At 37.0% G+C, this 121,896-nt stretch overlaps 10 protein-coding genes, 1 long non-coding RNA gene and 1 pseudogene across 12 annotated transcripts in view; 3 read left to right on the top strand and 9 right to left on the bottom strand.

The window, feature by feature from the left end:
- The first annotated feature begins 549 nt into the window (after positions 1-549).
- On the top strand, positions 550-48,008 carry bcam (basal cell adhesion molecule (Lutheran blood group)). Of its 2 annotated transcripts, XM_052578707.1 has the most exons (17): positions 550-824; positions 33,821-33,948; positions 34,054-34,267; positions 37,264-37,340; positions 37,487-37,583; positions 38,905-39,087; positions 39,174-39,295; positions 39,383-39,527; positions 40,150-40,265; positions 40,855-40,996; positions 42,504-42,628; positions 42,718-42,859; positions 43,365-43,403; positions 43,881-43,901; positions 44,212-44,353; positions 44,451-44,550; positions 45,320-48,008. In XM_052578707.1, the coding sequence occupies exons 1-17, from the start codon at positions 761-763 to the stop codon at positions 45,320-45,322; spliced, it is 1,860 nt and encodes a 619-aa protein (XP_052434667.1). In that variant the 5' UTR covers positions 550-760; the 3' UTR covers positions 45,323-48,008. The 2 variants fall into 2 exon arrangements, with proteins under 2 accessions (XP_052434667.1, XP_052434668.1); XM_052578708.1 differs by lacking the exon at positions 43,881-43,901.
- A 10,560-nt stretch (positions 48,009-58,568) lies between these two features.
- On the bottom strand, positions 58,569-60,942 carry apoc2 (apolipoprotein C-II). The gene is made up of 4 exons (XM_052577541.1): positions 60,889-60,942; positions 60,328-60,390; positions 60,007-60,163; positions 58,569-59,121 (listed from the first exon to the last, which is right to left on the bottom strand). The coding sequence occupies exons 2-4, from the start codon at positions 60,374-60,376 to the stop codon at positions 59,028-59,030; spliced, it is 300 nt and encodes a 99-aa protein (XP_052433501.1). The 5' UTR covers positions 60,377-60,390; positions 60,889-60,942; the 3' UTR covers positions 58,569-59,027.
- A 3,183-nt stretch (positions 60,943-64,125) lies between these two features.
- apoa2 (apolipoprotein A-II) lies at positions 64,126-65,897 on the bottom strand. The gene is made up of 4 exons (XM_052578790.1): positions 65,769-65,897; positions 65,418-65,454; positions 64,656-64,884; positions 64,126-64,542 (listed from the first exon to the last, which is right to left on the bottom strand). The coding sequence occupies exons 2-4, from the start codon at positions 65,452-65,454 to the stop codon at positions 64,383-64,385; spliced, it is 426 nt and encodes a 141-aa protein (XP_052434750.1). The 5' UTR covers positions 65,769-65,897; the 3' UTR covers positions 64,126-64,382.
- A 1,325-nt stretch (positions 65,898-67,222) lies between these two features.
- On the bottom strand, positions 67,223-68,242 carry apoc4 (apolipoprotein C-IV). Its single transcript, XM_052578791.1, has 4 exons — positions 68,122-68,242; positions 67,974-68,016; positions 67,769-67,850; positions 67,223-67,640 (listed from the first exon to the last, which is right to left on the bottom strand). Exons 2-4 carry the CDS (start codon positions 68,014-68,016, stop codon positions 67,457-67,459), a joined length of 309 nt encoding a protein of 102 aa, XP_052434751.1. The 5' UTR covers positions 68,122-68,242; the 3' UTR covers positions 67,223-67,456.
- Positions 68,243-69,184: 942 nt separating this feature from the next.
- apoc1 (apolipoprotein C-I) lies at positions 69,185-70,749 on the bottom strand. The gene is made up of 4 exons (XM_052578792.1): positions 70,598-70,749; positions 69,961-70,029; positions 69,696-69,834; positions 69,185-69,504 (listed from the first exon to the last, which is right to left on the bottom strand). Exons 2-4 carry the CDS (start codon positions 70,013-70,015, stop codon positions 69,444-69,446), a joined length of 255 nt encoding a protein of 84 aa, XP_052434752.1. The 5' UTR covers positions 70,016-70,029; positions 70,598-70,749; the 3' UTR covers positions 69,185-69,443.
- A 5,505-nt stretch (positions 70,750-76,254) lies between these two features.
- On the bottom strand, positions 76,255-78,399 carry apoeb (apolipoprotein Eb). The gene is made up of 5 exons (XM_052579132.1): positions 78,305-78,399; positions 77,876-77,940; positions 77,564-77,717; positions 77,175-77,462; positions 76,255-77,082 (listed from the first exon to the last, which is right to left on the bottom strand). The coding sequence occupies exons 2-5, from the start codon at positions 77,916-77,918 to the stop codon at positions 76,722-76,724; spliced, it is 846 nt and encodes a 281-aa protein (XP_052435092.1). The 5' UTR covers positions 77,919-77,940; positions 78,305-78,399; the 3' UTR covers positions 76,255-76,721.
- A 5,847-nt stretch (positions 78,400-84,246) lies between these two features.
- LOC127975118 (apolipoprotein A-I-like) lies at positions 84,247-85,851 on the bottom strand (annotated as a pseudogene).
- LOC127975122 (uncharacterized) lies at positions 84,406-99,213 on the top strand. The gene is made up of 2 exons (XR_008157444.1): positions 84,406-84,554; positions 99,075-99,213. It is a non-coding gene; the product is annotated as an uncharacterized LOC127975122 (long non-coding RNA).
- Positions 93,855-94,978, bottom strand: LOC127975120 (apolipoprotein A-I-like). The gene is made up of 4 exons (XM_052578927.1): positions 94,924-94,978; positions 94,770-94,825; positions 94,539-94,689; positions 93,855-94,446 (listed from the first exon to the last, which is right to left on the bottom strand). The coding sequence occupies exons 2-4, from the start codon at positions 94,807-94,809 to the stop codon at positions 93,870-93,872; spliced, it is 768 nt and encodes a 255-aa protein (XP_052434887.1). The 5' UTR covers positions 94,810-94,825; positions 94,924-94,978; the 3' UTR covers positions 93,855-93,869.
- On the bottom strand, positions 96,540-98,012 carry LOC127975121 (apolipoprotein A-IV). Its single transcript, XM_052578928.1, has 4 exons — positions 97,856-98,012; positions 97,703-97,758; positions 97,119-97,269; positions 96,540-97,022 (listed from the first exon to the last, which is right to left on the bottom strand). The coding sequence occupies exons 2-4, from the start codon at positions 97,740-97,742 to the stop codon at positions 96,644-96,646; spliced, it is 570 nt and encodes a 189-aa protein (XP_052434888.1). The 5' UTR covers positions 97,743-97,758; positions 97,856-98,012; the 3' UTR covers positions 96,540-96,643.
- Positions 98,674-100,380, bottom strand: LOC127975119 (apolipoprotein A-I). Its single transcript, XM_052578925.1, has 4 exons — positions 100,272-100,380; positions 100,075-100,129; positions 99,712-99,862; positions 98,674-99,617 (listed from the first exon to the last, which is right to left on the bottom strand). The coding sequence occupies exons 2-4, from the start codon at positions 100,112-100,114 to the stop codon at positions 99,041-99,043; spliced, it is 768 nt and encodes a 255-aa protein (XP_052434885.1). The 5' UTR covers positions 100,115-100,129; positions 100,272-100,380; the 3' UTR covers positions 98,674-99,040.
- An 8,108-nt stretch (positions 100,381-108,488) lies between these two features.
- The window catches only part of LOC127974745 (meprin A subunit beta-like), a 19,043-nt gene continuing 5,635 nt past the window's right edge, over positions 108,489-121,896 (top strand). The window contains exons 1-9 of the mRNA XM_052578245.1: positions 108,489-108,514; positions 108,604-108,682; positions 108,764-108,884; positions 108,990-109,168; positions 109,295-109,513; positions 109,787-109,942; positions 110,109-110,333; positions 110,417-110,854; positions 110,964-111,134. Of these exons, the coding sequence (XP_052434205.1) occupies positions 108,512-108,514; positions 108,604-108,682; positions 108,764-108,884; positions 108,990-109,168; positions 109,295-109,513; positions 109,787-109,942; positions 110,109-110,333; positions 110,417-110,854; positions 110,964-111,134 (1,591 nt within the window). The 5' untranslated portion in view covers positions 108,489-108,511. The remainder of the gene's footprint in view (positions 108,515-108,603; positions 108,683-108,763; positions 108,885-108,989; positions 109,169-109,294; positions 109,514-109,786; positions 109,943-110,108; positions 110,334-110,416; positions 110,855-110,963; positions 111,135-121,896) is intronic.

Genomic DNA, 121,896 nt, shown 5'->3' with positions numbered 1-121,896 from the left:
ACAAAAGCTCCACCCTTCTCTCTCCTCTTCTTTCATCACTTTGCCCTATTCCATTTCCCAAGCCTCTCTCCTCTTATCGGGTTCGATAACACACACTCTCTCTCTCTCTCTTGTGCCCCCCACTCTCGCCCTGAGAAATGTGAAGCAGCTGTTCTGCTCCAGCTATCCCAGGAACGCCTGTTTGAAACCCAGTGTGAACTGAGAGACTATTATTACCAAAGGGACACCAATGAATGATCTAAATCAGTGGAAGAGTGGAAATGGCACTACATCTTTGTCAATCATAAAACAACTGTATTCTCAACATTTACACTATGTTTTATTTGTTTACCAATATGTTTTGTACAAGAGTAAGTTGATTCAGATTTAGAGTTCTTACCAAAAAGCCTTAATGGAATTAAATCGAAACACTGTTATTTAGTGTATCACCCTTTTTAATAATTAGTCTCGTCTCTTGGTCGTGCGCGTTCACTCCAGCAGCACTTTACTCGTTTGGGAAGGGAGAGGAGAGGAGAGGAGAGGGGAGGAGAGGGGAGGGGCGCACGGTCACCTTTTGTGCAAATATATCAGGCAAGCCACTGCCATCCGCATCAGATTTCTTGCGCCAAGAAGGACGGGGGAGCGCACTGCACACTACACTACTGCGAGTGAGCGCGACAGCAGAGCACAGGGTGAAGGAGCTGTACCGAGACGACAAGCTGCAAAGAAACACAACGACGCGACGCGACGCGAAACAAAGCCGCCAAGTTGAGACGCAACTATGGAGAGAGCGATGTTGGGACGGTTCGGGATTTGCGGCACCTTGCTCGTTGTAGCGCTGCAAGGTAAATAGTAATTATTATGCTTTAAAAAAGTAGGCTACAGATTTTACTAAAAGCTTAAGTTTTCTTTTCTTTCTGTTAATCACAAGGTTTTCTTGCTATTATGAAAGTATAAATGTACATTGCATGTTGGAACGTGGAGTAGCCTAAATTAAAGAATAGGTTACTTTTCTGTTGGTACTTGGAACAACCTGTTACCTTGAAACCTATGCGGAGGATAAAAGAGCGCAAGTGTCGAAAACAACTTTGGGGAATTACGAAACATTGCGCAGAACACATTTTAAAACACGTAGTTAAAATAAACAGTTTTTTTTTTGTGTGTGTGTGTGTGTGTGTGGCTGTTGGCGACTTTGAGGCTCTCATGTTTAAGTCAGGGAATGGTTCAAGGGTTAACAAGCCGGGCTGGTCTTGGTCTTTGAGGAGGGGAGGGACGCTCCTGCTCCGGACAGACGCGCGCACTTTCATCTGAGTTCAAGCGTGAGGCTGCGGAGAATCTAAATTCACGTGACGTCAGTATAATTCTGTATTATTGAAACGCAGGCAATTCATTAAAAAACCTAAATGTATTGTTTAGATATAAAACTACCCTGTAGAATAGCCTACAGTTTGGGTAGAATTATCTACAGCCTACAATACAAATAGCAGAGTTAAAATATGAGTAGCCTATATGCTAGATTTTCAAACAAACATATTCGAATCAAGTTGTACCTCCGTAATATAGGCCTACATAAATTTGTTAAATGTAGAAAAAAAAAAAACTTTTTTTTTTTCTGTATCCTGTTTTATTCATGGATGAAAAATAATATCTGTTGTTGATATTCTGGGAAAATGTATGAGCCTGGTCTGAGCTATCAAGTCCATTGCGCAGTAACAGTCTGCGATTCAGTTCGTTGCAGTTTTGTTCTGCTTTGAAGTGTTTGGCTTCCTATGACCAATGATTTTTCTGCACGGAGGAACTGTGGCCCCGCCCATTCTCCGCCTGACTGTCTTTACCACCTTTCTCACTTATTATCTCTTTAAAAATGAAGCCTAAACGCAAATTACCACGTTTGAATTGCAGATGAATTTATTTAATTTTAAAACCAAATTTACATTTTATGTCTGGCATTTTGACTTAAGCCAACATTAAAAGTCTGCATGTTTTCCACTTAAACATGACTGACTTTGAGTGAGAACACTCAAATAAAGAAGCTCTCTCCAAAAAAATAACCCTCCCAGGCAGACATTCTTCACCATCCCAGAGGTACTTGCGTTTTATCTTTCGATCTCCTCTTAAGGCTCTCTCGCTCCCCTCCCCTGTATCTGGTTCTTCCAGCATTCTCACCTTCTTTCAATTCTGCGGCTATCTGCAGTCTTTTTTTACCTACCTATCTTATCCCTCAGTGCCCTGCCTTTCTTCCGTTGTTTGAGGCTCTTCTCATGTCCAGTGTGAAAATACATGTGGCGCAACAGACAGATGAGTGTTTCTTCTGATGAGCTCACTCAAGGCTCCAGGGTGCTGCGTTTGGGTTTAATACACTGATCTGCGATGCTGCTGTTGCTCTGAAAGCAGGTCCCCTGAGATCTTCTCTTCTGTAGCTGTTTTTCCCCTCTCTCTTTAACTCGAACGTCATTAAGAATTTACTCATTTTTGCATGTGTTTTAATTGGGCCGATCAGGGGATCCTCACTTTGATGCCAAACTGTCTGATGGCCAGACTGTTCTGGCAGTTTCTAGTATCAAACCACATGATCTGTGACTTCTTAAACTTAGCAGGGTTGGAAACAGCTACACTTCCACAAGCCCCCCAGCCTCTTATCTTTGAGCGTGTCAACAGGAAAACCTCTTTTAATGACTTTATCCTCTTTCTGGGCGTACATTTCAATTGATCCCTAGCGTTTAACTGCCAAATGACAGCTGCTGGAACTCTGCCCGTTCATTTCCATTTGTTGCCTACCTCTCCCCGAGGTACGCCAGCCTCTGTTAGAGCTTTCATATAATTTGCCTTATAATGGAAGTCTCAGTGATTAGCATTTAAAATGGTTCCCGTTCAGCCTCATATTGGAGCCACCTGACCTTGTTACTGTAACCACAAGAACTGATACCAAATGCAGTGCCCTCCCAGATGACATTTACAAACTATTATTTGCATTTTCAAGCCACAGTGGCATATTCATAGGAGGTATCAGTGGAGCACCTCTGCGACTGTGCGTGTTTGATCGTGGTGGGATGTCAGAAGGTGGCGGAAAGAATCATCGAGACAGCTTGTCAGCTGAGTTTAAGAAGCCTTGCAGAAACAACGCTCTTCCCTTCTTTGTCTATTTCCCCTGCTCATTTCCTTGCTTAAATTTTCTCCTCAGCAGAACCTCCCCAACCGCAGCGGAATCAAACACAAGCGCGCACACACACGTCACCCCCTGCAGCCGGCAGTAATTATTATGGAATTAGGAGGCTTCAAATTAAAACCCGGTCTTTGTGCTGGGCCAGCAGATAAAAGCCAATCTGAGATGGCTTCTGCAAGCTCAAAGCTCCTGTAGATATCCATCTAGTCACGCACACCTGCGTGTGTGGAGCGTAAGCCCACACGATGTGTTACTGCGCAAACCCAAGGTGCAAATTGGGCCTGTGATGATGGTAGTGGTGGAAAGAGCCGGTAAAGTGTATGATTGGGCTCACTTGCTGTGGGCCCCAGTCTCTTGTATCAGCTTTGTGATTCATGCCCGTGAGGAGGGGGGAGTCACTACTTGGAATGAGAAGCATTCAGCAGGGGACAGGTTACATCTCGCCCCCTGACTCTTCAACCCCCCAGATTCTCTCTCCTTCAATCCCGTCTCTCTTTCGTTCGGCACAGATGGACATGCAGGCTGCCAGTGAAAGCAAGTCATGCAACCACAACACACTGGTTTTAATCCAAGATCACAATATGGCACTTTGCTGCTAGACCATGAAGCAGTTTCTACACAGCGATCACATTTCAATGGTTTGACAGACCCCTGATACTGAAGCATGTGGCAGTTTTTTTTTAATTGCATTTGCACTTTTTATAGGAGAAAATGCGATTTGATTTTTTTAGTTGGCGTCAATTCATTGCTCTTCACAAGTCCTCTCCCATGGCCTCATGGGATGCTAACGTGTCCACTGGATGTGCACTTTACAATCTTGCTGAAAGTAAAAGGTCATTTGGATACATTTTCCCTACTGTTTTAGGTATACTTTTAATTTGTACATTCTACTATTAACATACTGTATAAAACATATTATATACTCTGATAGAATTACAGTTGAATGATTCGAGCATTTGGGCTTGTTTTAATTGTTTGGCGACCCATCATGAAAGCTTGTTTTTGGATTGGCAGCAGTTCTTTTGGCAGCCGGTTTGAGGAAAGCTCGCTGATCACTGCTCTGGCACAAAGCAGCAGCCACCACATGCTTACTCAGAAAGAAAGATACTTAGCAGTCTGTCTTTTCATTTTAATATCATCTAAGCCAGTTTCTCCTGATCTTTTTTTTTTTTTATGTATCTCCACAACCCAATCTAGGCACAAACACCCTCTCATTGACACCAAATCATAAATGTGTAACTTTTATAATGTGTAAGTTGAGTATCATTTAAAAACGTGAAATGTTATGACGATAAAATTAGGTTACCCAAAAAATTTCAGAAAGTCACTTTTAAACTGTAAACAATCAGGTAGCTTTTTCACCTGAGCTCTGTTGTGTTTGACAAGTTTTAACAGTTCTGATGGCAGAATAAATTTCTTTTTTAGAATAAATAGAGGTCTACCTGCTGTTGTAAGTATTCAAATAAAAACATTAATTAAATATAATAATATCACTTTCTTCATAACATATTTGTTTTTAGTTTTTTCCCCCCATGCAATGATAGTCAATGAGGTTTAAAGTGTTTTTGGACCCCACTGGCTTACATTAAAATGCATATTTGTCAATTTTGAGTGAACTATGTGGTTTCAAAGATTTCGTGCAGGCTTAAGTTTTCAGAAAAACAAATGATTGTTTTGGTACAACTGAAATTGAACTTTTTAAGTACACTTAAACGTATCGACTGATCTGAGCCCCAGCAGTTCAGATGTTGCTGCAGATGTTGCACACTCAGACAAAACACACACACACAGCGTTTAATGCTGTGGATTAGCTTTGTCTGGGTTGCTTCTGTGTTTGTTAGTCTCTCTCTTTGTTTTCAGTAATGGTGGTGCTGTTTGTGATCAGTGGGTGACCATTAATGTTTTGGGTGATTTACGGTTGGTATTGTACGTGCTCCAGCATAGAAAACTGAGAAGTTGACTGGGAAGACAGACAGTGTGTCTATAGATTCTGTGCTGGCAGGAAATAATTTATTCATGCAGACCCACTGAGCTCTTTCACTCAGAATTTATAACCTGCACTACTGATAAAGTCATTTCTTCAAAAAAGACTGCAGTATCCCTCCATCACTTGTCCCTTCCCTCTGCACTCAAGCCCCCCACCAGTCCTCACGACTTTCATGAAATCCTTCAGCATTCAAACAATCTGCCCACACTACAAAGTATCCATGCAAGGGAGAAACAGAGATAGAGGAAGCCCAGTAGCCTGCTGCCCTTTGATTTCACCAAGGCTGCAGCTTCAAGGCTTTTATTAGTGGCATACAGGAAACAGAGTATATGGAAGATATTTTGTGTGTGCGTTATGGCTGTTTTCTGAAAAAGGATGTTGAAGTGGTCTGATACTAAAGTGGGGAGCAGAAGGATATGAGGCACAGTGGAAAGCTGCTTCTGTGTGTTGGGCTATAGTACTTTGAAGAAAAGGCCCTTTGGAGGCTCTTTGGGGAGACGAGGTTAAGAGCGGCTGATCCATTTAGCTGTGGAGATCGGCAGGGTGATCGGCAGACGCAAATCCTGAGGCCTCTCTCAGGCATTCCTAATGGATTCAGGGCTGATGGGTTTCCTTTTGGGGAAAATATTGCTTTTTAGCGAGGAACTACGAGGTCATGCTACACTATCGTCCATCTTGTAGTATATTGCCGCATCTCCCTTAGCTCTATTATACACGTATCGATTTGGACATTAGTTGTTCTGAATTGATTTGTTTATCCTAGCAGTGTTTGGGGATTTGGTTTACAAGAAATGCTTCATCCTGACGCAGTTCTACAGCTTGTTTTTTTGTCATAGGTAATCTGTTTTATGGTGTTATTAGGGCTGGGCAATAAAAAATAACTCAAAAATTCACATGTAAATGCATTTTTTTTTACAATATATTTTCCTATATTGTCACATATTTGCCTTAAAATATGTATATATAAAAAAAAATTCCAAATGTAACACAAAATGTAAAATAATATTTTTTTTTACTCAACTAAACAGCCCTTTGGTAGATTTTAAATGTTTCAAATTATTTTAAAATGTATTTATTTATTTAAATGGAGAAATCATAAATAATCAACTCAAGCTTTGCACATATTATTTTATTAAACGGGCTTACTATAGGAAACAAACAAATTGTTGAATCAGAGCTGATTCGCAGATATTAGTCACACTTAATTCTGACGTCTTCTGAAGTTTGAATGAGCGTCTTGAGTTGTGAGACAAGGAAAAACTCAAAAACATTAGGAAACACAGTGGCCAAGTAAAGCACAAATTTGTGATGGTAAAACCATCACAGATATGTACTGAACATTCATCACAGGCTGCTTTCTTGCTTTTGGTCTCAGTCATTTGCGTCATATCTCAGTTGGACCTCCACTGCAGCTGGTTTAAACTGTGCCAGCTTTACCTGATGTGCCTGAAAACACAGTCATGTTGAAACAGTGCTTGTTTAAGAGCTCCTCAAACATCCTTTTCTCAACACAGACTATGCCCATTGTCCTCTTACTATCAGCTGGCAAACATTCCCTGGAGAACAGTCTACTGACGCAAGGGAGAGAAAAGCCTTTATAGCCTTCAGCTTACGGCTGTTTGGTTAGTCGAGCGCACCCCTGGGCTGAGCTATTCACTGTCCCGCACTCGAGAGACCCTTCAAGATGTGGTCTCACTGGAGATTACACACACACACACACACACACACACACACGCACAAACACACTATATTTAATCCTGACCCTTTGTTTTTACTCAAAAAAATCTACCTGAAAAATATACACGCAAATAGTTTAGTGCGAGAAATGTGAAGAAGTGCTTTTATTAAACATGTTTGGTTCTTTTTTGATATTGTTGGGGTGAATCATAAATCAGTGGGTGAAACTAAATGTCTAGGTTGTGTGCGTGTGTTTGTTTCCGATTAAATCAGCAATCTCCTTTACAATCCATTTGCACAGCGTGTGCCTTGAACATGAAGGACCTTTTTTCCCTTGAGATGGTATTTTTGTAGTTTTTTAATCTGGTTAATGGTTAGCCGAGCATTGTTAACCTCTTCAACGAAAATGGTCACTGTTTGACGAGCCGCATTGTTGCTTTAACAATGCTTTACCTGTGAAGCACCGCAAGACCCTTCTGCTGAATTTAAAATGTCCTCATATAGATGAAATGAATGCATCTGGACTATGTCTGTGTTATAGGTGCATTGAATTGTTTGAATGAACGATGCTGTAGAGGAACAAGGTAGTTTCTATCTCCTAGTGCTGTTCATATTCAAAGTCATGTGCACACAGGTTTTTACAACATACGGGACAGCAGAGTGTGTTACAGAGACAGAGCAGGTTGTGGGGGCTGATGTTGAGTAAAGCGAGAGACACCCTTCTCCCGCAGGTAATCACCTGAACATGTGTCTCCTAAATGAAATGTGATCTGACACCCAATCTCAGCGTGTGAACGGGGAAGCCCCAATCTCAAATACTCAAACCTTCCTTAAAAGTCTGTCTGACTCTCATAAACACACAATCCCTCTGGCCACGTTTGTTGTAAAACCTGTGTGAACATGACTTTGAATATGACCAACACTGGAAGTTGTTATACAGCTGAAGATTCCAATTATTAACTTTTTGCTCTCGTTCTTCACAAAATCCCTTACTTAAGCAGTATATTTCTTATTTTCTAGTGACAAGCATAATTAAAACAAGATATAAGATTACGTAAGATTTTTCTTTTTAATTTCCACCATGTATTTATCTATATCATACCTGTCAAGTTTTGGATTTGAAAATAAGGGAAATTTTCCAGCGCCCATTGCGAGCAGTCCCACCACCCCAACAAAGCTCCAGTATCCCTTACATTTTAAGACAGGTGTTATAGCCCAAATTAAAACACAAAAGGGTATATATGAAGAGCATTTATTTAAAGGCTTATTTGCATATTTTCTGTTAATTTAACATTGCTTGTCTTTACATTTACATTTTATTTTAATTCCACACATTCTTTTCATTTCATATTGCTTTTCTTTAACAGTTTTTCTTTTCATTTCACATAACTTTTCTTTTACTCTTTTAGTGAGTTGTTGTACCAATTTGTTGCAGACTTTGCATTCTTTAAAAAAGTAAATTCGCTGTCCCATTTATCACGGTATTTACACATGGGTTTTGGTTTTTTGGCAGGTGTGCCTTCACTCTCTATTGTAGCATCCATCATCCGTCTCTGTTTTTTCTTTTGTTGTTGTTGTTTTTCCCACGTTATAACTCATGTCATCTGACCTCACACACCCCTCGCGACAGGCTACTACAGGTGGGAGTTATCGCGAGACTAGTGACAGAGCTCAGATTGTGAATGTTTTTATTATTATTATTTTATTAATAACGCAGGTAAAAATAAATAAATAATAAAAATACGGGAGACTTACGGGAAAATACTAATACGGGAGGACGGCGGGAAAGAAGGGTAAAATACGTGACTTTCCCGGCCAAAACGGGATACTTGACAGGTATGATCTATGATATATATACACACACACAAACACACACACACTGAACAAAATTATAAACACAACACTTATGTTTTTGCCCTCATTTTTCATGAGCTGAACTCAAAGATCTAAGACTTTTTCTATGTAAACAAAAGACCTAATTCTATCAAATATTGGTCACAAATCTGTCTAAATCTGTGTTAGTGAGCACTTCTTTGCCGAGATAATCCATCCACCTCACAGGTGTGGCATATCAAGATGCTGATTAGAAAGCATGATTATAGCTACTGGTGTGCTTTAGGCTGGCCACAGTAAAAGGCCTCTCTAAAATGTGTTTTACTGTATTGGGGTGTCCGAGGGGGTGCGAAAACCAGTCAGTATTAGGTGTGACCACCATTTGCCTCACGCAGTGCAGCACATCTCCATTGGATAGAGTTGATCATGTTGTTGATTGTGGCCTGTGGAAAGTTGGTCCACTCCTCTTCAATGGCTGTGAACTGGAACATACTGTCGTATACGCCGATCCAGAGCATCCCAAACATGCTCAATGGGTGACATGTCCGGTGAGTATGCTGGCCATGAAAGAACTGGAATGTTTTCAGCTTCCAGGAATTGTGTACAGATCCTTGCAACATGGGGCCATGCATTATCATGCTGCAACATGAGGTGATGGTCATGGATTAATGGCACAACAATGGGACTCAGGATCTCATCACTGGAATCAATAAAATGCACCTGTGTTCATTGTCCTTAACATGCTCCTGCCCATACCATAACCCCACCATGGGCCACTCGATCAACGCTGACATCAGGAAACCACTTACCCACACAACACAATACATGTTGTCTGCCATCTGCCCTGTACAGTGAAAACCCGCTATTTATCCGTGAAGAGAACACCTCTTCAAAGTGTCAGATGCCATCGAATGTGAGCATTTGCCCACTCAAGTCAGTTACAACGACGAACTGCAGTCAGGTTGAGACCCCGATGAAGACAACGAGCATGCAGATGAGCTTAACTGAGGCTGTTTCTGACAGTTTGTGCAGAAATTCTTTGATTACGCACACCGGTTGTTGCAGCAGCTGTCTGGGTGGCTGGTCTCAGACGATCTTGGAGGTGAAGATGCTGGATGTGGAGGTCCTGGGCTGGTGTGGTTACACGTGGTCTGCGGTTGTGGGACCGGTTGGATGTACTGACAAATTCTCTGAAACACCTTTGGAGACGGCTTATGGTAGAGAAATGAACATTCAAATCATGGGCAACAGCTCTGGTGGACACTCCTGCGGTCAGCATGCCAATTGCACACTCCCTCAAAACTTGCGACATCTGTGGCATTGTGCTGTGAGATAAAACTGCACATTTTAGAGTGGCCTTTTATTGTGGCCAGCCTAAGGCACACCTGTGCAATAATCATGCTTTCTAATCAGCATCTTGATATGCCACACTTGTGAGGTGGATGGATTATCTCGCCAAAGAAGTGCTCACTAACACAGATTTAGACAGATTTGTGAACAATATTTGAGAGAAATAGGTCTTTTGTGTAGAAAAAGTCTTAGATCTTTGAGTACAGCTCAGTTCAGCTCATGGGGGCAAAAACAAAAAAGTGTTGCGTTTATAATTTTGTTCAGTGTATATATATATATATATATATATATATGCACACACACTGGGGTCAGTAAGTCTTTTTTTATGTTTTTGAAACTAGTATATGTTTGATAAAATATTGTGTGAAATATTATTAAAATTATATATATATATATATATATATATATATATATATTTATAATATGAACATTTTATTTATTCCTATGATGGTAAAGCTAAGTTTTTATCAGCCACTACTCCAGTCTTCAGTGTTACATGAGCCTTCAGATATAATTTTCATTTGCTGATTTGGTGGCCAAATAACATTTCTTATTATTAATACCAGTGTTCAAAAAACATAATTTATAAAAAAAAAATAACATTAAACATGATTAATGTCGTTGCTTGTAGTATATGTATTTAAAACAAGAAAAAAAATTGCCATGGAGAATTTTCAAATAGGGAATAGAATAAACTAAATTTAATGAAAATAATTTGACAAGTCTTATGCAATCTAATGCAACTTTGCTTGTTTAATTTATCCGATTTTAAAAATGTTTATTTATCTTCACTGGAAAACATGACAAAAAAATTATTTTGGGTTTGCTCTTTTTCTCTCTCCTTCCTTTGTATTGAAACCCTTCATCCCTGTAGATTAGCGAGCGCTCTGCTTTCGTTCGTGGTTAATGAGTGTCCCTGGCTGATAGCTAATCAGCAAGGTGGTCTGATGGACCCCAAGGAGCGCTGCGCCAACTCTAATTCTGTTGGCTCGCTGATTGACACTCAGCTTGATAATCATATTCAGGCCTGCGGGGCCCCGGCATTGGTTCCCCCTGCATAATCTCAACCAATCAGTGATTTCCCTGTACAGCACTAGCCTGACTGACAACTAGCATGGCTACACTTCCTACTGAGTTTCAGGTTTCGTACCTTGTCATTTGTTAAAGGTTGTAGCCATCCATTTGCTCTGAAATTAAATCTTATTAATGGCCAGTAATCAGTCTTGGATGTAATTTTCGTTTTGCAGAGAACACAGATGAAGTTTGTTACATTCACATTATGCTTCATCTCCGATGGGAAGGATATTTTTACCAGCGCTAGGATCTCAGAAGATCATAATATACCGGTTTATCGAGTTTGAAGAACTAAAATATAGCGCAAATGAAAATCTTGTTATGTATTATCAAAGGAAATGGGCTTTGTGCTATCAAATTAAGCTTTCATGTGGGCCAGTCATTTTTTGTTTGCTCTCTACTCCTCACAGAGTCCAGAATCTCTTAAAAGACTATTATGCAGACAACGGTGGCATTTGGCTTATGATGGATTAGTTTAGTTCGTTAAAAACACAGAAGCTCATGAAATGGTTCTGCGCTAAGACACACAGGGCTTTAACTCTTTAAGACAGACTTAATTAGTCAGTTATTTTGGGATGAGGTCGTCACGCTGTGGAAGATAGAATCTGTTGGGCATATGTTTGAGGGACTTTGTTGGTGGTGTTGGTGTCTTTGGTCCTCCTGGTGTCCCGTATGGGGTGTGGGACGCCCGCTAACATCGGCGGCTGTCACTCCCCACCTCGGCTGAAATTTTTTGGGGACAGCGGTCAGGCTAACCCCTCTGTTCCTCACCAAGTTACCATGACGACAGGCACGTGGAATTCCCTAGTCAATTAACAGTGGGAGTGGGAGTAGGAGTGGGCGTGTGGACGCATATTGACTGGTGCGGTGGGGAGGGCTGACACAGCGAGAACAGAGGACACATGTTCATTAAAATCATCCATCCTGGATCAGATGGTGGATCTGGAGATTTTTCCCTCCCTCCCTTCCTCTCTTTCTCTCTCCCAGTCTCTTTGAAATGCTTGTGTTGCTGGTTTGGGAGTGTGATACTGTACCTCCGTGGGCTGAAGGCAACTTTCTCACACTGCTCTGCCCTTTCCTTTGTCCTTCATTCATTCTCACTCGCTTTGTTAGTGTCTCTCTTTTTCTTTTGGGGAAGCCCCTTGTCTCTGTTTTCTTTAGCTGCTCAGTCGCTATACTCTTTAGACAGTGACGTCATACAGTCAAATCAGTGGAAGACATACATACAAACCAATTTTATTAGAATACAGAGAATAAAATTCAATAGAAGTGATTGTCAAATACAGCGCAAAATGTATTGTGCTCTGATAAAAAAAATATATAATTAATTTTTGTTTAGTTCAAGTTTGGTGTCAGTATTGTTTTTTTTTCTTGATCAAATAAAAGTAGCCTTTATGAGCACAATAGACTTCTTTCAAAAACACAAACAATTGTACTGAATCTAAATTTTGGATGCCAGTGAATTGTTATTTATACTTTTTAGTTTGGTTATGTTGGGTCCAGGGCATCTAAATCCATATCTTCTCACTTTCTGTCTGCATGTGGTCACACAAGCACACACACATGCTCTTGTACCTGTGCAGCAGTTAAAGGACAAGGCTACATTGTTAAGACATTCCTGGGGCTGCTGGAATGCAGGTATTAATGCGGAGTGATTAGACACAGCGAGAGAACAAGCGCAGAGAGGAGGGAGAGGAACAGAAATGAAAAAAAGAAAGACAGAGGGGCTGGATTGGGGAACAAAATAGGGAAGAATGGAGTGATGGAGTAGGACAGATTGAGGTACAGAAAGGGAACATACTGCAGAAGGAGAAATTGTTTTGAAGCAGAACTGAGGAGAGGATTCAATGGCCAGATTGATTTTCTATACTTAAAGGGATAGTTCACATAACAAAAAGAACATTCTGTCATCATTTAATGACTGTCATATTGTTCCAAAACTGTATGACTAACTGTGAAGGATGAGGCTGTACTTTTGCTGCACTTACTGTAATGAAAACTACAGTTTTCAAGCTTAAAAAAGGACACAAGCACAATATAAAGTATCATACAAGTGGCCCATGTTACTGATAGTTCAAATCTTCTGAAGCCATACAGTAGCTTTGTTTGAGAGTGCATAAGCACAAAACCTGCCTCAACGATTTGTTCATGAATCTGAATGGTTCAAATCACAGACACAGTGATCCGGTTGAGTTAACATCAGTTTTGATCTGTTTATCATATAAAGCCAAAATATGACTTCAGAAGGTTTGTGATGTAGTGCATAAATTGCATGGACAACTCTTATGATGGGTTCACAATCCTTTTTGAAAGCTGCATTCCCCATAGACTGTAATTGTATGGCAAGTCTTAAAGTCTTACTTAAAGTCTTATTTTATGTCCTCAGAAGAAAAAAGTCATAGGTTTGGAATGATACGTGGGTGAATACATGATAACAGACGATTCATTTTAGATGGAACTATCCTTTCATGTGTTGATTGTCAGGAATGTGTTTTTTTTTTCACCGACAGAACTAATATTGACATTGAAGGTGGAAATGTGTGTTTGGGGTGCATTTCTTTTAAACAGGAGCTTGAGAGGAATTTGGATATAACTGCATTTAAAAATAGGAAGGGGAATGACTGGGAGGTCCCAGCATAACGATAGCAGTACCAGCTGGTGATCGGATCTGCCATGGATCTGTGTGTGAGAAAGGGAGGATGAGAGCAGGCGGGGAAGGCGGGGGTTGCCTGTTGGTGCTTCCATGGTGAGGGCTGCATTGCCAACCAATGTCAGCCGTGCCATCTCTGCTATATGGCCAGGTGGCTTCAACCAGCAACATGTCCTGGCATTAGCTACTACACACCCCTTCCAACACACAAGGTGGTGTAATCAATGTCAAAGTCAACCTCCTCTACCCATGATCTGCCCTCACCCCTCCTCGAATCCCCACCCGTCTCTCCATCTGCTTCCTGTATGTGCTGGGCAAATGGGTTGAGGTTCCATCTAACATTTGAGGGTGTCCCATATCAAAAATGTACTAATTCCAGAAGCTTGCTGTTCAGAAATATTTCCCTACCATAGCTCTTAGTAAAAATATATGACACATTTAACATTTAACATCAAAACTAAATGTTAATGGTTAATGTAAAGCTGAAATACAGTATGTAATTCCTTTGTAATTTTTTACATTGCATTCGTTTTGTCTCACCTGCCATTGGTTGACAAACAGATAATCCATTTTATTTTATTTTTTAATAAAAAATATAATTCATACTTTTGATTATTTGAAATAGATATTTGCTGTAATTTAAGTTAACAATCAGTGGCTTTTAGGATTAAATAGTGATTCCGATGATCAAAAATCACCACTTTTTAAGTCATTTCAGAACAAATGCATAAATATCTGTACATACTGAATATCATTACAATTCTGGAAAATACTGATGCTTCTTCAGATTACATGTGACATCAGAAAAGTTATTTGATTGGAAGAACTAGTTAATGAACAAGCAAGATTGTTTACTCTTACTCTTTTTTTATTGCATTCCTTTGACTCTCTCTTGATCTTTCCATCTTTGTGAATCATAGTTTAAAGTGTTGTGTTGAGCTCTGGATGGAGTGACAGAGAGGGAGAGAGACAGCTGGACACTCATGGCTCCAAAGATCAGCTTACACAAACTCACTGGCATGTCTGGTTGCAGTCTCCCTCTCTTTCTGTCCCTCGTCTCTTTCGTTCCACTTCTCTTATTTGCTAGCTCTGTTTCTGTCAAACAAACTCCCTGCACACACATGGTGCTATGTGTTACGGTAGAGTTGTCATCTCGTGTTGGTTTATCTGGAGTGGAGCTCAAGCCTAAAATCAAACACACAACTGAACAATGAAGTCATGAAAACAGGATGAAACTGCTCTGGGGCAGTAACCATGAGCCCCTGTCTACAAGCACACACACACACACACACACACACATACACATTCAAATGGAAACACATTTTAAAGGCATGACTCCTCAAGCCCTTGCCGTGTCATTCATTGATAAAGAATGGAGCGATTTGCGCATGGAAAAATCTAGGGGGTGCAAACTGAGTGACAGACAGGCAGAAACTGCCCCAACACCCTGCCCCCTTCTCTCCCTTTGCACCCCCTGTTTTTGAGGTGACAGATGGCTGTGTTTTTTACTCTCTTTTCTTCTGTTACTCCGGTCGATCTTCTTCATACCTGCCTGGACATGGACCCTGTCTTCACCCCTCTCCAGCCTCGTAAACCCCCCACCTTCGGCAAACATACTAAAATCCATGCTTTACCCAAGAGTTAGGACACAGCCTGGGGCCGTGCAATCTTCTCCAGGTGTGTTCTCTAAGAAGGGAACAAGCCTGAGATGTCAACTTTGTTTTGGAACATAGTATACAGTATTTATTTGTTGACCAGCATAAGATGTTATGACCAGCCAGAAGAAAGTCTGTTGTGTGCCCGAGATGGTATACCAGCTTGCACCAGCTAGTAATGCCTAATAGTGTTGTCATTATTAAAAACAATTTGTACAAAAATTACTACAACGTAAAAAAAAAAAACACAGCTACTACTAACAAACACACAGCGTCTGAATATGAGGCCATGGTAGAGGAGTTATGTAGAACTGATAATGGTAGGTCACATAAAAACATGTTGGATGTAGTATGTCCAAATTACATTCATACCACCCATATTCATACTATTTAGAATTATGTAAACTTTTTAATGGTTGCAAAGTACATTTCAAACCAAACTTAGTACCAACTTAACAGTATGCGATTTCAGATGCAGCTAAAGTCTGCAGGTGCTTGCACAATGAGTCTGACATTTCTGTATGCTTTAAAAAAAAGAAAATGTATTCGTTATCCTTTCCTATCAAAATGTTTGCCACAGATGTGAAAATGTAGAAAATCGAACCTGATCTGAATGGTTTTTTATGACAGGCGAAATGTTTTTTTCGCAGGCAGTGTGTAAACATGACTGTCACCACATGAAGTCGTATTTTCTTTTTTTTTTATGTGCAAAAATGTCGACTTTGGGTCATGACATCATGTTATCAATCACGTTTGCACACAAATAAAATAAATAGATAAGGTAAATTTTTCTGCGTTTTTCAATGCCACAGTTTGGTGCATGTGTGTCAATACCTTAGACATACTGCCAGTCTCTGTTCAGGAACAATTGGTTCACAGAAAAGGGTTGTCTTCTTTTAAAAATGTGGCTCTAGTATTGCTACAAAAAGCATCAAAATCCTGTAGTAAACTTTAAGCATCTTGAGGTGGAACTCTCCTTCTTCTCCACGCAATATCCATGCATTAGATAGTTCCTCTTTCTTTTTATCTTTGTAAGAAGAGAGAGGACAACAAAATCATCCTCACTGCTTGAAGACTCCATCTTGTATTGTTTCGAGAATTTGTAATTAATACGCATCAGACCCAAGGTGCAAAGTTTCTGTGCGTGACAAATTTTTAGGATGACGAATACAAAAAAACGCATATGAAAATTTCGGACTCAGTGTACAGGCTTGTTGTTGTTGCACATAATAGTATAAGATCGAAGTATACATTGTGCTTTTTGGAAGGTAAATCATTCATTGCCGCATACCATTAGCCTATTAGCCTGCTAGCCTAACTTGTACCATACACAAATGTTCAGTTCTATCTTTCACACATTTTAAAAAGCTTAACATATTTTTTTTTGTGTTACTGTTTGGGTATTACAAACAGCTACCCCCAGGGGTCCTCGGCAGATTCTTCGTGATACACTAGCTCTTTAGGAATTTATTTACAGGTCTAATAGAGCAAAGAAGGACTAGTTTCCATATCTGAAACTTCCTTCTCCTTCTGCCACACACTGATCCAGTTTCAGTCACCTTGACAGCCTTTGTGTTTTTGTGATGTTTAGCAGATAAACTCTGAAATGTCTTTTCACGTCAGATGTGTGCGTATCGCCTACCTCACCAGTCAGACAATGAGTCACAATGCTGAAGAAAGAAAGATATTACATCAAGCTCCTTTAATATTTGTTTTTATCATGTTTTTTAAATACTTCTCATATTTTTGCGTTTGGGGAAGATTCTCCATTCTTAGAAATTAATTTTGCTTAGAAGGATTTGTGCCCACTGATAGTGTTGTTTATTTGCATGCTCTGCCTGTTTTATAGTACCACTGTTCGGAATTATGCAAATCAGGTAACATGGCACAAGAATTGAAATACTGCAAGCGAATATGGCACAACTGTTTAGCGACTTCACCAATCTGATTTTGTGTGTTTGAATTACAAAAGATATAATAGGACACAGAGGAGGCAGCAGTAACCTCTGTTCTTATCGCTTTCTTTCACTCAAGGTTCCAGCTCACTGCTCTTCACTGCGGCTCTCTCCGACTATCCCTCCTCTTATCTCCACATGCCCGAGGTTCTGTCCATCCTGCCAGAACAGTTGAAGCACAGCAGTCTGTGTTTAGTTTCATCCATTTTTCATAGCTTTTCTCCTCATTGTTTTCCTTTTACAATTAGATCTCTCTCCCACAGTCGCTAGAAGCCATAGTTTTAAAATGAGCTCATTACACAATGACTTTTAAGGGTTTTTGTGATGGGGGTTGGAGGGCTGATGTTTTGGATGGCTGCCCCCAAACATAAAAACAACTTGTTTTGTCTGTTTAAGCTTTTACTTCTTAATGGTTTGCATATTTATATTCGCTTAAAGTGTGGTTTGTGATCTTACATATTTTATTTGATGAAAAATACTAAGATTCAATTCAATAACTTTCAAGATAGACTTCATGAGTCAGTTATATGGTAAATGTATTCATGATATGCTTACAAGAACAAATTTTTGGATTTTTATGCTGCATTATTTTAAGACCACCCCAACTTTTGATTTTTGATAGCCTCTGAGGGGATTTAAGCGTAATTGAAGTCAGACCACCACAATGTGGAAATCCTCCCTCTCTGTCTCGTGCTCTCTTTTACTTAGTCTCTCCCTGTCCAGCTGTAATTCTGATAATTTGTCACCTGCTGCCCTAATGATAAACATCATTTTTTTTTTTAATCATGCAATGCTGGTTCTTCCTTCATGTCTTTGTTCTCTGTGCACTTTTTGTTTTTATACTTATCTGCTTCTCAGCAGACCATGAACTCCCGGCCTGTCTCTCTCCTCCCGCCCCAGTCCTATTCATGTCCATGTTTATAAGTCTATTTTGTGGGCGGATGCCTTATCGGCAGTTCTATCAGTGCTGTATTGTATCTGTTTTGATGTTGGTGTCTTTGAGGCAGTGATGGATTAGTATCCTAGCTAACCTTGAAAGCCAGACATCTAATTATTGTTCTGCCCTTGTCTGTCATTGTCTTTGGTATGAGCAGACAAGACATGTACATTTCATTATTACATGCCACACTTATTACATGGGCTAGTGCCATATAAACATTTTAGTGCGTTTTATAACATACAGTTTGAAATGTCTTTCTGAAAATAAACTTCAAAAGACAAAACTCAATATCTAACAGTTTTGAAGGTTGTGAAGTGACATGAGCTAGGACCTTTATATAGTGCATGACTTTGTAAAGACCGTAAACCTTGTTTTAATCCATGTAAAATTCAGTATGAGTCTAAACTGATTGGTCAATCGCAGCAAGCTAACATCAAATATTTAGATATTTTGGTGTTAAACATTTGTACATTTGAAAACTGTACATGACAACCAATTTGCCAGGCTGTGCTTTTCTATGTAATCTCAATATTAAGTCAAAGGGAAAGAAGGTTAAAATCCAGGAGTTCACTATGTTTTCAGCAGGTAGTGGAATGTCTAAGTCCAATCTGAAAGTCAAAAACGATGTTGAAGTTGTGTTTACTGACAACAGTTGCACTAGAAGGTGGCGTGAGCAACAAGAACATCCTGGAAACAGAGGAACCTCTTTATATGACCATAAAAAGAGAGAAAGATGCAATGATATGTACATCCGATCCTCATATTGCATCCACTGCCTTAAGGAAGCCCTGTCTCCACATCCGAAATCCGACATTGAGTGACAGATTTTAAACAGCTATGAGAGTGTGTGTGTGCGTGTGTGTGTATGTGTGCACGCGCGTGTGTGTGTGATTGTCTCAGTCTGGGATGGTGTCATAGATTCCATGTGTGGTCCTCAGCAGGATGTTTTATTCCACCTCCCCTTACTTGTGTGTGTGTGTGTGTGTGTGTGTGTGTTTTTACTGACACCCCATTTTCATCTCCATTTTTGTGTTTACAGACTTTTGTGGCTCTGCTCATTAATTATAGCGCTCTATCCCCGACTCTTTCCACTCTCCACTCCCCATTCTATCTCTCATTTCTCTAGTTCCTGGCTCCTGCAGGTTGAGACGTGTTATGTCTGAAATGCAGATAAGGGCGATTCAGTAGTTCACACTGCAGATCCCAATCTGTATGCAGCTCGCCCAGGTTGGGCTGTGCTTTGTTGTTAAACTTTGACAATGCTTTTCCTATTCACAAAGACGTAGGGGTTTTACTGATGATTTTGGAAGGACAATCTTTGGAATTCCATGGATTGGCTTTAAACCCTGTAGCTGAGAGGACTACTAGCGGAAATCATATTAAGCCAAAATAAATAAGAAATAAATACACAAGTGTTATGCTCCGAGCTGATGATGGGTGTGCAAAGGCTGTGGTAATGTGTGGCTTCGTGTGGAGTCCTGCAGCCACAGCTTCCAAGTGGATCTACTCATAACAGTGCTTAACTATTCATTAATGGTTTTATTACTCACAGACTTATTACTATGTCCCATCGTATATTGCTCCTGGTTTGTATGATACTAATTTTAACTAGTTTCATGAGACGACATCAAACATTGTTCATATTTTGTAATATCGTATAGACCAGTCTTTTGGGGTGTCACATTATTTGTCCTTCCTGTGATGACTTAACTCTGATCTCAGATTTATAACCTCCAGCAGTGTCAGATTGAATCTAAAGCAATCAATGAGGACAGACCTGCCTGTGACCTGACCCCACCCTGGACCCTTAGTCCTCCATCCCGCCTCTAAGGGGACACCCCCTCCCCTCATCTATCTCTGTCCCCTTAGTGACCATCCTTATGAAGACAATTACCCCCTGCTTGTAACCTTGTTGACATTCCATTGTTGTCCTCTCCGCCCTTCAAATTTTAGGGTCTTTCCCACTGGATTAAATACGGGAAGCATTTACTTGTTCAGATTTCTTATGTATAGATATAGCTGAACTCTGTTCGTGACTGGGATGGAAAGGGCAAGTGAATGTGTTGGTTTAATGTGTGTGCGTGTTAACAGACTGATAGATGCCAGGTGTCTCATAATTAGACAGATTAGCTTTGAATGTTCCACACAGATACACTGGGGAAATGGTTTGGGGGGCTACTCATGTGTCTGCACCCGTCTGTCCTATTGGTTTATCTGTGTCTCAGTGCTACAGTCCTATCCGTTTACATCAATCTATACATTTATGCATGTTGTTTGTGGAATGCTTCTGCTCACGTGAAGCAGAACACAGAACGTACACAGGTAATGAAAGCATGATACAATCACATGTCCTGGTAACATTTACAGTAACATTATCACATGTTTCTATTTAACATGTGAGTTCGTTATCTTGTGTGTGTGTTGTAGATTAAGGCAAGATGTTAAAACGAAAGGCGTTTCTGGTGCTCAACACTGACATAAACACAAAGTCATTTTTGTGTTATGTCATTAATAAGAGTACACGAGAAGAATAATTTGACAATTTGACTTGCACACTAAAAGCATTCTGTAATCAGTTCACTTTAACACTGCTCCAGGTTTCCCATTTCCTCTTTACCTCTTGTTTTGCATTTGTTCCTCTGCAATTTTTTCAGTCCATTGTTTTTTGTTTTATCAAATATCATGGGCACCAGACGTATTATCTAAAATCATGTTTGTGCAATTTCCGTGCATTTGCGAGAGAGATGCATTATTATAGTGATGAAACTGCTCCATTAACACTGTTTAACCTGTAGTGAGTTTTTGCTTATGTGCAATTCCATTATAGGCTGTTAAAGTGGTAAGCCTGTAATGGAGAGGTTTCGAAACAATTTTAGAGTAAGAGACAGATATTTCCATTTATTACATGGCAGTCTGGAATTGTTCATTCTGATGAGTCAATTGCAGCATTGGGATGGCACAATTAAGGGACGTTCACTTGCAGAATGCAAGCTTCTAGAGGGCGCATAATTCTGAAGGAATTAATTTAGGCAAATGGGTGCAGAGCCAGTGGTGGTTTTGTCGGAAACATCAATGTCTTAAATTTTATGCGAGCAGCTATTGGTAGCCAGTGCAAATGGATAAACAGAGGAGTGACGTGTATTATTTTTGGCTCATTAAAAATTAATCTTGCTGCCGCGTTCTGGATTTATTGTAAAAGTTTGATAGAACTGGCTGGAAGACCTGCCAAGAGAGCACTGCAATAGTCCAGCCTGGACAGAACAAGAGCTTGAACAAGGAGTTGTGCAGCATGTTCCGAAAAAAAGGGCCTGATATATTTATATTTATACTTATATTTCTAAGTATACACCAAAACCTGTTGTAGTTCTACAGTGTGTTTCTTGCAGCATGCTGTGCTCTATTTTTCATGTATTCAAATTAAAATGTTAACTCATACTCATATTTTGTGTCAGTTTATATATTTATTTAGTAAGGTGTTATCTAATTGACAACATTATGAACTGTCAGACAGTCATTAATTCTCTGATCTTCAAAAGAAACACTCCAGGCAAAATCTCAGAATTCTGTTTCCACTCCACACCGTTCACATGCCCTCTTGTTAATATTTAGCATAATTAAGATCAGTTCACAACAAACTGAATTGCCTGCCAAAATGAATGTTTTTAACCGTAAGGACCCTTCTGTTTTAGCGTCCTCTGCACTACGTAGGTGACCCTTTGTTTTAACCAATCAAAGCTCAGCGTAGACAGGAAGACAGAAAGTACAGTAGAAAGATGAGGAAAGATGTGAATCTATGCAGTAATTGCACAGGAGAGAAGAAGTGGAATCGGTAAAGTTCAAATGCGCTGCGATAAGGGGGATAAGATGGATTAGCCGTCCATGAGCTGCATCGATCCTTCTGTCATACTCTCTGACTTGTTTACACACTCGATACCTTGAGTTACAGAGCTAGAGACGTGCCTGTAAGACTGTGACTTGTTACCCTCCACTTACTCATGGTCATTCAAGCATTATAAAGCTAATCCACCCTAATAGGGAAAAGAGAGAGAGAGAGAGTGAAACAGAGGGTGTAGTAGTGAAGGAGAGCAAGCAAAATAGAGGGATAAAATGGAAGAGTGGTTTCAAACTAGAGGCTTAGCGCTGTGTTTTTGCTTTGAGACCCTGATAACCTGTACAGACAGTCCCGGGTGATGATGGCATGTCATGTTTTGTCCCGCCAGTCTAAACCCAGCCATAATCATACATAAATCCCCTCCAAACACTGAAATACACTGATAAAAAAAATCACTCGGGAAAGGAGAATGGCAAGGACACTAGTAATAAAGTGCAATGGTACTGTATTACCATGTTGTTGTTGTTTTTTTATTATTAGTGGCACCATACCAATACTAATTCCATAGTACTCTTTAAGTACGTTATACATTATATTATTTTTAGTATAAGCCCATTATATCGGCTGATTCGACAATCATGTTATTTACTGAAAAGTTAAGTAAATTATAAATCTTTACTCTAGCCTATTTATTTTTTTAAATATGGTGTTTACAATAAAAAATATTTTTCTTTTATGTTTATGCTGGAGTTTTAAGTGACCCAATGCAGTACCAAACCTGTTTCTCATATTTTATTTTATTTACAAGTATAAACATGTTAAATTTTCAATGTCGGGTGAAAATATTCATTGAACTATCCTAAATGCATTATTAAATGGTTAATTGTTTTTTCTTTGCATATATATTTTTTCTTGCTACAAAATTTCAGATCTAAAACCGGGCATCAAAACATTGTAATGTAAAACAAAAACATTTGATAGTATTTGTAATCTATATTCCAAAAATCATACATTTTCACCTTCAAATATTGTCCATATCAGAAAAGTGGCGATAAAAATAATAATAATAAAAAAACTATTATGATTCTGATGTGGTCCCCAATATATTGTGCGTTCCTACTAAAGTCTCTTAGTCTCACCCTCTGATAGTATCTTTGTACCATGATACCACCACAGTATGCTTTTTTTTTTGCAAAGGGACTAGAAAACTTCTTCAGACCCGCTACAGAAGAGTGAGAGAAAACAGTGGACAGGAAACATGAAAGGGAAGGTAGAAAGTGTGTGTGCAATGTGTGTGATTCTGACCTTTAGCCCTCAGTCTGCTGTTAGCACTGTCGACATTGTAAACAAACTCACTTTATACCGGAGACAGGTTTAGAGGGGGAAAAAAATCAAATAAGAAGGAGAGGCAGAAGCAGCAGGAAGAAAAGAAAATCTGGAGGGAGAGACGTGAGGCAGAGGAAAAGTGAAGAGAGAGAGATTGAAGGGAAGGGGAAGGGGGAGAGCAAGCAAGGCAGGTGCAGGAGTAACTGTGATAGCATTGTGCTGGAACCAGCAGGACACAAGCAATCCCTGACCTGCTCTCCTATTCCTCTCGCTCTGTCCTTCACCCTCTGTCCCCCTTATCAGCCCCTTCGTCCTCCCTTCTTCCACTCCAACACTTTAAACTCACCCTCAGATTCTGCTTTACTTCATCAGAGCTGAGATTTACACAGCTCAGTGCGTTTTACTATCTGTTCTTCACACACACACACAGACTGCGGTCACTGCAGCAGCGGGCCTCCGGTAAGTGGCCCTCATGAGATCACCCTGGTGTTTTCACGGGCCTGGTTCGACAAGACGACTCTTATTCTGCTTCACCATGGAGACGTGCAATGTTCCGATAACACTCTCCCTTAATCCTATTGGATTAACACCATATCATTTGATTAAATTTTCGCTCATGGCTGAAGCTGTTAATATACGCATTGCAGATGTAATTATGCATAGTCATTCGACGTTTATCTTTCGGGCCACAACAGATGCTCATTTTTTATATGCTTCCCTCATTTCCTTCTCTTCCCATTCTAACCAACCTGGAAACGGGAAAGGAAAACTACACCATCTTAACTATATGCTGGTTGACAGGGAAGCAGGCCCGGGGATGTACAGTCAAACATCAGCAGCCTCAGGGATTGGAGTCACTCGCCCTATCTCCCTCCCTCTGCTCCTCTCTGCTGCCAAACCGAAGCTCATTAGAGGAAAAGGGATTCCTGGCTAAATAGAAAAGGGCTCCTGCCAGACTGGGTGAAAGATGAGAGAGAGAAAAAGAGAGGAAAAGTGTGTTGGGTTGAGGACAAAATTGTTAATTAAAATGATCGGCACTTTTATTAAATTAGGATATTTCTTTGTGGTATGGGTGGAGGGTAGGGGCAGGGTTATCTCAAAAAATAAAATAATAATAATAATTACATATATATATATATATATATATATATATATATATATATATATATATATATATATATATATATATATATATATATATATATATGTATGTATGTATGTATGTATGTATGTATGTGTATATATATACTGAAAATACTGTAAACCATGGTTAATGTATTCATGTTATTTATATACATTTTAATAACAATGTTTTAATAACATTGATTGGACAAATACTGCATGCAACAAGCATATAACCTGTATTCTCCATTTGGGAAATGTCATCTTCCCAGTTAACATGTTTGACATTTTGTACAGGTTTCCTCAGACATTGAAACTAAACACAGCGCACGGAAGTTTCTATGGCTGTACAGACCTCATGAATATTTAATGAGGCATTGTATCATTTATGATTGGCTGTCTAACACTCTCGCGCCGCATTCTTTCACACTGTACACTTTTGGCAGCGCAATTCAGCAGAGCTTCATACCCCAGGGTTAGAAATGCTGCCAACCCCCTTTCAAAAAGACAAATGTGAAACATTTCTGAACCCAGTGTTAAAACTGCCCTTTAACACAAGGTTATATGTATTGTGTAAAATGCTACTAAAACCAAATGTGGTATGCTGCATAATTATATCCATATCTTTAACTTTACTGAAAAATATTTCCAGGTCTAATTTAGATTTTCAGTTCTCTGATTTAAATGAAATGAGTTTCATGGGCTGAAGGGATGCAGTTCTCTTTTTTATTGAAGAATCTTCCTCAATTTACAGTAAAGCTAGTAAAATGGACTTGGACTGGTGTGTATAAATGGGGTTGGTGTGCCAGCCACCCCACTAGTCCCCCCAATAGCCCCTCCAGAAGTCACCCGCTCCATTGTCCAGTTAATAAAGCACCTGAGTGTGAGAAATGAGGAGCTTACGGAGGGAAGGAGGGTGAAAGAACGCGCAAAAGAGCAGACAAAAGGAGAAGTGTTAACTGAAGTCAGGAGACTAGAATTAAGGCTGACATAGGCAAAAAAAAAAAAAAAACTGAAGAACGTTTTTGTGTGTGGCCTGCTTGAAAGACCTTCGTTTGAGCTTGATAAGTTCATAACAAGCTGTAAGAAAACTGAGAAAGGAACTAGTAGAAAAGGACATCTTTTAATATCTCAAATGTTTCACTAAAGCATTGGGATTAAAAGAAGATCAAGGATTGTTGATAATAAAGAAAAAACAATTCTTCTTTAATTAATTATATTTTCTTTATAAAGGTATTTCTGGAGAGACAGCTGATGATGACAATGATGTCTGGAACTTCAAAGGGACGTTGAGGTGTTATGATATCATCGTTATTTTCATTCTTCAGAAATGTATTTCCTGCTAGAACAAAGCTCTGTTGATATGGTCTCATTTGAGCCAGGATAACCCCTTTTCCTTCTGGTTATCTACACCCTAAACACACCACTATGTCTGCTCAATATTTATAAATGCAACTTACTGTCATCCCTCAGAGAAAAGTAAGCTCCACAGAGGGAAGGTTGGGACAGAGAGAGAGAGAGATGGAGTGGAGAAGTGGCTCTGGATGGAGAGGAAGAGAGCAAGGGGGCAGCGCTGGCTGTCCTAACCCTTTTAGCGAGATTAACTCGAGCCGTAATGTCTCTCTCACATGGCCCTACTATTTATCTTCTGACTCAGCTCTCTCTCTCTCTCCGTTTTTCCCTTATCCTTCTATCTCAATAATGAGTTTGGCTGGTACGGAAGAGCCTGCATTGTGGATGCGGCAGCTGTAGCATTAAAACACAGCAGCAGTGTGCGGCTCTCGTACAGTAACTGTCAGTGCTTATACAACCCCTTCATCCACTCCCACCCCGCTGCTGTCAATCAACTTATTTGTTTTATTGCAGCCTGCTCCCATTTTCAGTTTTTATTCCATCTCTCTCTCTCTCAGAGCTCTCCTATTTAATTCACTTCATTTTAGATGTCCATTACTGGCTGTTCCACCATTAACTGCCATCTAGCCCGACTGATTGCGCTGCCAAACAATGCATATATCTGGCTCCTGCTTTAGACGCTCAATTTTTGCTAAAATAAATGGGGGGAGTGCAGACAAGCACTCAGTTGGAGCGTTTAGACTCCTTCCATTTAGACATCTCTGTTTCTTTCTGTATTCCCCCATTTGCATCCATTTTTCATTGGGTTTTTGCACTTTAATGTGACTGCCCATCCCCCAACGTGTACCCCATTTCCATCCCCAAATTTCATTCTCACGTTCAGCTTCACTCTGGGAACTGGAGTTGGGAATACGGGGCTGTAATTGCACCGCCTGGGGGCCGGTCAGGTGATCAGGAGAGGGAGAGTTGTCCCTCAGCATTAAATATTAACTCTTTTTTTCATCCCTGCCTCTTCGCTGACATGCCCTAATAAGAATCCCATCTCTTCATTTTTGTCAATGTCATGTGAGTTTCATTCCAGTCCCTTAGAGGCGATTTCAAATTGAGTTTCCCGAAACGAGTAATTTGAAACTTTTGAGACGGGCCGTAAGATTGCGCTCCATCCTTTCTTGTTGACCACATAACAAACTACAATCGGATTTATATGACACACGTCATATATATTGATCGAATTTGTGTCATTTCGGCAAACAGATACGCTTCTATATTTAGTTTTGTAGTGCAAGATCACATTTCTAAGATAGAGTGGGATATTTTAATCTCTTAGGCATTTGAACCTACTTATAAACTAAGTAAAAAAAGAATAAAACATAAGCTGTGTTGGCTGCAGAGACTAAATGCACCAGCCTAACTAACTAGACTATAAATTATAGATGCAGAACAGTATCGGATAGCTTTTAATATATCTTGTACATAGATTTTATGTAGGATGATGAAGTGCATGCTTAATAAACTCTCATCTTTTATTTATTCATTGTACAGATCATCCTAATGCGATCCGCACACTGCACCGTGTTATTTGTGTAAACGTAGTTTCTTTCATGTCGTGTAGTTGTGGGTGCCGGCCCTCAGATTAAATTTGTTTGACTCGTGGCGCTGTTGTCAGGACGACTGCAGCAGCGGGGTGGATTGCCAGCAGAACAAAAGAGTGAGCATGAACTGACCTTGTAGCCTACTTCACACTGTTTATCCTCAAAGATCAAGACACAGAGACTCTTTACCTATTTATAGCAAAACTACTGTTTATCATAAAACATGTCATCTAGAGAGCGTGAAAGGGCATGCAAAATATTGACTCAAATCAATATTAAATCATGTTTGTACCTTATTAGATTGCATTCTTGCTATTTTTATGAACAATTTAACAGGTATTCCAGAAGTTTCTCTTTTAATTATCATTGGATGGAATCATACTCTGAAACTAGAAATAATGTTAACAAATAGCAAAATAATTTCTCAGATGTTGTTTTAGCAAACTCTTTTTTTGATCTGGATCCATTTTATTCCATCATTAAGTTCCAGATGGATATGGGACAAGATGGAAGTCATGGAAGACATATTTATTTCATCAACGAATATTCAGTTTAAAGGTAAAATCAGTAGTTCTTTATCTAGCATTAGCATCAGTGTTCTGTTTGTACTTTATGTAAGGATACCATGGTTGAGCAACTTAGGCATAACTACTCTGAATTTTCCGGTCATCAAAAATCTCCACCTTGTGTATGCCATACTGATGTTATGCTCGGTTTTTGTTTTTGTGTGACTTTCTGTCTTCTGGCTTCAGGACTTTTCTGCTTCTTCAGCAGTTGAGTTCCTGATTCCCCCATTGTCTCTTCTGGTAAAGCACAATAATGTGTTCTGTTGTCTAATTTTTGTTCTTCCATCAGTTTTATCAGCATTTCTACAGAGACGGCAGCCAGTAGCACTGCGGGTCATGCTGTTTTAAATTTCAATTTTGCCCCTCTTAACTGTTACTGTTATGAGTACAGTCTCGTGGGTGTACAGCATCCAGATGACTTCACAAAAACTAAACTTATTTTTAAATTAGCACCCAACTACTGAATGCATTCTAGATTCAGAAACACATTGGTTAACAGAGGTAAATGTGTTGCTAAACCGCAATTCACAGCCGTTTTAACCAAGCAAAGGTGAGAAAGAGGAATGGGAGGAGTTTTGTTTACCAGAGTGAAGTGCAGAGAAGTGTGTCAGGCTAGTGAATGATGTGAAGCATCGCTGAATGTTTAACAACCAATAACATTCCTAAATCATAACAGCATGACTGTTATTATATACTCTAGTGTCGTTTGTCACAGGTCCGCGGTCCCAAAATGAAAACAGAACGGCAGGGAGAGATGCACGAGGCTGAGGAATGTAGCACTTGGTGGTAGCCAAAAGATAAATTCCCACGCTCTTTTGATGTCCTGTTTTAGTCGAAGACTCTGACCACACACACAGAGCATGAAAACCTCAGTCAGTTAAACCTAAATACTTAAGTTAAATATTCAAAGCTCAGTTTTATGCCAGTGAAAAGTGTGGTGTAACCACTTTCTGCTTGACTGAAGACATGCACTTGACTCAAACAAGAATTATCATAAGCTGAGTAAAACATATTGATCTTAGAACGGACGCTTGAAAATTAGAAGGCCCTTATTTCTGTGCAGTATAATGTCTGCGTTTGTGGTTTGTCAGTGGTTCACTGCCTTCAAGAAGTTTATGGAGAAAACAATGCTCTGAAGGCCTGATTAGGGTAACTGAAGTTCACACATTTCACAGTTTCACAGCTTCACATAGATGACTATAGGGGAAATGGAAACACTTTATTGTTTTTCTAAGTATTGTTAAGCAATGATGGATCAACCAATTGGTATAGGCTAAACAAAGCTGACCTTTTCAATTTTCCTTTTAGTGTTTTTGCTTTTAGCAATTTCCTGCAACCTTTATGTCATATTATTACTCAACCCCATTTTCACTTCTTATTCTTTAAGTGTCTGTCTGTCTGTCTGTTTCTGTGGCTGAGTGTGTAAGAGAGCCAGCAGCTGCTGTTGGTGCTCTTGCACCTGTTCTTGTCTCATCACGGCACTGATGATTGATGTCAGGCCGTACATGGGCCCATCATGCTCCTCTCCACCCTACACATCCATTAAACACACACACATGCTCACAGCCGGCCTTCTTTATCTACTGTTTGCTCATTTTGTATTTGGGAGCTTATTTGAAGATGTCAGGAAGGAAGTACTAAATTTGCCTCCTGTTCCTGTCCTGAAGTTACTTTACACCGTATATTTTTCTTGAAGTCCTTTGAGTCTGCATGCTGAATGTGATTATATAAATCGGTTTTGTTTTTATTTTAGTTAACGAAAGTAACAATATTGCAGAAAGGTAGTCTAAATCTTAAGTTCTTCTTAGTCTTATACATACAATAACCCCAAAGGACTGCAGTGGAAGTCTTGAAGTCTGCTGTCAGCATCTGCAGTAGTGAATGTCATCCAGCTGTAACTACTGATATTCCCAATTCCTTCCCACTCACTTGTCTTCCCCTGGAGGTCCTGCTTCCCTGTTGCCATAGCAATAATGTTCAGCACAACATCATCCCCAAAAATTACAGCCCTCCATAAAAATCAGCAAGGTTAACACTTTTCCTGTTTGTGTACATGTGTGTGGGTGGTTGTTTTCTCATGAATATTCATGCACGGTTTGTGTCGAAATGTACTTCTGTATTTACTTTAAATATAACCATCTGTCTGCTTGAGTTAGTAACCAGAACTCATACTCAAGGTATTTTTATTTATTTATTTTTACTTAAAGTTACAAACAGTCATTAAAATTCTGTGGGTAAAAGTATATCTGCTTTTATAAGCAATTATTAATGAAGTTTAACAAAAAAAAAAAATAATGGAAGTAAACTGAAAGTGACCAAGCAGATATAGAAAAACTGTAGCAGGGTGAAGATGCTTTGAGAGCAGTGATAGGAGGACAGATTATTAGCTTATATTTTATTTATACTGTTGTGACCAGCAGTGTTTCTGTTTATGCGACTTTTTTTCTACTATCATTAAGATCAGCCACAGGGCTCAGTTGACAGACTTTGGTTTCGTTTCCAACAACACTTGCACACAAACACTGCACAAAGGTGCTCTCAAGAGACACACTTCTCTGTCTCGTAGTTCATAACCTCTGTGTGGAGCATCCAAACATCCAGTACTATAAACTCATCCATTGTTAATTCAGTTAGTTTTTTTCACAACATAGCTTTAAGGAGTGTGAGATACTTTTTTTTCTTCTTCTATTGGCTATTTTGAAATGATGAGGGACTGGGATTTTGCAAAGCAGCTGTTACGAGCCAGACTCAAACATGCTTTGCCCGTTTGAGCAGCATTCGGAGCGCATGCGATAACCACTGCTTCTGTTGTTTGAGCACTCAAATGAATGATGATGACAGGGTGTTAATGGAAAATTTAGTTTACATTTGAAGCTGTTGGCCATGAGGGAGCGATCACCTTTCCGCCTGTCAGATCTGTGTGTGTTTGTATGTCAGTGTACAGTATGTCCGCTCAGTGGAAAGCTACTGTAAACACACCATTCATCTGTATGTGCTTGTGTGGCAACAGTCAAAATATTAAGGAAAGCAGGTTATAAAGTTGAGGGGAGGGTACATTGTTAGATTAAAAATGGCACTGACTCACTCACTGGTGATTTTATTTCTTTTCATTTTTATGATATATGGCAAAAACATAAAAGTAAGAAGATAAAAAAATAGAAAAGGCATTAAAAGTTGAAGTGGAGCGGCTGCTGGCTCTTTTTTACAGATGCGTCTGTTCTCCAACTGTGCATGTGTGTGAGGGACAGTATTCAGTTTGGGGCAGAACTTCAGGCGGATGATACATCTGCAGCTTTTGACTGTGGCAGCTCTCCGTCTTTCTGAAGTTGACTGGCCCAGTTCTGTCTGTAACTTTCTTGCCAGAAATTGGCGGTACTAAAATGATCCATCCGTCTGAAAACTGCCTTGAGTTTTCAGAATGCAGTGTGGCGACCTGATGCGCTTCATAAATACTGAATGCGTGTGTGTGTGTGCGTGTGTGTGTGTATGGTCTCCTCTCAGTGTGAGTGTCTGTCGATGTGTCTGCTGCTCACAGTGAGAACGTCTCCTGTCCATCTGTTTCATCACGCGTGCTCTCTTTCTTTCTTTAAATCCGATTATCTCACCCACTCGCTATCACTCGCACCCACCCGCACGTGCCCTTGACCGCACCCATCCAGCCCCTGCTGAGGTGGAGATTGAACAGAGGAGGCACTAATTGCCCTTTAATTGCCCCTCTGTCTGTCCAGCTGCTCCCCTCGCAGAAAAGACGAGTGGACAAGAAGTATTGTTCAGATCTAAGTAGTGAGAATAAAAAAAAAGATAGGTAGGAGTGTTAAACAGATATTATTATTTTTCCCATCAATCGCTTGCCTTCATTAAACAAAAAAAGATATTAAAAAACAAAAGACATCAAAAACATTCAGTGGGTTTCAGTTTTGTTTGGATAACAGTCACAGTTGTGTGATATTCAGGGTTATTATACTAAAGCCATAACAAATATTTTTGCTATTTATAATGAAATAAATACATTTTAAAATGCTTAAAATAATAATGATATATAAAAAACTAAACTTATTTTACATAGCAAGGTGTCAAGGCAGCATGCACTTTCATTGTAAGTGTACAAGTGTACAAGTTCATTGTACAAGTGTAGGTTGATGTGCTGAAATAAGTAACATTGAAATAAAAATTAATAAAACTAAATAGGCATTTTAAAAAAAATGAGTAAAAAAGTACTAAAACTTTCAAATTAAAATATAAAAATAAAAAACTAATTCAAAATATTCTGCGACTTGCTCTGAGGTGATGTCATCTGGCTGTTTTCCCTTTCATGTGGACATTCATAGAGCCTCCCCCCAAAACAAAAACCTCTATTTCAGAAGTGTTAATGAGATAATGACTAAAATGTTATTATTTCTTATATAATGCTATTAATTATATAATTCACTGTATGTTTTACTAAATTTCAATCTATGCTGAAAATGTAATTTTAAAATAAAAAAACAAACACCCGCTCACCCCCACTGAAAGGCTTGGAAGAGCAAGGACAGTTTTTAATATAACTCCGACTGGATTATTCTGAAAGAGGAAAGTCACATACACCAAGGATGCTTTGAAGGGGAGTAAAAGATGGACAAATTTTCATTCTCGGGTGAACTAACACTTAAAATGAAGTTTGAATGAAGGTATCATTCAATCCATACATTTTTGTAAGATAAATATCTTCTGCGTCCCACAGTCAGCAAATGTTAGGAAATCTGGATATTTATCTTACAAAAAACATAAAAACATTTTTTACATTTCTTTTCACTGCTTCTTCTGTTTTTTAAACTGGTTTTAACCCCTCAGACAGCCTGTACTGTGTAACACATTACAGTGGTCACAAGCTTTCGGTTTGATTTCTGTGGGAGTCATGAGAATCTTTTAGCGGGTGAGTTTGTGTGTGTTGTCTATCAGCCAGAGGTATCTAGAGATAAAGGAGGATCCTAGAAGAGATTATTGTCTGTCTACTCATGTGATCTTTCTAAACAAGTCAACTCAATGCTCATGTTACACATATGCACAAAAGGACTCTTAATCTGGGTTTCATTACACAACAAAAAGTAGTCTGAGATTGGAAGTTTTTTGAAAAACATAAATAACTTACAGTATAACTTAGTTTGGTGGGTAGCTTTAATATTTCATTATTTATTGGCACTAAAAACATTTATGTTTTAAAAGTGTTTTAACAGCAGATTTTTCTTCTTTTGAACTTCTTTTGAATATCTTTACGTGACATATATTGCATTTAACACACACACACACACACACACAATCTTGATGAAGATATAAAAGATGCATTCAATTCTGTTAAATATTCATGATGTTTCTAAATTTGTTTCTTTCAAAATCATTGAAAATATATTGAAATATAAGATATATCACCCAGCCCCATGTGGACTCCCTAACATGCTCCTACTACTCAGTTTCACGAGAGCAAAGGGTTATCAACAGTCTTTTTTCTTTCTCTCTTGCACCTGGTTCTGTGCAGCTGGGCTTCATGTTTGGAGGCAGCGGGAACACAATGGCTGTTTCAGACTCACAGCATGTGGATCATTTCTCACTGCGTGTGACTCCGAGGCTGCCGCAGTAAAAAGCCGTCTGGCAAATTATTATGAGTGTTGTTCACTGCCACCTTTCCAGCCCTCGATCCTTCCCGTCAAATCCAAGTCCAATTGTCAAGTAAAATAGCCATCATTGCTATCACACATGTAATTTTTTGTCTCTTTTCCCTTTTCTTTACAGTATGTCTGGCTTCAGTCACGGTCAAGGTGACTCCAGAGGTGGAAGTGATTAAAGGAGAGACTGTCAAACTTCCTTGCAGCTACACCTCCTCTGCACCGGCCTCTGCTGTTGTGGTCCAGTGGTTGATTGTAAGTACACAAGTGACTTTATATTTATACAACTTTTTTGTTTTGCATTTCTTCATGTAAAATGCTATAATACACTGATGTAATATGTGTTTCCATCATCCCCAGGAGGATTCAGGTGCAAGAAAACAAATTGCTTTCAAGTCTCCACAAGGTATTGGTGTTGATCCAGGCACAACAATGACAGATCGTCTAACCATGGAAAACGACCTGTCCCTCACCATCTCTCCAGTCATGGTGGAAGATGAGCGAACCTACATCTGCCAAGTGTCTGCCGGAGCTGTAGGGTTCTCTGAAGATAAGACCCAGGTCAAGGTTTTCTGTAAGTCTGACTGAAAATGATTGCATAACGTATTTATTCCCTTTATATTAGCAGAGCTTTTGTCCACTCCTCTATGATTTCCATAAACTAAATGAGACATGTGGCCAGCCACTTTTACCCCTATTCATTAGTCTTGGGTGTTGTTTATGAGTTTGCCCCGGGTCAATTATGGCTGTACAGATTGCATTTGACATTATTGATTAATAGAGTGATTGCACTTGTCATGTTTGATGGATGTCATTTTATAAGGTTATGAGAGCCATAGAGCTCCATGTGCATTAAGCATTAAACTAATGACCAATGACCTGAGAGCAGAGCTCCCTGTCCTTGCCTAACTGACCCCAAATCAGAGGCAAAGCCTTGGGAGTATGATCTTACACTGAGAAAACATTTAAGGGAGGAACATTTAATCAGTGATGGGGTGAGGTGTGTTTTCTAAAGAGGCTACATGCTTGTGTATTGCTTTTCTTGCACTGAAATTAAGTTCCAGCACAGGAGTAAGATGTAAACCGTCAAGCTGGAAATTCTAAACATGTTCCTAAAATAGATGTCAGACATAAACTGACATTTTCTTTCTTTCTTCAGAACTATAACTGGACATTTGCAAGAAAACTGTAAAATTCAGCGTAAAAACTATTTCCCAACCAGTATTTTGTTTTACAGTAAAAATATTAAAACATTTGTCAGCACATGTTTTTTAAAGACATACTTTTATTCAGCAAGGATGCTTAAAAGTGACAAAGCCGTATAATGTTACAAACGATTTGTTCTGTTTCAAATAATTGCTCTTTATTTGAGCTTTCCATTTTATTTCTATGAACGAAGAATCATATTATGAAGTTTTCCACAAAAATATTTAGCAGCATGACTGTTTTGAAAATAATGAAAGATAATAATGGGAAATGTTTTTATAACTATATAAGAATTATTTCTTGCCATAACAGAAAAAAAATACAGAGAACATGTATTTTAAAATTTAATAATATTATATGATATGTTATAATATGAATATTATATTTAAAAAAAATCTTTTTTTGATCAAATAAATGCAACCTCGTGTGTGCATATGTCAATTATTGAAAATCACCTTTCTAGAAATAAAATGTTATTTATTTCATAGAAGGTGAGATAGAAAGGTGGTGCAACATTATGCATATTAAATATTATAGACCTTAGTCAGGGTACTTGGTGCATTTATATCATGATTTGTAGAATATTAAATTTATCACAGTTTATAGATTTATTTTAAATGACTCTGCTTGTCTCTAATTGGCCTGCATTATGATGTATTGAACTTTCAGCCCCCTGCTCTGCAATTCATTATTTCTGTAGAGACCCTCCCCCAGCTGTGTGTGATGGGGTCACTGATGGGGACACTTTATGAAAAACTAGACAACTGTTTGTGTGTAGGAGGGCGTAGGCTGCGTGGGATAGTGCGCGCAGACCAGAGAAAACAGCAGAACAGACTCTTTGTTCATTTGCCACCCCAGACTGCACGGAGCGAGAGAGGCAGTAATGGCTGTAATAATTGTGAATGAGAGCAGGGGGACTGGAAAACAATGACATCTCCTCCCAGGAGACCAATGCCGCTGCCTGCTTCATGGCTAATGGCTGCACCAGAGGGACATGTCCTTATGTAGAGAGAGAAAGAGACATCCATCTTTGTGCAAACTCACACATGTTCTCTCCTTCTTTTAAAGTGTCTTTCAAACACATTTTGAGAAAGATTAAGACATGAGAGAATGCTTTGGTTCAGAAAGATCATGCGGCACGAAGAGAGACTAAACTATGTGCTCTTGTAAGAATGGCATGACTGCTAATTTTATTAAAAATGATTCAGTTTATTTTTATACCAGATGACAGCTGGGAGCAGTGATATGGTGACCTTGTGTGTGATTTGTTTGGGTGGGGGAGAGCTTGTGGCTCAATTTGAAAAAGGAATTAGAAGTGCCAGAAGGTTAATGCATGGCTTTTTTATATATTTAACAAATTTTTCATGCATCCATTTGGAACATTTGGGGGAAAATTCTCTAAACAAGTTTTTGCACAGACTATTTCTGTTGTAACCAATCACAGCTTTTGACCCAAAAGCAGAACACAGATAAAAAATGATGCAAATAAAAGTCAAGCAACACGATCCATCTCTCATTTGCTGTTAAAGATTGTTGGCTTAGGTGAGCTGAAAAACCAAACAGGCCAGAGATATGTTGGTAGAGCAGAGAGAGTAGTCCGTTGATCAGACGTGGCAGGCAGAATTCAGGATGAACACAAGTGAGGTCTAAAACACAGGAGAAACAGAATTAGAACTCTAAAAGTCTGAACACTGGGAGGCCTTAGCACAGTATACCACACGGACAGACTGAATGATCTGGCCGAATGATGGAAGACCCAGGTTTTAAGTTGATTGACAGCAAGTGATTCACATTCAGTAGTCACGCACAGAGAGGAATGGATAGCCCCGCCCCCAGATACACCAACTCACAGACATGCAAGCACAGACACGCAAAAAGGAAAAACACTGCTGGCCAAAAATCCAAAACCCTGACAATTTCAGTGCAAAACCCTGATGTTTATTCACTAACTAGCTGCAATCCGGTTTTAGCTGCAGAAGAGCTTTTCAGCACAAACACACCTTTGCATGCAAATTAGGCTCATTATATTGTGCCTTATTCACGAAATTCAGCACCATTTGCCTGGCGCATTTAATGTTATGCTATTACCGCCCACAGACAGCAGGTGGTAAACTGGATTTTATTTCAAATAACTTTCTGAGTCTTTCTCTTGATCGTGGCAGCAGTTATTTACAATCATTTAGCTAGGCATCCTGGGCATACATTCAGTGTATTTTATGCAAATTATTTAAAAGATCATGTTATTGGCTTTCATGATTCTTTCAGTGACTTTTAGTGTGTTTGTATCTATATGACCAGTTGTTTAAGGAACCATATTTCTGACTTGATTTAAGTAATTAATGCACTTTTCTTTTCCTATCCCAGTTGCTCCGGAGAAGCCAACGATCACAGGAAATAATCAGGCTATTACTGTCACTCCCGAAACTGGCTCCTCCTCGGAGGTGAGTCTCGCATATATTCATAGCTGTATATGATAGCTGCGAGCCTTTAAATGTAAATTCATTTTGTGCAAGGTTACAGTGACTTAATTTAGTAAAAATATCTGAAATTGTGTAACAATATCCAGCGTGTGTGGTATGTTTTTTAGGTGGGCAAGTGCATCAGTAGGAATGCTCACCCTCAGCCTCGTATTATTTGGTTTAAAGATGCCACTCCTCTGCCTGAAGTAAAGGACCTGAAGGAAAGTAAGTGCAGAATTAGAAAAGTGCACTCTTTTCTGTGGGATTTAGTGTATATATATCAGGGTATCTGCAGGATTTAATCTCAAATGTAAGATTTTTTTAAGACCCGAACAAATTAAATGAATCCCTTTTGAGCAGGGTAGGGCAATGGTAACATATTAAACTATAAAACTGACTGTAAAAAGCGTGATTTACTGTTAAGATACAGTTTTTCACAAAAACAATTTTTTAAATAAAATTAACTCAAGTGAAAGGTATCAATTATTATATTAATTTAAACATTTATTATCAATAAATTATTATACTAATTAAATAACATACAAATACATTTAATTTTCTTAATTATTTATACTTTTTTATTGCATTGTCCTTTTGTTTATTCACCAACCTACTTTTACAACGCTGCATGTTTACTGCGATTCCTATATAACAAAAACAAAAACAAAGCAAAAATCTAACATAAAAAGCTTAGGAATTAAAACCATTTTAACACACGGTCCCCCTATTTTCAGGGGCTCAAATGAAATTGGACAAATGAATATAATCATAAATAAAATGTTCATTTTTTATATTTTGTTAAGAATCGTTTGGACCTCATGGACCTCAACTAAGACGGGGTTTGTTTGTGTGTCTTTCTGCCTTTAGTTTTGTTTTCAGCAAGTGAAATGCATGCTCAGTCGAGTTGAGATCAGGAGGTTGACTTGGCCATTGCAGATTAATCATATTTTTTACTTTCAAAAACTCCAGGGTTGCTTTTGCTGTTTGTTTTGGGTCATTGACCATTTGTACTATAAAGCGCTGTCCAATCAACTTTGCTTGATTTTACAGAATTTAATTGCATTTAATTGAATCAAAATGGACAAATATTTACATATAACCAAAAAATCTGCTTCATATAAACACTGTTGTTTATATTAATCTTTCTATTAATCAAGGAATCATAATAAATGGATTACAGATTCAACAAAAATATGAAATATGAAATATCATGTGACACAGACAAATGGAGTCATTTATTTTGCAATCACAGGAACAAATTATATTTTAAAATATATGAAAATAGAAAAAATTTTCTTTGTAATATTTCACAATATTATTTTTTGTGTGTTTAAATAATCTAAAATATATTTTATACTTCCCAATACAATACCCAAAAGTCCCCTAAAATACTGAGATGTATTCAGTACATTTAAGAATATATACATACATATGCATTTTTTTAAATTTATATTTAGTATTAATTAGCGCGGTAGCATTTCCCTACTCTTCACATACCTGCAGACATCTTACAGGGAAGTTAATCCTGTCCCTCTCTCTTTCTCAGAAACATATATGATACCTAGTGTGGTGAAGGAAGCTTCAGGCCTGTACACCATGACCAGCACGCTGTTCATGCAGCCGGTTAAAGCTGATGCTAAATCTGTCTTCCACTGCACGGTGGAGTACAGCATGCCAAACAACCAGATCAAACAGGAGAGCTCCGAAAAGTTCAGCCTCTCGCTGCTCTGTGAGTCCGACGTGCACACATTCACAATGTGTCAACTGTATGCTCATTTACCTCAAACCCCTCATCCTGTGCTCTCCTCCAATCAGATTCAACAGAAACCGTGTTCTTCAAACTGAAGAATCAGGGGCCAGTCAAAGAGGGGGATGATGTGCTGATGGAGTGTGAGACTGACGGAAACCCTCAGCCAGAGTTTGAATTTTATAAAGGGGTGAGAGAGCATTCATGCCAAATCACAACCAAATGATCTAGCTGACGATATTATTCTCACTCATGTATGTACATACTCACTCATAAGGACAAACAACTGGGAGGATTGAAAGGAACGCTAACAGTGAAGAATGTCACTCGAATGGATGCTGGAATCTATAAGTGTGAAGCTCTGGATTTTGATGCTGAAGAGGGTGTTGAGCTTACCAAAACTCTTAGCTTAAATGTTCACTGTAAGTATCAGTTCTAGACACTATAATAAATACAATGGATGAGTTGCTAAATAAAACAGAAATTATCCTTTCTTAACCTCTGCCCTCCTTCATTACCAGTGCTAATTTAGACAGGCTTTACAGACCATCTCACTGGAATTAAAAATAGACTTCAATGAATTATGTGATTAAATACTGTGGCGAATGAAAATATTTAAAATATATAATATATAACAATATATATATATATATATATATATATATATATATATATATATATATATATATATATATATATATATATATATATATATATATATAATATATATATTATTTGTGTATTGTTAAGATACTATTATATTTGATAATATTTTAAATTAGAATTTATTTTGATAGTTTTAGATCTAATTTAAATTTTAGTTAATTTAATTTGATGTGCTTTAGACTTTTTTCTATTTAGCTTTAATTAATTTTTTTGTTTCAGTTTACATTTTGGTAATTTTAACATAAACCTTTCTCAGGTGGTGTTGAGCTTACCAAAATATATATATTCAATCAGTTTTAGTAAACTATACCACCACTGCTTCTCAACATCAACTTAAAAGACCTCTGAGCTACATTCATTCTTTTGTCCCTCCGTCAGATCTTGACCCCGTGGCAGTGACTCCAGAAGGCCCATTGGTTGCTGCTAAAGGAGATGCTGTGGAGCTTCAGTGTAAGACCAAGTCCTCTGATGAATACACCCTGCAGTGGAAAAAGGCATGTATCGAATTTCAACAAGCCCTCATCCCTGTGCCAGTTTTTCCTCACTTATTTTTCTTTACTCTGATCCATCTTTCACTCATGTATTTGTTTTTCTCTGAATAATGTTCTATTGCTCTTATGGTTCTACGCTGTGTCCACCATTGGAGGTTTCAGTTTTCTGTGTTTTTATTTATTTGTTGTCATTTTGGCAGATAGTTCTCCAAAAACTGAATAGTCTGCCATCATTGTCTCACTCTCTTGTCAATCCAAACCCATAGGACTTTCATCTTCCTACAGTGAAAGTCCAGGTAACCAATGTCCAATAATTGTGTCATGCTTCATGCACTAGAACGAACAACCTTCAGAAGACTTGACTTAAACTGCTACAATGACCGTATGACCTTTTTAGATCTTTAACTTTTTGGTTACCTGGACCTTCGATGGATGCACGAAAACCTCTGAGATTTCAAATAAAATATCTTAATTTGTGTTTTGAAGGTGAACCGAAGCCTAATGGGTTTGGAATGACACAAGTGTGAGTAAAACACTGGAAACAGTGACTCATTTGACTCGACATCTCTTTTGATCTCCCTGTACGTCACAGGACTCAAAGGAGCTGTCGCAGACGGGTGTGTTGACCCTCCAGTCAGTGACTCTGGCTGACGCTGGCGTGTATTTATGTGTCGGAGCTGTACCTTCAGTGCCAGGTCTCCGAAAAAAAGCCAATGTCACCCTTACCGTCACAGGTACTAAGTGCAAACACAGACACACACAGCTTTATAGTGGTTTATCAGTGCAAAGTGTCAATACAAGCTGTCATCAGTAGCAAAGCAGCTTGCTTTCAAGAGATAGAACTAAACTATGGGCTGTCAACAAATTGTCAACTCTTGTTGTTATACCAGCTGCTTTCCATAGTGCGGATATTATGTTTGGATACATGTAGGAGTTCAGTGCCATAAGAAAACAGTAATGTGTGTGTTTTCTGCTCCGAGTTATCAGTCAAGGTCAATTGTAAGTAAAAACACAATTCCAAATCTACATATACAGTAACATGAAGTGAAACCATATTATACACTTTTAAATTCAAACCTCTTAGGTTGTTAAACAATGGTACATTACTGTTCGATAAGTCAGGTCATAAGTCATCTATTACTACGAAAATGAGAACAGATGTTGTTTTTGTCAGTTTCATATTCATCACACTTTTTTTTAATTCCCAACAAAGTCAGGAGTCTTTTTAGCGCTAATGCGCCGTAATGAAGAGTAAAGAATGCACATTAGGTGTGTAATTGATGCTGATCTGGTGTTTTATCGTTCTCTTGCTGCCGTAGAGGATGATGGGAAATGTTAGTCTGCTCATAAACCAGCTAAATTAGTTGGGTTGTCTGACAGTAACAAAATGCTTACAAACTAAATGGCACTGTCAACATTCACATTTACAGCTTATTATGATCCATAACAATTAGCTTTTTACCATACAAATGTAATTTATACACCCCCAACTCAGGGTGTAAACAAAATAACAAATAAGGTCCCGGACTTTAACTAAGCCGCTCATGTACGTTCAACTTGTAAATACATAAATTCTGATAAGAATTTCTACATGTGTAAAGAGTTGTAGTAAACTTAGGCTACAGTAGATTAGCTAACTAATATGGGATGTTGTTGCATTAAAGGATGAAATAGATGTTTTATAATAAGAAACTACATCAAAAGCACATCTTTTTCAAATTATCTTCGACATTTTGCTTCAAATCAAACGTTGCGATTCATCTCAGAGGCCACTAACAATGTTGAACTAATTCCTACAATAAAACACAAGCTTTTAAACCCTTTTTCACCTTGCAGTATGAGACTGTATACTGTAACACCAGGGCAGGTCTCATGTATCTTAGATGTGCCATCGGAAAAACTTTCATTCTTGATTTCCTGGTTTTGTTCTATAAGCCATCATAGCATTCAGTGTATTCATGGGTGTAATTCACACCTTTTCCTGGTTTCCAAGAAAGGATGGCGAGGCATTCATAACATGGTCCATAAATTCTCCCTTTGTCCTGAACACATGAATATGATATCATATGAACATGATGTTTTACTGAATCCTCAGTAAACTTGTTAAGCTTGTTAAACTTGTTAACTCTAGTCTTAGGTTTAATTTAGAATCCTTGTCATCAGTAGACAGAGGAATTTACACCTCAGAGACTCAACCCAAATACTGGCCACTGATACTATTCATGTGTTTTTGTTTTGAAGGTGCACCTGAGATTGCTGCTCCACTGAATGGTTTTGTTGAGAAGGAAGGAGGGCTGGTCACTCTCAACTGCTCTGCTCTCGGTCATCCTGCTCCACAGTTCACCTGGAAACCTTCTGGCAAAGAGGTGCGTGAATGTGCTTCAAGTAGATTGGGTTTGATCTTAAATCAGAAAGCTGTATTCGTTGTATTTTTCATCTGTGTGTTTGTGTGTAGTCAGTGAACGTAGTGGGGAATAAGGTTATCAGCACAGTCACTCTTGAGGCCTCGGCGGCAGTTCTGAAGGATGGTGTGATTTGTGAAGCATACAACAAGCATGGGAGAGACAGCAAGAACTTCAAGGTGTCCATCAAATCAGGTTAGTGCATCCTGCTCTTATAGACTATGTTGGGACTGGAATACTACACTCTAAAAATGACTGGGTTAAAATAACCCCACTGGCAACCCCGTGCTGGGTAAATATCGGACAGAAAACACTGGGTTAACTTGTTTTGTCTAGTTTATACATATAAACTAGCAACAGGGTTTGCACAAAAGCAGCCCAGCATAGATGCTTCATACTGCTTTCTGGATTTTCAGAAATCAGTATGCAGAATGCTGGGATATACATTTCAGATGCTTTTGTACATTGTCACAATACCTCATTATGTTGCATGGTTTATTCAGCTAGGAGCAACCAGATATCTCAATTATATAGGAATGCTGTTATTATGGAAAAAATTTGTCCATTTTGTGTAAAAGTGTCCCAAACTTTTGAACATAGTGTATTTCCTCAGATTTCCTCAACATATCATCACAGACTCTCATTTACTCTCAAATGTTACTGATTCTCTAAATCTTGTTCTTTTATTTCCTCTGTACAGATCCAGACAAATCATCAAATCCCAATACTGCTAACCGAGGTAGACACTTGTCCCAGCTCTCTCTGCTCCTCCTCTCCCTCTCAGGAGTCTTTCTTGTACATACTCCGTGATCTAGCTTTCCAGCCCTTTACACTGTATATTATGTACTGGTACCAATCACTGTGTATATTGTATATTGTATTACGTGTGTGATCTTTGTATGATGGCCGTCCTCTATTTTGTTGATGCTACACCTTTAACTTTTCCCTCACTTGAGACAATAAAGGATTCTGTTCTATTTTACTTTCCTCTCTTTCCTTCTTCTCTGTGTCTGGGTGTTTGTCTCTTAATACCGCCGTCCGTTCATCCTCGAGTGTGCTGTCAAGTGTTTAGCTCGTGCGGTCACTTCAGCGTGTGTACGTGTTTGTCTTCATCTTGGTGATGGGCCTCGTTGTGTGTGTGAAAGGTAGAGTGTTTTTTTTCCTCTGCACTGTTCAACTGGACTCAACTTTCTCTTTCCCATAATGCTGCTAAAAGGAAACCCAGTATTTAAAACAGGTCTGTATAACCCCTGTTGCTTTTCTGTCTTTGCATGAGAATAAAATAGTGCATATGCATGTATGCAATTGTCTGTTTGCACACAGCTGTGAGATTGTGTGTTTGTGTTATCATTTGTCAAACTGTGACCTTATTTATCACTGATTACTTGGGTCTCATTTTAATGTAGACAAAAGGACAATTGCTTATTGTTCTGGTTCCCCCTCTGTGTTCCCCTTTGTCTTTCTTTCCCACCCAAACTCATCACTTCTTCACACTCGTCTTTAACCTTCAACTTCTTACCAACTCTCTTCTCGCTCGATCTTCTCAGCGGATAAACAGCAGGGAGGTTCAAGCGCGGTCGTGATTGCCGTGGTAGTGTGCGTTCTACTGCTTCTCGTCCTGGTGGCTCTGCTCTTCTTCCTTAGTAAGAAGGGCAAGCTGAGCTGTGGGAAAAAGGACAAGAAGGATGTGTGAGTATCCTGAACCATGATAACAAACATTTGCAGGCAATGTGTTCACATTTCCATTTATTCACTTCATACCTTTTGTCACTTTGTCTCCTTCCAGGGCATCTGGGGAGGTGAAAGGTGGTATTGTGGTGGAGATGAAGTCCAATGAGAAAGGCAATGAAGAGGCTGGTCTGCTTAAGAAACCAAATGCAGAACAGGTGAGGGGCCAAAGGGGGTTCTCAGCTGTACCACAGTACCAATTTAGTTTTTGTAAAATATTTATTGTACAAAAAAAATAAAAATAAATGGTGGAATAATGTTCTATCATCATTCAACATAACAGATACATGCATGTGAAAATAGACTTGTAGACAGAATCTGACCTGTACTCATTCAAATACATAAAGGAATATGTGATCATACAACATTATTTTGTATTTTAAATGATAAAAATTCTCTAAATGATAGAAAACATTTTGCTGACAAATTGACAAAATGGAAAACTAATTGTAAAGATTTAAAATCACAATTAATTAATCTTGAGACCTGGGCCTCCACTGTGATCACTAAAGGGATAGTTTGCCCAAAAATGAAAATTTCTCCATGATATTTTTGTTACACAAAGCATTGCTTCAGTTCAGAATGCCTTTATTAATCCCCCGGAGCCAACTGGAGCACTTTTTCTGATAGATGGATGCACTTGTTTGGGCTTCAATATCTCGACCCCATTCACTGCAATTATAAAGCTGGGAAGAGCCAACACATGTTTTTATGTAACTCCAATTGTATTCGTCTGAATGATAAAAGTCATATACACCTATGATGGCTTGATGGTGAATAAATCATGGGGTAATTTTCATTTTTGGGTAAACTATGCCTTTAAATGGACAAATAGTCTTTAATCTTGAACATTTTATTACTTTATGCAACTAAATGATAGCCAGTAAAAACAGTATGTGTTCATTAACAATCTTTCCACTTTTACAGTGATAAAAAACGAAGAAGAAGAGATACAAGTAAGAACAAGATCTCCAGAGACGTAGGGGATGTTAGTGAATTAAGAGTGCTCTGATGGAGGAGAAGAGAGGAGATGGAGGAAAGAGAAGATGAATTCATTTTAGCTGTACAGTTTTCTTTTTTGAAAGATTGTGGGAGGGGCTATGCTGGTGAACAGAGGGTGGGTTTCAGTTTAGTAGTGGGAGGGGCAATAAATGTAAATTTGGCATTATTTTGATAAGGTTACATACTGTGTCCTGATTGTGTAATCAAGCCAATCTTTGTAGTACAACTCTATTAAATAGAGCGCAGCTTAATGCAGAGTTCTTCTACCCAAAACAAAGCAGAAAATTCACTGTGGACACTGGATGTTGCTCTTCATGCTGTATGTTGTTTAAATAGTGCAGTACAGCCTTTTTTTGCATTACAAACTGCACTGTGTACATTTTTGATTGTGAACTGCACACGTGCCATTACCCTGATTAGTCAACCCTACAGACCACTTTATGCTTTGGCCATGATCTGCATGGAGCATATGGCTGTGCCATTAAACACGCTGTCCAGCTGTTCCTTTCAACGCCTTAGATATTTTAGACCATGCCTGCATGTCCCAGACCTGTATGTTTTGAGCTATAACCAAAAGCCAGAGGTGTTGGGAAAGAAATAGCGTTTGTGAGAATCCCATTTAAACCATATATCTGACTGCATGGACCCATTCAGCCCAAGTCTGAGAGTTGTAGAGGAGTTACAGAACTAACTCGATCATCTCATTCCTCTGTACTGCACTGAATTCCATTCAACAGCCCAAACATGTTCAAAGACTTTAACCTAACTCTGTAATTATCACACATAGTTTAGTAAAAGGACAGGTCTATAGTATTTTAAAATGCATCCTAATGGGATTAATCTTTCACTTTTTTATATATATAGTCTAAGCTCCACTATTCTTTTTGGATTATTAAAATACTGAGCATTATTGGGAATCATCTACTCACTGAGCAGAAAACATAATGAACATTCTGTCCCAATATGCTATTCTGTTTGAAGTTTTTCCAACACTATTGATATCTCTAAGCTTTTCATTATTTATATTTAGAGAAACATATCAAGTTAAACACTTTCAGCCTTTTCTTAAAGCTTAAAAGTTTTTGCTCTGTTTAGTTATGTGAAACCCCAGGGCTTTATACATTCATAATTCATACACCAACGAATTCTATCATCATTTACTCATCCTCATCATCGTTCCAAACCTAGATGGCTTACTTTCTCCTGCTGAACACAAATTAAGATATTTTGAACTGCTTTTGTACACAATGAAAGTCTATGGAGTACAAAACCAAACTAGATCCCATTGATTTTCATTATAAAATAAAAACACTGAGAATGACATAAGGGTGAGTAAATTGTGACATACTGGTAATTTTCCTTTTTGGGAGAACTATCACTTTTAAATTCTGAGAGCAAGGAGATAAACATGAAAACTTGGTAAAAGTCGAGGGGCAGGGGCAGAACTATGACACTGTTGTCACACAGTGGTCATCTTTTTTGTTATTTATCAATACTGTTGCCGCTTTCACTTTGTTTTTTGTTTTTTAAACCAAACATATGAGTGAACATGGGGTGTAAAAATGATTTCTTTAAGCTTGTATATGACGTTACAGGTTTCTGTGTTTTGCATATCTATGTAGTCTGTATCTTTCTCAGTAAAAGCACACTGTTGTTCAGGTGGCACAGCTGGAACATTCTAGAATCAGTATGTTGTTGGAAAACCCTGTCATTTTCCCCTAAGCCCTACTGTTAAACAAATCTCTGAGCCTTGTTATTTGCTTCAAATAACAGATTCACAATCTGCTGTTCTTAGAGTCGGGTCCTCTGCATGTCAGAGCAACACCCAGGGACAGTTTTTACGCAATTTCTGAATATGGTCACACACACTTAAACAGTAAAGTGCTTCTCTGTACCAACAAAACAGTGATTCTAGAGTCTCTAAGCAGCAGGTTTGGTTGGATGAGGGTAAGAAGAGGAGAAAAGAGATGGATAGAGAGTGGGAGAGGGCTTGGTTTGAATATAACATTATACTTTTTTATCTACTGAGTCTTTGTGTGTAGTTGAGAGTATCTTAATGAATCAGTATGTATTAATTGTCCAGTAGACACATGGAACATGAGCTAAAATATCGCTGAAAATCTCAAACACTGGAAAATGTATATGGTGGCCCGTTTATGAAGGCCTCTTGTTTTAGACTCCTCACAGAATATTTTGTACTTTTATCTTGATGCTCTTTTTTACATTTACTGATTTCATTTTGCAAAATGTAGTCATATGTTCTGTCAATGTAATGTGTGATTTATAGTTATGGTCAATATTTGCATACAAGTTATTTGAACGCCCATTTTCTAAAACAATGAATTACAAAAAAAAAAAAAAAAAAGGTTTTCCTAAGGATACGCATCTTAACTACTGAATGATTTTGCAGTTTTGCTAGTTTTGCAAGAAATAAGAGAGCTGTTTTGAATAAGATGTCATACTTTATGGATGTCTGCAATGGTTTGTGCCCTCCAGGTATACTGTATATTTGTGGTACGCATTTGTGAACTTTGTAGCTTGTCTTCTTCTGATTGGAACTGTGTAGAGTTTATACTGTCAAGCAACAACAACAACAACTACAACAAATCCCAAACTGTCTCTTTTTTTGTGTGTGTGTGTGTGTGTGTCTAAAATTACTGTATATTAAACATTTTTACTTACCTTCTTAACATTCATCTTGAGTTCCCGTTTGGGGCTTCAGTCTTTGTTCTCTACTTCTAACGATGTTCAGATTTAATAGACATTAATCTGTTGGAAGCGTCAGGTAAGTGACTATATCATGTATGATCTTGTTAATGGTTAAATGATAATGTGAAACCCCTGTAAGGGATTTCAACATGTAAAGACAGTAGGCTATTATCTTTAAGGACAGATACACGCTTCCGAATTGAATGACATTTAAGTATGCTCATTACATTATGCAATTCGATAGGCGTGAGGTTTGGTTATTTTATATTTGTGAGAATGAATCATCGTATTTAGTGATATTTTGCTATAGGAACCAATTGCATGATGATTGTGTTCACACTGTAGCTAGTCAGTGAGCGTGGAACAACACAATGCGACCTGGAACGCCTGTTCTTAACTGGTTTAATCTTAAAACCAAGATTTATTTTTATTTTCTTCGAACTGTGTGGTTTGTGAACATATGTAATTTATGTTGTAGAACAAAACGTGATAGTCTCAAATCTCGGCGAGGTCAAATCACGCGGACAAACACAGGTGTAGTGCACCGTAACAGTATTTGTTGAATTGTGAACGCTGGACACTTCCTACACATTCTCAAGATTGTGTCTTAAAATGTAGAAGGCTGCCTACCTACACAGCATGTTTGGAAAGATGACACAGTCAGAATGTCATCACAACTTCACCCACAGCCTCGTTCATCCTTGCCCCGGCCTGCCAGGTGTCAGTCAAGGTGGTGAAATTCCTCCTGTGCTGAAATTTGCATGTAAGGCGATCATTTTAAAAATACATACTAAGCCACCCCCCTCAGGTGTGATCAACATTACTTGCTTGCACTGTCCGTGTGAATTTGAGGAATGAGAAAGAAGCATCTGTGGATCCCTTTTAAATAATTGTTTCTGACAGTTCAATCACTGAAGGAGCTCATTCACCTGTCAGACCAGCAGCACAGGAACAAATACATGTTAATGCAGTTGGATATCGAGATGACAATAAGGATGGGAAATTGAAAAAGGATTGAAATCCTAATTGTTTCAGATATAAAAAAAAGACATTTACTGTAGGAAGAGAAAAGATGTGTCACAAAAGGCTGCAGCTGGACAAGATCTGTAGATGGAGGAAATTAGGCAGGATGCTCGGAGAATGATGTGAATGATAAGAGAGGATGAAAGTGAGCCATCAGATGCTCTCAAGCACATTGTTATGCATTTGTGTTTAGTGAATGGAGACACTGATGTCTGGATCTATTCCACTGATTTAATGAGGATTTTCTCTCATCAAAGCAAGTGGCTCTCAATCTTTCCCCAATACTGATCCACTAAGTACTTATTGTTAGTATGTGAGTGAGTGATTAAGATAGAGACTTTGCTTTAGTGGTCCAAAATATAGGTTTAAGTAATTGAGTATTTTATTTAAGCATTAATTACTGTAAACATTTTAATAGGTTGTAGTTAACAATATCAACAGTGCCTGAAACTGAATTATAACACTTAAAAAGGTACTCTCGGTTATTTTTTACCTAATTAAAAAAAAGTACTTCTGTAGAACTTACAATATTTTTTTTAAACAAATAAATAAGCCGTCTTATTTTACGTGGAACTGCTGCCATGTTAAAATCGCAGGACGAACTGAATACTGACTTCATCTCATTACCAGCCCTGTTATTGGGAACTCATAAGTGTGAATGTTGAAACGGTATGATGCTGTAACTGAAATGTCAGTTTATAAGGGCACATTTAAAGTTGAGGTGTGTAATTTCTGTGCCACTGGGGCATCTGTGGACAGACAAGAAGCAGCAAGGCATTTTAAGTGATAAAAATATGCATGAGTTACAATGAAACTGAGGGCAGGTGTAAGATCTGCCTGGACGTGCCAACAGTCCTGCTGTTATATCAACACAGGTGTAATAAAACACCGTGCCAGGTATGAAAGAGAGCGAGAGAAACGTTTATTACTGCCTAAACATTTGGATTTTTGGGCAAGGTCAAATTCTTGTAAAAAAAAAAAAAAATCCAGTCCTTCTAGACAAAAAATATCAAGATGAAAACAGCAAGATGATGATTAAAAGTACATCCCACACTCTTCTGTTCTCACAAGCTTTCATGCTCTTTCCACTGACTCATATTCTCATACCCACAATCCCTTTCTGCCATCGGAGGGAGTTTTCTGGCTTGATTTCATGGGGATTTCTCCTAGAAACTGCTAATTGCACGTCTGTGTGTGTGTGCGTGCATATTATATGTTACATGTTCACTCAATTTGCTCTTTAATGATGCAGTGAAGGAGACCTCCTCAGTTTGTCGTTCTCCTCGGCCCTCCGTTACAGCCCCTGCTGTGTTCGGGTTCAGAGCAGAATGTTATCAAACCAGCCTTGAAGATTAGCTAAATTATCTCGCTTTGCTACTTCAAGTGAGACTTTTTTTTAATTAGCCGCTTTTGTGATGAGTTTATTCTGTTTTAATTAGATTCTGTGACTGATGAGAAGAGATTTCAGTGACACCAGAACCAGCCGGTGTAATGTGGCTGTGTTATGGTTGTCAGCCTTTGGGAGGGACTTTCTCATGCATTAAAGAAGAGATAGCAGAAAAGCCTTGACATTACTCACATAGCTGAGCCCTCTCTGTTTATCAGCACTACTTGTGCTTTAGTTCACCGCCGAGCACTCGATGCCGTCTGGCTCTCGAGGATGTATGTGTGTGCGTTCCTTTCATATTTCTTCTTGAAGAACAAGTGCATTACAGGAAGATTTGTTTGAGGATATCTCTACTTCCATTAAAGATTATTTATAGGATATGTGATTATTTTTATGCAATAGGAGTCTGAATGAATGAATCTGTGAGTGATTTTCTATATCGCCTTGTTTAGTTTGCAGATCCTGGTAGTGCCTGGTTAGCTTCTGTTTCCTGAGAGTAATGGTAAACCTCTGAACAGTGCCTCTGAATATTTTTCCTAAAACAAGGGACAGGATATAAGTAGCTATTAGTCAACAGTCATTCTTCCAGTGGGTTTACAACGTGCATTGCAAAAACAATCCCTCTGGAATAACCTGTGGTTAAGTGGTTTTCTTTAGAGCCTGATAATGATGTCTCTTCAGTCTCAGTCAACTAAGCACTGCTATTATTAACATCAATCTCGCTGTTTACACCTGGTATTAACATGCATCTCAAATGCGATTCCAGGGACCATATACATAACTCACAACATCAGCTGGGGTTATGTATGTTAGGGTCAAAGGTTAAGGTATGGATAGATGGTTATCCCCTGCTGGTAAATGCTGCAACAACACTCTGTTTATAAAAAGCATCTTTCTCGGGCTGATAAAATGACTCTTTTTGAAAAGTTTTGAAGAGTTACTCATATATGTTTAAAATAATAATAAAATAATAAAAATCAGATTTCATATTTGCAGTAGATGATGTTTAGACAGACTGCAGCTGTCTGACCCAAAACGGGTCTAAGATCTTAAATGTCAGTTTTGCAAATACCTTTAATGCAATATGTAACATCGTGTTATCAATCTATCTGTCCCTCCATGCATTATTTGTTCTATCTGTCTGTGCATGGAAAGTGCCTTTAAGATCTAAAGACCTGTAAGTGAATTGTAAGAGTAAGACGGATAATTTCTGTCAGTCTATTTATTTATTTATGATGCTCTTATGTTAAAGATATTTGAATAACTTTGTTCACGTCATGTAAAGTGTGCTCGTTTTCTCTCGGGCTGTGTTCCACCCCAGGGGTCTGTAATAGTAATGCCTTAAGAAGTGTTTTTAAGATCTGGATTCCTGTAAGTGGTGTTATAAACAGTTGATGACAGGTTTTTTCCGTTCTTTGCACATTCTCAAGTAATGTACACACGTGCAAATGACCTGAATCTTATCATTCCTGACTTTTCCTTGAATGCTTGTTTTGTTATGTTAGATCTCTAAAAAATATTCTGGGTATTTTAAGTTGTTGTAAAAAGCGTGTGACAGGTTTGTTTCCTCGGGCTACAAGTTCCCTTTGGCGTACTTTCATGGTGAACACCAGATAAACACACGCAGGTGTTGAATAGGAAACTCTGGTTCTTTTGAACACACTGAATGTGTGTGCACATGTCTGTTTCTATTACTAGCGCTCATGCAATCTTGCCTTTTAGCAATGTATTTTCATATTGGCACACACAAGATGCAGCTTGTTCTACACAATACTGTGTAATTTTGTCTCATCAAAGGTTGCTTAAGTGTAAGCAAACATGTCATTTAAAATGCAGTGCTCGATGTGTTGTGGTTCCCCATATTTACTAGCAATGGCTCAAATAAATTGAAAAAGAAATTAGTTTTAAACTAGAAAGAAGGAGAGTTTTATTTGTACTCGAAATGTGAAGAGCTGCCAACATTGTCTACTGCTTTTGGTATGCTGTTAAATGGTGTTGGTTCAATTGGTGATGGATAAATATGTGTCTGTTGCAGCTGTGCTGTTATCACAGTGCTCGATTTGAGATGTGAGGATGCTGTTTTCATTAAAGGTCCGCTTCAGCTACATTTGTAGGAAAACTGTTCTGTCTCTCTGGGTCTCTCAACCCTCTACCAGCAAAAATCCAACTGAATGCAAAAATTCCACTCAATCCAGAGGTGAGCCTTCATTTCCATTCGATTGCTCAAACATTTTTGTTATACTGTGAATTTTTTGGATGATGATAAAGTAAAAAAAAAACTGTAAATAATAATAATAATAATAATAATAATGATAATAATAATAATGAGGCCCTAGGAAAATATCAAATTATTCAAAACAATTCTGTTTTGATTACTAATTGTTTTCATTTTGGAAAAGAAGTGTTTGTATTCACTGTTATTTATTATTCATATATTAGCTATTTATTTATTTGTATTGAGCATTTATTCATTATATTTACAGTTTGCATTTTAATTCTGCTAAGCTTTAGTCATTTTGTTTTGTGCTCTTGTCATTTTTATTACTTTTTGTATTTTAATATATTTCTATATCTATTTTATTTTATTTGAATTTTAGTATTAGCTATAGTAGCCTATAATATAATTAGCTATTTATCTCTTTTTAATTGCATTTCATTTCATTTTCTTTTATTTATTTTTTTTCATTTCGGTTAACAAAATCGACCCTATTAGTTTTAGTTAACAAATACCATTGTGGATTTGGCCATAGACTCCTGCAGTTGAATTTGTGTAATTTAGTCTGCAGGGATTTTATTTCTTCACTTGTGCTGCCTTCACGTGCTATCTGAATTATGGTAAATACAAGTTTCCTCATCGGAAATTAGAAACAAAACAAAATGGCCTTTCAGCGTGGATTAGGCTACAAGAACGAAAGACGAGCAAGTGTGCATTATCAACTTATCACCAAATTATTTTGGTAAAGCTTGAATGAATGCTGTTATTATGAAACACAGGTGTACTTTTATCTCAACACACTTGAGATCAATATGGCAGCTGTTGAAGACTCTGGATCACTCAGTCTGTATTAAAAGCCCTTCAATGAAACCATTAGAAGAGAGAATCAGCACTCACTTAGCGGCCTGCCTGGGGAAACAATGGAGGAGGGAGGGGTGGCATGGAGCAAATGACCACAGAGAGTTTACACAACCACATGATGAACAATGAGGTGGGCGGTCTAGATGCAATGCAAAACAGTGCTACAGCACTATTATACTCTAGTCACTGCTGCAAACGTTTAACATACTGTAATAGATCTAAAGTGAAGCATATGTGTAATCAGAGAATACAAATACTGTACTTGTAGCTGATTTAGAGGAAATGAGAGAAAGTGAGCAGATGGAGAGAGAAGGTAAAGTGAGATGAAAAAGCACTTTGATACAGCAGAATGGTTTATGGAGAGTATGTATGCACTCCTTTAGTCTGAGATGGCAAAGACAAATATAAAGAAAAGATCATTTATTCTGCAGAAGCATTTACAGTTCATGAAAATCACTTTCTCGCTGTGAGAAATCTGTTGTTAATGTGCTTCAGTTTATTGTTAAAGACCAGATAGCAGGGGGTTATAGTTGGACAGAGAAAGATTAATGGAAAAAGAGAAGTAATTGCAGTGTGTGTGTTCTGTTAAATGATGTCCATCACTAGCAGGGGAATGTGCGTCCTGGTACAGTGTCTGCTTTCCATCTCTATTTTAGCTTAAAATTCAGATAAACAGAGAGGAATTTCAGTAAATGTGTGAGAGAGATTATTCAATAACTGGAGTGGGTAAAAAGCAAGTGCACTGGTCTGTGTAAATGACAATAAATTACAGACATTGTGTAGATAGATTTAAGCAAACAGAGTGATAGAAAAATAATAAAAGCAAAAAGAAAATTGTCTAAGAATGTACAAAAGACAAAGACAAAGATAAGGTTTTGTTTTTTCTTGTTTTTTGCCCCACTGCCAGTTTCTGGCTGGTTTGAAACACAAACTAAATATAATTTTTTTTTATAACAGAAACTAAAATCACAGAATGTTTTTGTATTTATTTACAGCATTTATTAAATATTTTTTAAGAATAAATGTAAAAGTTAGCATATATATATATATATATATATATATATAGAAAAACAAGAAATAAAAATAAGACAGTAATTTGCAGACTATTTGACTGTTGAAACAGATGCACCTATTGAAAGACAGATGAGGGGAAAGGATGGAGAAGGCCAAGAGGGATCTGTTTGGATGGGTGATGGGTGGAGAAGAATGAGGTAGTGAGAGAAAGAAAACATGAGAGATAGATGACAGTGAAGGAAAGACAGATGGTGGAGTGAGTCCAGTTTTGGTAGAAGTATTAATGGACACAGCTGCTACTACACCATCTGGGTGCATAAAGCATCTTTCTTCAATGACTGCCATTTACAATTAGCCACAAAATATAAATATATGCAAATATTTAATTGTATCAAATTAGATGTAGAATCAGCAACTTTGTTTGTTTGTTTGTTTTCAGTCTCATGTACATGTGAAATGTATTTACTTTAACTTTACTTTAACATTACAGTTCAGGATTACTGGAGTAATATTAAGGATTGTGCACGTTGCTGTTGTGCACTTTCTTCAAAATATCTTCCTTTGTGTTCACCTGAGGAAATGAAATTTAAAAAATGTGATCTATGCTTGGCAAAGTAATGTAAATTCGTAAAATCTTGAGATTTTTTTTATTGGTAAAAAATTTGAAATATATTTTTAAAACACTCTCTTAAAATAATGATTATGTTTCGGCTATTTATAATAAAAGTATAAATATGCATACACTGCCATCTAGTGCGCATAAAGAAAACAGCAAAGATTTGTTAAAACATGCTTAGGTCATGTGTTCAATACTGGCCACATTTTTATTGTGCTTATTAAAACCCAAGAATCATGAAGTTCAGATCATCAAGAGCAGAGAAACAGCTGCGTGTGTGTTCTCATGTACGTGTGTGTGTGTGTGTGTGCCTCATGCAGCATTAATGGCTTTTATCAAAGTGAATTAGGCATGAAGGATAGAAAAGCTGAGCTATCCCTGTGGACTGCGCATCAATGGAAAAACAGAGAAATGGAAAACACTCGCTCAACACCTGAGAGCAGAAAATTAGCCTGGAAACACTCCTCCAGGTAAAGAACCCATTAAAGAAAGAGCACATTAGCTTAATTTCTCTGGTTATTATTTATAGATTTTTCAGGTGCGAAGAGAACGTTTTTATTCATACGACCACATATATCTCAGTTCAGTCTCCGAGAACAAGATCAAGATCGATGAAGACAGAAAAAATGGAGAAAGATGTGTGTAAGAATAGATCTGTGAGATTTTCAGAAGGCAACATCGATCTGAAGTCTTCTTGATTTTGGAAATTTTGTGCATTGTGAGTAAATCTAAATTTCTCAGTAAGTTTCTGAGTAAGTCTTTATTTCTGTTAACCAAGCACAGTATTTTCCATAGGTCTATAGTAGGCCACAAGTCTACTGCGGCCCCAAGAAGTGTTTAGATGCTTAAGCCACACTTAGTAAGTAACATATGAATGTTATTGCATTAAATATAAAATGTTAACACAATCTCATTTATTTTGAAGGAATATAGTGCAAACACTCCTTGAAGTAGTTATTTTTCTGTATATCTGTCACACTGTTCTACTGTACATTTGAAAATGAAGAGTGAATAGTTTGACATTCTGTAGTTGTCAAACATTAGTCTGTGTCTTATTGTGCTAGGGCAACTGTTTGAACACTGGGGAACCCTAAGGGTCATGATCCATGTGTGTTGTGTTGTCCTTGACTCAAGCCAGTCTTCTTTGGATGCATCACTGTGACCTGAGCTCTGGAATCAGACACAGAGCAGCCATTAAAGAGTTTTAACCACCCGGATAGAATGTGAAGTTAACTGAGTAATAAATGTTACATCGGCTGTATTCCAATTTTTAAGTGTGTGGGGGTGTGTGTGCCTACTTAATATTTTAGAGACAAAGTTGTGCCCAGAATTTTAAGCTGAAAACCTCCTTTTAGGAATGTCCTCATTTGTGAAAATGGTATAAAAAGGAAGCAATAAAAAAATTGTTGTATCTATAGTGTGTGTGCATTTTGGAGATGCCCTCATTTGTAAAAATATAAATAAAAATAATAATAAATAAATAAAAATAAAGTTATTCTGAATGTGAAAATGTGTTTTCTGATTAGGGTTTAGGCATCGGCTAATTGCACTGCAATATATATATATATATATATATATATATATATATATATATATATATATATATATATATATATATATATATATATATATATATATATATATATATATATTAAAGGTGAAATAGTGAATGCTGAGACACTAAATTAAAATAAATGTGAATATGAATATCATATCAGAATATGATTTTTTTATATTTATAATATATTTTACATTTTTATAGTATATTTATTATTTTTACCGGCAGTTTGCATACTGAAGTAAAAGGGCATCACTGGTATTTATTTCTGACTTTTTATTCTGTATGAAAGGCAGGTGGTGTTTTGCTAAGAAGATGGTCACTAACATTAGTTAATAATTAAATGTCACTGTTGCACAATTTTGTTTGTTTTTTCTTATCAGGTTTAATCAATGTGTTTAAAACTCACTTGTGTCCAAACACTTTTTGGAATCTATTATTAAACAATTGTAAGTTATTTTTTATAGAACTCTTTAATTGTTCTTTTTTAATATAATTTCAATCATGAATATAATCAAAAGAATTGTATTAATAAAAAAAATAAAAAAAATTGATATGGTAATTGTAATAATGGCACTGACAGGAGGTCTGAACTAAATCAAATCTTAGTTGGCATGGAAGTTTGTTTTTCGAGGTGGAAGGCTGTTGGTTTGAATCCCTGTCAAAACTTTTTCAACTGAATACACTGCCTGCTGTGTGCCAAAGCCGACCCCTTTCTCTTTGATTGTGCAAACCTGATGACTATAAATATTTAAACCTAAAAAATCAGTGTAAGGAGAGCATAATTACAGCGTTTCATATGGGGCGAAGCAAGTAAATAGTATAATATATTCCCCCTCATGTTGTTCCGTGACTGTTGTTTTTCTGTTCAGTATCCTGCACAGGTTTATGCCCAAGTCTTTACTGTAGTATTGTGAATGCATTCCGTCTTTAAAACAGGAAATTCTAAACTATTGTATGCTGATGATACTTCATAAAAATGTGAAGCAGCACAGCTTTAACTTATTGATGATAAGAACATATTAGTAAGATATGTGAAGGATCATGTAACACTGAAATGAGTTCTGAATTCTCAGAAGTTGCTAAAACTTTAAAACCAATTCTTATTTTGAAACTTTTGAGCAATACTGTATATAAAACACACACAGAATATCGTATATAAATTGTCACTTGATTTTCTGTAATGTAACCATAAATATATAAATAAAAATAATTCTCAGTCTGGAATAATCCTTTTTTGTTCACAGATATGTGGCTGATTACATAAGGAACATTTTGCTGTTTCATTCCCGGAGTAGTTAATGGTTGAAAATCTAATCTGATGTTGCATAATAATTATTTGTTATAGCTTATCAGTTTCAACAATGTCTGATGCCAGATGACTGATGTATAGATTTATTTTGGGTGATTTTTACATCTACCATTTATTAAACCAAGAACATGAGCTCATGATACTTAAAGGTCCTTTCATTTAAAAAGCTCATGAAACTGAAATTCCTCAATTATAGTCATTCAAGACAAATTGTACTTATTAACTGATTAAACAGTCTCTTCCTCCTCAGAGAGAGATTGTTTGTATTCAGTCAAGTGTAAACAGTTGCTAATAATGGTTTTGATCCTGCTTATATTTGCAGATACCATGGAAATGAATCCAATTATAAGTCATTCTTCATGGAAGTGTTCAAACTTGCATATTTTGTAGCTCTTAAGCTTCCAGATTATTGGTATTTAGAGTTTCCATATTTCAGATCTGTTAGGTATCGCTTATGTAATTGCTCAAAAACAACTTCATTTTCTACAAATGTGGAGTTTTATTGCAATTTGCTAATGCTCATGGACATAGAACCACTAAAAGTTGATATTATACAAAGATTTCTTTAATCTGTACAGATAAACTACAATGAAAAAGTAGATGAGTCTGTTTTAACCTGGACGTACGATAGAGGGCGCCAGGTAACAGTCAGCAGCAAAGGGTCTCTGATCTTCATCCAAAAACAGATTGTGGTTGAGCATTATGTTTGATTTTACCCCAAACCGTCACATTATATTTATCCACTGATGTTTGTCAGGGTGCTATGTGCTTGTGCAGTATTTTTGACAGTGCAAAGGTAACAGGCCATTGGAGCCAACAGTCATGCTTTCACCTCAGTGCCGTCTTCTTCTGGGGTTCATGTGGTTGTAGTTCCAGGGTGGTGATAGACTCAAGACCATAAAGACATTGAGTTCTGTTGAGGTGCGATAGTATGTGATTTAGCTTTCCTGAGGGTACAACATGTGGTAAAGCTGGTCGTAGGAAATGCCGGCATAGGTGCTGACAGCACGAACTGTGTCGTCGTACAGGTTCCTTGATGAGGGAGGAAAGACAAGATGTCAAAACAAAATGGATTGGGAGTCTCCATTTCCAGGGTGTCTGAACTTGATCAACCTCAGGCCATCCAAGATTTAGATGAGTTTGTTTCTTCATAGTAACAGATGTGGAGAAATTTAGCATTACATCACTTGCTGACCAATTGATTCGTCTGCAGTGAATGGGTGCCATCAGAATGAGAGTCCAAACAGCTGATAAGAACCTCAAAACAATACACAAATGATCAAAACTACTCCATTCCATCGATATCATCTTGTCTGGTGAAAAGCTGTTTTGGCAAAAAAGTTCATAATCCATATTAACACTTCCAGTGTCCTCTCACTTTAAAATTCCCCAACATACTTGCTTAGAACTGTTTTTGCTCAAACAGTGCTTGATCCGTCAATATTTCTCTTCTGATTCAGATTAAATGACTTTTTCACTGAAGAAAGCGTTATTACGGATGGTTGATTCATATTTTAACCCAAAGCAATGGGTTGAAGTTAAAAATACCTTGATGTTTGCTTCTTGCAAACACATAGCTTTTCACTTCACAAGACATCCATTGATTGACCGGAGTCATGACAGTTACTTGCGGATTTTGTGATGTTTTTATCAGCTGTTTGGAGTCTGACGGCTCCCATTCACTGCAGAGGATCCATTGGTGTGCAAGTGATGTAATGCTAAATTCTTCCGATGAATAAATAAACTCTACATTCATCCTGGATGGCCTGAGCGTGAGTACATTGTCAGTAAATTTTCCATTAAATCTCATCATTGCACATGCATTGTAATGGAAAGCTACACGTGTTCCTGTGTGTAAAAGCCCAGAAGGGAATGTTTGTAAGTACGGACTAGGGTAATGTATAAAATTAGATTTACTTGGCTTTCTCGTTCAGCTTGTAGCCCTTGATGGTCTCAACATAACCGCTGGCAGTGTCAACACTCTGGTCGTAGTAGGACTTAAGTGTGTCCACCACAGTGGAAATGGTGCCTCTCTCCTCCTCAGCTTGCCTGGGCACACGGAAGCTCTCCGCTCCTGCAGGGGGCAAACCAGATTTAGAGGGAGACAGATGAGTTAAAAAAAAAACAATTCTTTATTTTCATGTTTCATTTTCATTTTAGGGTACTTTATTAGCAGCAAAGCAGATGTAATAATAATCCTAATTGAGTATGTTTATGAATGTGTCTGTCTGTACTTACCCAGAGCAAGGAAAGCAATGACAGCTGTGATAACCAGTAGCTTGTTCATAATGACAGGTATAGCTGAGGGATTGAGTAAAGCACTGGTCAGATGACAGCAGCACAATTGTGAGAATATAAAGAGGGCATTATTATTATTATTATTATTATTTAGTGCATGCAGTCACTTAGTAAGTCATTGATAGGCTATTAAAAGCATACTGTATATGCTGTTACACCAGATTATCCTTTTACCGATTAAGTACTTTTTAGTGGCATAAAACAATTTAATATAATGTTTATTTAATCGATCATTAATTTTCATTGAAAAAATATCATAATATTTAAGAAATATGCATGTGCTATTATTTTTGCAATAACATTGAAGCTTTTTACAAAACATACTAAATGCAGCAATATTATGAGTACATTCATCTATAAAGACTAACATCATATGCATTTTAGGAATTAATCAGGTATACGTCAAAAGTGCTAAACAGTCAAGAATCATAGAATCTGTCATAATATCCAATTATTTTTATAATGCCTTTAATACAGGAGGGAAAATATGTTGGTACTCACAGTTTCTCCTCTGCAGAAAGTGTGTCAGACAGGTTAGCGGCAAAACTCCTTGGCCTATTTTATATATGGGTACAGTTTTATTGACTTGATAACTCAAGTGCCAAAGTGCAAGCTTTCTCAGATAAATGATATGTGAGTGTGTGTTCATGTGGGGCTTTTTTTTTTTTGCTACTGCTTGTTTGTAAGATAAGGGACTAAAATGAGATGACCTGTTAAAAAGATATGGCTCTTCACATGAATAGACATAATGATTGATCACATTAAACAAAATCACTGACTTTAATCAACAGTCTGACATTTAAGATGAAGTAAAACTCATCTGAGCTCTTAATATGATAACACACTTGTTATATTCTCTTCTCCATCCACCAGCAGACAGATAAATGCTCAGAAGCTCTTGTCTTGCGTAACTGAACTTCAACACGTTTCCAAATAAAGTCCTAAGTCTGTTTCACCAAATACACGTCAGCCTGTTGAGGCTACTTCAGGTTATTTTTTGCAAAAGTGTGAATGTGTGTGCATCTAGATCTTTCTTTGTGTCTGTACAAGATGGGAGGTTTTTGAGATTGTCAAATCAATTTCTTCACTTACATGAATACACTTTCTTTATAGGCACCTGTGGCACCACGAAGAAGAGATAGTTCCTTAAAGCAAGGTATAGTTTAAAGACTTTAAAGATTTAAAGTTTAAATAGATTTTTGCCATCATTTACTCATGTTCATGTCTTTCCAAAACTGTATAAGTTTCTTTCTTATGCTGAGCATAAAAGTAGATATTTTGAAGAATGCTGGTAATCAGACAGTTGATGGTCCCCATTGACTTCCATTGTATTTCTTTCCCCAATGAAGTCAGTGACAAGAAACTGTTAGGCTCTTTAATACAAAAATGCAAAGAAAACAAAAATAATGACTTTATTTTCTTTATAATGAAGGCAGAGGGCAAAGCAGAGGAGAATAATTGTTTTAATGAAGTCATTGTTTTAGTTTTCTTTGCGCACAAAAAGTATTCTCGTAGCTCCACATGCACTTACTACGTTTCTGTGCCTTGCCCATGGTAGTCCCCTTGCTGTCAATAGAGTGTCAGAAAGCTTTCAGATTTCATCCAAAATATCTTAATTTGTGTTCCAAATATGAATGTAGGCCTTACAGGTTTGGAATGAGACGAGGTTGAGTAATTAATGTCAGAATGTACTTTTTGGGTGAGCTATCCTTTAATTATTAAAATGTTCAAAGATGTTTTTTTTTTTTGCTTGTTTACTGAAATGTTTTTTGGAGAACCCAGAATCTGATTTCTTTGAAACCTTCTTTGAAACTCTTATATTTTTAAGAGTGTAGAGTTGTGGAATATCATGGGCCAGCAAGAAAAAGCCACCAGTTGGACACTGAAGGGGACGCAGTTGTTTTACCTTTAGCTTTGCTGTCGATTAAATGTGATAATTAACTAAATTAAAGAAACAATGGAGTGACAGTGACTTTGGCAGCAGGACAGATATCATAATGAGAAATCATAGTGAGGTTTTATTAAACCTTAGTGATGATCCAGTGATGCTGGTTTTCCTTAGAAAGAAAATGATCAAATAAAATATGTATAATGATAAATATTTTATATATGTCCTGTACTGTGTATTATTGTGTGTGTGTGTGTGTGTGTGTGTGTGTGTGTGGGCATGTTTTTGTGACATATCAGGACACAACTTTGTATAATGACATGGGTATGACACAGGTATTACAAGGAGAGGGTGACTTATGAGGACATAGCCCATGTACCCATTTTTCAAAATGCTTATAAATCATACAGAATTAGTTTTTTTGAGAAAGTGAAAATGCACAAAGTTTCCTGTGAGGGTTAGGGTTAGGTGTAGGGTTGGTGTAGGGCCATAGAATATACAGTTTGTACAGTACTATAACCATTACGCCTATGGGATGTCCCCACTTTTTACAAAAACAAACGTGTGTGTGTGTGTGTGTGTGTGTGACAGACAACAAGAGAGAGTGTTATAAACAATAAACCCAGTCACACATATGAACCTCAGCAGGTGGTTGTAGCTTTGGATAAAACTCCCATTTTATCACTGTAGGTAAAGCACTCTTGTTGCACACTTGAGGGCATTATTTCTTAAAAAATCATAGGCAGAGGTTTAGTTATTAGATCATTCTCCACCGTAACATTGACACACTCGGCTGCTAGGGTGCTCTTTATGGTTGCCTTTGGCTTACAAGGTAAAACGATCCTTAATATTCAGTAGTTTTACTTTCTAATTTACATTTTATAATTGAATAATTTTACAGTGATTGAACTAAACTGGATCAACACTGGATCAACACTGAGCTCACACTGAATAAAAACACTAATAAAAATAATAATAATAATACTTACAGCAGAATTTGAATGTGCCATCAAATGAATGAAGCTTGGATCCTTGATATGATTTTCTTCTTTGTTACCGTGAATCTGCTTTGAAACAATCTAATGACTTGACTTGGGTGTTCTGGGTGGTTGCATACTTGCAGGTCTCTTTGACATTTTAAATGTTGTGGAGTTTTCTTGATTCTTTTTTACATAGGGTGAAAATCACATCCCATTGGTAATATTATATACACTACATCTCCTCAATGAGCTGCTGGATTTGAAACATCATTTATGTGGGTATTACAAATGCAGGAAAGTTATGCTCCCAGTTTTAATGATCATCATTAGGGGGATGTTTGCAAAGTATGAGCAAATATAATAGTAATATTTGCCTTGCATTATTATTAGTAGTAGTAATGTTCATTGTATTCACACTCTCAAACAAAGCAATATTATTATTGCTCCTAAACTACTTTATAAAACTATTATAAAATTGCAGTAGATATGACAGATGCAACATTTACATGAATTATGATCCAAATAAATAAATGTGAAAACTGTATGAAACTAGTTATCAGTTAAAAGCAGAGTATGAGTAGCTATCATGGCTTTCTAGCATATTCTTTGATTTCTGTTTTGTGGAAATACACATTTCTTAAACCTATTTGCATTTCTGTTCAGATTATGTGAATATGTACATTAAAGAACATAAGTCAGACGAGAGAGGAACTGTAGAGCTCATTGGTCATTACACAAGAGTTCAATGCACTTGCAACCAATGTCCTTTCAGGTCTGGAATAAAAAGTTTAAACAAATACCTTACATTGATGACATAAATGTACCTATGTTTTTGCTATGTTATAGTACACATCACAATCAAAACTCGGGTTTGCATTTTCCAGATGTTTTTATTTAGAATGGGTCATGTTTTTTTCTTTATGAGGCACACAAAATCACATAATTCATTCTCTATTAATGCTGGGCTGGGTGTTTTTTATTTTTCCTGCACTGAACAGAATGGTATCAAATACACAGATACAGTATATACATGCAAAATCTGCACCGACGTGCTGGACACACAGCATCCAGATCTATTATTGAAGTTTGCTGGGTTGAAGGAATCAGTGGTTGATGAGCTGCAGACTCTAACCCTCATGAGGCAGGACAGTATCCAGCACGGGCTTGATGTTGGTGATTGCCCTGTCCAGGTATTCTCCGATGTGGGGCCGCAGATAGTGGCCATAAGCACCAAGAAGAGCCATGCGAGCTTTGTCCACCATAGGCTCCATATCACTGGCCAAACCGCTGGAAGAAGCACAAAAAACATAATAGATTTACTCACACAGAATAACTGGACTGAGCAGCATTAGAATGACATGCAGTGAGGGCCGGGATGACTAGCTTGAGGCAGCCCTTACCCGATGATTTTGATGGCACTCTCCACTCTTGGCCTTTTGCTCAGTTCTTCAAGAATTTGTTTGGCTTGATCTCCTGTTGGTGAGCCCTCGAGTGTTGGCTGAAGGGCAGCTTTGGTCTTTTCCCAAGCATTGACGATCCTCTTAAAGAAAACTGCCTTCAGCCCCTCATATTTCTCTACTAACTCCTTGTCAGGCTGGGGCCATTCCTGTGCCCAGACACACACTGACACTACAAGAGGAAGAAAAGACATCGAGAATTATATAAACGAGCCATGTGCCCATCTTAAACCATATGTTTAACCACATTTATTGAAGAGTTCCTGGTTACTGTGTGTATGTAGTCTGGCTCTATTATGGACCAGATAAAGGTCTGCATGACTGTGTGTGTTTCTAGTAAATCACTGTTGCCCTTAACATCGCTACATGCTGAGATGCCACTTACATTGTCAGTCATTGCTTTATAGATTTAATTCAGGATAGATGTCTTTTTGAGATGTCTCTAGAGTCTTTTTTGACAAAAATGTCCCAGTTCACCCTATAAATCTAAATGCAAATAGCCTGGTGGCTTCTGTTATTTTATTGCTCATTTAATCACTTAAAAACAACTAAATCTGCCTCAGATGTCCAGTAAGTTCATAACCTGAGCAAAAAGAGACAAACAGGCCTCGGGCCTGCTGTTCTAATATGCTAATATGTCTTATTCATTTTGCAGTTGTGCACCAGTTAACAAAGAGAGACAAGATTTCAAGAACTAGTTTTTACCTTGGAGTGCAAGAATGAGAGCAAATGTCAGCTTCATCTAGGAGAGAACACATAAATTTAGACATGATACATTTGCTGAACATGCCAGTGAATGTAAACATCACTGATCCTCAATCTCATTTTAAATATGCATTTTAAATATGCACAAACCAAGGATTTGACTGCAAAAACAGTCATGAAACATGTTTAGTGCAGTTTTAATAAAGTGTTTTGCATTTGGAAAGAGAGAGAGATAGAGATAGAGAGAATGCATTTCAGTTCTCTTTAAAATAGTAATGCATTTTAAGTAGTTATAATATTAAATGCTATTGCATGCATGTTTAAGAGCAACTTGGTGAAGACTCACTTTACCTTGTGCTAGTGAGATTCCTGTAGAGAGAATTAAAGGACTGGAGTCAACATCAGTTGCTGTGCCTGCAGTTATATTGTCTACCGTCCATCCCTATATCTGCCTGACCGCTTGACCAAACAAACGTCATCACACACACATACACTCAATAACTTAAAATCAATCACACAGTCTTGCTGCATGAACACACACACACACCCACGCAGGTGGACCACTGTTCCTACAGGGCAAACATGTACACCATGGTTGGCCCACTCAAAGTCCACAGTTCCTAAGGCATGAGAGGATACTTATGAAACCACTAATCAAGAATATTGATGTGCTCTCAGTGTTCGTTGTGCAACATTAAAGATGCATTTAGGATAAAATGCTGAACAGGAACTTTTATACAAAGAATCCAAAGGGGCATTCAAAACAAGACCCCCAAATATAACATTCCCCATTCCACAATATAAAAGCATTTACATTTTTGGGATATAGTATAGTATATGTTTATGTATATGCATAAGGACTATATTTTGGCTGTAAAGAAAAAGTGTGATATGTTAAACTCTATAATTGGCTTTTATATTGGTAATGGTCTTGTTTTCCATTAACTAGGACATTTGCCTCGAAAAACTACTAATTTGCTGCTGATTAATAGTTATTAAGGTAGTTGTTTAGGTACTGGGTAAGATTAGGAATGTATGGTAATGCAGAATATGTGATTTTTAAGCAGTAATAAACCATAAAGCCTAATATGTTAATAATAGGCATGCTATACTCTTGCTAATTAGTCCCTATACTAAAGTGTCACCAATTATTCATATATAATATGGAAACTATTTACCTTTTTTATTAATTATATCTTTTTTCTACCCACTAATAGAATTATATTAGATCTAATTTAGTTGCAAATTTCACTGTGCATATTGTCCAGAAGCAATATTTAGTTGCCTACAGTTAATTCCAGTTAATATCTGTGTCTCTTCTATACACAGAAGTAATACAATCAAATAAACATTCAAGATTCAAGATTTTTTTTATTCGTCACAAACAAAATTATATATAGCATACATAACCAGCAGTGAAATGTGAGTAAACATAAAACATTTATAATCTATTCAGCACTAAATAAACTAGTTGTGCTCAGTCAGCCGTTTTAGTTTTGAGTGGCAGAATCAATGTACATAAACTAATGAGAGGTAAGCAAAGGCTGTCCAAAGGTTGTGAAAAACTTTCCACATGCCAAATTGACAGAGGCAGACACTAGTGAACTTTCCACTTTGGAACGTAACGTGTCTTATCTACAACCTGCTGACCTTTTTTTCTTCCTTTTTACATAATATTAATTTAAATAAATTATTTATTGCTTCCGTTTATTTTCCAGCTTTTCTTGTTTTGTCTTCTTCCTTAACATTTCTTTCTGTTTACTTCGTTCACTCATGCGTTTCTCAAGCAAAGATTCCACAAACCATTTTTGTAACATTATTCACGTTTATTAATTTGGTGTTAAAAGGAAACATGCAGAAAAATAATTGCATTATTCATTTATAATATTTATATGCATTTGGGTATAGTGTAATTACACTTTATCTTTAGTTGTGCATTATAACAATGGCATGCCTACATTAGAGATATGATTTGGTGTGTTAATTCGACAATATCTATATCCTGAAAATTGGGATTGGTCCCTGAAGAATCACTTTGCTTATTGATCTTGGGTTGATCTGAAGGTGGACATTCTGCTTTTCACTCTCTCCCACAGGGAACTTGCACGGTCTTTTGCCCGTTCTATGTAAGGGTCAGTTACAGGTTTGACATGTTCCTCGTAGTACATGCCAGCAAACCCAGCCACTGTGCTGCCAACATTTAGAACTTTAGTCTTTGTGTCCCTGTAACAAACACACAGACAAACACAGGAGTAGAACAAAATATTCAACAAAATGTTCACACTTGAAAATGCATGCAAGGGTATTCTTTATGTAAGAAAGTAGCAGTTAATGAGCATCTTTAACTGTACCTGTATGCTTGCTTTGCTCTTTCAAGAAGCCCAGCATTGTCTGGAGCTGGAGTGGGCAACGAGTTGCATGATGCCAAACACACTAAGGGAACATATTTTAAAGGATTTAGAAATTTGTTGCATGAAAACAATATTTCTGTTGATATTTTTAGATGAATAAATATAAATTAATAAATAAAATATTCAAGCATATATAAAGCCAGACCTTGCAATGTCACAACCAGAGCAAAAACAATTAATCTGGACATCTGGAAGAATAATCAACTGAATTAGCAATTTGGTGATGATCGATCTGGAATTGCTTAATTGTACATTATTACAGTAAACCTTAAACATATATAGTAAATATTTACCTTTAGAATTAATGCAGAAGTGAATGTAGTTTTTTTTCTTCTTCAGAAGACCTATCAGCTCTATTTCAGAGACTTTTGTAAAACTGTGATGAGCTTGTCTATGGTTCAGAGTTTTCTGTGAAGAATGAAATCTTGCTGCAATAAGGCTGTATTTGAATCGATTTACATTCTGAGAAACGGGTCAAACATCATTTCTGAGCAGGCACTACCTGCTGTTTACTTGGATGAAGAGCAAAAACATGCGGTTTTGGAGTTTGCGAAACATTTTTACTATATATAACAAACGTTGGGAGAAAAAAAAAATCACAATTATACATTTTAGCAGTAGTTTTGTTTGTGGGGTGTCCACTTGATAAAAGTGGGGTTGGTGTCTGACTTTATTTCTTTATGAATAACAACTATACATCTACACTTAAAAGACAACTCTCTCTCTCTCTCTATTACTTTATTCAATAAGAATGATTCCTTTTACCAGTTGCATTTTTTTTCTGACTGTTAAGCACAAATCGAGAATGTTTTAACCTTGATCCCATGAAGCACTGAACAGAAAAACAAATTTACATTTGTTGCATTTAGGCCAGAAAATTCAATAGTGGGATGTAATTCAAGGAAAGGGGGTCCACTCGACTGCTGAACTGGATAGATTGATATTTATCATGTGAATGTACTGATCATTAACTGAGGACAAACAGTGACTTTAACCTCATGTGGTCTGATGTTAAAAGCCCTTTGACCTAAGACTTGCATTTGACTTTACACACTGGTCTATATATCGTATATTGATTGATCCTTTATTAATTGTTACGTTGATGATGCATCTTCATAGTGTTTGCCTGAATATTGCTGTTTATTTGCTTTTACTTGTAGAAATAAACTACCAAAACTGACTTGATTTCATGAAATGATTTCATGTAGCATATTGTAGTTATGTAGGTACATACAAATAAAAAATATGAATTCAAATCATTTATTTTCAAAATAGTTCAATGATCAGTTGTTGGATTGTTAATGTGAACAAATTTGTAAATAACCAGTCTTGCAAATGATGCAAAAAACAAATTGCTTTTGTGTTTCACCGTTTATTCTTTTGAAAAAGTTCAGAATGTATACTTAGATTTTGCATTTTTCCCCATGATATTTAACATTATCCCACAAAATTGTAAACTATTTAAAAGATCACACAAATGACGAGGAGATCATAACAGTTTTTGAGTATATACTGAACTGTAACAAATGCACAAGTTGGCACAACAGGGTGGGGATGGTATCACAAATCACACAGCAATTGCATGATTGCAGGGAAGATGGAAGGCCATTGGTTTTTAATTGAAGGTTCCAGACAGCGACTGCTTCATTTTCTCATACTGCTCAGTAAACCAGTTCCTGCCAAGACAAAAACACCAATTCATATTAGAAAAAGCTAACTGACAGTTAGAAATTAAAAGCAGCTTCTTTGCCACTGCAAAAATAACATCAATGTCCTGTTAATGCATTTAATACATATAAAAATAAGTAAAACATGTTAAGGAAATACATTTTATGAAAGTAAAAAATGTTCATTATGATCATCTCACTTGGTTTTTTCACCAAACTCGCTATTTCCAAGTTTTTCGAAGGTGGTCTTGGTCTTCTCTGTCAGGTCATCTGCAATCTCCTTCACCTGGGTCTGGAATTTGGCGAAGTGCTGCTCCAGTGTAGACTCGTCCTGGGCCTCTGTTTAAATGTAATTTAGTTGTCATTGTAAATTGATAAATCTCACTTGTACTTATATTATTTAAAAGACACTAAGACTTTTCTTGAGAATTGTATGCCGTGGAAGAATCAGAGGGAAGATTTTACCTGTGTGTACAGCAAGTACAAGCATCAGCACGGCTGCAGCCAGGTACAGTTTCATCTTTGCAGTCTTTCCTGTAACATACAGAGAATAAAACGCGATCAGAGAGACAATTGCCATTTCGAAAGATTTAGGGTACAATTAGCCTATTTGATGACGTTACAAATAAATGTAAGCCTACAGCTACGTCACATCCAGAGTGTCTAGACAGGAACTTCGAAATGTGTTTAACGAAATATATTGTATATGTATCATAAAAGCCGTCTGCTTTAACAATATGTTTAATTTCATATGCTAATTATGTGTTTAAGGCACAAAGACGTTCGTTTCAAAAATAAAAATAAACAAGATAAATACATAATTGAATTACATCATGTTTTCGATCATTTCTAAGCAGTTCCTGTTCAATGTTAAATGCTTAATGCTCTATTTAATTAACTATAATTAGCTGAGGAGTTCACCGATGATGGCAAACAACGACGCCTAGATGTCGCCAGTAGCCTACACTGCGTGTTTACTCAGCCTATTGAACGTAAGACAAGAGCGTTATTCTCTTGTGTTTTAGTGTTCGCAAGTTTGCTTCGTACTTCGTTTAAAGATTTGGAAAGTTATCACAACATGAATAAATGTAAGCTGGCATACCTTTCTTGCAGTCCTCAAGAGAATTGGGTTGAGATTGTAATGCTCCACAGATGGCTTGGCCCTTTATACAGGCTCAGAGCTGACGTAGTGTGATAACACCACCTCTGACCTATCAAGACCTCCTGCGATCACTCTCTGTTGATCTTTCTATGTTTTCCTATGTCAAAAAATGTCTATAGTGAACATCTTTTAAAGGTGAGTGATCTCTGTTTGCCATAACACCTGTATTCCCAGAGAGCCTGTTTCATTATTTCTTAAAAATATACATTAATGCGTCCAGTGACATTTGAAACAACAATAACACTCACGAATGAAACACGTATATGTGGACTTAATGAATTAAATCAAGTTCAAAACTCAGTATCTACTTCCTATTTTTGCTTAAAAATTGTTAAAAATTGTTCTAATAAAATAACCATAAACTAAATTGGAAAGTATTGTGTTTAAGTCAATCCAGATCAGAAAGAAAGGATCTAAAATATTAGTTCCCATTATAGTTGAGAGTAGTTTCTTTGATAACAGTTTCATTAGTATCCATTCAAAGTAGTCAATAATGATCCCATTTGCTATTCTGTCTAAACATTGTACAAACTGGAAGTAGTGATTGGAGGAACCATTCTGATTCTAGGATCTGATGCCAGATGAAAAAAAGAGAGGAAGTAAAATGTAGACATTTCAGTGATTTGTGCAATCCGAGTTCATGTGAAGCTGTCTAAGCATCCGCTCACCATCAACTTTACTGTCCATTCCTTAACATGAAACTAAAGAGGATCTTTTTTCCTAATGAAGGTTGTATGTGATCACTGTCCGTACTGTCTTGTGTCTTCCTGGATACAGTGCTGGATGTCTGAACATATGTACAAATATAAACCATTGTTGTTTATCCTCAATTTAAAACAATGCATATATTTCACCACACAATGAGTCAATTTGGAGGCGGGTAACTTTGGCATTTTTTGACGTAATGGTGCACTGATTTAGTTCACTAAAGTTTGTTCGCTCTTTAACCTTTTAGCCACATCAAAACATGAGAGACTGGATTTGAGCTAGAGTAAATTAAAGTTGTTTCAGGTCAGTTTCACAACCTTGCCCCATTCCTGCTGCTGTCTGCAAGCATAACAAGGATGTTTGGTAACTGCTGATCGCCTGCACTGAAACCACCTTTGGATTCTTGGTCAGCAAGATGATTAGATCTCTTAACCTTGTATTGACCCAGTGTCATGCCTTCTTAATAGCATTATAAATGAATATAATCGTCTGTATTTATGAGTGTTTGTAATATATATGTTCTGCTTAAACAACCAAACACATCACCTCTATGCTGTAATTTTATTGTTAATGCACTTCAAATTTGTGTTTTTCATGTCTGGTAAAGTAGTTAATTTAATTTTAGATTTTTTTTAATTTATATTATTTATCTTTTTTTTTTTTTTTTTTTTTTAAGTGACTTTAAAAAGTTAAATATATATAAAAAAAGTTAATGTATTAATTTAAATATAAAAACGTTTTAGTTGTATTAATATTTTACATTACAGTTTCACTGTATGTTTCATTTAAATTACTTCTTTAAAAACATTAATATATATTACTGACCACAAACTTCTGAACTGTAGTGTATTACTAAATTCACTACATATATAAAGTTCATTATGTTCTCCTGCCAGTTCACCAGCAACTTATTCGCATGTATTTTGGGAGAAATTGATGTATTCACGTGCTGTAAATCTGACTGACAGGACTGACAAACATCTCAAATTACAGATCACGATCAAGATCATTTAAAAAGGTTATTAAACTACCAAACACACATATCTGTGTATCAGAATGTCACATTGTTCATGTCATGGTAAGCAAGTTTACGAATATTTTGAATAAAAAAGGAAAAAGGAAATAAAAGTTATACATATTTTCATACATTTTTATGGAGTTGTGTCATTTGAGAAGAATGATATGTCGCCATGGAAACACTAAGAAAGAATCGTTCTAAATTAACGGTTGCCTAACAAAACAACTCACTCTGAGGGGACCACTAGAATACTTTACTCACCACTGAAAGGTTTAAGGAGTCGTTTTAGGAGGCCGTGGACGAGTCTTAACTTTAAAAAAAAGAATATCTCTTTGAATTTGAGACTTTACAGATCTTCTTTATGCTCCAAGAGCTTGTAACACTCCAAAGAGAAAGGAAAAAGTTAAATCGCATCATATGACCCCTTTAAATCTGTCACACAGAATTGACTGTGTGACACGCACACACACACACACACACACACGTACTCAGCGGATCATTCTGGGCTATGGCCAATGACCTGTTTATTTTGTAATTTTCTAGGTCAAGAAGAACTCTCTGCCCCTTTTTTTTATTTACTTTTTTGCTACATAACATGCTTTTTGTGTATTAAAAAATACTTGACCATGATAGGAAATGCTGACAGTGAAAAGCTGACAACGTGCAAAAGTGTTGAAAGCGTCTAGACTCAAAAGAGGGGAAGTGAAGCTCGGTGCAAATGAGGACCTGGTGTTTATGAGGGATCACGCTGAGAGTCAGTGTTCTGCAGTTACCTCTGCTCACATCTGATCACTCACAGTCTGTGGCAGTGGGGGCTTGTGTCTTTTGTCAGTTAAACAGCAGTCTTTGTAGCAACTTTCTTGACAAAGTCTTGCTAACCACTTACAGATTTCCTTCTCATGCATGCATAATTAGCCACCTCTATTTCTTTCAATTTCATATACTTAGTCAATGGCCCATAGCTTTTCATGTAATGCGAGAAGAGAAGGGTTCATCAGCGTGTCTAGTCAGTGCATGCTGTGCCATCTCAGGTCTTTGTTTGACCTTTTAAACAAAAGGCGTGTGTAAGAGCGAGTCATTTTTAGTTTATGAATATTCTGAATTTGTAAAAAATCTGGGTTTGCTTGCCAATGACAGGAAATGTTAAGTCCTCAAAACAAAAACTATTCAATATTTCAAACTTGAAAATAAATAAATAAATAAAAGGTTAAAATGGGTTAATAGGTGTGAATGAAATATGGAAAAGATATTTTCATCTCAACAGGAACAGAAAGGCCTGGGCTTTCAGTTATGTTATAAAGTTTTTGTAGATGTTGGGTTATTTTCTACCAGACACCTGCATGATTGAAAGCTGGAGCTTCAGATCAGAGGACCATGAATGTTGTGGTATTTCAAGCTAACCAGGATATTTATCAGACTTTAGTGAAGAAAGGGACTCTTTCTTGGAACAGGGGGAGTAACCAGAATTACGACAGATGTTTTCAGAAGTGACAGTCAATAACAGCTGGTTATGTAATCTTTCTTTCTTTCTTTCTTTCTTTCTTTCTTTCTATCACATTATATACAAAAAAAAGCTGAGAATTTTAGTTAATATAATTTCTTTTTTAAATAAATTATTATTTTTATATATTTTTATATTATCTTTAATTAGTTATACTGAGATTGGAGGACAAAGAACATTAAGCACTTGCAATTAGGAATATAACAAAAGAAGGTTACAAAGATTGTAAACTATAAATCTTTCCTAAATTATGAAAAAAATATATTCAAAAATGAGAGAGGGTGGCCCTAACCCTAACTCTGGCAGCTGTGATTGCCCAAAATTTGCCATAAGCAATATGCAGAAACATTTTAGGTTTTTTAATGAAAAGCCATCCAATTGTCACACAGAGATTTCCGAGAATGACATGTTCCTCTGTTTCACAGTAAATTGTAAGACAACTTGTTTTTTTAAGACCCAACCCCCCTTCAGATTTGTAATGTACAATATTTTTACAGTGTTTGGCAGTGCATGTCATTGTTTGCAGTCCCAGTGCATTTGTGTGTTGTGTTGCTTATCCAGATGTGAGTGTGAATACAAGATAGCAGAGATTAAAAAGGAAAAACAAAGACATAACCAGGGGCACAGCATGTTCCTTATGCAGCAGTCCCGCAGGCAAGCAAATGGAATTTGGAAACAGATCTCAACATGTCTTCCTTAAGATTCAAAGCAAAAAAAAAAAAAAAAAGAGAGAGAGACCGAGAGGGGTGGGGGGGGATGGGGTGGGTTGTTAGAGAACAGGTTCTTTGATCCGGAGACTATCAAAGATGAGAAACATGGATCTGATCTTGAACAGTTCGGTGCAAAACAAGAGCTTGAAGGAGAGAATTTATCCGAAAAGGGTGAGATTCGTCACAAGGATAACAGAAAAAAGTTTTTTTCTTTTCTTTAATTTTTTTGTGAATTAATAAAGTTATCAGTGATTACTTTAGCTTGACTGAGGGGTTGTACACAGCAATGATATTATTTTAGTTTTAAACATTCCCTTTGGATACAATTAAGGTATATTAATTTCAGATATTTTTTTCCTTTGTCTTTAGAGTGTTATGAGTAAAAACAATCGTTTTTACTGTATTTTACCTTGTGTCAACACACACACATTGAATTTTTATGGTCATGTTTTATGGGGGCTTTATCCATATATATTGGTGGATATTTTCTCAGATACTCAGATATTTTCTTGTAAATTAAAAAGTAATGCGTTACTTTACTAGTTACTCGCATTACTTGTAATGTGCTACCCCCAACACGGGGGGAGTATTCAGACAAAAAGATTTTATACTATACAAATGATCCCCTGCCTGACCTTAAACTTACACCTATATACAACTCCCACAGAAAGCTTTTTGCATATTTACATTTTCAAAAAAACATATGACTCATTGAATGTTTTCTTAATGGAGAGCAACAATTAAGGTCCAACATTTCACATGTTACTATCCTTGTGGAGACTTCTGGGTTTTTCCCAGACCACACACACACACACACACACACACACACACACACACACATCTATTTCCAAAATAAATTCAAATAAATTTGAGGGTCACAGAGTGTGATTTTATTTGCACCAGATTGATTAAAAGTCTGCCAGAGAAGATACTTTTTATTATTATTATTCAAGATAAGAAGACCTTCCTTTGAACTCCAGAACTGAGAAATTGTTTAAATCTCAAGTTCCTGGAGGACAAAGGGTGTGACCATTAGATGGGTCTTGTCCACACAAGTCTTATTGAAAACTCTGGAGAAGACAGAAGGTGCGTGAGAGTGAGCTGAAGTTAGAAATAGGAGGAATAAGGGGGTGTATAGAAGTGAAAGTTTACTCCGGAATTGGATCAGTCTTGTCTAAACATACAGAATCTGGTAAATATGAGACTTTTTGCAAGGGCATATGTATATGTGTTGTTCCTGACTTTTATTACAGGCCTACATTAAAAGTGAGTGCATGTTTCAGCTTGCCTGATCCCTTAGCCAGTTATTAAGACAAAAAAATCTGATTATAGCCACAAAACAGGTACTCATGCTACTGTATTAATGTATTGCCTGTCTGTATAAAACTACAGTAAAAAGAAATATACAAAAATCTATATCTGGTCTCTACATAATGTTTTGTTTGGCTGTGTATATAGTTTAGAAAATTATATTTTTTATTGACACAAACCCCACCCCCACCCCAAACACAGACCAAAACCAAGAAAACAATCTTCCCCAAACATATGTTGGAGATGCATGTATTTGTGTGGGAACATTCAAATGATTGTGGTGAGAACAGAAATGCTTTCATAAGTACCTTTCAATACTCTTGACAAGAATCAAGAGACAAAAAAGCAGTGAAGTAGGACGAACATTTATTGAAAACAAATATTCAAATATAACAGTGCACAGACATGTAAAGTAAACAAGGATTTAAATGTGGATTTGTGGCTAACAAAGCTCATCTTTGCATATATTCTGATTTAATTCAGCTAGGCGCACAGAAGGCACTTTTTATTGTTTATTTCGAACGGTGCCATGTTGGCCCCACTTACTAGAAAAAACTCTTAGAAAGGTTGGTTGATCTTATAATTTCTCTACAGTATGCTAACAAAAGTTGAAAGTATATCCTTAGACACTGGATTAATACTAAGAAATTAAACATGGTGAGTACATGGTTTTCTTTCGTCCAATAATGGACAGTGCTAAGAGACCAGTTCTTAACCACTTATCAACCTCTCACAGAATGAAAAAGCACATTTTAGTAACACAAAACCTCCCTTCTTGTTTCTGTTTGGTGTTAACACTAGATAAGTGTGGAGCTCTTAAACTTGAGTGGGAATAGCCGCTGAGGCCTCCTTGATCTTGTCCATGACGACCTGCAGCTGCTCGCGGATCTTCTCTGTGTAAGGGGTGAGTAGGCTGGTCAGCTCTTCCATGCGGCCCTCTAGGGATGTGCGCAGGTCCTCAGCGGTCTTCTCCAGCTTCTCCTTCAGAGCTTCAGCCTGGACGTCCATCTGCGCGCTGACCTCCTTCGCCTGGGATTTCATCAGCTCACTAAGGACACCCAATTTCTGGCTGGCACCATCCTGGGCCTGGCTGACGTAGGGCTCGAAACGGTCCTTCACGGCTTCAGCGTTTTGGGAGGCACGAGACTGCAGCTCACCCAGGTAGGTTGCCACGGTGCTGAAGAAATGAAAGAGAAACGTATTAATATATTTTAAATAGTTTTTTAGCTAGCTTGTTTTTAAGCAACCTGAGAGAGCATCCAGACTTACTTGCGGATCTCCTCGGTGTCCTTGTTCAGGCGTTTCTTCAGTTTGCGGGTGTAGGTGTTCACACGGCTCTTCACGTCATCGGCGTTCTGCTCCATCATGGTCTTCAGCTCATGCAGGTACTGAGTGGTGCGTTCCTTAGCGTCGCTCATGTCAGTTTGCAGTTTGCCAGCCAAGAGCTGGAGATCTTTGTTGAGCTGACCAGCAGCGTCCGAGGCATATGGAGTCATCTGGGTTTGAATATTCTCACTGTATGAGTTCAGCTCCGCCATGGTGTCACTGATCAGGGTGCTGCAAAAACAAATTTGGTAAGGAATGATGCATGTATGCTCTTTGTTAATGTGAGAAGATGAGTGTGAATGTGCTGTAGATAGATATTAAGAGGAACCTACTCAAGCTCTCTGCTGAGCTGGGAGCCCTTGATGTTCTGGACCACACCGTCAGCTTGTGTGTTGAGTTCGGACACATACTGCCAGAAGCGGTCCACCATCTCCTCCCATCTGGGCTGAGGGGCATCTGCCTGGAACAGGCTACGAGCCTGGCAGCCTACAATGGGTGTGAAGAGACTGTGAACTCTATGCCACATTAGGTTATTCACAAGTGAGCGAGCTGGATCATTTCCAGTGCCCTTTATTAATTATGCAATGTAACAGTTGATGAAGGTGCATTACAAACATATATTAATAATTTTTTTTTTTTCATACCAGTAAAAACAGCCAGAGCAAAGAACACCACAAGAGACCTCATTTTGATGGGCAGACAAGTACACCTGAGAAAAGACAAAACAATCTTAAGCACTGGCAAGAAAATATAAACATAAAAGTCATTTTTTCCCCCAAACGTAGGAAAAGGGAAGCCCTTAACTTATTGATTCATATATATGAAAAACATATTTTATCTAAACAGTATAATATAAAAGACCCCTCTTAAAATGCACAAATAAACTGCAACTGAATATACAAGTATGCATGCTGTAGGCTACTTTCTACATTAATACGCGTTTGAATACTCAGTGACCGTTAACTGGAAGTTTAGTAGGTAGTGGTTTTAGAGACAAACTGGTTCTCCTGTATATAAACCGTTAAGTAATAATTTTACGACTTCTCTGTGAGTGAGGAGTATGTGTTGCTTACCTGAGACGTGCAATTTTCTCCGTGTAGAGGGAGTGTGGATGTCAGGTCTTTTATACAGTCCCGGGACGCACCCGTTGCATTCACAGTCGCTGCCACGTGATTTCTCCTTTGTTCAGGGCTCGCGCATCATCCCACGCGTCACTGACCGCAGCAAGTGTGCGAAGTCCGCATCTTTCTGCACCATCTGGAGATTAATTGCGCAATTTCTGATTACAGATGTGATTACAGCAATTTTGCTTCCCTTATTCTATATAACGAATTATAGGTCACTATTATAGGTCACATTCCATAATAATAATAATAATAATAATAATAATATAACAATAATAATATTGTAGGCTATATGCAATATATTCAGCCTTTCATTTAATGACAATCGTTCTGTTTAAATTAAAGCGCGTATATTATCGTTTATAATTTGCCTAATTTTATGCAGGCCTAATCACAGCAGTGTAATGTTTGCGCGAATGAAAATCCAAGCTCTACTCAGACGGACGACTTAAAAAAAAATCAAACAATTGTTTATGTGTCTTTAAAACAAATTCCTAGTCATTAAAGAGACAACTGAGTCAAAATGTGACACGAACATTAATGCAGGCGCCAACATAGTTGTTCGTACGTTTTACTGGAATGGCCTGGATTAACATGGATGACCCTATTAGCATTTAAATAGACACCTATTGCCCATACTTTTGCTCTTTTCACATGGGGCCGATTTGGATCAGCGTTTACCTGGGTAATGGTAATAGTAACAACAACAACAACGGAACAAGAATATGGGAATATAGCCTACTGTAAAATATAGTGCGATATATTATCTGATGCATTTCCAAACATTGAAAACTAGTGCTTATATTTTTTGAATATTCAGCAAAGTGAATTAACAATATGGCTATATACTGATACATACAAATATATGTAGAAATAAAGACAATACATTTAATAGTTCTAATGTTTGAGTCTTTATAGCTTATATATATTTCACATAGATGCTCCCATATAAATGTGAATGTACACATATATACACACATTCACACGAGTTAAATCAAATCTCTATTTCCCAGCATGCTTCGCCTCTGACTGTTAAAGGAGAATAAAAAAAAAAAAAAAAATGTGTGTAATGTGTGTAATAATTGAGTGTTATGTCCTGTTTTTGTTCAATACTTATATAGAGGGAGATCTTGTAGTGTTAAATGTTTTATTATTTAGAAATTAAAATAATTTCTACACAATTAAATATTTGTTCAATATATCTTTCGAACATGCAGTACCATATCTAATCACATGTACATCTAAATATTATAAAGTGTATTCCTGAATATAAAATTCCTTATGTATTATTTTGTGTATGGTATATAGTGATATATTTACACAATATATTACTTTGTATAATTTCTAATACACCGTTATGTCCTTTAATATATTTATTATTCATATATTAGGAAATTTATTTTCTATTTATATAATTTATTTATTGCGCAGGGTCCCTTATTAATATTTTCTTGTAATTTTGTTTAGTAAGCTCAGTTATGATGAAACAAGCAGTAATGTCATGAATTTCTAAGTACTGTTTATTTCAGCCTGTTTGATCACAATGCCCTTCCACGTCTGTAGGGCCTAGAGTTTATCTTAAAAGATAAGACATGCTTTGGTATTCCCTATAAAGAGTTAACTAAATGAATGCAGCCACAACACAACCAAACAAGATGGTGTTATTTTCTAAACTAATCTTTTTTTCCGGTTGAAAAGCTTAAGGTAGCCTAATTATATAATTATGTTTTTTCCTGTGACAACGTAAGAAAAGCCTTATCACCCACAATTTGATTCCACCTATTCAGTGATCTTTAGCCTCTTGTCCCAACTTGTCCCTTTCTCCTGGCTCAGCTCTGTCTGTTTCACCCCTGCAGCTGGTGAAAACAAACAGGGATTTAGTATGCACAGGGCTCAGTATGATCACTGCTCATGCAGACATCCACTGTAGCTTCATACACTCTTCTGTACATTTTCCAATTGAATGTTGGTCCGTAAAAATCTACTTTTACTTTGATACAAAATTCAATTTGTGAAGAAACAGATGTATTTCTACTGGAGAACAATACTCTAAAATATATAAAAATATTCAATTTTCACTTTAAATTTGCTATTGAATTAAACAAAATTTTGAAGCAGTTTTTCTCTTTTTGAAGAAATTTTAACAGCTTATGGTAGCTTTTTTGATATTTTGACACAGTTTTGTTTACTGTACTGTATTTGTCCTGATGAATTGAGGTTGTTGAACTTAATTTGTAAGTCACTTTAATTTGTAAGTCAGAAAAATGGATCTGAGGGTTGAATTATTGTGAGCAATGAAGGTTATTCTGTGTTGCAGTGAGTTGCACCAAGCTCCCTGGCACTGAGGTAATGTCTGATTGTTTTTAAAATGCTGATGCATTATATAAGTCAGAAACTTCCCGTTTCCAGTGGTTGTGTCTTGAAATGGAGAGTATAAGGCACAATCTGAATACCGCAAACTATGATGACTGACAGTGCTACAAGAAAGATACATTTTCACTGACTACTTCAATAGAAAAAAGAAAACAAAAAGAGGCAAGAGTAAGAAAGAGTTGACTATTATGAGCTGTTATTTTTCAGCCCTTCCCATGCTTTTGTCATATGGATTAGTTAAATGAAAAGTTTTGCCGAACTTCCTCTGTAATTCTTTTTTTTTCTTCTGTTTTTGATACTGCTTTCATAAGGGGAAGATCAGTGCCAAGTATCGGACAAAAACATTTTCATGGGTTCACAATTGAGGTTGTGATTTTTTTAAATATGTATTTTCCATGAATTATTAGACATGTGGTTTCACTAAAGTGAGTATTTAATTAATTTGTTGCATCTAATCATAATGAAATTGGAGAAAATGTGGTTTGAAACCGACTACTATCCGAAGACTATCCTGCTCCCGAAAACAAACAAACAAAAATCAATTCAGCATGATGATTTAATTATGAACTCATGAAAGGACTCAGTTGTTTATGTCCCATGTGGTTTTTGGAAAAATGTGTGAAAGGTGAACAATAAGTAATGAACGCATGTAACCTCAGCCAACTCATCATTTAGCAGAATGGGACTGCTAGATCAAGTGTACCGTGTGAGAGGGTGTATATGCTGCTCCCCCACGAGATAGCATCTATTCTTCAGAGCAGCATCATCACAACACAACTCAGGCTGATATTCATGGACTGGATTTATCTAAAACAAGCACAACACAAGTGCTGATGAACTCTAGTGACTCTGATTCTTTGTTTTTTCTCCTTTCTTGTTTTATGTGGTCTGTGATTCAGTCCTCACATGTGTCGTTTAGGAAGACTGTCTACATTAGTCATTGTTTTCAACAGTCAGGCATTCCAGGTCAAAGGCCTTTCAGCTGCTTTGTGTGAGAAATCAGTCATCTGCATCTTAATCAGTTTCTTGACCCCTCGTCTCTGTGCAAAAAGTTATTTTTTTGCTGCTAAAGTCCAAATAATCAGGCCCACTTGCAGAAAACTCAGCAGAACTGGAACACCAAACATTGCAAAATTGCTATGACGAAATCTATTTGCAAAATAAACTTAAATTTAAATGTATCCCAACAGCAATGCAAATGTACGTGTTTTAATTGGCTGAATCAGGTTCACTTGATGTTTACATTTATGCAGTTGACATACATGTTTATCAGTTCATGCAATCCCAGGGTATTGACGCCATAATCTTAATTTCTTGTCACTAGTGCCATGCTGTTGAGAAGAATAAAAATAGAAGCCTAAATCAGCTTAAGCTGCTCAGGCAAATGTGGTTTTCTGGTTTTAGTGGTGCACTCATTTGATGTTCAGGCTTGGAGGTCAGCTAGAGCAGCTATAAACCAGCCGAGGCTGGTTGCAGCTGTTTTCCTGAAGCCTGGTGTCTGAGTGTACTCTTGGAAAAGGAAGGATTAGCTTCTTTGTGTGAGGTGGATGATGATGGTTGTTTTTGTTCTGATGGGAGTGTGTGGGAGACTCTTGGAAATGCCATCGTACTTTTAGAAACATGCAAGGACAACTCCCGACATGTTGCCCCTGGCATTTATGTGGGATTTTTATGCGTTAATCATGCTGTGGGTGTTTTAATGTTCTGGAGGCACGCATGTGTCTCCATGCAACCATTAAGAAGGAACCGGCAATCAGTCAATAACAAATTGCATGAGCTGTAAAACTGGTAACAATTGTAAAAAGTTACATGAATAATCATGTACTACTACCTGAATTAATACTTACTTCAGCTCATGATTAGTGAAGACATGAGCTAATGGTGAACCAGTCGAAAGCTAATCTTAATTCACAAGTAGACTCATAAGTCTTAAAGGGATAGTTCACCCAAAAATATATATCTTCACTTATCATAAGATGATGTAATGACTTGAAATCATAGCAGACTTCCACTAGATGGCATGTGTGGTGCATAAAACTAGTGAAGGAGTTGTAAGAGATTGGAGCTGAGTGAAAACCCAGCGTACATAGGACATGGTAGCCTACTGCCTTTCTGCATACAATAAATCATTGATTGGATATTAATTTGTTGTCTGACTAAGCGTCCAAATCATGTTTCATAAATTAGCCATTATTCCTTGTTAAGACACTATAGCTAATTTCAAATGGCCTTTATCAAAAAAGCCTTTTTCTTTGTTTCTTTTCTTTTATTCTATTGTGAATAAAAACGATTCACCTACTAGTTTTGATACATAAATAATTATCTTATGTCCCATCCTTGAAACAATGTCCATTAATTTGATTAATTAATCTAATGATGTTTATTATTCTGAGAATGAGGATAAATACAACTATTAATACTAATACTGTTTAAATGTTTTTCGATTCATATTTTATTAATATTTGTAATTAACCATTTAATTAGATACGGGCAGTGAAGACATGTATAATTTTACAGACCAATTTATTTTATATTTTTTTATACTTAATCAGAATCCAAAAATGAAGTACTTGTAATTAGATTAAATTACATTTTAAAATACTCATAATCAAACTAAAGTTCCTTTTTTTCATCACATGATGACATTATTTAAACAATATCAATAAATTATTTAAAATGTATTGATTGTTCCTTATTCCTCTTTTTTATCTATTAAATGTTCCTTTCTAAAATTGCCTACCACTTATACATTCAGAAAGTCTTCTAGTTTTGTGAACATTCACACAAAGACTAGGTGACTACAGCATTCAACATTGCATCAACTACTGATGAATACATTTTTTATTTAAATGATCAGTCTGTAGGTACTTTTACCATGTATTTCTGTGTCTTTTTTTAAATAGTTAAGTATCACATTTGCATGTTCATGGTTCTTTTTTCAAAACTTTTTCATTTCTCTTTGTATATTTTATATTAATATGGTTGAAGATTATCATATTTAAATCAATGTGGAAAACTACATAAGTTATCTAAAAGTAGTTGGATTATATTACCAAAAATGTTTAATGTAATTTATTACATTACTAACAAATTAGTTATGTAATTAGTAATGGATTACAATTTTGTAAGTAATCTACCCAGTTTGGGGAATAAATTATATTTTAAAATACATACAAATATAAGACATTTATTATTAATTGTAATAATATTTCACAGTTCACAACAACATTACTGTTTTTACTATATTTTGGATCAAGAAGCAGCAGCCTTGGTGAGTATAACAGACCTATTAAAAAAAAAAAAAGAAAAAAAAGAAAAAAAGTCTTACTAACCTCAAACTTTTAAACATTGTATATATCCAAATCTCAGAAGAAGTTGAGAAGATAATTTTGTTGTTGTTGTTGTTTTTTTTGTTGTTTTTTCATGAAGTATTTTGTTTTGAACTACATAAATGTAACCAATTTAACATTTGTACATTTGAACTTCAACCACCCAACCAGGAAAGAAACATTTTAGACTTATTTACTTTGACAAAATATTTATTTAGTTTAAATTTAAATGTTTCAAACATTACATTCAAATCATTGTGTAAATGTAGATGCACATGATTGTACCTTTGTGTTTTGTTACTTTGCTGTGAATAAATACTTCCATTAGGTCACTGTAAGGTCAGCAGCAGTTGTTAGTGTTAACCACAGACAGTGAAGAACATACTTTCACATTGAACTGAATCTAGTAATCTAGTATCTAGTATTACATTAGCAGCAATTGGCAAAAGTCTCATGGTAGCATCTAATTTCTCTTGATGAAGGACTCGTACAGGGAGGTGAGCTGAGCCTGCAGATCCTGTGCATAGGGATCCAGCTTTTCCTTCAGGTCTTCAGCGTAGGGTGTGAGACTCTGCTGGACCATCTGGGCTCTCTCTCTAATCTGGGCCTGAAGATCCTCAGTCAAGGGGGTCACGGTCTTCTGGAACTCCTGCAGATGTTTATCTACTTTCTCCTTGATCTCAGCAGTGTAGGGCTCCATCTGAGACTGCAGATCCTTCACGCTCTGCTCCAGGTTTCCTCTCAGCTCCTCGCTCTTCTGGAGCAGAGTGGCCTTCAGGGTCTCAGAATCCAGGGAGTCAGCATATGGAGCCATGGCCGTCCTGAGCTCCTCCACTCTCTGCTGGATCTGGCTCTTGAGGTTGTCAGCATAGGGCTCCAGTTTGTCTCTCACACTGACCAGGTCCTGGCCCAGACGCTCTCTCAATGCTTCAGTCTCCTTGGTGATTTTGGTCATCAGCTCTTCAGTCAGAGGATCCATCTGTTTCTTGAGGGTGACGGCATATTCGTTGGCCATATCAGCACTCTGGGTCAGTCTGGCACTGTGATATGAAGAAGAACATTTGAGTTTCTTCTCAGGGAGCAATAAATTACAATATCCTGCAAGTAAATGTTCTTGACTTACTTGACTTCCTGTCCCAGCTGGGAAGACCGGATCATGTTGACGGTTTCCTCTGCGGTTTGTGTTGCCTTCGCAACATAGCTCCAGAAAGTATCTGTCAGCTGCTCCAGCTGTGGCTTGGGCTCATCAGCATAGAAGAGGTTGGCCTGGCAACCTGTTGATAAAACAAAGCAGGTCAATACCAATTGTTAATTTTACAGGAAATTACCGTTAACCACTTAACAGGTTTATACGGTAGCATTTTTCACAGTTTTTTAGAGTTAATATCACAGTCATCTTTTACAGTGTACAATTATCCAATAACATATGTAATAAGACATTTGTATATCTTAAATTTCTCTGAAAATATTACCTGTAAATACAACAAGTGCGAACACCACAAGAGCCTTCATGGTCTTTACTTTGAGTCTGTAAGTGAAATAAATTTTTCATCAACATATCTGGTTTCCATTAGGAATTCATGCTCATCATAAATGCTGTACTTTAACTTGACTGAAAAGTAAGGCTGTGTTCTTACCTGTGTCCGTGTGTTGTAATTGACGCTGTCCTGTTTGAAGAACAAGTGTGAAGGTGGCTGTTTCACATCTGTATTTATATCGTATGGGGAGGTGATTGTCATAGTAGAAACCTCAAAGTCCAGGGGGTAGTGCCTTGCTGTCATTACTCCACATCATAACGTCCTGACTGCACCTATTATCACTAAAGATTCCTGTATTCAATATGACTGATAACTCTTGGACAATAAACTGTACTAACTAAATTCCAATATAAATATTGTTTGAGATGAACGCTTAAGACTATTTAGTAAATTCGCTATGTAACATAATTGTTCAGTGTGATATAAATAAAAAAAATTATAGTCTGTCCTAAAGGGTTTCTGTAGACTTGTAATCATGGGAGTTTTTTAAATAATAACAGGGGATTGAAGAATAGACAATCTCCTTTTAACTTTTAGTATTAAGACATTTTGAATACTGCCCTTTATGAAATTGTCGGTCTGAGGTACTTGATCTATGAAAATCAGACACTGATTTTGAACCTTTGAACTAATAACAGTGACAGCAGACTTTGTTCACATCCTGATAAGATTTGACACATCACTCAAAGAGATACAGTATGTGTTTTTTATGCTTGATGAATCTATGAGCTCTATAAATTCACTCTATGAAGTCTGATATATATCCTACCCTTGTATCTTAAAATTTGTAGTAAGTCTTTTCAGGTTAGGTGTTTTTTTTTTATTGATTTTTTTACACTAACCTTTCCAGTGTTAGAAAATTGACCTCAAGTGATTCTTAAAATGAATTATCATCACAGCCAGGGATCATGCACTCCAGGTTACACATGTCTGCTAAACCCCTAGAGATAAGGGCAGCTGCTTGACCTAGCACTACTGCTGACGTATGTCTGGCCTTCATAACATTTTAAAAATGCTTTTATTAAGGAACTTAAATTTTTTAGGTAAAAGGGATCCCAAATTTAGTGAAATAATTATTTTTCATGGCGAGGTTAACATTTGTCATTTTGACTGGAATAGGTCTTGATTTTAATTGAGGTTAAGTGAAGGATCGTTCCTTTTTTGGCTAAATAAAAGACCTTATTTACATTTAATCATTTAGCAGACGCTTTTATGCAAAGCGACTTACAAATGAGAACAATAGAAGCAGTCAGATCAACAAGAGAACAACAACAGTATACAAGTACCATGACAAGTCTCAGTTAGTCTAGTACAGAACGCATAGCCAGGTTTTTATTTTTTAAATGAAAAGAAAGAAAAAAAAATGCTAGTAGTAGTTCTGGCAAAAAAGATGAGTCTTTAGATGTCTATTGAAAATGAGTAAAGACTCAGTTGTACAAATTGAGATTGGGAGGTCATTCCACCAGATGGGCACAGTCCAGGAAAAGGTCCGTGAGAGTGATTTTGAACTCCTTTGGGATGGCACCACAAGGTGTCATTCACTTGCAGAGCGCAAACTTCTGGAGGGCACATAAGATTGAACTAGTGAGTTCAGGTATGTTGGTGCCGTGCCAGAGGTTGTCTTGTAGGCAAGCATCAGTACCTTGAATTTGATGCGAGCGGCTACTGGTAGCCAGTGTAACCTGAGGAGGAGAGGAGTAACTTGAGCTTTTTTTTTTATTGAAGCCAACCCTCACTGCTGCATTCTGGATCAGTTGGAAAGGCTTGATAGTACATGCCGGAAGTCCAGCCAGGAGAGCATTACAAAGGGTCGTTGTAGCAATATGGTCCGTAAAGCTTAACAGATGATCGATCTCAACTCCTAGGTTTCTGGCTGTCCTGGAAGGAGTTATGGTTGACACACCTGGTTGTTTAGAGAAGTTGTGATGAAACGATGGGTTAGCTGGAACCACCAGAAGTTCTGTCTTGGTAAGGTTGAGATGAAGGGCATGGTCATTCATCCAGCTAGAAATGTCACTCAGACAGGCATGAAATGTGAGCAGCTACCGTCGGGTCATCTGGTTGGAATGAGAAGTAGAGTTGGGTGTCATCTGCGTAGCAGTGATAAGAAAAGCCATGCTTCTGAATGACAGATCCTAACGACGTCATGTAGATGGAGAAGAGAAGTGGACCAAATACTGAGCCTTGAGGAACCCCAGTAGCAAGTTTTTGTGACTTAGAAACATCACCCGTCCAAGACACCCTAAACGATCTATCAGAGAGTTAGGACTTGAACTACAGGGGTGCGGCTCCAGAGATGCCCATCTTTCTGAGAGTGGACAGGAGAATCTGGTGATTAACGGGGTGTCAAAAGCAGCAGACAGGTCCAGTAAGATGAGTACTGAGTATTTTGAAGCTGCTCTTGTCAGTCCCAGGGCTTCAGTAACCGAGAGCAGGGCAGTCTCAGTTGAGTGGCCACTTTTGAGGCCAGATTGGTTCCTGTCCAGAAGGTTGTTCTGTATAAGGAACATAGAGAGCTGGTTGAACACAGCTCGCTCAAGTGTCTTTGCAATGAATGGAAGAAGGGATACCGGTCTTTAGTTTTCTAGAAGCACTGGATTTAGAGATGTTTTTTTCAGCAGTGGGCTTACCCGAGCTTGCTTAAATGCTGAGGGAAATGTTCCAGAGTTGATAATGCGAGTAAGTGAAGGTATGATTGAAGAAAAGATCTCTTGAAGGAGGTGGGTGGGGATCGGATCAAGTGGACAAGTAGTAGGATGATTGGACAGGATCAGTTTGGAAATGTCCATCTCTGAGAGTGGAGAGAAGGAGGAGAGAGAGTGTGCATTGGTCATTGTGAAGTTGTCCTCAGTCTGCGGTGTGGATAATTGGTCACTGATGGTTTTTGTCTTATTTGTGAAGAAAACTGCAAAGTCGTCCGCTGTAAGAGTCAATGGAGGAGGTGGTAGAGGCGGATTAAGAAGAGAACAGAGAGTTTTGAAGAGTTTCACAACAGTTGTTAATTTTGTTGTGGTAGTAGGATGTTTTAGCAGTGAAGACACTTGCAGAGAAGGAAGAGAGGAGAGACTGATACACACTGAGGTCAGTAAAGTTTTTTGATTTATGCCATTTCCTCTCTGCAGCCCTGAGTTCAGAGCGATGTTCACAGAGAACCTCAGACAGCCAGGGGGCAGATGGGGTGGTGCGTGCTGGTCTAGACGACAGTGGGCAAAAGTTGTCCAAGCAAGAGGTTAGAGTGGAACAAAGAGTGTCCGTAGCACTGTTCATGTCCAGAGCTTAAAGCAAGTGAGAAAGAAACCACAGAAGATAAGCGAGATATTGCATTATTACTGCCTTTTCAAGGGTCTCTAATGGTAATGAAATAAGTGTTTAAAGCAGTAAAGTGCTCCATGCTGTTGATACAAAGTGTTTCTGTCACAATCCCTGGTGTGTTCCACATGATATATATTGCCCTCTGAAGGGCACTACATAGTGAAAACAATCATGGCCGCAATATTGAAGGGTCATTCCAAACCGAAATGCTGAACACTGGCCACTTCAAAGGGCCCTTCAGAATGAAGGATTTCGAATGGGTACAACGTATGAACACTTTGGGCCCCCATGATCTTTTGCGCCTGTTCTTTCCATAATGACTGCACCTCTGTGTGGGCACATGATTATGGCGCAGAAGGGCACTTCCAGAAACAGTTGTTTGGTCCCTTACACCCTTCATTCCTTCAAAGCTCTCACTCGAAAGGGTAAACCTGTTGAAGGGATTAGAGCATAGGGATAAGCCCTTCCGAATGAAACGCAGGGCCCTAGTCACCAGTCCTGTCATCACTGAACTACATTTCCCAGCATCCCTCTTAGTTCCCACCTGCACTCTGTCAGACATCACACCTGCCACATAATACCCTTTAATTAAAAATCACTATTTAAGCATTTTAAGCAGTTTCACTTCACTTTTGTCTTGTGTCACACTCCTTACCCGACCCCGAGGCGGGGCTAGTGCACCAGTTGCCCAGCCCTTGGGTGAGAAGATGGACAGCTATTGAAAACTTGTGTCACATTGGAAACATGCTGTCAAGGTCACAAAGCCTAAAATGAACATATTCATGTTCTGGCTGGGGAATCAACATGAGTTCCAGTGAGTATTAGGATTTTTTATGTTACTTCCTTCACTCTACATGTTCATAGCACTTTGGTTCACTTCATCTCTGTTGCTGCTAGTAGTTACCAGCACACTTCAGTGCCTACAGAGATCTTCGTCCTGTCTGACCGCGGCTGCAACATCTACTACCCTTTCATGAACACCAGTACCATGTTCTGTGCTAGATACCTGGAGGGAGGAAATTACACTTGCAAGGTAGAGTATAGCAGGAAATAGCATGGTTACATGAATATTATATGAGACTAACTTAATAATAACCAGCTGTTATGTTTGTCTTCTTCGGGGTGACTCTGGTGGCCCTGTGGCGTTCAGTGGTGAACTGCAGGGTATTGTGTCCTGGGGTTGTGACTTTACTGAGAAGAATCTATGTGTGTGTGTCTATGGCAAGGTAATAGATTTGCTGTCATTTAATAATTGGTCAAATATTTTTGGTTTTGAATGAAGCATTTTTGAACGAATTCTCTTTTCTTCAATGTCTGCACGTTCAGCAAATGGATCACCAGCACTATGAATAACAACTAAGGCTGATTCGAAATCACATACAGCCTCCAAATCTTCAATCCATTTCTTTTTCTTTTTGTAGAGAAAACCATGTGTGGAAAAAAAAAAGTGCTTTATTCATATTTGTTAGCAAACACTATTTTAAAAGGCCTACATTAAAATGTATGATGCTCCTTTCAAAAATTACATAAAAGGCAACACAGCAATTTAGCTAAAAATGCTAAAAATAGGTTGATTATCATCATCAGATTGGTTGAATTCCACAGGATTACCGGGAGATGTGTGTGTCACATTCTTTAACTGACCATTCAAAGCAGCCAAGGCTCCTCCTAGACCACCTGCAGTCAGTTTGGTCTGGCTACATGAGACTACATTAGAGCAGGCTAAACATTTTCTAAATAAATGACAATGAAATGTAATTTATGTATATAAAATAAGATCAATAAAATTTATTTATAAGATTTTAAGAGGTAAAAAAATATATTTATCAGCATGACGTAACTGCTTTTGACAATAACCCTTACTCAAGTCTTATTTTTCATTCCAGACACTTCAGAGTTGTCGTCACCTGAATGTATAGCCTAAAACTCTGGATATAATAAATAAATGTGTCTGTTTATATCCAGTGGATGAAATCGCTGATAACAGAGGTGTTCATGTGAGTTTTATTTATTTATTTTAACAATATTTAACATTTTGAAACAGAGGGTAATTATTTTCTGGAGGAGTATCCTTCACTTCTTGTAATGTTACTATTGAACTGAACTATTGCTGCTGAACTATTGCTGCTGTCTTATCTTCATAACATTTTATAAATGCTTTTTTATTTTTGAAGGAACTTACTTTTTTTTTTTTTTTTTTTTTTGCAAAGGGGAGCACAAATGTAGTGATACTCTTCATTTCCATTGTGAAGTTTACATTTGTCATTTTTACACAATTTAGAGTTTATTTTCAGGGATGAAGTTAGTTAAGTGAAGGTTCGTTCTTTTCTGGCTAAATTAAAGACCTAATATCAGTCTGATGTGGCAAAAAAAAAGGCTGACTTAAGAAATAGCGTTTGTTCATCAAAACAAATATTATATGTAAAGTAATCCATAATACTTGCATGTAAATTCAGAAGATGCATATTATTTGGTTGAATACTGTATGTGTAATTTACCATATACTATTTATTCCTCGGAGTGGATGTACGAATTAATGGATGTATATATATACAAAAGTTGTTAAATACTTAGGTCAAGTTTATCAGTGAAAGTGTCTAATATTTGTTGTCATGTTCTAAATATATTTCAGTTTTCTTTTTAGACTTGGTCTCCAGATATAGTCAGCTTAATAAGGAAGCATTGGTTTTTATAACATTTATTTGGGCTTGCAAATATGATTATATAACAGTTTAAAAAAGACATTGTGTTAAAACAAAAGTGTTTCATAGTTGCGTGAAGAAAATGAATAGCTCTTCATCTCTGTGAATATAACATGAAAGGATATTCAATGAAACTAACGATGCAGATGATTACAAAATAAATACAAAGGCTATATTAAAATATTTCGATGTTTTACACATATATTTACCTTCTAGCTCTAATTGACAGAAATCTGTCCATTTTGGCCTGTTTGGGTGATTTGTGTTGTATGATCTTTGATTTTGGAATCAAAAGGTTATTTCATAGAAAAAGAGTCATGTTGATAATAAAACAAACCAAATTATTAGAATATCAGGTTGTCATTTCGGGTGGTCTTGTTTGGGTTGGTTGACTAGTTTAGTGATCCAGCGTTTCTCTCAGGTAGAGGGGTCCAGTTTAGCCTGTAGCTCCTTCATGCCCTGCTCCAGGCTCTCTCTCAGCTCCTCACTCTTCTGGAGCACAGTGGCCTTCAGGTCCTCAAAATCCAGGGATTCTCTTATGTATTCCGCGCCCTTCTCAAGTGGACTGGTGACATATTCAAGGTAGGGCTTCAGTGCACATTTCACAGTGCTCACTTCCACTTCTATACGCTCTTTCAGCATGTCAGCACCTTCGGTGATTTTGGTCATCAGATCTTTAGGCAGAGGATTCATCTTCTCCTTTAGGTTTGTGGTGTACTGACTGGCCATATCAACATTTTCTGTTAGTCTATCACTGTCATTTCATTGCATTAGAAATGCTAAAGAAAAGTTATTACTAATACTTACTTGATTTCTTGCCCCAGTTGTGAAGTCCTATTCTTGGCTCGTTCAAAATAGCCTCTGAATGCATCAGTCAACTGCTCCAGCGCTGGCTTAGGCTCATCTGAATAGAATAGGTTTGCTTGGCAACCTGCAGATATATGTTCAAGTTATATAATGTTTTATTATTCCTTATGAAAAATATTTCTGTTAGCTTAAAGCTTAGCATATATTCTGTCATTCACAAATTATGTAATATGAATAGTGACCATAAAGATATTTTCAGTAACACAACAGTGATATTTTTGCTTAATCTGTTTTTGTAATATGTCTAACCTGTACACACAACCAATGCAATGACTGGGAGTATCTTCATTATTTTTGTTATTTTGGCCTGTAAGAAAAATAAATGTGAGTCAGTGTATATTAATTAAAGGTATAGACAATTAGTATAGTAATAATAACATGCATTTACATATAAAATAAAATAAATAATAATACATTAAAAATATATTTAAATCTTTTTAGTTCCTTTCGATAATTACCTTTCAGTGTGTTTAAATTCACCTGTCCAGTCTGAAGTTGTATTGTGGAGGTAGCGGCTGCAAATCTGCATTTATTTACCACAGAGAAATGATTGTCGCAATGAAATCCCAAAGTCCAGTGGGTAGTGCCTGACTGTCATGATTACTCAAAACTAAAATTTCCAAATTGGGACTATTTGTCGCAACAGATCATCACCTTTCCTGCGTAGCTAAATGCAATGGTCACTTAAGAACAAATATAGGGCAGCCTCTAATGGTGCATCACAACAATAATTATGGCATTTTTAATGAATTTATTGTTTTTCATGTTTTAAACACTTATTATTAAGTAATATATTTAATGTTGTGTTTAAGTTATGGCACAGCTGTCAGTAATTGCCTACTCAAAAAAAAAAAAAAACTCTTACACTCTTAAAAATAAAGGCACTTCACGATGCAATAGAAGAACCTTTTTGTCTAAATGACCTTTCTATTTCACAAAAGGTTATTTGCAGTGAAATAAGGTTCTTTAGATTATAAAAAGGTATGAAAGACATGGTTCTTTAAAGAACAATTTGACTGCTTTTTTGTGGAACCAAAAATGGTTCTTCTATGGCATCGCTTGAAGAACATTTTGAGTGTATCAGGGATTTGTTTGATTTCTTAATATGGGTGTTTCTCACATAAATCTTTTGAAAGAGCACCATTCTTTTAATAAATAGTATTTTATTCATCATTAAAATAAGATCAAATGTGACATTTGTAAACTTACAAACAGAAATATAGGAATATCACATTTTTCTCAAAAATAATGTTTCTTATTTTTACTAAATAAATAATCCCACTTTACACAGAACAAAAATAGAATTTACAAATTTAAAGGACATTGGATATTGCACATTTTAATTGAGATTTTATCAAATGTTTTGTTTTTGGTTTAGATGTCTTTGAAGCATCTAATTTCTCTTGATGAAGGACTCGTACAGGGAGGTGAGCTGGGCCTGCAGATCCTGTGCATAGGGATCCAGCTTTTCCTTCAGGTCTTCAGCGTAGGGTGTGAGACTCTGCTGGACCATCTGGGCTCTCTCTCTAATCTGGGCCTGAAGATCCTCAGCCAGGGGGGCCACAGTCTTCTGGAACTCCTGCAGATGTTTATCTACTTTCTCCTTGATCTCAGCAGTGTAGGGCTCCATCTGAGACTGCAGATCCTTCACGCTCTGCTCCAGGTTTCCTCTCAGCTCCTCGCTCTTCTGGAGCAGAGTGGCCTTCAGGGTCTCAGAATCCAGGGAGTCAGCGTATGGAGCCATGGCCGTCCTGAGCTCCTCCACTCTCTGCTGGATCTGGCTCTTGAGGTTGTCAGCATAGGGCTCCAGTTTGTCTCTCACACTGACCAGGTCCTGGCCCAGACGCTCTCTCAATGCTTCAGTCTCCTTGGTGATTTTGGTCATCAGCTCTTCAGTCAGAGGATCCATCTGTTTCTTGAGGGTGACGGCATATTCGCTGGCCATATCGGCACTCTGGGTCAGTCTGGCACTGTGATATGAAGATGAACATTTGAGTTTCTTCTCAGGGAGCAAGAAATAATCTAAATTACAGTATCCTGCAAGTAACTGTTCTTGACTTACTTGACTTCCTGTCCCAGCTGGGAAGACCGGATCATGTTGACGGTTTCCTCTGCGGTTTGTGTTGTCTTCGCAACATAGCTCCAGAAAGTATCTGTCAGCTGCTCCAGCTGTGGCTTGGGCTCATCAGCATAGAAGAGGTTGGCCTGGCAACCTGTTGATAGAACATTTCAGAATGATTAAATAGAATTGTGAGTACACTCTGTGAATGTATCAAGCCAGAAACCTTTTTACCTGTAAATACAGCAAGTGCAAGCACCACAAGAACCTTCATGGTGTTCTGTTTTAGTCTGTAAGTAAAATACTTTTAATCAATTTCTCTTTTACATACATTTATGTTGAAAATGCAGAGCTATGAATTGACTGAAAAGTAAGGCTGTCTTCTTACTTGTGTCCGTGTGTTTTAATTGACGCTGTCCTGTCTGAAGAACAAGTGTAAAGGTGGCTGTTTCACATCTGTATTTATAGGGTATGGGGAGGTGATTGTCATAGTAGAAACCTCAAAGTCCAGTATAGTGCCTTGCTGTACCTATTCCACATCATAACGTCCTGACTGTCCCTTCAATCACCACAGACTGTGCAGATGCAGATAATGATAAGAGTGGAACTTTGTCATTGAAAGCAGTAATAAATTTCTTGATGGAATTTTTAATGGGTCAAAATAAGTATGTGTAAATTATTTTAAGGTTAAATTATTTTAAGCACCTTACATGACACAGATGTCAGTAAAATAATAATAATAATAAATGTAAAAAAAAAATCATACTGCCTAAAAACAAACAAGAAATTTAAATATGAAAATATATCTAAACTATAATTTAATAAAAATCTGATAAAAATCATAAAACCCCCAAAAAGTAATCCTGAATTAGTAATCCTGAATTAGTGAAAATCCATCTGTGGTATTTAAACCAGACAGAGCCTCAAGTCTGAACATTTGACCTAATAAAACAGCAAATGATAAAAGAGCTCTACACACCCTGATAAGATCTGACTCATCGCTCAAAACCTGATCATAATAATTTGACATTTATTAAGTTATCCATAAATAGTTTCAAAGGATACAGACTTCAGAGACTGATCCTGTAAGTATTCCATGGAATTGTCATTACTAATAAAGGGCTGAAAGAACAGAAAGATATTTAATTATTTATTAACAATATTTAAGGTTTAAAATATAAAATTCCTCCAATTTCACCATTAGCTGACTTATAATAAACTACAGTAGTGTCCAAAAGTGAAGTCTGGAAAGGATATTTCTCAATATTTGCTTTTAATGATTCAACAAGATTAAAATGTATTCCAAAGAAGAAAAAAACACAACTTGGTTAAAGTTTAGCTGACAAAATGATGTGGCAATAACTTGCCAAATGAAAAAAGTTGGCAGGAAATATAGCATATTTAATACAATAATATAATCGATTATTTATTGGTATGGGGGGGGGGGGGGGTATTACACAGTCGTTCTCCAGGGCAGTACTCATTATGTTTTGTGTTGTGCATAATTTCTTTTTATGACACAATTTATACATTTTATTTATTTATTTTTTGCCTTATTATTAATGAAACTTTTTTTTCACCACTAGAGAGCTGAAGCCCTATAGGTTAGTATTCCTTTCATTTATTTATTAAATTAATGTTTACATAATTGATGATATTATGAATTCCTGCACACGAGCAAAACATTTAAATCATGGGAGATGAGTAAACAAATCAAGCCTGAAGTGAAGAATAAAAAAACTCAAATGAAGCAATTGTAGAAAATCTTTCAAATTTAGCTAAAATACTGATAGAGTCTAAATTATCAAAAGATTGCAAGAAAACTTAATGTGCTTCCTCAGATATATGATGTGCTAAAATTAACAGTTCTTTCTATCATAGATTTATGAATGTGCAAAGTCTTCATTGCATAGTCTGGAAGAACAAATAGCGCAATCACAGAGTTATTAAACTCATAGGTTTTTCTCAATTGGACATGCAGTCTTATTTATCAGTGACAAATGATAACAGATGGCAGATGTTTTATTGTTGCAATAACAAGAAAAGAAAAAAAAAACTAAAAACATCACAATGTAACAGAAATAGGAAAGAGAACTCCACATATGGGCCTAGAGATCTTCAGGTGAAGCAGCTAAATATTTTTGCATATCCTGCAGATATTGGCCCACATTATCCTTGATCTCAGCAGTGTAGGGCTCCATCTGAGACTGCAGCTCCTTCGCGCTCTGCTTCAGGTTTCCTCTCAGCTCCTCGCTCTTCTGGAGCAGAGTGGCCTTCAGGGTCTCAGAATCCAGGGAGTCAGAATATGGAGCCATGGCCGTCCTGAGCTCCTCCACTCTCTGCTGGATCTGGCTCTTGAGGTTGTCAGCATAGGGCTCCAGTTTATCTCTTATCATGTTCATGTCCTTTTCCAAACGCTCCCTCAACACGCCAGCCTCCTTGGTGATTTTGGTCATCTGATCTTCAGATGGAGGAGGCTGCGTTAGTCTAGTGTGGAGAAGAGAGGTATAATTTACATCTGTTAACAGGGAATATTACTAATTCATTATGTTTAAAATAATAATGGTGGTAAATTTGGCTTACTCGACTTCCTGTCCCAGCTGGGATGTCCTTATCACATGGGATTTTTCATCAGTGGGATGTACTGCTTTGGCAATGTATTTCCAGAATGCAGTTATCAAGTGTTCAAGATGTGGATTGGGCTTCTCTACATTAGTTGAATTAGCTTGGCAACCTGGGGATACAGCATGCCAGATGATTTAAAAGTCATTTAGTAATTTCTTTTAGAGGAGAGAAAGTCATAAAAGTTTGGAGTAGCATATTTGTAACATGTATTTTTATTATTGAACTTCTTCAAACAATGTAGAAAGGTTTCCGGTATGTTTCCTTCAAGGAATTCATACAACAGAAAAATAGGTGTGCATATTATTTGCCTACAAAACTATTTTCAAGCATCTACACACAGTTCTAGATTAAGAAACGTTTTAAGATCACTTGAAACAAATTCATGTATTCATGTGTCAATTTTTTGTGCACATCAAGAACATGATATATTTTGTTTCATCCACTGTGAACACTAATGTAATTTAAATGTATTTAAATGTATTTGTCTTATATTATTATATTATATTTTTAAAATTATTTTTCTACAGTTATATCTAACTAACCTGTAAAAACAGCCAATGCAAGAACCACAAGAACCTTCATGGTTTTCTGTCTTCGCCTGTAAATTAACGACACATATGTTTCATTTAAAAAACGTAATCATATTTTACATACAATATATTTTGATCTAATAAACAGTGAATTTCTCTTCTTACCTTGTCAGTGTGATTTAATTGACCCTGTCCGGAGTATAGAGAGGAAGTGTGGTGATTGCTGTTTCATAGCTGTATTTATATAGCATTGGGAATATATTTTAATATCTCCAGTGGATGTTTATATCTAGATACTTCATGTCTACAGACTCTTTGTCCCAAGATGTTCTGGACGTCACTTGAAAGCACCAGGCCCATGAGTAACTGCATACACCTGCGTCAGCACTGATAATGAAGGACAGACATTATGTTAATGCATGTTCTATCGTTAGTTCAACCAGAAGAGACTGGAACAGGTCCACCTTTGGAAAGTCCTTAACCTTATCTAATCTTTAGTATGTGTTACAAGAAATCAGCTGAAATGACCTTTATCATTTCTGCATGATTTGTCGGTTTCTTTATTTAAACGTTTTTTTTACACACACATAGACTTTTTATTGTGTATTTCTGTCTGTGGTTTAGATTTGGTGTCAAATGCCACATTTGAACCTTTCAAATCATACAGTCACTCTTTTATTATTATTAAAAGCACTTCTCATGGTTAAATAACTAGACCCTATTTTGATAGAAATGATGACATATATATTTTGTCTAGTGATTTTATTAAAAAGTATATCAACCTGACCTTGTGCATTTTCATGGCTGCTTAATGTAATATTTTGAAGTATATACATTTAGTCATTTAGCATATGCTTTTATCCAAAGTGATTTACATATGAGGAAAATAGAAGCAATCAAAACCAACAAAAGAGCAATATGATTTATAAGTTGTCATTATAGTTATGTTGGACCCAACTGGACAAGTAAAACAATTAAAAACATTGTGTTAATAAATGGCAGATGTTTTATTGTTGCATAAATAAGACAAATTATACACTTGGTATTTGCAAGAAACAACATTTTCTGTCAGACATAATAAAGACTTGCTAAATTGAAATAAATAGACTTCAGATAGAAAAAAGAGCAATGTTTCTGCATCTGTATGAATGGTTAAAGTGTAAACAACAGGATTTCAGCAAAAAGAATCACTCTTTTTCTCTGTATTAGTGTTTGGTCTACATGTAAGACCAAAGATGTTGTTGCCTAGCAGTTTGATTTAGGTCACGGTTATTGGAGAGATATGAGATTTTGGAGTCACGATGGAAGGGAAAACAGTTCTGTTAGTGACAAAAGAGGTCTTTGAAGCATCTAATTTCTCTTGATGAAGGACTCGTACAGGGAGGTGAGCTGAGCCTGCAGATCCTGTGCGTAGGGATCCAGCTTTTCCTTCAGGTCTTCAGCGTAGGGTGTGAGACTCTGCTGGACCATCTGGGCTCTCTCTCTAATCTGGGCCTGAAGATCCTCAGCCAGGGGGGCCACAGTCTTCTGGAACTCCTGCAGATGTTTATCTACTTTCTCCTTGATCTCAGCAGTGTAGGGCTCCATCTGAGACTGCAGATCCTTCACGCTCTGCTCCAGGTTTCCTCTCAGCTCCTCGCTCTTCTGGAGCAGAGTGGCCTTCAGGGTCTCAGAATCCAGGGAGTCAGCGTATGGAGCCATGGCCGTCCTGAGCTCCTCCACTCTCTGCTGGATCTGGCTCTTGAGGTTGTCAGCATAGGGCTCCAGTTTGTCTCTCACACTGACCAGGTCCTGGCTCAGACGCTCTCTCAATGCTTCAGTCTCCTTGGTGATTTTGGTCATCAGCTCTTCAGTCAGAGGATCCATCTGTTTCTTGAGGGTGACGGCATATTCGCTGGCCATATCGGCACTCTGGGTCAGTCTGGCACTGCAATGTGAAAAGGTGAAATGTGTATTTTCATGAATGCAAATCAATATTTTAGTATTTCAAACACATACTGTGACTTCTAAACATTACTTACTTGACTTCCTGTCCCAGCTGGGAAGACCGGATCATCTTGACGGTGTCCTCTGCGGTGCGTGTGGCCTGGGCAACATAGCTCCAGAAAGCATCTGTCAGCTGCTCCAGCTGTGGCTTGGGCTCATCAGCATAAAACAGGTTGGCTTGGCAGCCTGGTAAAAATACAAATAGTTAAGTTTAAGTCTGCCAGTCAGTATCCAAATCTGCTCAAATGCTGCAGTATGTTTATTTTGTCATATTTGTAGTTTCTCAGTATATTTAATTTACTAAAATTCAGTGCAGGTCTTGGCATAGATCTAATATTAGCCCATTTTAATTGATAAATAGTTTTGTTTAGTTTACTTCTTGGCCATATATGATTTACCTGTGAATGCCACAAAGGCAAGTACCAGATACAATTTCATTTTCACAGTTGTTTGCTAAAGAGAGAGAGAGAAAAAAAGAATGATTATATACATTCACGTATCCTAAAGCACTGCATATTTACTAAGACAATACTACGACTGAGCAATTTGTTGTAGTATTTCAGTAATCTATTACTGTCCGTCAAGCTTAAATTACCTTCAGGTCCCACAGTTATTTCTTAGTCCAGTAAGCATTAGTGAGGAGAGGCTCTGGCTATATATATGTGTGTGTCTGTGTGTGTGCGCGCGCAGTTGAATAATCCAAAGCAAAAAAAAAAAAAAAATCAAAGTCCATCATCCAGTGCCATGCTGTCAGTGGCGCTCCCCCCACCATCACTTCAGCCTGCTGTCACATGATGCTGTGCTTTGAACCTACTGATACTGAGTCTCCATTCAAATGGTTCTCCATAGAAATCACAGTCATGGTGTGTGGGTATTATAACATTATAGCATTTAGCTCAGTATCAGCTGTTAGCTTTAAATAATAATATTTAGGAAAATTAATCTGATATTTTATTTCAGTTCTTAGAATAATTCAGTGATCAGTGACTGATTAATTGTACTTTTTTTTATTAATACATAAAAGAAAGTGTCGGAAAAGCTTAACGTTTCTTATTTTATATTTTTTAATTAAGCACTATAAAGCCATGACATTTGTGTCGCCACAGTTAGTTCAGAATGGGATGTGAATTTTGAACTGAGGGTGTATGGGGATAGTTGTCTTTTACATATGGCAGCATCCCCTTTCTGTGTTTTTTTTTTTTCCTGCATTTTATGCTGTAAAGTATTTTATATGTATTTTTTTTTCCTTTTTCTTTTTTTTTTTGTGCAATTTACTTTATACACCAATAAGAAACAATGAAAAAAACGTTTTGTCATGGTATGTTCAGTAGAAAAGTTATGACTTGAGGAAGAGCTTATAATGAATAGGGACTGAGCCTTTCAAGCTTCATTACTGTATATGGAACGGCTCCATAAAAAAATAATAACAGACCAGGTCTCAAGCCAAAGGATATGTTTATATTTGAAAAGCTGAATCAAATAATAATATAATAATGTTTGAACTCAATTTAATTGTAATTACATGGAAAAGTGCAACTAGTACATAATTTAAAATTTCTCCTTTTTGTGTTTCACAGAATTAAAAAGTTGTATAATACAGGTTTGGAATGCCATGAGGCTAAGTAAATTATGACAGATTTAAATTAAGCCAACTATTTATTTAAGTGCTTGTGAATAAAAGTAAAAACATAGGAAAGACTAAGCATTAAAAGAGTCATGCTTGTGTTGGGTTATATGAGCTATTTTTCTGATTTAGATGGTCTGTGACTGTGGAAAGGTGATCGATTGCTCTGATCAAGGACAATGGTGCTTTCGTTGACCAAATTCCATGGAGATTTAAAAAAAGAATGTTTATTTAATAAAATAACAAATAACTAATGTATCCAAAAGATTCTTTAAATGCTATTATTAGTAGTTTTGAAATTGTTACACATCACATTCACTTAGCCTGAAAATGTTTAGAGTATATAATTTAATGTCAACAGTTGTGTTGAGCTTTGATTTGCGTGGGTGAGCTGCTGTTTTCAAATAAAGAAAACTACAGAGTTTACTCTAAGTGGCTCGTTCAGCATTATTATACACTTTCTGTTAGACTCCACCAGACACACCTCTCCCATCATCCAGCCAGCGTGGAGGGGCAGAGTCCGCTTACAACACTTCAACTGGATATCTGATTTCCTCCGCAAATAAACAACATTTACTGTAACCTTGGGCATTCAGAACACAGATCACAGTGTGACCTATAAATGCATATAAATGGAACACAAAGGCATTTCTACTTGTACACTGGTAAACATACAGTCATGTTTCTGTCCTGGATTATTGTTGGTACGATCGGAGCATTATTTATTTGTCTGTGAGTGTTTTCAGCGGTATGGATGCCCATTGAAGCTCACAGTGACAAATGCATTACTGTCACAAATAAACAAGGGGTTTGATTTAAACAAGCTGTGTCTTGCACTGCCAGACATCTAGACGTCATCCACAGATTGGCATTGTGCTAATGCATGCAGGCAAGCACATGTTAGTTTGGCCACTGTCAGCAAAGACTGATGAACAGATTAGATATCTGAGGTTTTGATAAAGAAAGGTCAGTATATGCATACAAAGACTTGTTTGTGTACTTAGGTTGTGCCTGAGTTGAGTAGTAGGATGACTTATGAACCAATAGAAAGCTTTTTCATTGTCACACCATATTCTGGAGGTCTTTTTAAAATCCTTGTGTGTTGTGGAGACTGCACAGTTCTGCTTTGGATTCATTAATGACTGACCTTCATTTTACATTTCAAGTAAAAAATTATTTATTTGTACAATTTTGTGTTTCTTAAAAGTGATGGATACAGTTGTTGTAACCACTATAAAGAAAACTGCAAATATGATAGTTATATGAAGTACAAGTCATTAGACTGTAAACTGTATGCTTAAAGGGATAGTTCCCCGCAAAAAAGAAAATTAGCCCATGATCTATCCTCAAGCCATCCTTGGTGTAGAGTTATATTTAAACTGTCCTGGCTCTCCCAGCTTTATAATGGCAGTGAATGGGTATGGATATTCGACAGTCCAATAGAAGTTTAATAATAGAAGTCCATCCATCATAAAAAATAAATAAAAAAAAATAAAAAATAATAATTAAAAAACAAGTGCTCCACATGGCTCTGGTGATGTAAAAAAAATTATCCATATTCAAAACTTTAAAGACCATAATCTTTAGCTTCTGCTAACTGTTGTATGCATTATATCTACCTTTTTAGCATTATTTGAAAGTAATTGGCTGGGAGCCCATTTGATCAGATTCTGTCACAGCAGTTAAAGTTGGTTACTCTACTGTTGAGTGTATTAAGATTGTTAAATATCCTTGTTCATCACTGAAAGTATAAGGATAGAATAGAATAGAATAGAATAGAATAGAATAGAATGATGCACAATTTTAAAGCACAAGCTTACAACTACAGTGGGACAGTTGCTCCACCATGTGGTGATCCTCAGTTTCTTTGTGACCACTGCCATCCAACTACCAAAAAATAAAAATAAATAAATAAACATTTAAAAAGCAAACAATGAAAATTATGCCATAAGTGACTCACCTTGAAGTTACATTTGTGTACTATATGACTTTCTTCTCTTCTTTCAGACAAATCCAGTTGGAGTTATTTAAAAAAATATATATTTGATCTTTCAAGCTGTTTGATGCCACTCTACTGGCGTTACACTGCATCAGTCCAAGAGAATTTTAATTTAAAAAAAGCATCCATTAAAAGAAAGTGTCTCACATGGCTCTGGGGGGTGAACAAAGGCCTTCTGTAGTGAATTTGTGCATTTTTGTAAGAAAAATATCCATATTTAAAATGTTATCACTTTTATCTAGCTTGGCTCACTATTATAAAATGGAAGCAGTTCCAGGATCATGACGTATGGGTCAGCATCACACATTCACCGGTGAGTCTTGTGAAAACAAACGTTTGTTAACAGGAGCAAAGGAAGCAAAGTTTCCTTACTTTAGCAAAGGAAAATCAGTCTCCGCCTGTCTTATATTTCGAAATTATCCTGACATTTGTCTTTACAAATCCTTGTTTTGTATTTCTAATTAGTGACCGTTGTTTAGTTTAGATTTCTCCATTGTGTTCTGAGCATCGATTCACTACAGGAGGCCTTTGTAAATGCTCTGGAGTCATGTGATACACTTTTTTTTTTGATGCACTTTTTATTAAACTTCTCTTGGACTGATGCAGTGCAACACCAGCTGATTGGCATCAAACAGCTTGAAAGATCAAAGACAATTTTTTAAATAACTTTTGGATTTGTCTGAAAGACGAAAGTCATATACACTTAGGATGACTTAAGGGTGAGTAAATTATGAGTTCGCTCTGTGCCCGGAATAGGAAGCGTAGAGACAGCCTGTAAAGGGAGAGAGACCTAAGACCACCTTGGCGACTAATGTAGGCTACCTCTGTCATGTGGGCAGAACGGACCAGAACATGGTGGCTGCATAAGGCTGACAGGAAGGTTTTCAGAGCCAGAAAAACTACTATGAGCTCTAGACAGTATATATGCATATATTTACCTTGAAATAAAAGTGACCAAGGCATCGAGTGTGGGTCACACCCTTTTCTTTTTTTTTTTTACTGAGTTGGACTGACACATCTACATCATTAACATAAAACATTCATTTCAGGTAAAGTCAACATATACTTATTAATTTAAATAAAATATTTTTCAGACTTAAAGGGGGGGTGAAATGCTATTTCATGCATACTGAGTTTTTTACACTGTTAAAGAGTTGGATTCCCATGCTAAACATGGACAAAGTTTCAAAAATTAAGTTGTACGTTTGAAGGAGTATTTTTGTTCCCAAAATACTCCTTCCGGTTTGTCACAAGTTTCGGAAAGTTTTTTTCGATTATGGCTCTGTGTGACATTAGATGGAGCTGAATTTCCTTATATGGATCCTTGGGCACTTCTGCCGGAAGAGCGCGCGCTCCCGTATAGCAGAACACTGAGACCATTCACTGATCAGAGCAAGAGCATCGCGAAATGTCACAAAAGAAGTGTATTTTTGGTTGCCAGGGCAAGACAACCCTGCACAGATTACCAAAAAAAAAAAACAGCATTAAGGGACCAGTGGATGGGGTTTATTTTTACAGAGCATCAACGGAGTTGTGCAAGTGTTTGTGTTTGTTCCCTGCATTTCGAAGATGCTTGTTTTACAAACAAGGCCCAGTTTGACGCCGGATTTGCGTATCGTTTATTTCTTAATGATGATGCAATCCCAATGAATAAGGGCCACGATCGAGTGTTGGAACCGCAGGCGGTGAGTAAAACTGCTTCAAATATCTCTGCCTCCTTGTTAGTGCGTCCCCTCCAATGCAAGAGACTCGGGTTCGAGCCCCGCTCGGAGCAAGTCGTTGCTGCTGCTGCTCTCGTTCAGTTTCAGCCTTGGGATCTGATTCTGGATCATAAATATACGCTGAATCTGACTGTTAGCCATGGTTTGTTTTGGTTGGTTTTTTCCTCACGGTAATGTCACAGCTTCCAAACGCTCTCAACACAAAAGCTTACTCGCGCTCGTGATTCTTTAGCTCCGCCCACACGTCACGCCTCCAGTCGGTCGTGTTTTTCCGGGAAAAATCGGTACAGACTATCTTTCTCTTATGAATATAATAAAACTAAAGCCTTTTTGGAGTTATGAAGGATGCAGTACTACTCTATAGGTACTCAAGATTAAGAGGATATTGAGTGAAAACGAGCATTTCACCCCCCCTTTAAAGCATGTCAACTCTTTGGATCAAGATGAAACAATAATTTGAAAAGAAGCCACATATATATTAAAATTCTTAAATGCCATAAGGAGATATTTTCCCTATTTGTTAGGCTTTATGTGTCATGAGGCCAAAGTTTGTTTTTGACAAAAGGTAGTTATGTTTTTGACTGAAATATTAGATTTTTCCACCAGGGCTAGCTATCCGATATAGAACATGTATTACAATACTCTTACATTAAATTTATACAGTTTAATCAAAGTCTACATAATAAATGAGTATTCAGTTTCATACTCACTCTGCATTATTATTTGACTAGACTATGAAACCTTTCCTTTGCACAAAAAAATTAATTAATTCATTAAAAAGTTCAAACTTTCTCAAAAGATTATAATAACAATGGAGAAACTGTCAGTGGAGGTGGAAGCAAAAGGTGGGAAAAAATAAACTTCTCTTTGACTTTCGGAACACCGCTATTGTTAAGACAGTACTGGGAACTTAGTTTGCGGAACAAAAGGGATTATAGCACATGCATTTTCAAAATCTCATGTGTCATAGGTTGTTTTCTGGAAAGACAAGGATCTATTTATGAGCAGTAAATATTTATCTGGACAAAACCCTTATTAAAAGGAAGTTTATTCAAATGTGCTTTCAGTATAATTTTTATGTACTTCTCAGAAATGGGCTTTATGTACTCCTCAGAAATATTCTTAAAATGACATTTAAGTATACTTGACTCATACTTACAAAGAGTCTAAATATATTTGAGCTATTCTCCTAGAATCTGTGTTTTCATTATTATACAATAGAGGATGCAAGTACACATCTTCTGTACAGAATTTCCAGTAAAACACAAGTGAAGAAGAAAAAAAGAAACAATGGATGCTAACACATGTAATCTAACACGATCATCTGACATGAAACAGCATCAAAACTGTAATGTTATGGAATAAAATGTTGACCGATAAAGAGGTAATAGTTACAGTCAAGCTTTTGGGTGTTGATCGACTCCATCTATGTTTTGATTATCATTCTGTACCCAACTCATATTATTTTTAGTCACTATGCTGCCAGCAGCTGGAATCAGCTTCCAGAAGACATCAGATGTGCTAAAACACTTCTCACATTTAAATCTAGACTCAAAACCCATCTGTTTAGCTGTGCATTTATTGAATGAACACTGTGCAATGTCCGAACCGATTGCACTGTATTTTACGATTCACTGTATTTTATGTAAAATCATTTTCTATTTTCAACTGTTTAAAATATATTAAGTCCATTTTTTTTATCATTTACAAAGTTTTAAAATTGCTTGTTTTTATTTTTGTTTTATAATTTCTACATGGTTATTTCACTTTCTTTAATTTTTAATTGTTTAAAAAAATGCAAGACGCTATATAATAATAATAATAAAATGGTTTTGTTTACAAGCAGATAACCTGTTATTTCTTTGGATGATTTGTATGTTCAGATATTCATATGACAAAAAAATATATAAATTAAAACCTAAATAGGGTATACTTAAACTTAATACTTAAACATAGTAGTATACTTAAAGTATGATGTAGTTTAATGAAAACTTATGAGTATACTTGCAGTATAAAACTACTAAACTATTAGTTAACTGAAACTGTACTTCAAAGTGTACAAAGTATTTAATTAGTAAACTATCAGTATACCTATAAGTTCACTTTTAGTATAATTGAAGTACAAATATCAGATGTAGAGGTAAACTAGTTGTGTACTCAAAGTTTCCTACTGTTATACTTAAAGTATACTTAAAAGTATACTTTTATATATTAGAAAGTGGGCCCGTTAGTCCCAAGGAATGTTGAAACAGTACACTTATAAGTATACTACTAGAACACTGATATTTGTATACCTGCTATAAAGTATACTTAAAACTATACTTGAACTTTATTTAAGTATACTTAATAAAATTAACTTGAAGTATACTACTTTTTAGTAAGGGAATCACTGAGATTCACAGGAAAACAACACTGGAGCAAAGCAAACAAACTCTCCTAAGAAGAGAACAGACAAAGAACTGAGTCAGACTGGAGGTATCAGTACACACAGGGCGAGGACAGGATCAGTTAACAAACAAATAGAAATAGTAATAATATAATAGTAAAAATGAGAACCTACTTAACAAAAGAAACCAGCAGGAACTAAACACAAGAAGGATGTGACAGCTTTACATGTTATTGTCAAACTTGGGTTGGGAGGCAGTTTTATGTTCAGCTGCATTAGTGACTGAAAACTGGTATGCATCTATTCTTTAGTTTCCAGATTTTCTTTTTTTTTTTTTTAGGTAAATAATTGACATGGTAAAATTTAAACATTATGAAACATAATTAAATATATTTTTATTGTCCCAAGTATTTTGCATGTAAAACATTAAAAAGAAAACCTCCCTTAATCAACAATGAAATTTGATCATTATGATTTTTCAGTGAAAATGCATTTATGCACATCTCTTTTGCTGAGTTTGGCTTTGGCTTTTTGCCCAGCATCATCTATGGTAAGTTTGGGAGCTTATGTTATAACATAATTTCATCGTAAAAGTATAATGTATGTTTATATGTTTTTTAAATCGATTTTTCTTAATGTCTGAATGTCTGTGTTCTCAGCCCCCACCAGATACAGTTGGTAAGTACAACAGCACAGTTACTGTAATGTATAAGTTATTGTAATATGTGTGTATTGTAAAAGATCTGGTTTTGGCTGCTCATTTCTGCCTGATGATGTGACTTTGAGTCTGTCTCACTAAAATTAACATTAGTCCTCAATGCACACATTTCTAATTCTTTTGTTTTCGTCATTATATTTGTCTCAAAGGCATTAATGAGGAATCGAAGGACATCCCAGACATAAATAAAGGTAAAACTACTATATTATCTCAAAAATTTAAATACATTTATAAATGTATTTACATTTATAAATATTTACTAAGGTAACTATTATCTAGTTTTGTTTATAATTCATTATTTTTACTCCTGTTTTATGTAAGCATATGTACTGTGAACTGAACTTTCTTGTGGAATTAGGTTTAAATCTCAAAGAAGGAGACATCGTGATGGTGAGTTCAGTCTATAATTATAATATTGGATAATTCAGAAATCAGCATGTACAGTCCTCCCAGTACACTTAAAACAATCTGATTTAAAGCCTAACCGAAGGAATGCCATTCTTGGGAATCAGTACCGGTGGAATATTTCCATCCCCTATGAGCTGAGTGTGAACCTCAGTAAGAAAACAGTTTTCTCACTCACTGTTCTGTCAACATTTGAATTAGTAGTTTTTAAATGAACTTTTCTTTGTTTTATAGGTGTGGACTATAAGGGAGTAATTTTGAGAGCCTTTGAGCAGTTCAGGCTGAAATCATGTATTGACTTTAAGCCCAGAGCAGCAGAAAACATTTCTTACATCTCTGTGGAGAGTCACGATGGGTACAGTATGGTTCGAGTTAGTAATCCAAAAATAGACTCATGTATTTTCTGTTTGTCAAAGCTAAACAATATATTGTGTGCGTGTGTTAATTTCACTTATTTCAGGTGTTGGTCATATATCGGTCGAGCATTTGCTGGAGCTCAGACTCTTTCCATTGGAGACGGCTGTGGGATAAAAGCCTTTATTGAGCATTTGTTTCTCCATGCACTGGGATTTTTGCATGAGCACACAAGATATGACAGAGATGATTATGTAACCATCAACTTTGAAAACATCATTCCAGGTCACTCTCTCATATTTTTTTCTATTTATTTTAAATGTTTTTTTAGGAATTTGATTAGCACTTTCAGTAAATAACTAATTCTTTTTGAACATTAACCTTAATTAATGCACTAGTCTTTATCTTTAGGGTATGAGAACCATTTCGATAAATACAGTAAGAACCAGACCACCACTGAAGACACCCCATATGACTACTACTCTGTGATGCATTATGATAAAAATGCCCTCAGCAATGGTAATGGATCCACAATCATTACCAAGCGTCCTGAGTTCCAAGATGTGATTGGTCAACTCCTGGGCATGAGTGAATATGATGTGATTAAACTCAATAAACTCTACAAATGCAGTGAGTATTTACTTTGAATGGGTATTCTGTAAAGTATTACTGTGAGCTTGTGGTTGTTAAATATCTCAGGAATTATGTATTTTGTAAGAGAGACCGATGGACTGGCATGTAAAAACTTATTTTTTAATTGTTATCACCTGTCATGTTAATTTTGCAAAAATGAATCAATAATGACATTACATTATCTCTTACATGTAATATAAAAAGGCAAAATTGTATTGTGCACAAATACTTTTTTTTGACTCAAGTGTTTTATTTCTGTTTGCAATACAGATTCATCCATCTCTTTCCTTGATCACTGTAGTTTTGATAATGAATCTCTGTGTCAGATGAGTGTCTGTTCTGCTGCTGATTACGGCTGGCAGAGAGTGAAGTCAGTGAGTGGCATCAGTGTGACGGACCACACATACTTGGGCAAAGAACAAAATGGTGAGATCTGTTACAGTCAGTCCATGAATATGAAGTTACCAGTATGTAATATTTTTTTTTGTTTAAATATTTTTATTGCCCAAGAAGTAATTCCTCACTTCCAACCAAAGTGGCAGTCATTGTCCATCTGTACAACTTCTGTATACACCTGTTTTAATGTCTGCAGGGACGTCTTTCTTCATGCACTTCAGCACTAAGGGCAGAAATGAGGGGGATACAGCCAGAATTGAGAGCAAGAAAATGACCCCTAAAAGAGACTGCAAGGTCCAATGCCTGCAGTTCTACTACTATCACAGTGGTCATGAGTCTGACCAGCTCAACATCTGGATCCGAGAGTACCAGAATGAAGCAGACAGCAGAGGAACTCTCAGACTTATGGATCAGATCATAGGTCTGTCCGTTACATATTACAAAGCATGCATTTTAAGATGCTCCTTGAATATTTAATGTTACTGACAGTTTAATTTCTCGCAGAACCCCCTGGCAATTACTGGAAGCTGCATCATGTTTCACTGAATGCAAATAAAACCTTCCGAGTTGTATTTGAAGCCCGTAAAGGAGCTGGAAACTCCAGTGGAGGATTTTCACTGGATGATATCAATATTTCAGAGAATGAGTGTCCGCACACATGGCAGATAAGAGACTTTGAGAAGATTTTGAAAAACAATGCGTCTGCCACTAGTCCATTGTATTACTCCAGTGATGGTTATCGTTTTCAGGCTCGTTTAAGGGTGTATCAGAATTACCTTTCAATATTTGTTCGTCTGGTGTCTGGTGTATATGATAACCAGCTGCAGTGGCCTTGTCCATGGAGACAAATAACCTTCCAGATGCTTGACCAGAATCCACATATACAGAAGCGCATGTCCTCCGAGAAAAGCTTCACAACTGACCCTGCTTTGATTTATTCCAGTGAGAAACTGATTTTTTTGTGTCCATGCAGCATTTTTATTAACTGAAGATCAAGGTTATTATTGATTGTAACTTTGAAGGGCCTAAAAGTTATATTTTGTTTTAACAGATATCAATGTTTGGGACAATCCACGAAAAACTGGATTTCAGGTTGTCATTGGCAATGAGACTGTAAATGTGGGTTTTTTTGTGGGCTATCAATATGCCATAATGAAAGAGGATCTCACAAAAAGAGAGTTTATCAAAGGTGGTGACATCATATTTCTCTTTACTCTGCAAGGTAGGTTTTGTGAAGTACCTTCAAAGAATAATTTTATCTTAAAACACTGTATGGGCAGATCGAGAATGATTCAAATTTGGCACTTGCATCTTTCTGAGAACATTTAGAGAAGTGTTGTTTACAAATTCAGAATATTTTGTTGTAGATATCTCAGAGCTACTTCAGAAGAACTCCCTACCCTGCCCTAAGGTGACAGTGAAGAACTTCAACATTTCATTTGATGCAGTTGTCAAGCAGGGACCATGTGTTACAAGGTGAATATTCACTTCAGTACTCTAACTAATTATAATATATCATATATATTAAGTGTATGTATTATAATATATACAGTTAATGTAATAATTATTAAAATTATTATATTGAGTGTATTTATTATTATATTATAATATATAGAGTATTTTTAAAAGTATTTAGGTAGAAATTCATTACCAATTCTCAGTGAGAAAGTGTCCAACCAAAATTGCTAAAAAAAAAAAATTGCTCAGCAAAAAAATGTTGCCCCGTGTATCAGCTTAAGTTTCAGAGCTCCAAACTTTCTTGTTAATCCAAAAATAAGTTGTGGAATGTTTATGATTTAATAGTGTGGCTAAACACCAATGGTGTCCAAATTCACTTACATATACTATGCCCTAAAAATATATACTCTTTTTGTAAAGGAAAAGTTCATTTAATTTAATTTAATTTCCCACCGTATTGTGTCTATCATGCCAAGAACTCTCTTCATACTGTATGATGCATTCTGCATATTGATGCATTTAAGTTAATAACCAAACATATCATCATAAATGTTAACAATGTTGCAGCAGATGAAATATAACACACATAGCATTAAATAAATATTTTTAAATCACGTTAGACATTGATTATTTATCACTTAAACCTCTTTCTCTGCCTGTCTGTCTGTCTCAAATCCTCATGTTTTTAGTTTTTAAATACATTTCATGCTTGTTTTAATCGAATCCTCTTCACTGTGTGTTTTGTGGACAATATTCGATTTTAGTGTTTGCATCAATCTGCACTTTGAATTTTAATCTTAAGTAGTAGACCATCCGGGAATCTGAATACTATTTAAAATGAATATGTGAATTGGGACGCAGCACACCTCCACAGAGGAGGATCAATGTCTGCTTCTACATAATTACCTGGTTAGCCTAGTGCAAATAAAGTGATAGGACAAACACAGTTTTTAGTAAATTTCAATAACTATAGCATCTAAAAATTCTAAATCGTACAGTATCAAAATATATTACATTAAATTAATATTTTCTAGTGCCGCTGACAGTTTATTAATATTTATATGTATGTTTCTCTTTTTAGTGATTGTCTGGGCATATTTTGCACTTCCAGTGCTTTCTCTCTGATCCTATTGGTAGTTTGCTTCCTTTTGCTGATAAATTGGTAAATATAAACTGTCTGTCTGTCTATGTCTGACTACATGGACAGTATAAAAGCTTATCTTCAGTCTTCAGCTATATGATACTGTTAAAATTGTATTTTTGTTTAATTAGCCACTTACATGGAAAATATCTATAGTTATCTGTAATGAAGCAATCAACATGTTAAATTTAACCTACTGATTTTCATGATAAACTCTGTTGTTGAATATTGTTCACACATTTAAGTGAAGTTAAATGCTTGAAACATTGCAATCATTCCATAAACATTACTGGTTGTAAATGAATATACAACATTTGAAATGTGACTCTGCACCCACAAGCACTATCTGAAAGTTTTGTATGAATCAAAAACAAATTTTACAAATACCAACTTAATGTGACTTAATAATATGATTAAAATGTTAAAAGTTTGAATGTATGAATGTGAAGAAATTCCTGAAAGATCTACAAATTTAAACTGTAACGAGCTGTGTGTAGCATAATGAGAGCAACCATACATTTGTTTATTTTTTGTATTTTTTATTAGTTTATTTTTATGTGTTTGTTATACATTTATAATCATTTATCCATTGTCATTTAACCATTGGTTTCCTGTGATCTTGTAATGCTTGCTATTCTAGATTAATCAATTGTGTGGTTATTTTATAATCTTATGTTATGATTATGTGGTTTTTAAGGGATAATTGTCTTTGTGTTTTGAATGTCACATGGCGATGCTGTGAAGCTGTAAAACTCCACTGCATTAATTCAACACTTGCTGAAATGTGGTGATCAGGTAAAGCCCGGCTGAGCACTGAAACAGATGGAACTAAGATTATTCAATAAATTCTGCCTGCTATTCAGGCATTGCATTGCGTAAACTAAGACACAAAGGTCAGCATTTTAGTTTGAGAATACAACATTTTTAAACACATAAGGTGATGTGTGAAAGAGCTTAATTTAGTACTCTCATGCTGTGTTATCCGCTTTCTGTCCATGTGCTTCGGATGTGTACACTTAGAAAACCGTATATCAGAAGTTTAAACTTATATTGTTTAAAATGCATGATTTCAGCATGATAAACATGACGATCAGAACCAATCGAATGTGTTTACGAATACTCCACACAATGGCATTTTAGAAAATGTTGCGCAGATATATTTGCATACTGTGGAATACACGATTTAGCTAATATGTAACAATGAAGGACGAGAGAGGACCAGGCCTTGATTTACTTCCGCTTTACTTTTGTTTTGTTTTTTGTATTTGTTTATTTTGTTATTACAGTTTTTCTTGATTGCTTGAACACATTTCATGAAACTATGCCTCATATTCTCAAAACATTAAACACAAATCTATAACTTCTAAAAATCATCTTGCATGGCTAATCCATCAACTGTAATGTCTAGTCAGGCTTCTTCCATTCCATCGTCTCTGTGTCCTACAAAAATAGAAGTACTGATTACTGTAACGGTAACCCATCCTTTTTACAAAATGGAAGCAGACAGAAACTATATCTGTATGTAAGGCAATTTGAAGCATGTGTTGTAACAGAGTACAGCTCTCAAAAGTTACAGTATATAACACTGAGGTACACCGAACTGAATGTTCTTATGATCGAGGCGATGGTGAAGAAACTTAAGTTTTGGCTTAACTCATTGTCCAGCCTCTCTCATAGTCATACCATGGACAAGGACAGGGACGTACACAGACATTTTGAGGGGCAGGGGCTCAAGTGAAATAAAGGCCACTTCTCATAATTACGTATTTTTTTATCTTTTTTTAAAACAAAAAAGTATATATATTAACGCAACACTGACTTCCTTTTAAAAAAAAAATTATTAAAAAAGTTAATTAATTTTATCTTCCTCAAACTCTAATTTTCAAAAGGTGTACAAAATAATCAGTTCACACAGAAACAATGGTCTCCTTAGTATTCACTATAGAGCAGCAAAGGAAACCATCCCACAATGTGCATGTTTTGAAAACATTTTCTATGCTACTAGTTTAAGTATATATTTAGAATAACCAAAATAACTGCATCAAGCAGAGGGGTGTGGTTTACTAATAATTTGTTTATTTTTTTGCACAAGGCACTACATCATTTTAATTATTTTGGTGTTATCAGAACACATAACACTTTTAAATCAACACAAATATTCACTCTAAACTGAAGAGGGTTGTTGCTGCTATTTTGTTAACTTTACTGAAAAAATCACTGCAAAAATGATTGAAAAAATACAAAAATGCAGCAACTTAATAAAATTCTTACAAAAAAAGGGTCTTCTACTTAAATAAAATAAAATAAAAATCTGTTACTTCCATTGCCTGGTTGTCTCTCCTTCCTCCCTTACAGCGGCAACCTTCTGGGGGCCATGTCCCAGTAGATGTTTATTACTTCACTGTGGTTTACAGGAATGTCTTTCTCAATAGCCAACAGGAGGAGATCAGAAAGCCTTTATTCGGTGCATAGGCTTCTGAGTGTGTCTTTAACCAGTTTGAGCTTGGAAAATGACCTCTCCACTGTTGCTGTTGACACTGGAATTGTTGCATAAGTTCTTATCATTTCCACCAGTGTTGGAAAGATATCCTGTCCACTGTTGTCTCTCAGTGTCTTTAACATCTCCTTCATGGTGGATGTGTTTGGGAAAGATGCATGAAAAACCCTGAGCTCTGTTTTCGACTTCTGCTCCTCTCCTCCATAGAATTCACACAGTGTATGAATGGCCTCAAGAGAGTCAGGACCCACTGCATATTTGCCTATCCAGTTGTTGGCCTTTGTCAAACTTTGTCAAACTGTGGAGTGCGTTAAGTATTTTACTGGACTGTGTCTCACCTTCTCCAACCAAATCTTCTTATATATATTATAAATAACTTTTTAGCTTCACGCAACTAAGCATCAGAATACTTAATTGCCTTAATGTTTTAATCAAATACATTAATATTATTATTGTTATGCATGTACAAATACACAATAACTGATGATGACTGACAAGGACTTAGTTTCACATTTGAGGGAGGACTGTATCATCACCATCATCAAATAAAACCTTCAAAATCTACATTTAGATGGAGTTTGTTTTAAACCTACTACACTCAAGAAATATTCTGTGGCTTAGTAAATATTTAACTTAATTAACTTAATAAAATCTCTGAAAATCTTACTTGATTGAATTAAACTTACCAAAATAATTGAGTAAAAATTGAATAAAATTAAATAAAAGCCAATGTCATGTATGTATTTGTGGTTGTATGGAATACTATTTTTAAAGGTTTAGAGGAAATTAAAAAAAAAGTTCATAAATAAAAAGTTAATTTATAAATATTGTTATTTTTAATGTTTAATGTTAACTTATTTCTACTCAGTTTTATTTATTAATGTACAGATGCAGTTACTCAGATTTACTACATTTTTTAGAGTGTAGCCTATCCTCCATCTGTTTGCATCTGTAGATTTCTTCTAGATTCACCAATTTAGATTTCTAAATTTCAGGGGGAAAGACTCTTGATGTAAGTCATTAACTAACTGGGGACATTCTTATTTTATTAACTTATTTTATTACATGACTTGGTTGATCTCCAATGTAGAATGCGGTCTGTTATTTCTTGATAACAGACCGTTGCCATGAAAAACAGAGCGTTGCTATGGATTCACAGGATTCTAACCGTAGAGACGGAGCGTACTATTTTCTTTAGCGGAAGCAATACAATCGGGTTTAAATCAATAAACTCCCTTTTAATATTTTGTGTCAAATTATTTATTTATTTGGTAGGTAGCCATGTAATAAGCAGGAGGATAATGTATAGCGATTATCCCTTACACAGCTCTAGTCTAGTAGCTCATGAGGCATGCATGCTAGCAAAACACAGGTTAACTAAGTTATATTTGCCTTTGGCTAATCAGCAGTAAATTCGAGCATTATTCGAGGCACTGGTATTTTAATCTTTTGTTCATCACCAGCTCCACTCACCTCAGCACAAGCCAAGAAAAACACTGCTGGGAGGGGCTGCTGCTGCCTGCAGGTGTGTGTCTGTGTATCTGATGTGTGCTGATGTGCGCCACTGCGCGCAAGGGGGGAAGGGAGGGGGTGGTGGGGTTTGGGTGTCAATGAGCGCTTCAGAACTCCTGACCTGATATTTAGATATACTATTCTTCAATAAATATATTTGTTTGACAGGGAAGCTGTGCGCAAACAATAATATATTATAATAATATATATTATTTTTCAAAAAAAAAAAAAAAAAGCACCCCAGAAAAAAGGGCACTTTCTCTCAAGGAATAAAAAGGGCAGGTGCTCAAGCCCCCTTTGATGTCTATGTGTGCACGTTCCTGGACAAGTACATGGTCAGGTGTTTAATCTGAGTTTCAAACGAATTTCATCTTAGACTCCTTGTCTCCTTGGCTCTCATCCTCATCCTCTTCCTCGTACTCCTACTCTTCCCCTTCCTTCACCTTTTCCTCCACTCTTTACTGCTCTTGCTCATCCTATTCCTCCTTCTCCTCCTCTCTGGTGTCCTCGACCTTTTCAGTCACGTCTCTCCGGATCTATTTTTACAAAACTGAATGAACTGACTGGGGCACTTTTATCTATCTATTGAAAAAAGTCACCAGCTGGAGTGTCCTTGATGGTGACCAGAGGACACTCTTCCCTGGACTGTTGTCACACTCTCACAGAATACATTCCCCATAATCCTTTCCCCGGACTCATCACAGATTGCATGCACCTTTATCTCGTTACCTCATCAGTTTCACCCCATAAAAGTCTGGTTTACTCACTCCTTCTTTGTGAAGTCTTGTTTAGTTATTGCGGACATTTCTGAGCATTCTATGATGCTTTCTTTGCTTTGTTTTGTCCTGTTCAAAGCATTGTCATGTCTGTGTCTTACCTTGCCAGTGTTTTTTGACTCTGGACTGTCTCCTGGTTTTTTATGATTGTTTGTCATCTGCCCTGGCCTTTGCCTGTTTATCTGGATTACTTGTTTGCCTGTGCCTTTACTTTTTGTGGTTTTGATGTTGTAGACTGCGCCTACTTTAGCCATTTATGTTTTTAATAAATCAAATCAATCATATCCACTGATTATGTCGCTATTACTGTATTCTATTCAATAATGAAATAATATCCACCGAGGTGGAAATAGTATCTGCCACCATATGCAAATACTAAATTACACCTTGTGCAATGAGCCTCTGCCATAACATTTTCATATTTTTGTTCTAACATAATGGTGACTCAGTGTTGTTTCCTCATATGTAAAAGTATGTCATTTGCCTAAATGTAAATATATATATATATATATATATATACAGTACAGACCAAAAGTTTGGAAACATTACTATTTTTTATGTTTTTGAAAGAAGTTTCTTCTGCTCATCAAGCCTGCATTTATTTGATCAAAAATACAGAAAAAATTTAATATTGTGATATATTATTACAATTTAAAATAATTGTTTTTAAATTTATTATACTTTAAATTATCATTTATTTCTGTGATGCAAAGCTGAATTTTTAGGATCATTATCACATGAACCTTTAGAAATCATTCTAATATGATGATTCATTATCAAAGATGGAAACAGTTTTGCTGCTTAAAATTTTTTCAGAACATGTGATACTTTTTTAGGATACTTTGATGAATAAAAAGTAAAAAAAAATATAATATTTTGTAAAAACAATATACACTACTGGTCAGTAATTTGGGGTCAGTAATTTTTTTTCTGTCTTCTTTTTAAATAACATCAATACTTTAATTCAGCAAGGATGTGTTAAATTGATAAAAAATTATAGTAAAGAAAATATATTATTAGAATATATATATTATTCGAATTTTTAATTTTTATTTTGAATAAATGCAGTTCTTTTTAACCTTTTATTCATCAAATATATTAGACAGCAGAACTGTTTCCAACACTCATAATAAATCAGAATATTAGAATGATTTCTTAATGATCATGTGATAGATTGGATGTTACATGTGACACTGAAGGCTGGAGTAATGATGCTGTTTCAACGACAGAGCTGGCAAGGGGCTTGCCAAGGCAAGACACATGCTGCGGAGAGACTTACTGTGGACATACACACGTGGGATTACCCAGAAAAGGGGAATCACAACACATGGAGGCACTTAGTCCCACACAGGGCTGACCAAGGGGCATGTACGCAAGTGTTGGACATCAACAGTGCTGGAGTAGGGGGCATGGCAGGTCTTGAGCCTGATAAGCCAGGACAATAGCATCCACTATCCAGTGGGATAACCTCTGCTTGGAGACAGCCTTCCCCTTCTGCTGGCCTTCGTAACAGACAAAGAGCTGGTCTGAGGTCCTAAGGCACTGAGTTTGGTCCACGTAGGTGCAGAGCGCACGTACTGGACAGAGCAGCGCCAGGGCTGGGTCTGTCTCCTCCAGGGGCAGCGCTTGCAAGTTCACCAACTGATCCCTAAAAGGAGTGGTGGGAACTTTGGGCACGTACCCAGGCCGGGGTCTCAAGATAACATGAGAGTTAGCTGGCCCGAATTCCAGGCACGCTTCGTCAACTGAAAATGACTGCAGGTCCCCGACCCTCTTCAACGAAGCCAAAGCCATCAGGAGCGCAGTTTTCAAAGATAAAAACTTTAGCTCTACTGAGAGCAAGGGTTCGAAGGGAGCTCTCTGCAGAGCTGATAGAACCACTGCGAGGTCCCAAGAGGGGACTTGTTGAGGGTGAGACGGATTGAGCCTCCTTGCTCCTCTCAGGAACCTGATGATCAGATCGTGCCTCCCCAGAGACTTGCCTTCAACAGGGTCATGGTGAGCCAAAATGGCGGCCACATAGACCTTGAGGGTGGAAGGAGACAGCCTTCGTTCCAAACCCTCCTGAAGAAAGGGAAGCACTGACCTAATCTGACATTTCCAGGGGTCCTTACGCCATGAAGAACACCAAGTGACGAAGAGGTTCCACTTCAAAGCATAGGCATATCTGGTGGACATGGCTCTAGTTGCAGTGATGGTAGCTACCACCTGTGGTGGCAAGGTACCTAAACCTTTCGTGACCTGTCCAGAACCCACACATGCAGGTTCCACAGATCGGGACGTGGGTGCCAGAGGGTGCCCCGTCTCTGAGAAAGAAGGTCCTTCCTCAGAGGAATTGGCCAGGGAGGGGCTGTCGCGAGGAGTAGAAGTTCGGGGAACCAGGTCCGGCCGGGCCAAAAAGGTGCAACCATGTAGACCTGCTCCTCATCCTCCCTGATCTTGCACAACGTCTGTGCAAGAAGGCTCACTGGGGAAACGCATACTTGCGCAGGCCCAGCGGCCAGCTGTGTACCAGGGCGTCCGTGCCGAGGGTGCCCTCGGTCAGGGAGTAAAACAACTTGCAGTGGGAATTTTCTGGAGAGGCAAACAGGTCTACCTGAGCATCTCCGAAGTGTTCCCAAATCAGCTGAACCGACTGGGTGTGGAGTCTCCATTCCCCGGGGCGAGACTGCTGCCGTGAGAGCTCGTCGGCTGCACGATTGAGCCTGCCCGGAATGTGAATGGCACGAAGTCACCTGTGCTACTACCAAGCTCAGAAAAAAGACGGTTTCCACTGCATCTACACTATATATATATTTATATATATATATATATATATATATATATATATAGGAATTTTGGGTTTTCATGAGCTATATGCCAAAATCATCAGTATTAAAACAATAAAAGACCTGAAATATTTCAGTTGGTGTGCAATGAATCTAAAATATATGAAAGTTAAATTTTTAGCATTACATTATGGAAAATAATGGACTTTTATCACAATATGCAAATTTTTTGAGAAGGACCTGTGTGTGTGTGTGTGTGTATATATATATATACACACAGGTGCAGTGAAAACAGTCTTTTTTCTGAGCCTGGTAGTAGCACAGGTGGGGTCAAACGAAGTTAAGATCATATTTGAAGTTAGACTATGTTAACTAGCTAAGCTAATCCATCTTTGTGAAATGCCACCATGACTTTACATACAAATACCAACTAATTTGTAGTTAGAAGAACCTCTCAATAGCAATTCTGATTCTGGTTGGCTTGAAAGGATGTGTTCAAACCATTGCATCCAAAAGCTTAGGCAGCTGATTTGCTCACTGCTTTATCATGCCTGCTCAAATCATCTCCCTAAATCATTTGTGCATGCAGGTACCTCACAAAACTGATTTCAGACAGACTTCTAAGGCAGCATAATGTTTTAATGAACTAAAACAAAACAGATAGCTTTGGTGATAACTACAATATTCATTTATATCTGAAATGACATTAAAAGTGGGAAAAGTGGGTAAAAAAAAAACTACATTTATACAAAACTGACCACACTTGATATTTTTATTTTTTAGTTCAACTGTCAAAGACCCGAACATACTGGGTTATAGGATATCATCTGTGCTGCCTTAAAAAATTGATCCAATAAAGGCAGTCACCTTGATTTTGCTGAGTAAGACATGTTCCAGGATAAACATCCATGATCCTGGATCAACATTATTGTCCGAAAATATAGACTTTACCCAATCCCTACCCCTAAACCTAACCCTACCCATAATTTATTCCTAAAATCAGTGGGAAATGATAGCTGATTAACAAGGGTGTAGAAGAACATAACCCTGATTGTAAGCCTAAAACAGATAATTCAAGAAAATGTAAATTCTGATTGGTTGATTGGAATGTTGTTCGAGGATCAAAAATGATATTGATCCAGGAACATGTTGTACTTGGTGAAATCAGCCTCACCCAATAAAAGCATCTCAGGAGACAAGATGTGGAGCTAACAGCGGATTTGGACATCTTCCCTAGTTAAAAAGAAAAGAAAAAAATAATTATAATACTTAAAAAACATTTATTTCATAAGTATAACATATTTACTGAAATACTGTGTCAAGGCTTTACCGCTATATAAATTATAATTAAACTTTGTTTGGAGTAGGCCTACTTGTGCACAATGCACATTTCATAATATTATGCTTGAAATGTGTTTTGATGTCCCTACTGATGATGATTGTATGATCTTTGAATAATACCTGTATTTAAATGCAAGATATTTAAAGTGAAATTGAAGTATATTTGCAATAGTTCCACTTTAGCACTATGAAATATACTTCAGTATATACTTCAGTAAGACTTTAAGTCTTCCAATTGCCAGGTATTTGTATTAAGTATATAAATATGTAAATGTATTTGTGGTATACTTAGTATGAAATAAATGTATTTTAAATACATCTTGTATATTCATTTTTACTAGGGTTGTTGCCTTCCTACTTTATAATTCATCCTCTGTAGGCAGCATTTGTGAAATGCACAGGTACCTCCAGTCAGTTGAATCACTCTAACTCCAGTCACTTGTACATATCATTCAAAGTTCACACAATCCTAGCCAAGCACTGCAAGGCTA

The sequence above is a fragment of the Carassius gibelio genome, chromosome B16 (assembly GCF_023724105.1).
Source record: "Carassius gibelio isolate Cgi1373 ecotype wild population from Czech Republic chromosome B16, carGib1.2-hapl.c, whole genome shotgun sequence".
Lineage (NCBI taxonomy): Eukaryota > Metazoa > Chordata > Actinopteri > Cypriniformes > Cyprinidae > Carassius > Carassius gibelio.
Note: the sequence above shows the minus strand (reverse complement) of the source record. Positions and strands in the feature narration are given on the sequence as shown.

Coding starts and splice junctions, on each gene's coding strand:
- bcam (XM_052578707.1), top strand. CDS start 761: ATGGAGAGAGCGATGTTGGGACGGTTCGGGATTTGCGGCACCTTGCTC. Junction 39,088..39,173: donor GTTCAGCCTCTCGCTGCTCT/GTGAGTCCGACG, acceptor TCCTCCAATCAG/ATTCAACAGAAACCGTGTTC. Junction 44,354..44,450: donor AAAAAGGACAAGAAGGATGT/GTGAGTATCCTG, acceptor GTCTCCTTCCAG/GGCATCTGGGGAGGTGAAAG.
- LOC127975121 (XM_052578928.1), bottom strand. CDS start 97,742: ATGAAGGTTCTTGTGGTTCTTGCATTGGCTGTTTTTACAG. Junction 97,270..97,702: donor TGCATTGGCTGTTTTTACAG/GTTAGTTAGATA, acceptor CTGTATCCCCAG/GTTGCCAAGCTAATTCAACT. Junction 97,023..97,118: donor CAGCTGGGACAGGAAGTCGA/GTAAGCCAAATT, acceptor TCTCCACACTAG/ACTAACGCAGCCTCCTCCAT.
- LOC127975119 (XM_052578925.1), bottom strand. CDS start 100,114: ATGAAATTGTATCTGGTACTTGCCTTTGTGGCATTCACAG. Junction 99,863..100,074: donor TGCCTTTGTGGCATTCACAG/GTAAATCATATA, acceptor TATTTTTACCAG/GCTGCCAAGCCAACCTGTTT. Junction 99,618..99,711: donor CAGCTGGGACAGGAAGTCAA/GTAAGTAATGTT, acceptor TTCACATTGCAG/TGCCAGACTGACCCAGAGTG.
- apoeb (XM_052579132.1), bottom strand. CDS start 77,918: ATGAGGTCTCTTGTGGTGTTCTTTGCTCTGGCTGTTTTTACTG. Junction 77,718..77,875: donor TGCTCTGGCTGTTTTTACTG/GTATGAAAAAAA, acceptor CACCCATTGTAG/GCTGCCAGGCTCGTAGCCTG. Junction 77,083..77,174: donor GACACCGAGGAGATCCGCAA/GTAAGTCTGGAT, acceptor TCATTTCTTCAG/CACCGTGGCAACCTACCTGG.
- apoc2 (XM_052577541.1), bottom strand. CDS start 60,376: ATGAACAAGCTACTGGTTATCACAGCTGTCATTGCTTTCCTTGCTCTG. Junction 60,164..60,327: donor CATTGCTTTCCTTGCTCTGG/GTAAGTACAGAC, acceptor TGCCCCCTGCAG/GAGCGGAGAGCTTCCGTGTG. Junction 59,122..60,006: donor AAGCTGAACGAGAAAGCCAA/GTAAATCTAATT, acceptor TCCCTCATCAAG/GAACCTGTACGACGACACAG.
- apoc1 (XM_052578792.1), bottom strand. CDS start 70,015: ATGAAACTGTACCTGGCTGCAGCCGTGCTGATGCTTGTACTTGCTGTA. Junction 69,835..69,960: donor TGTACTTGCTGTACACACAG/GTAAAATCTTCC, acceptor ACATTTAAACAG/AGGCCCAGGACGAGTCTACA. Junction 69,505..69,695: donor GAGTTTGGTGAAAAAACCAA/GTGAGATGATCA, acceptor TTGTCTTGGCAG/GAACTGGTTTACTGAGCAGT.
- apoa2 (XM_052578790.1), bottom strand. CDS start 65,454: ATGAAGCTGACATTTGCTCTCATTCTTGCACTCCAAG. Junction 64,885..65,417: donor TCTCATTCTTGCACTCCAAG/GTAAAAACTAGT, acceptor TTCCTCTTGTAG/TGTCAGTGTGTGTCTGGGCA. Junction 64,543..64,655: donor AGTGCCATCAAAATCATCGG/GTAAGGGCTGCC, acceptor TGCTTCTTCCAG/CGGTTTGGCCAGTGATATGG.
- LOC127975120 (XM_052578927.1), bottom strand. CDS start 94,809: ATGAAGGTTCTTGTGGTGCTTGCACTTGCTGTATTTACAG. Junction 94,690..94,769: donor TGCACTTGCTGTATTTACAG/GTAAAAAGGTTT, acceptor TTCTATCAACAG/GTTGCCAGGCCAACCTCTTC. Junction 94,447..94,538: donor CAGCTGGGACAGGAAGTCAA/GTAAGTCAAGAA, acceptor TTCATATCACAG/TGCCAGACTGACCCAGAGTG.
- apoc4 (XM_052578791.1), bottom strand. CDS start 68,016: ATGTCCAGATTAATTGTTTTTGCTCTGGTTGTGACATTGCAAG. Junction 67,851..67,973: donor TCTGGTTGTGACATTGCAAG/GTCTGGCTTTAT, acceptor ATGTTCCCTTAG/TGTGTTTGGCATCATGCAAC. Junction 67,641..67,768: donor AGAGCAAAGCAAGCATACAG/GTACAGTTAAAG, acceptor TGTTTGTTACAG/GGACACAAAGACTAAAGTTC.